This window comes from Lepidochelys kempii, chromosome 5, assembly GCF_965140265.1.
Source record: "Lepidochelys kempii isolate rLepKem1 chromosome 5, rLepKem1.hap2, whole genome shotgun sequence".
NCBI classification, from domain to species: domain Eukaryota; kingdom Metazoa; phylum Chordata; order Testudines; family Cheloniidae; genus Lepidochelys; species Lepidochelys kempii.
In genome coordinates this window covers 98,427,836-98,572,014 of record NC_133260.1, presented here as the reverse complement: position 1 = coordinate 98,572,014, position 144,179 = coordinate 98,427,836, and the positions used below count along the sequence as shown (strand labels likewise).

General features: G+C 41.5%; 2 protein-coding genes across 2 annotated transcripts; both read left to right on the top strand.

Moving 5' to 3' along the window:
- The first annotated feature begins 47,607 nt into the window (after positions 1-47,607).
- Positions 47,608-137,835, top strand: TMC1 (transmembrane channel like 1). The gene is made up of 20 exons (XM_073346113.1): positions 47,608-47,752; positions 67,255-67,311; positions 68,951-69,326; positions 75,373-75,513; positions 87,657-87,747; positions 88,700-88,781; positions 96,298-96,404; positions 98,183-98,281; positions 103,158-103,300; positions 106,874-107,018; positions 109,160-109,354; positions 114,796-114,975; positions 115,706-115,858; positions 117,414-117,542; positions 122,092-122,159; positions 126,143-126,382; positions 128,128-128,253; positions 135,918-135,996; positions 136,104-136,227; positions 137,334-137,835. The coding sequence occupies exons 1-20, from the start codon at positions 47,608-47,610 to the stop codon at positions 137,606-137,608; spliced, it is 2,955 nt and encodes a 984-aa protein (XP_073202214.1). The 3' UTR covers positions 137,609-137,835.
- Positions 130,247-131,853, top strand: LOC140911730 (uncharacterized). The gene is made up of 2 exons (XM_073345391.1): positions 130,247-130,723; positions 131,312-131,853. The coding sequence occupies exons 1-2, from the start codon at positions 130,318-130,320 to the stop codon at positions 131,851-131,853; spliced, it is 948 nt and encodes a 315-aa protein (XP_073201492.1). The 5' UTR covers positions 130,247-130,317.
- Positions 137,836-144,179: the final 6,344 nt, after the last annotated feature.

The window sequence follows — 144,179 nt, the reverse complement described above, 5'->3', positions numbered from 1 at the left end:
TGTGATGAATGTTATTTTTTAGTGGTTGATGGGTAAAGTTAATTCCTCAAAAAAACAGCTTCATTTTTCCTGGCTGAATTTATTTCTTTTGCAGTACTGAAGGAACTGTCACTTACAGAGATGGGCAAACTGACTGGAAAACACCTTTGCAGGTCCCTACTATAAGTTTCCTTCCTACCCACCTTTAAGATATGTGAAATTAAACTTCCAGCTAAGACAAGGTTACAGAGCCATCCAGTGGGAGGTTTACCTGGGGAAGATGCTGCAGCTTATGAATGAGGACAGTTCTTGTATAAGACTTGGCTATGGTAAATTATAGGAGACTTACACAAAGAGATTGATTCTGATCTTACTACTGTACATTAGGAGTAACTCTACTGAAGTCAGTGGAGTTATATCAGTGTAAGTAAATCAGAATCAGATTCCACGAGTTCACAAATTAGGTGGGAGGCATCTGCTAACACATTTAGTATCTGGCTGGTAACACCAGCAGCATTACTATTTTGTGAACCAAGTGTTTGCTATACAACTTGTTACATTTGAGGTACATTCTGGGCAAAAAGAAAAAAATAAAATAGCATAGTTAGGACAAACTCTTAATAGGCCTCCCTGTTGCAATGATTTACAATAGAAGGGCCTGATACTCCTTTCATTTTTGTTGGGATTTCCTCAGAAATCTTCTCCACTCAGCATACCCAGAATACCTTGTCCAGTTCTTGGACAATACTTCGTCCAGTTCTCTGGGATCAATAAACTCAGTTTGACTTCTGATTTTATCACTCAGGTTCCTTTATTTGGCAAACAGCAATGCTATGCTGAGTTGATCAGACTCAAGTGTAGCGGGTGAGTATGGGCCCTACCACACATCCAAAGTTACACAGAAAACCTCTTCCTTTATATACATTTACACATCTCATTGCATTTACTATACATTGCATCACACGTTTTTGTATTGGCTTGGTTATTTTGCAGAAACCAACCCCTGTGCTGCATGCTTTGTCCAGACTTGACCTACTGTTTACCTCATCTCCACATTGCTAACTTATCTTGTCCATTGTTAGTAAATGGTCCCCAGGAGTTCTCCCTCTTATCTTAGCAGACTCAGGCATTGTCTTTTTAGCCTACTGACCTATTTACTTACCTTATATAGCACAAAAACATTTTGTTTTCAGCCTACTGATCTATTTAATTCCCTAATTCTATCCTCCAAGAAATGAGGCTTCCCACCCTGTGTTAATTATTCATATCAGTCCAGGCCACAGAGTAGAAGAAAGTAGAAGGAGGAGAAGAATCAGGCCCAGAGAGTACAAATCTGTATCTACTGAATGTGAAAATGTAAATATGTCTGCTGTGTATGAGTTACAGCTGCATCCAACAAGCATGGGTCTCCCAGAAATTTCTCTTTAATAATGCTTTGTTATTACATACTTTTGTAATACAGGCATCTGGACAAATGGAATTAACACTAAACATCTTGACCCCAGACTAACCCTTCTGCCCAAAATTCTCCCATGTTGTCTGATCTTTTCTACTACCACTAGGTTAGAGAGAAAAGCCCTCATAACCAAATCTCCTGGGATTCTGTATCCCTGAGCTTCAGCACTTGTTTCAACTTCCTTGGTCTTCCTAATGTCATCAAATGGATGCAGGTACTTGACTAAGGACCTCCAAGGCAGGCTACCAAGGCCATCTAACCCAAAAGCAGGAAAGGACAACCCACACAACACCTTCCCTATACCACCACATCACAGACTCTTTCCCTCAATATGGAGGGTTAATGTGCCCTTCAACCATAATGTCTGAAGAATGGATGGGGTTTTATTCCAGTTTCTCTGTTGTCTCCCATTCCATGAGGTTCTGATTCATTCCCTCACCAGACCACTCAAGAATGAGTCCCAACCACACCACAGCACTCTGTCACTGAGACTCAAACAAAGAGTACTAGAACCTAGTTTAGGGAAAAAGAAAAAGTCAACTCGAAATCTCCTTTCTCCTCTACTGAGCTCTAGTTTCCTGTCAGGAAACAAGACAGCACCAAAAACTACAGCCTTAGAGACCCCTGCACAACACAGGCCTAGTATTTAAAAAGTCTAAAAGTATCCTGCAGTTGCTCTGGCTGCTATGATGGAGAAAGTGGCACTTTAAAGAGCCATGACAAGAATTCTCTTTCTGTCTTACCAACAAGAAACAGGCTTTGGTGAGGTTCCCCACCACCCCTCACCAGTGAAAGAGGGAAGGCACTATTGTAGGAAAGATTTGATGAGGAGGTAGGTTTTGCATTGAGCTGCCTATGCAGCAAGCTCAGTAGTTTTTCTTATTTCATCTTATTTCATCTAGTTTTTCTTAGTTCCATAGTTCTAATCCAGCTTCTGTTAAAATTATGTCTTCTGGGGTCATAAACCTTCCATTTATAGTCAATACTTCCCCTTGTTCCAGTGGATTGTGGCTATCTTGAGAACTCCTGGTCTAGGGGAGGTAGAAGTTCTCAGGTAACTAAGACCAATTCCATACAGAGTTTTAAAACAGGATGGTGGCCTGGAGCTAGACTCTTGAGTTCAATAAATGATTAACCAGTGTTGAGAGCAACAGATCGGTTGTCAATTACGTGTATGGTTCATCAGGCAGGCTGCAAAGTGGGCTTATATCTGTAAATGAGTTTTACTTCATTTTCCATCCTCATTTGAGTTCACCCTTTCAAGTTAGCATGTGGGAATTGTACTTATTTGCTTAACTCATTCCCTGTCTGTGCCCATTTCTAGTATTTTTCCCCTTTGAATTCATAACAGCATGACGAAAAAGAGGTAGTTGCAACAGAGGAACAAAGCTTGCAAATGATGAGAAGTTAGAACTCCCACCATACTCAGAGGTGAACTGTAATAATGATCATAGCCTGTAGAAGAATTAATCTTGTTGGATCAATAAGAGTGCCCTGAAATGATTTAACACTCTTAGCAACTTTTAGAGGGGCTTTTCTAGCAATCATTCACATAGGTAAATTTCATAGTGCCCAGTGCTGTTTCTGGGAGCTTTTCTTTAGTCTACCCATGTGTATTTATTTGCAGCTGTGAAGCATATGTGTCAGTAAGATAGAGAGAGACAGAGAAATCAAAAGGAAGGGTGGATGTGGGAGGAAGGTAAACGGTCTCCCAACACCCCTTTGAACTATTTCTTTCCTCTGTATTAGCTGTAAATGTACAGACCATAAACAAACAAGAAACACCAGAGCAGTCTGTTCCACCCACATCTCTGATTTATTCCTGAAATCTCACCAGATGTCTGGCACGTAAACATGACCCTGAGCAGGAAGTACCTGGGTTTTCTCCAATCCTGGTGTATGAAAGAGGAGTAGGGAGGGAGGTGGTACTCAAAATACAAATTCCAAACTGCCCCGCCCTTTGTGTTTACAAGGGATCAGAGATAAGTCATGTCATGTCATCTCTCTTTGGTTTCCAGTCACAGTAGAAAAGAGCAAGAGGCTGCATTGTTTTCTATCCCTGCAGTGACAACTCAGGGGTAACCTTCAATATTAACTTCTGTGTACAGCTCAATATCACCTCACCAGTAGCAACCTGTAACTGGGTTGACAGGGTTCACACGGACAAGGAAGTTTCAATCCTTGCAATATGCACTAGGCAGCTTCTCTGTAGGAAGTTGCCTCAGCAGCGCAAAGCAGCTAGAAAGCTGCCCTAAAGAAACACAAAAGAGAATCCTTGGGTGGTGAAGAGTGGCCAACTGTACGCCACCCACTTCCAATTTGCCCTCCATCTATGGGACAGAGGGGCAAGTACAGCACAAAGTGCTCCTGCTGATCCTGAGCTGGTGCAGCAGTCCCTAATGTAGGACTAATGTAGCTGGCATAATTTAGAGCAGGCTTTGGGGTATTCTAAATTATGCTGAGTGCGCCATTTTGGTCGCAAGCTAGTCCAAGATTAAGGAGTGGAAAGGTTGCTTTTCTTTCCTTCTCCTTCTGCTCTCCTGGACTTGTTACAGGTGAGAATCTGTCCCTTTGTCTCCAGCTCTTCCTTAAACCTGGCCTGCAACTGGGGTCCTGATAATTCTGTGTTACATAATATTTGGATTTTTGGTACTAAATGAGATGCTTTGCTTAATATTAATTGGACATATCCCATTGCTTTGGAGAGATCTCCCTTCTGAAAACCCTTTCCCAGACATTTCCAAGCCCCTAAATGTCTTTTGAACCTCCAGTTTTAGATAAATGTGTAAGTAGTTTTTATAGTATTTCCCTTGTATGATGGAAGATTTTGCTGGCTGTGTGTTTCAGTAAAACATACAAAATCTCATCTATAATTTTTGAAATCTTCCTCTCTGAAGATGAGTTTAATAGCTATGGAATTATTCAAGTCATTTGTCTCAAAGGCTAATTTGCTACCATGTAACATGCTGAAGTAAAAACAGTGCATGCCAGCGATGAGAGACTTGATGATTCTCAGGCATAGAACAAATTGTTCAGTGGATTTTTTCTATTCCAAGACTTCTTTTAAAAAAATTAAATAAAAAAGAGCTTAAACTGTTGGTTTGTTTTAGGCTTGCAACAAGGAGGGAACCTGTTAACTTGGGCGTTTGAATGTACTTATTTATTTGTCAGAGTGGATCTTGGCCAGAACATTACTTTTCCAGCTGGCACTTGTTTAGAGAATGATGAAGTTTTCTTCCTCCAAACAGACACCAAACTGTGCCATCAAATGTGATTAGGAACAAATTGGTTGCATTCATTCACCCGCTAATGAACTCTTCAGTGTATCTTCTCCAGCATTAAGCATGCAAAGAGGGGCCAAAGAGGGACAAGTCCTGATCCCTCTTGTATAGTTCTCATTGTTTTCAAGCCAGTGTTTGCCAGCTGAGCTGCTCCAAAACAACCCAACACCTCTGAGAAAATAGCAGGCATTGGTTGGATGTTCAATCCTGTCACTAGCTCCAGGAACCCACAAAAACAATTGGAGCAAATAAGCTCTCCAGTCATTCCCAAATAGCACCAATTGGCCACCGTTGGGTATATGACAGATGTGTATAGCTATTTATGAATACTGTATGTTGGTTGGTGAGATGTTTGCTATATGATTATAATGGGCTAAATATTGTGATATTTATGGTAGGACTATATTGGGTTAAATCAACGGAGCTATTGGGAAAAAAAGCAGGAAAGGAAACAATGCTCCTGATAAGGCATCCCACAGTAAACACTTGAAGGTCATTAGAGGACAATGGTAGAGCCACTGGAATCTGGCTCAACCTCCTTCTGAGGTCACTGGACTGGTTTGGTCCAGAAGGCGAGGAAGGGACAAGAACAAAGGGCCTTTGCCTGGGTTACAAGGACTCTGTCTGTACAGAGAGGAGGTAATTGTTAGGGAACTGTTCGGACCGAGACAGGCACCTACTGGAGTGTCGGAAGAAGCTTGGGCTGCCCAGGCCACCATCACAGGATAGTAAAGCTTTAGATAAGAGAAAATTTAAAACAATAAACAGTCTACATTCAAGTCTATTTCTCAAAATGTTCCCCCCCCCCCGGTAAAATAAACAATATTTTGATTTTAAGAAAGCAGTCTACTGGCTGTATTCACCATAGGTCACAGACTCCCCAAAGGAAGATTCTCAGCCCTGGAACTCTGTCAGACCTGCTGGGCAAGCACTGTTGATACACAGGGTCCCATAGCCCACTGCATAGCCTAGGAGTGGCCTTCCACCGTAGAAGAGGTACAGGCAAAGACTGACACCTGATGGGCTACGCTCAGAGAGCTCAGGAAGGGGACAGAGGTACAGTATGTCCTGCAACAATGGCAGGTGTCATTGGCAATTTCTCAGGAGACCATGAGCAGAATAGCAAGGGGTGTGACGAGGGAGTAGCGGATTAGGATTTAAGTGCAATATTGACAGGCCTGCGTAGGAAGCTTGTACATAATGTCCATGTACACTGTGCCAGATTCCAGGCATGGCTACTAATTCTTCTCCTTGTTGAAACTTAAAAGGTCACTCATGAAAAAAACAAACAGACAGAACCCTCACCCCAGAAAAACAAAAAGTTTTCAGAGCAGCGAACCCAGCAATTACTCTGATTGTCACTTAAAGCAATGAACCTTTCTTTGGTTCTACTCCCAAATTCATACAAATCTTATGGTGTCCTTGACTGGCTACATTTTCAGCTACAGGTGATATGGTGTAACCATTCATGAGAAAAGAAAAAGAAAAAAGCCCAAATATCTGTGGCATAACGGAGCCTTCCTTTAATGTACTGGTGGGTGAGTGTGTGCGCGCGTGCTTTCACATTGCTATCTAACAGTAGGCCCACAGAGGGGATAAGGGACTCGCTGCTGCTACTACACCTAAGGGAGATCTCCTTTGGCTCAAGTGATAGTTAGAGGACTGTGTTTTTGGAGCAGAAGGACGAAGACTCTAGACCCTAACCCCCATGTGTGAGATTTATCATCTAGTCATTGTGTCTTGGATTTTTGTTTTGTTTTGTTTTTTTTACAGCACCCCTCTCCAAGTCTGATATCTCGAACCCTGTCCCTATGAAAACAATGATGTTTATTACTGGCCTACATGTTTGGGCCTCCCAAAAATAAACCCAAACTTGTGATGGCAGCAAACCTTGTTTTTGGGTGCACAAGGAGAAGATAAGATACATTGTATTTGATGTTAGTGGTTGGACAAGGTACAATACAAATTTATAGTGTCTTTTGTGTCCACTGTCTCCTAAATTGCTTTATATGGTTAAACAATGCAAGTCAGCTAGGTACGAATCACAGAAAATGATTGGTGATAATACACTGCCTAGGATGTGCTTGGTGCTTCCAAGCATAGGAGATCACAGTCTAAGGGCATGTCTACACTTACTGGTAGATCAGCACTGCTGCAATCGATGCAGCGAGTGTCAATTTAGTGGGTCTGGTGCAGACACGCTAAAATTGATGGGAGAGCACTCTCCCATCGATCTGTGTACTCCAGCTCCTGCAGAAGCATAAGGGAAGTTGACAGGAGATGCTTTCCTGTCAACACAGTGCAGTGTAGCCACCGCGGTAAGTGGATCTAACTGTGTTGACTTCAGTTACGTTATTCATGTAACTGAAGTGCATAAGTTAGATCGATTTACTGTGGTAGTGTAGACCAGCCCTAAGGTTAGACAAACAGACAAAAGTGAGGGAAGGAGAGCAACAGAACAGATTTTCTGTTCAAATCAATGAGATTCACCACAGGAAGCACAGGAAAAAAAAATCAGTCGGTAAGGGAGAGTTAAAAGTGGAGAAGGAGAAGCCTTGTGCACGCGCTCAGGGAGGTCACATCATGCATAGGGGCCACAAAGAAGAAGGCATGAAATTGATTGTTTGAGAGACTGAAAGTTAGGCAGCCAAGGGTGATGACATCAGGGAAGTGAAGAAGTGTGAATGGGGTGGGGGAGAGGGGGGAAAAGAGAGTTTATACAGAGCCTTGAGATTGAAATCAGTCAGTTAATTTCAGCCCGTGGAAAAAGGAGAAACCCAGGGGAAAAGGCAGGATTTCAAATGAAATTTAATGTGGAGAGTCAATGAGGTGGGAAGGAAGGAACACGTAGGCTACCCCAGTTTTCACGAGCTCAAGAGGAGGGGACTTACACCAACACTAGAAAGATTATGGAAAGAGACGGAAAGGCCTTGTCTATGTTAACTTTTCTGGTGTAATATTCCCCACTCTTGCAATCCCACTTGTGGTGGCAGCAGTGGGAGTGATAAAGTGGACAAGGTGCCAGCAGCTACCAGTTTTAAATGTCATATTATCTAGACCTGCTTGGAGCAGGGCAAGATGACTAAGGGGTGAAAATGCCAGAAGCCAGTCTCTGCTACTACTGCTACCAGAGGTGGAGCGAGACCAGTGGGAAATTTTAGAGCTACAAAGGAACCACAAATTTTAGAGCTAGAGTCACAAAGGAACATAGGCGTGGTGATGCTGAGTGTTGCCACACACAAGCTATGAAATATATGACCCTCTAGTAGTTTAAATGCTGCAATTTTCCTGTGTATACAAGGCCTTAGTTGAACTATTTTCTCTTGTATACAAAGTACTAAATGATGGAGGATGAATCAGTTCAGCCCCCAACTACCCTGGCCATACTCTATCACCGGCCAGTGGGGCTGCATGATTTACCTGTGTCTCCCCAGACTATAAATGTATTCCTTTATTTTGGGTACAATTCTACCACCCATACTCACGATACCTTACTTCATGAGTAGCCCCATTGATTTCAATAGGATCCCCTCATGAAGTAAGTTACTATTTGGTGTGAGTAGTAGCTGCAGTATCTGGCCCATAGCTTTTTTTATAGGTCTCTGTTGAGCCCTGTGATAAATGTAATACTTGAAACTCCTTATGGCTGTGACCTTGACATGTTTTACCTGGGCCACTGTTAACTCTCCCTTTATACTAAGTAATGCATAAGCTTGGATTGCTGCAGTAATGCAAGTGCAAACAAACAAAAGCCAACAAGGAAAGCACTACAGCTCAGCATCTGCTGTCTTTTTATATGATTGTTTAAGAAGATCTTGGAGGAATGCATAAACAAAAAGGACAGAGACCAATTACTCAGCACACATACTGAAGTCTGGTTGAGTTTAATTAGCAGTGAACTCCATGACACCAAGGAATTTGTTTTTCAACACTGCTATCATTTACAATTTGAAAGGGTGGAAAAGGCAGAAACAACAGCTTTGAGAGAATCCATCTCCAGCAGCACAGCAGGAAGTCTATAATGAAGCCTCATCAGCCATTAAACTGTTTAAGTGGCATAGATTGTGGATTGGGGCATAGGTGGCGGGAGGCACACCAAACTTTATCTCCTTATTGTGTGGACAGGAGAGGTATAGGCCTTTCCCTCCTCTCATTTAGTAAAATGGACTGAAGAAACAAAGAATTTCCATGATTTATTTCAGCTTGTGGAACTTCATGTGACCAATTTACCATGCCACCTTTGCTCACATTCCCTGAGCAGCTTCAGAGAGTTAGGGCAGTATTATACCAGCTGTGATGTTTTAAATGTTTAAACCATTAGGATCGCATATTGCCATTTTAAAAGGAAGAATAATTAGATGGAGTACATGCCAAGTAACCTTTCTGGCCCTTAACCTATATTCACTGGTTGATTTCTTGTAGGCACCACGGTGACGGTGGGTCCTGAGGAGAGATAGAAATAAGAGTAGAAGGTAGTGGCCATCTGAGGCAGTTCAGGGAGGGTGTTTCATGTGGAAGGAGGCCCGAAGGTGTTTGTGTGAAAAACTGACAAATGAGCCAGTGAAGCTGGCACCAGGGAAGAGGGGTGATGCAAGAAGAGACTAGACTGAAGTAGCAGGGAGAGGAAGAGTTGTGAAGGGAATTGAAGGGCAGGGCATGAAGCTTGAACATGATCTGAAGAAACAAGGGAGGCCAGTAGAAGGATTCAAAGAGGGGTGTAAAGGAGAAAAGGAGTTGATCTTGGCAGCCATGAAGGCAAGGGAGGAATTAGGGAGGCTGGAAGGGAGGAGGATACGGTATTCAAGGTGGGAGATGATGGGTGGATGCAAATGAATTTTTGCTGTCTGAACAGCAAGAAGATTATGAATCTTAGAAATCCGATGGAGGAAGCAGCTGCATTTGACCCCAGCCTGGATGGGTGGTGCAAAAGAGAGGGTAAAGCTGAAGATGACTCCCTGCCCTCAGGCCCATAACCTGAGAGAATGGTCATATTTTCCATAGTGACAAAATATTGGGGGAGTTCAGATCTGACTGTGTTAAATTTAACATGATGGTGAGGCATTCAGGAGGAGATGTCAAAGAGATAGGTTAAGATATGGGATTGGATTCAGGAAGCCAATTAAGTGTGGGAAGGCAGATCTCTGAGATATTGGCATAGAAATAGTAGTAGAAACGATGTGAGTGGATGAGATCACCCAGCCAGATTTAAAGGGAGAGTAGGAGGGGCCAGCAACTCAGCCCTATGTGAGAGAGGAGAAGAGGCGCACCCACTGAAAATTATAGAACTGACTTCATTACATCTCAGTGTAGTGGAATAATTCCACTTATTCTACAAGTATTGCAGAAAAAGAGATCTTTAATAAATGTTTGCATTTGTGACTTACCAATGTCTTTTAAATTTTTATCCTAGCTACCACTAGAAGGTTCAGAAATAAAAACTTAATAATTCACCAAGGAAAAATCAAGTTTTTAGAGAGAGTATATATATAAAAAAAGGTATCATTCACTATTAAAAATCTTAATAAATGTCTTGCACTTGACTGAAAATGTTTTGTACTATTACCAGACTCCACATTCTATCACTAAGTCATATATTCTAATAGCCAAGTGTACAACCTCCCCGACCAGAAAGGATTGTTAAAATCAGACTTTTATTTGTTATGGTTAGTGGGATACACAACTTTGTATGCTGCGTACAGAGTATCACAACAGTCTGCAAGAAGAAAGGAGTTTAGACTGCCAGATCCTCAGGCCAGGGATTTGTCATTTGTGTTGTGCTTGTCAAAAGAAACTGTGATAAAGTAGCATGTACACTTATGGCACCACAGAAATGTATAAAAATAATCATTTTATTGCATTTTTAGTAAAGAGATTTTTCTCCAGAGACTGCTGGTTGTTAAATAGACAGTTCTGACAGAAATTTACGACTATGGTGATTAGAGAGACAAGGTGGGTGAGGTAATAACTTTTACTGGACCAACTTCTGTCGGTGAGCGAGAAGCTTTTGAGACATACAGAACTCTTCTTCAGGTCTACAGTGATGACTCATTATGGGGGCATCCTTTTTAGTGGATCCACTGCAAAGGAAAGATGCTGGATTCACAGCTCTAAAGACTGCAACCTTCTGATTTTTCCATTGAACAGCGGATATAGAAGGAGGACAACTTACCTCAAACTGCCCCATCAATGTGCCCCACTCCTCACTTGAAAGATACTTCTAAGGGATAAGAGGGATACACAGTTTCCAGGGCCCATTTACTCTTTGGATTTTTCTGATGAGACTGACAATATGGGTGCCAACTACAACCAGAATGGGTGGTTTGGGGATACTGATGCCTGTCCACAAGCTGGACTGAGACCTCTTATTCATTGCACATAAGCTACTGAACAGCCATTAGTCACACACTGGCAACTATAAGGTTTTAGACCAAAGTTCAGACATACATTAACAGCATCTCCCACTGCAGAAGGTAATGTGGCCTTAGCCTACAGCATTCAGCTGCATAGCTGAATTATTCAAAAGCAGATAACAGTCTTTAGAGGATTCCAATCACAGTGTCAGAGATCAAGAATGAAAGAAAAATTTAAATGGTGGCAAAGCAAAGATTCAGAGGCATAATATCACAAGCAAAACATTACCTTCCTCCTTATTCAAATAATGGAATTCAGACACAGGACAAAGAAACAGCAGCAATGGGTAATACAAAACACATGTACCATGTCACATAATCCAGACTGAAACACACAAAACCATTGGGTTAGCATTGAAGACCATTCAGAAGACAGAGCTAGTGCAGAATGCTTGGCAGTATGAGCTGAAGGGAATTCACTATTGATCCAACCCTTTTGTGTGGCAGGGCATATATGCTAGGGCTGGTGAATGCGGCACTATGTTGCCTACCCCTCTACAGCCCCTGGTGTAGGGGTAAGTTGGGGTTTGGAGGAGAGTGCCAAATGCAGGAGGGGAAGAGCAGCGCATAGGCAGGTGTAATAAGGCTGTTCTAACTTATGCCAAAGGGTGCATGATCTCTTGGAACAGGCAGAATCCAGGATGTGCAAAGGTAGATTAAAATTGTAGTTGTCCAGAGGATGACAATTCTGTTTTGTGACAGCTTTCGAAGTTTCAAAATTTCTTTTAGCTCTGCATTGGAATGAAGACAAAACTTTTTGAATGTTTTAGTACAACAGATTTTTTGTTGAAACAGCTGTTTTTGGATCAAAAAGCCCAGGCTTTAGATTTAGGTTTCTATGTCTCATCACAAGTGACCAGAGAGCCCTGGATACAATTCCAGACAAATACTTAATATAAACTGATCCATCTTGACATATCAGGATATTTCAGTAACATTTAATTGAGCTGAAAATGTTCTGATTAGCTCGACTTAAAACTAGGAGTCTCTCAGGAAGCATACCACAGTACCTAGGCCCAAGTCTCTAAATTGTACTAGTTTCCTGTTTAATTCAATGTATTGGCTGATCCATAAAACCCTAAGAGGCTTGTGAGTCACTCAGGAGGCGTACCACTGGATCTCTCATTAGCTGAGAGACTGGCTCCATGTTCATGTGCCACCATTAGAGAGACAAGGTGGGTGCGGTAATACCTTTTACTGGACCAGGTTCTGTTGGTGAGAGAGACAAGCTTTTGAACTACACAGAGCTCTTCCTCAGGTCTGTGTAAGCTTGAAAGTTTGTCTTTCTCACCAACAGAAGTTGGTCCAGTAAAAGATATTACCTCACCCACCTTGTCTTTTCAACATTCTGGGACCAATGGCTGCAACAACACTGCATGTGCCACTGTGGCAACTGATACCAGGCAGGGCACTTTGGCTGACAGTCCCTGGGTTTGATTATCCAGGCTTGGCATTCTCAGTGGAAGCTCCGACCCTCCTCTTAGCTAAACCAAACCCAAATGTATTTGCCATTTCCATTCTCTGGCTTTTCCCTGAGAGGGTTGTATGTTGTGTAATAGTGAAAGAGTTTTTCATAGTTGACACTGGTCAGAATGTTACGTTTTATTCTTATTAATATTGTTCAGTGAGCAAGGGCTCGGAGTCTAATCCTGCTCACCAAAAATTGTCACTGACTTCAACAGGAGAGGCATTGGTACACAAAGGATAGTGGCTTTTATAAAATAAAAAGTAATAATAACAACATATGGGGTACTGAATTAATAACACTAACGAGACTGCTAGGCTTAACTAAATATACCTTTAACACTTATAAAATATGACCTAGTTAATTTGATGAGCAACTGCTTTGTTAATATCTATTAGATTATTAACCCAACCAGTTCTTGAATAATCATTTCTGAATTTTAATTAAAGTTGTGTTGTAAAAGTTTCTCAAATTTCTCCCACATTCATAGTTCCTCCATTTTTCATGGCAGCCATTTCATATTTAATCACATTTGCCATATTCAGCTAAGCTGAGAATAACGCCTGAGGTAAAACTTTTGAGCAAGTCATGACAAATTTGGTTGCCAATGCATAAATCAGATATAGAAGCCCAGTCACCTCTACCCTTGAAGCCCTCAGAATAATGATAGGAGTGATATAGAGATTTGAAACCACATGAACCCAGATAAAATATTCTAATCTAGACCTGAAATGCGTTGTTATCAGACATTCATCAAAAGACCAGTGAATGCCTAAGGCCCTGATCCTAAAATGAGCTTCATCCATGTTGAATTCTGCTGAAGTCAATGAGTTGCAGTTGCACTGATCTAAATACGCACCCACACAAGTCATTTTGAGCCTGACCCCAGGTTCTTCCCATTACCGTCACTTCTCTTGCCAGTGTCATATACAGTAGTACTGCCTGATAAAAATAGGACTATAAGTCATAAACAGAATCAGCAGCTGGTGTAGAAGGCACATGTAAAGGGGAGGATAATGATGAAATTATTCAATCATTTAGTAGATGGTGCTTAACCCTGGTGTCTTGGACAAAGTCCAAACAAGATAATCAATCTCTCTACCTATATTGCCCTGTTCATTTAATTGGATGAGATCTCTTTTCACTTCCTGTGCCAGATTGGTGTGAAGTGTGGTTGGCACCGTTATAATTGCAGTCATGTTCAAGTGACTGAATTTCATTTCTAGGAGAAACTCTGCAAGGATTTGCTGTTGCTAGAGTATGGGCCACATAATTTGATTCATAGTATGTAATTCTGTGAAATGCTTTGAGGCTTACACCAAGTGCTATATAAATAAACGCACAGGAATAATAATCCTTGAAATGTAATCTGATTACACAAAATTAACAACTCTGAAAATATGTCAGCTTGTTTTATAAATTCGTATTTTTGTGGCAATGTTGAACAATTTAACAGAATTTAATGCAAAAATGGAGCAGTCCAAGAATTAGGACATTTGTGTGAAAGTTGAAAAAATTGCAAAGTCAGGTGCAATTTAAGCTTGTCAAATAAAAATGGATACATGGGAAAGGATGGGGAAATTGTAACCTAGAGACCATGTATTATTTGTTCACTATGCAGAACAAAGAACCAGGTTGAGGACCATGGTAGGAAGAGATCAGGTCAGAAGAAGGTCAGAGCCTTCGTGTTATGTCTCATCATAAGGATGGCACCTGCAGTGGCAGAGCACCCCAGCATTCTGGTGAGGCATTGGTAAGGTACTGACTCTGAAGTGTGTCATCCACTGAACCCATCAGTCAGTGACCCATCAGGGTCACTTTGTGCAGCACCCTAGATTTTCCCATGCAAACAACAAACAACATCAACTCTGCTCGTCTTAGAATCATAGAATATCAGGGTTGGAAGAGACCTCAAGAGGTCATCTAGTCCAACCCCTGCTCAAAGCAGGACCAATCCCCAACTAAATCTTCCCAGCCAGGGCTTTGTCAAGCCTGACCTTAAAAACCTCTAAGAAGGAGATTCCACCACCTCCCTAGGTAACATGTTCCAGTGCTTCACCATCCTCCTAGTGGAAAAGTTTTTCCTAATATCCAACCTAAACCTCCCCCTGCAACTTGAGACCATTACTCCTTGTTCTGTCATCTGGTAGCACTGAGAACAGTCAAGATCCATCTTCTTTGGAACCCACTTTCAGGTAGCTGAAAACAGCTACCAAATCCCACGTCATTCTTCTCTTCTGCAGACTAAATATACCCAGTTCCCTCAGCCTCTCCTCGTAAATCATGTGCTCCTGCCCCCTAATAATTTTTTGTTGCCCTCCGCTGGACTCATTCCGATTTTTCCACATCCTTCTTGTAGTGTGAGGCCCAAAACTGGAGACACTACTCCAGATGAGGCCTCACCAATGTCAAATAGAGGGGAATGATCTTGTCCCTTGATCTGCTGGCAATGCTCCTACTTATACAGCCCCAAATACCGTTAGCCTTCTTGGCAACAAGGGCACACTGTTGACTCATATCCAGCTTCTCGTCCACTGTAACCCCTAGGTCCTTTTCTGATTTGTCAGGTAACTCCCCAAGTTGTGGTTAGTGCCTAGCCAACAGATTACAATAACAGTTTACATTATGCAATGCATTCCTAAGCAGTAACTTGATTACAGAGTGGTCTGAAAAATAACATGGAACACATTATTTTCCCTCTGTGGGCAATCTTGTCTTTCTGTGATAAGTGTGAGTGAAGTCATGGTGCCCACAGCCTTGCTGTGCAACTCCCACACATATGGTGCGAAAGTAACTGTCAGTCTGTAACTGATCCAATTAAGGAGCCAATTATCTTAAATTGTACGACATTGTTGTATGAAGTGTGGTTAAGGCACAGTATTGATTGGAAGGAGAGGTAAGCTCTTTGGGGAAGGGACCATTTTTTTAATGTTAGTACAGTGCCTAGGACAATGGGGCCTTGATTCTGACTGGGGTCTTTAGGCGTTACTGCATCAAAATAAACAACACTAATCATAATAATCAGGATTTAAACCTCAGATTTGTGATTGCCCACAGTCAAAGTCACTTACCTTTTTTGTGACTCTCTTTGATCACCTGTGAAATGGGGACAATAAAAATACCTACTTCACAGGGAACTAGACTGTGACAGGCCCCTACAGAGTATGCTGGGTGAGCAGTGCACAAGGAACCTTCTTCCCATCTTATCCCTTGTGTTCTCTGAAGCCTGAATGCAGTCCCTCTGCATGGGGGAGTGCCAGGACTGTTCTCCCTGGGCACCCCTAAGAATGGAAGAAGTGGGGAGGAGGTGGTTCCCCTGCTCACTTACTGCCCCTGCTCTCTTCTCTCCTCCCCACACACTGGCTAGCAGAAGGGATATAGCTCCCGAAGGAGCTTAGCAGGAATTCTGCCACTCTGAAGCAGAATTCCTCCAACAGCCCCTTCAGGGATTTACTCCACACCAGCACAGACTGTGCCTAACTGGCATGTTAGAGCCCATGGACATTATGTTAATTCATTAATGTTTGCCAAGTGCTTTGAAATCCTTGGGTGGAAGATATTCCAGAAGCACAAATCATTCGTAATAATTCTAGGTTGATTATTAAAAACCAACAACTAGGATTCCAGGTAGACATTAGCATCCCCACATACTTCCCCATAATTCACTTTTGCCTTTGTTGTAACTGTTTGGAGAATTACTTCAGAAGCATTGCATGAAACACATGCACTGCAAACTATAAATAGAAGTCAGTCTATCAGAGGTCCTTTAACACATTCATTTGACTAGCTCCTCTCTGACAATTTGCTCAGCAATGTAGATTACAAAATATAAATGATAAAAATATCTGAATAGTGCCTTTGTTGTCTGATTTTTTTTCATTATTCCTTAATAACCTTTGAAGCAGCATTGAAACTCTGCCAGGAATTCTTCCATTTCATGATTATATTCTGGCTGACCTATGATATCATTTAGCATTTCACCTACAGTGGTTTATTCAGATTTGATTGTATGATCACTACACACCACAGACATAGTCTACAGCTTTTGCAGATAATTTATCACTCATTTGAGCTAATTCTGCACTCATTTGCTTCATGGAAGAGAGACAACAGTTCTCTCAATGTTTTTAATGACTGGCTGTATTAATAGGAATGCCTTATGATACTCCAGCCATTATGGCCATAAATCATTTGCAGGCCCAGATCACCCATTGTCCCAGAGAAATTTGTTAGAGGGGGTAGGACAACGCTGAGGTGAACTTCCTCAAATTGCCATCAAAGCATCCCCTCAAGGGAGCATTTGGGGCCATACAGTATTTGCAGATGGTAAAGTCTCCCAACACTGAACATCCGAGGGATCCACAGGGAAGGAATCCCTAGATCTGCAGAGAAAAGAGCCATCCATATGTAATGATCCTCATCTTCCCATGTTCTCCCCCTGGCATCATGGTTCCTAAAGGAGCAATGCAGTCATCAGCTGGGCCTTGCAGTTGCTCAGCAGCAGACGCAGAGGGAATTAATGCAGCACTGTGCAATATCAGTTCTCTCCTGGATTTCTGTAGGGAAGTCTAGAGAGGGGGGTGTAGGGCATGGTGCAATGAAGGAGGGCCATGTTGGTGCTCTGCCCCTGCTGTTCATGGCACTCCTCCCTTCTGAGCAGGCATGGTAGTGCATTATACTCACTTCTTCCCTCAGTGTGTAAACAGGTTAGAGCATGGAACTGCTATCTGTTTGGCACAAGTACAGTATAGTACAGACCTGCATGCACTGTGGTGCCATATAAGGGGTAGACTGTAACCTGGACTGCATATCCACATAGAGGTGTAAGGTGAGCAAGAACCCTTCCTTACATCCATTCCCTGACTACCCAGACCTTGGGTCCAGGAGTGCATGGGCAAATAGAAACTGGGCACCCACTGTTGCGCCCCAAACCGGTATGTGGGGAATGGATGGAACCTTGGCTCTGCACCCACTATGCAGGTTAGCAGAACTAAGCCTGTGCAAGGAAGGAGAGGTAGTAATTTGCGGCTGAGATGAGTAACAGCTTTTGTAGTGAATATCTAGTCATTTATGTGATATTCAGACTTTGCTATATAAGTTTTGCAACAGATCACTTTAGCCACAGGGCATTGTTTCTGTGCCCTGATTGGATGACTTATCATGAACGACTCCCCCCTTTGCCTCAAATGCATTTTGTTTCATTTCCTAAACACATTTCTTTTTTGATTAAGCCCAAAATGTTGATATTTTGAAAAGTTGTTGTATGAATGTTTGCAAACAGCAAATACCAAAGGGGTATGAACAGACCAATTCACAACGTAGCTTTGAATTCAGGGAACTGAACAGATTTTTACACGAGGAATTCTGTAGCAACATCTAAAGCCTAGACGTTAGTTGAACATTGACTGATTTTTTCCTTTGACCCCATTCTTGAAAGTAATCCTTTCTGGAGGTGTTACTTTTGGAGATTATAGTTGCAAGGTGGTATTTCAGATTGCTCATGCTGTAGAAGGCTGGGAATTTTTGCTGTGGCTTCTAACTCATAAAAGAGGTCATTTTGATTCTAGCCTCTCTCTGCTGGTGGCCCATATTAATAGTAGTAAATTGTGTAAAACTATGTAGAGCGCTGCTCTTTGATAAATAATTATTGTAGTCTAAACCCTCTTTATTTTGTATTAGTGACCTTGCCAGAATGCTGATATTTTAATCTAATCTTTTATGGGCAATTAATGAAACACATGGCTTTGGGGGCCATTTGATTTTACTTCCTTTCTGTACTTGAGCAATAGTGGGATACCATTAGCTAGGATACTCCCATATAAAACAAGTAGCACAGAGTTCAGGTGCTATCATCCTGTTCTTGTATATTTTGTATTTGTGCTGTGGCTGTGCATATGGGTACTACTGGAAAGCAACGGGTCAGTATTGCGAGGGCCATCTTTCTTGCAGAGAACCATTATGGGTCCAGTATAACACAAGATCTGGTCTTCTAAAGTTATGTTCACCATCTAGAAAGTGAAATACTAGGAACAGATCAAATTGCTCATTATTTGGCCTCATGAATAACTCTGATGCTTTGTCTAGACTGGGAAACCAATTTTAAAACTGGTTGGTGCCAGAGGCCACATCCACACTACAGGCTTTTGGTCAGAGGTATGAGGAAGTACCATCTCTGACTGATAGCTGCACTCAAAATTCCCTCGTATAGACACAGTTATACTGGCAAGACTGTGCAGCTTTTACTGATATAGCATGTTTTACTCGGGGAGGTGATGGTGAGGCTAAACCAGCAACAGCACAGCGTTGCCAGTGTATGCTGAGTCTATAATAGGAGTGCTTTGCTGGTATAGTATACTGGCATTAGCTGTACCACTAAAGCACTCCTAGGGCAAACCAAAGTCAAGACAAAGCTTTGGCAGCTGGAACCGTTTTTATAACTGGCTTAGTGAAACCTGCTTCCTGGAGGTTAAACTAAAGTGGAGGACATTTCCAGTTTTAAAACTGGCTTGAATTTCTGGGATGACTTCCTGTGTGTAAATCAGGCCTGAGGGATTAAGACAGCCAGTGATAACAAGCACGCACAAACACACAGCTGTGACCTGTGGTGTCCAGGACAATGGGTGGAGCAGTTTTGTATATTTAAAAAGATTCTATTGAAGGACATCACATAGGGCTGGTGAAGGCAGAAAAATTTAGAGCTGGGCAAACAGATTTGGATGGACTGAAATAAACATTGACCTGACCTGTCACCCAAGATATTAACTGAACCTATTTATTTATTTATTTATTTATTTAATGAGATTTGAAAAAGTTTGGTTAACTTAAAAGAAAAACAAACAAACAAACAAACATCCATCTTTGTGCCCCTTCCTAGTTTTGACTGAAGGAGAAACAAAACATCATGAGGTAAATAACCCTGTCCACCCCTTTCCTTGGGATCATGGAAGCCAGGAGCCTGCAAAGAAGCTGTGCAAACCCTTTCCTATTCCATACAGCTGAGGATGGAGTTAGGGTGAATGATGCTGGTGGATTTGCAACTACATGATAAACTATTGGATATTCTCCCTGCCCCCCTTTTCTCCCCACACAATGGCTACTGTTTCCTCCCACATCCGTTGTTATTATTATTTATATTATGTCCTGCTCAACGTAGCATCCTAGCACCTTCAAGCTGCGGGAATGCCTACTGCCTTTTCTCAACCTGGATGTGGATGGGAGGATTCCACTGAGGAAGAATTCCAGCATGCAGCCTGTATATCCAGCATGCAGCCCAGGGATGAAGATTTGCCTCTATTAGGAATCCTAATGAGAACAGAATGTGTTGTAGATATCTTGCAAGAAATGCCCACTGGAACAGGCTTTCAGATGGAATTTTTGCACCAAAACAATTTGGATAGTTCCCCTTAACACTGGGATGCTTTACCCAAGACCTGATGGGGTTTTAGCATTAAAAATACCTAAGGTATGTTTTTGAAAACTTACTGATTAAAAAGAAGGGAAAGCAGGTTCTTCATACAATATATGAAACAGCATCAGCTCCCAAACCTCCAAATTCACACATATCGCTCTTCACTTAAAATGTCCACATAAATGCATTATAAAAGATCTGAATCATATAGAAAACATAATCAGTATGAACACTTAAAATAAGGAATTATCTGCAACCCAGCTGATTACGGCCCAGCCCTGCAGTCATTTCTCACACAAAATCTCCCATTGAATCAGGGCTTAACTTAATTAGATGTTCTATTACATTTTATGGGCCAGATCCTCAGCAGGTGTAAATCAACATGTCTCCATTGACCTCGTAAGGGGGGAATTTCAACTGGTGTACATCCATGTAACTCAGTAAAGCTAGGCTGATTTCTATCAGCTGAGGAGGTGATCAAACATGGCTTGGGATGTGGCTGTTATGGAGCAGGGAGGGGGTCATTTCCAGAGTCCATCAACTGTACAGTTCAGTGCAGTGCAGTACTTTGGCCTCTCCCCTGCTTAAGCTGCCCCTCAGAAAGATTTTACATTCTTAGCGGTATTTAGCACTCACCATTGAGATTTCCTGTCTGCACAGGCCCTGATAATTACAAAGTGGGAGCAATACTAAATCATCTCTGTTATTACTGCCCGATCCTATCCTGTAGCACTGCCCATGGCTGTCTGCTCCGTCTGCAGCTTGTGTGGCATTGTGTAGCGAGAGGAGGAGGGCTGATAACTACTGTACTGAACAAGAATACTATCACCTCTTTCCCTTAGGCTGTTATCCGCACTCAGCTGAGTCCCATGCTAGATTGCAGGCGATGTTCTTTTACTAGCACATCCTGTATGACACCAGATATCCCAATAACACAGCAGAAAAGGGGGCCTGTGGGTGCTCAACATATTTATAATTATTTTAAAATAGCCCTGTTCCTACAAGACTGTGGGGATGCTTCTCCCGCCTGTGTTTGACCATGAAACTGGTGTTGTGGAGAGAAAAATCAGGCCCTATTTATTAAGAACGTTGGCATTCCTTATACGATGTTAACTTGCAAATAACTGCTCCAGCACTTCATGAACCAAAGGAAATATTTTGAATAGCATACTATGGCAATTTGCAACCTTCTTGAACGAGGAATGTGTTTTCTCTCTCTTGTGGATCTTTCTTTGTGACTTACTGAACTGTGGTTTTATACACGTATAGATGGGAACACTTTCTGGTTGGTCTACCTTAAAGCTGGCTGCTGGCCTTGTCTGGTCCCCTGGGGCCTACCTGTGGCCATGCATCCTGATGGTTCCCTGAATCTCTCTCCCCTGGTCTGGGATCTGTGCTAGGTGAGGGGATGAAGACTGAGTGGACTAAGAGGAGATGCATGGAGGATGCACATTGCTACCCTTCAATCCCATGCAAATTAGCCAGAAACGCCTTGCTGCATCCACTCCCAAACCTGGCAGATCTATGCTGATCACCAGGAGCTAACTGGTATGCATGTAGGGGACCAACAGAGGGAGGACATGGAAGAACAGACCATCCACACAGGTAATCTTGGCCTCCCATGGATCCCAGGAGATCCACTAAGTTTGGAAGCAACCCCTCCCCCGCCCAGCCTTTTGCATACAGAGGAGAGGAGGAGCCCTGAGCTCCCCCCATGCCCGCTCTAGTGATGTGCGGTAATAGCTGTGTGGGGATCCTTTAACCCCATCCTGTGGGTCTTTACATGGAAGGGGATGATTTGGGCCAATATTAATTGCAGAGGAAGACTGTTGAAAACAGGTGCAACCAGTAGCTGGTGAAACCAGTACAGCAAGCAGATATGCTGTGTCCCGCAGATTTTCTGCATTACCCTCATGTTGACCCAACAGCCAAACTAATTGGGTTCATCCTCTGATCACTACTCTGAGGCAGGTCATTTCTATTATTTAAAAATGGATCAGGAGGAGAACTGGTCTACCTGACTGCCATGCTTGCCTCCTTGGTATCCTTACTCAATTCATTCTTTGGGAAAGAGGTGCAGAAACTAAGGCAAACCAGCTGCGAGTGCTGACTCTCCTAACACTCTTTACTAGAGCTGATTTTTCAACAGAAAATTAATGTTTGACTTTTAATCCCAATGTGGTAAATATCCGTTTGGTTTCTTGTTGTCTAGGGCAATCTATATCAGAAAGAGGAAGTAGTTGTTTCAAACACACTGTACATTACTGACTGGTGTAATAGGCAAGGTGTGTCTAAGATGACTTAGGGTGACTCAGAAGTATGATGTGCTTATCATTGATTTAAAAAAGAAAGTCACTCAAAAACTGTTTGTGTCTCTTCCCTCTCTGGTTTCTTTTGCTCCATCCGGCTGTGTGACTGAAAGTAGTAGTAATATCAGGAAGCCCAGCTCTTTTCTCTAAATTAATCACTGCCATGCTAAACACTGCTTGTTCTGAAATCCTGAATCACATTTGAATTCTTGGTCACAACTTTCTATGGTATGTCACCACCTGGGGTTTTCCCTATTTTAAATCCAAATGCAACTCCAGAATAACGTAGAATGGTTTAAAACTTGACTCAACAGTTACACAAGTGCAACCATATTAACTTAACAGGAAATGTGTATGTGTACTTCTAAGGATTGAAATAGACTCAGTGATGGGAGCTATACATGGTTTAATGAGTGTTTGGTAACACACTATAAAACATTTTAGAGATTTACTAAGGCCTGATGTTCAGAAACTTGAGCCCTGAGGTCTGTGTGCATTTTGCACATAGAGCTACTGCAATGACAGATGCTAATCTAATGTGTGCAAACAGGTATTTTGCTCTGCTTTGCATCTGTAAATACACATTTTGCTGTGCAACAGCAGCAAGTGCATTCACAAAGTAGGCATGGAACAATATGTGCATGCAGTTCTCAGCATTCTGGAAATCAGGTGCTTAATATTTTCCCCAGCTACAGTGGGGTTTCCCCCCCTGCAATTTTACGAGTGAAAAGAATGATGTGATGAGAGATATAGGTCATGTTAAGGTTTTTGTGATGGAATGAATGCCTGTATTCGCACCTTACACACGATTGTAATAATCTTTGTATAAACTATGCCTTGTCAGGTATCATTTGAAAACTAAACTCACATGATTAAATGTTGCTATACACATTATATGTAAAGTTATACATATAAGCTGAAGTCAGGTCTGAAAGGTGTTTACCATACAACCAGTTTCTCAGAGACAAAAGACAAGCTGATGCCTCTAGCTAGGTATCAAAGTTGATGGGCGATCATCTGTCAAGTGGCCATTCTTTGGCAAGGAAGTGGGGAGGAACAAACAGATCTGCCTCTTAGCAAGCAACAGCATGGAATCTCTTTCACCACCAGACCCCTTGTCTTTGTCCTTACAGCCAGAATAACCATCAAGAAAGTGTATCTCAAAGGGGATTGGACTATAAAAGTGAGGGGAAACACACCCCAAAGCATCTCTCCCTATCCATCTCTCTTTTACTTAAGACAACAAAAGAAACAACCTTTGGGAACAGACTCTGACTTGAGAATTTGGTCAGCAGTGTTACCGGGAACATGTGGTAAGGGATTTCACCTTGAACCAAGTCTAGTTTGTTATGTTTTAGTACTAGGAAGTGTTTTATCTTTATTTCTTTTGTAACCATTTCTGACTTTAATGCCTTATACTTGAACTCAGTTGAAGTCTCTCTCTTTGTCGTTAAATAAACTTGTATTTTTCTTTGATCAAAACTAATAGTGTTGCGAATTGTTTGGGTCACTCCATTTAAAGTGGCAAACTGTTGTATATTGTTCCCTTACAGGAGCAACAGACCTAAAACATCTGAACAGTCCAAGAGAGGGCTGGATAGTGCAGAACACATATTTTTGGGGAAAAGTGAGGACTAGGAGTGTATTGGGGTCACCCTGCAGGCAGTAACCAAGGCTGTTGGAAGCCAGAGTGTGGCTGACATGCTGCTGGGGTCAGAGTTGCTGGACCAGGTCTGTGGCTCTACACAGACACTCATGGTGTGACCTGCATGCTGGCAGGCTGATTGTGAATGGCCTAAATTGGAAGGTTTCAGAGTGGAAGCACCCCAGGTTGCAGGGCAGAGGTGACAACCCCTCACTGACCTGGATTTCACCCCAGAACATCATAAGTGGTATAGTCGGCAGGATTTATACACAGCTTGCAATTGTAACTGAGATTTACACTTTTGAAACTGTTACACCATTGCTTAATGAGTCTGCAGAGTGGTGGCTGGGAACAGTCAAAGAAAGGTTAGTTTGTTGTTTTCTGTTTGGTTATTTCAGGTAGGGGAAATAAAAATAAAGCATAAATATGAGCACTAGTGAAGCAACTGTAAAGCCAGAGCTGGCCAGGCTGGAGAAAGAACAGAAAGACAAAGAGTGTGAACACCAAAAAGGCAAGATGAGATTAAAGCCAAGGAGAGGGAGGCAAAAAAGCAGCAGCAGGAAGAAGCATATGAGCAGAGAGAGGAGAAAGAAGCAACCACCCACCAATGAGCCAAAAGCCAAAGCAGCACACTGTTTTTGTTTTTGTTTTTTTAAGTATGAATCACACTGGAAGTTCCCACACTGGAAGTTTAAGCAAGTGGGGTTGTAAAGCTAGATTTGCAAAACAGAAAGCCAGCAGCTGACTGTTCCTGCTCAAGTCCTCCCAATAACAATTCTGCTTTTGTGCTGTGATTCCATGACCATTTCATGCAACCTTTGCAGGCTGGACAATCAGAGAGAAACGTATGCTCCCAGCCGACAGCTTCCTTATTTAAGCGCTTTGCAGAGCACTTCCAACAGCCTGGGAAGGGAGATTAAAAGAAAGGCAGGTATTTGAGGGAGTGAAAAATAAAGTGGTTTGTCCTGCTATGAATTTACTGGCCTCCTACTTCTCTGTGCCTTAAAAGGCAGGGCTACTTAGGCCAGACCTATGGTCTCCAGAGGCCAAGTGCACACCTGAGAGTGTGGGGCATTGCATGGTCACATACACTGGCTGATTCTTCAGAGAAATGGGTTGTTAATCAGTATTTCTGCTAAACTCAGATGAGGGATTAATTTGCAAACTGGACACCATCAGATTAGGCTTGAATAGAGACTGGGAGTGGTTGGGTCATTACAAAACCTAGACTTAATTTCCCCAGTGCTAATTTCTCCCTACTGTTACTCACACCTTCTTGTCAACCGTCTGAATTGGGCCACTCTCTTACCACTTCAAAAGTTATTTTTCCTCCCTTGGTATTCTGCTGTTAATTGATTTATCTCGTTACACTGACCTCACACTTGGCAAAGCAATCCCCCATTCTTTCATGTATTTATACCTGCTCCTGTATTTTCACTCCATGCATCCAATGAAGTGGATTCTAGCCCACGAAAGCTTATGCCCAAATAAATTTGTTAGTCTCTAAGGTGCCACATGGACTCCTCATTATTTTTGCTGTTACAGGAATACAGCTCAAATGAGCATACGGTAAGCGAGAAAGCAAATGAAGTGGGAGGGTATTGTCTATGGCATAAGGGGAATGGGAGGCCAGGTTAGCTCGACTAACTGAGGGAATCTGTTGTAAGGTAGAAGAAGGGACTAGAAGAGAGAGAAAGTCAAACGAGGAAATAAGATTTGGTGGATTGAGGCAGGACACCTGGAGAGGGGAGAGTGCACATGGGTTATGGAGAGAGAGAGAATAAAGGAGGAAACTCTTGAGCATGTGCTTAAGCCCATCCTTAGTGAAGCTGGATTTCAGACATGTGCCTAAGTCTCATTAAGAGCAAGGAGACTTAAGCACATAATTCAAATTAAATAGGCTTAAATAGGGTGTGAATTATAGCCAGAAAGAGCACCTGGGGTCTGGATGGAAGGCCAGAGGGTAAGAGCATGTGGGCCTAAAAATAAAGGGCCCATGAAAGACGCAGCATTTTCATTACAAATCCCTATTGTCGGGACTTTCAAAATGAGGGTTTTTGTGTGTGTGTGTGTGTGTTTTTTTTAATCATTTGGCCAGCATATGCATGCCTCAGTTTGAAATGGATTGATTTAGTCATTTTTTTGGCATGTAAAAGGCCAAACTCCTCCTCACCCTTTATAGAAGAACAGATCATTGTTAATAGCTTCAGTTAATGCATTTTTTCTCCTCCTTTAAGCAAACTGCCAGGGGGTGGGAGTGGGGAAGACTAGCTGTGCCTTAAAAAACAACAAAACAGAACAAAAAGACAGGCGTTTAATATTGAATGTGGACTAATGCCCTTTGCTATTTGAAATGGTACTTATTTCTTTATACAGCTGAGCTAGAAAGGGCCCAATGCTTCAAATAGCTACCGTCCAGCAAACACTATTGATTTCATTGAGATAACTTACTTTAGGGTCTATAGAATCAGGATCTCAATGTATAAAAATGTTGCCTGTATTATAAAGAATAGCTACTTTTTTAAAAGCTATTGTTATATCAGTGGCATCTGGCTCCCTGAAGCCCTGGGTGTGAAATGCTTCTATTGATTTCAAATAATTCCATTGACCCCTCCAACTCTGTTCCCCTGGAGCCATTGAAGTTTTATGCCCTTACAAAGGCATCACTGTCTTTAAAAAGCTTTCACTTTTACTGCTGTTATTCTAATTGTTTCCAGCTACATATGTAGATTAAATGACCAAATGAGAGAACGAGCATTTCAGATCTCTAACATTCAAAAGGGAATAGGAGACTGCCTGGCAAATTTTGCTCCTGTCTCGGTCTTGCTCCTGGAAGGTCTTGACTCAGTATTTTATTGTCCAGGCAACATGACACTTCTGTTGATGCCAGTGGGAGAGCAGATGATCTCAACTGGCTGGGGAATGAGTTCCAAATTTGCCCTATAGTGGCATCAAGGTACTATGATTAGTCTTTCAGGCTGATGTAGGGCTTATAAAGATTACTAATTGGACTCAGGGTTTCCCCACTACATAATTTGTCTTTGATTTAAGTGGGTTCTTTCTCCCGGTTTAATATTCTTTATTAATTGTATTACCATAGGACCCCAACTGAGATCAGGGCCTCATCATGCTAGGCACTGTATAAACACATAGTGGGAGGTAGTTTCTGCCCCACCAAAGAGCTTACCATTTCCTCTTACCATGTGGAAGAAGAAACAGAGGTGGGAAGTGACTTACCCCAGGTAACAGAGCAAATCAGCGGTCCAGCCAGGAACAGATCCCAAATCTCCTGATTCCCAGTCCCATATTGTCTCCCCTCTTTCTATTTTGGAGTGAATGAATTGTGAGTCATCTGAAAAAAATGGCATTCTGTTTGAGCTGCAGGGCCCTCAAGGTCTGCCAGTTTTAGGGAGTGATATTTCAAACAATTATGAGTGGAATTCTAATTGTATCACCTGTGAAACTTGCACAACAAATCCTCTAGACAAAGAATATATATCTCCATCCAAATTCCAGTTATACCACTGAAATCTAAAAAGTCACACAATTTAATTCAAAGTAACTCAGTGTCAACAGGGTAAAGCAGAATTTAGCCCATTCTATATACAGTCACAAACTCTTTCATATGGATGGGATCGTCAGCTGGTAGCTACAAGACAGAAGTCAACCTATCAACTTCAGAACCTCTGAAAGATCTATCACTAGTCTCCTTCATTAGGTATGTGCTTGCTAAGTATTCTTTAAAAGCACTTATTAATTAAACTTTAGGAATATTCTCAAATTACAAATGGGCTTTTAATTGTGGGGTTTTGGCACTTCTCAGGATTGGACCCTCCAATTTCTACCAGATCATAAATAAAGAAAATTTAGAAAAGAGATTTTGAAAGAATTTGAACTTGTTTTCTGTAGGAGATAAATCCAAACTAAACTGAACTGAATTACAATCCCAGTCACACTGAGAATTAAACCACATTAAAGAAAACCTCTGAAGCACCGCACCTTAGACAGCATTCCTGCCACTACAATGTAAACATGGTTGGCCTAGTCAGCAAGGACCTACTTCAGAACAGGTTTTAAATGAAAACAGTCATGCCCAGTCCACAGCTCAAAGATGTTTAAAGTATATGTTAAAGAGGTTCTGTTGACAGATTGTAATTGTCAATGAGATGCGGCCTAAGTGTCCCCATTACCCATAAACCTGAGGGCATGTCACATTCTAAGATTTGAGCCAAGATTTACAAATGGAAGTAATATGTGCATTTCTCATTCAGAGATCATATGCCGTACATATTTTCAACATGCTACACATGTGTATGGACTCTACTATCTGAAAGGGGGCACATTCTTATATCTCTGGGATATCACACATCTGAACTGTCTATTCATATGCTGTGTCTAAAAAGAGTTCATACACAGTATGTATATTTTTATTTAATGAGTCAAATCCAACATAAATAATAACGGACAAACTTTAAAAGATTTTGAGAAGGCACTGGACAGTTCACTTGTTTCTCTGAACTATCCAAACTTCTGTGTCAGCAAAAATTATCTGGAAATCTCACTGGAACAGATTTTCTCATGAGATTTCCAGTTCTTTCTGCCAGGACAGAAATAGTTCAGTCTTTCTTGTAGAATTTCAGCACTTCTACTTCATGTCCCAGCCAGAACCAGGAACTGAAGAAGGGTATGCAAATTCATTCTAATGGCAGTAAGACAATTTCAAGGCTCTTTGGGGCAAAGGTTCATTTCTTATTTTATCCATTCCAGTTTTCATCATGTTTTCTAATTAGTAGCCAACAACAGCGGCACCAACTCTTGCAAGTCTCACAACACTTGGTGTTTTTCTTAAAGTCCTAGACCACAGATACGGAGACCTCAGTGGTTCAGAAGCCAACTTAACCATCAACATTACCCAAAAGAGCCACTGTAGTGTGAATAATTCATGGTTTCATTTACTTTAGTACATATTCATATTTTAACAGTCTGACAGGGGAAATATTTAGTATATGTATATATTTTATTCTCACAACAAAATGACTGACCAAGTATTATAATAGTATCAACTGCAATTGATTAATAACATATTAACCAATCAGGATGCTTTTACTAACTTAGACTGGTTAATAATTAAAATCACACTGTTTTAATTTCATGTGCTGTGAAGAGCCGCAGGAGACACATTAAGGAGCTGCTTGCAACTAGCAAGCCTCCATCTGAGTATCACTGCTTTAGGCCAAGGCATATGAATATACCATAATCTCATATTCTATTAAAAAAAGTTTTCAGACCTTAGAGATAAGCTTACCAATGCACTCTTAAAGTTTCAAAAACCAGAAGTAAAATAAAAATAGATTTGAACTTCTTTTAAGATCTTGTGATTATTAAACCAATTTCATGGTTTTTGGGAACCTGACTTTTGATTTTTGAATGTTTGGGGTTGGCAATACTGCAAACATTAATGAGATGTTCCTTAATCCTGCTAACTATGCCTGATACTTCACAGGGATGGATGATACTGAACAGTCTCTGAAAAGACATAATTAATCAGAGATTGCAATCAATCTGTGCTTTAGAGGATTTAATAATATTAAGATTCAGTTTGATGAAGCACCCAAAAGCCTAGATGTTTATCAAGACCCTGAGTTGCATTGTCAGACTGCATTTCCAAAACTGATATCAAACTCACAAGATTTCCATAACACTAGAAACGACTCTGAATAGAGCCTTATGCAAAAACTGAATAACTTCAGGATCTTAGAATTAAGCATGAAGCTTGTTTGTGCAGGAGGCAGGTTTTTCTCAAGGGCTGAATGAACTCCTTCACAAACTGCCAACCAGCACAAATCTCTCCAGCTTCCTTTCCAAATGCAATGTGTAGTTCTTTGACCTTGTCTTTGCTAATATGACCTACAATGTACATTTAATACTATACTTACTTTTTTTTTAAAAAAATTAACAATTCTATCCTAGTGGAGAGGAAGAGGGAAAGAAAGATCTTCATGTTAAAGATGCCAGTCATAGCACATAATATATTTTTGGAAGGTGCTTGGATACTGTGATGAAGAGGGCTATGCAAGTGTAATAGCACAGAAATCATCATCTTCTTTCTTTACCCTATCAACCCTCCCTGTCATTTATCATCTAATTTTGGACAGGTCATTGTATTTGTTCTGAGAGATACTTGTGGGCACTACCTAAATGATACTTTTGCCTCCTGTGAGAGACAGAACCAGGAAGTACAGAGTGAAGCTAAGCTGAAAAATAATAGAGAAAAGTTAACCCAAATAATTCAGAGCCTTCCAAAAGGTTCATTTTGGAGGTAGACATAGGCAAAGATGTGGATTCTGCTGAAGGTGAGTTATGTTTTATGGTGTCCGAGCAAACATGTGTTGTTTGTTTATATAGAACCCTAGATGCACATGGCCATTAGGGAGGCAGTGCTACCTAGTGGCTACAGAGGTGGACTGGGGTATGAGACTCTCTTTGAGATTCTCTTTGTGGCTCTGCCACTGGCCTGCTGGATGACCTTGGACAAATTACTTCCCCGCTCTGTGACTCAGTTCCCACTCAGTAAAATAGGGTTAATGAAACTGACCTTTGTAAAGGAGAGTCCACACGCTACCTATACTAATGGGAGGCTCAGCCAGGCTCTCTCAGGCAGAAGCAGCTCCATCCCACTCCCTGCTGTGCTGCCAGGGAGAGCAGCCGAACTTTCCTGGGGAGAAGCACAGGGAGTGAAGGACAGAGAGCCCCCACCCCACAGGTAACATGGGGGCAGGGAGAGCACTGCAGCCTCAGGCTGAGTGCAGGGCAGGGGAGACACATGGGGCAGTCACGTCCCCATACTCGGGGGTACAAGCTATCTATGGGTGCAAAGGTCTGTACCTAGTCATTGATCCCCCAGCCCATCCAGTTCCCCACACCCAGCACTTCTCTGCCTTTTATAGGCTTGCTGAAAGAATGACACCCCTCCTATTCTGGAAAGAGGAAATCTACGATATGAATGAAATCCTCCATTTGTTTAGTCATTCTTCTGCAATGATTGCCTCATATTCCCCATGATTCAAGGCCAAAATTCAGACCGACAATCTCACTCGTGGATGTCAATTCAAGGGAGCAAGGAATAAGAATACAAAATAGTGACTCCCATTTTTTGGGCCAGTGGATCGTGAGCCCATATAAAAAGCACAAGCACTTTAAAAACATGCCTCAGACCAATAGCCAGCCTGTGACACGAGCTCAGTTACATTAATTTGCGGATGTTTTTAACAATTTATAATAGTGCACACTGGGCACTTGTCTATACTGTAACAGCTGCCCCCACTGATTTAAAATGGAATTCACTTTTCCTGTTTTTAAGCAAGCACATTTGCTATGTGAGAGATGTGCCATTGTTCCAGACCATGCCAAGTATATCTGGGATACTGATTGGGTTAAGTAGACCGTGCACCGGACTGTCTTGGCCCCTCACAGGACATGAGCTGAAGCAATTTTTGGTGGGCAGAGGCTGCAGGTTTTCTAATAGTTGGCTACAGTGGAAGAACAAACCACACATTTTGCGGGAGGAGAGGGCTGTGTGTGCAGCTGGTTTTAAGTCTTGGCCAGCTGTGCACCAGGGGACAAAGTTACAAAGGTATTACAGTGCCTAAAGATACACAAAGGTGCCTAAGCAGGTTGGGAACCTAACTCTCTCTCAGTTAAGTCAATTGGAATCCAAACAGACAGACACACACAAAGTTCAGTGGCCATGTCTGAAAATGTTGGCCCTACTATTAATATCCGCCTCCACAGTGAACTGCAGATATAAAAAAGTGTGTGGGCAAAGTTGTGCCCGCCAAAACAGAGACTATCACTGGAAGCCATTAAGCCTACTCTTTGTATTGTGATCTCCCTTGATATGTTTCTGAAGAATTATATTATACATTTATGACTCTTATTTAGTGGGTTAAGGACAGGAAAGAGATGGATGCATGTTATTAGTGTGACATATGTCAATTTCCCACAATATCTTTGAAAGGCTTTATGGCATTAAGCTTGTGTATTATTGTGGGATGGGATTGTATGTAGCTTCTTTCTGGGAGAGATGGAATAAATATTACAACCCCAGGCTTTGGGGGTCGATTTTTTAACTGAATGGTTGATGTATGATTGTGTTCTATTCCATAGAGGAGGGCTACCACAGCTCCATTAGGAACTAAAGACAGTGGGTGGTGATTAAGGCAAGGTTGTAACTCCCCAGAAAGGTATCACCTACTGGGGAGGCTTGCATGAACTTTTAAATGTAGACAATAGATTGTTTTTAGGCAGTCTCAGTGTCTATGCCAGTGGTAAGGAATCATGGAAAGAGTCACTTTCTTCTAATACCTAACATGGACATTTATTAGAATGAGGATAATAATGGTAGCTAGTGCCTGAGTTTCTGCTCAAGATTTGCTATCTTAAAAAACAAAACAAAAAACAAACCCCACGGTAAATGTACCCTTGCCCTTGGTCCTGCTCACTTGTGTCAATTTAAAATGAAATCTTTATATATACGTTGGGTTCAGTTTTTCAAAAGCACTCAACATCGACCCACTGCTGCTCCCATGAAAGTTTACCCTAGACTTCAATGGGAGCAGAGTTAGGCCAGTGCTGAGTTCTTTTGAAAGTCCCCACCTTTACTTCTCAGTTTAAGCATGGTTCCTCAACACAGTAAAACTGTACATATGGCCAGCTTCTCGGGGCAGGTGAAGGATGGGATCATTGGCAGAGAGGGAAAGTTGATGTGGAAGGCTGGCATTAGAGCCGGTGGAAAACAATTTCATTTTGTGAAAACTTTCGAAGTTTGTTTTTGTTCTGTATTGGAACAAAACCAAAACCTTGCTCACACTGTCACAAAACAGAATCAGTGGCATTGGAACAATTTTTATAGTGGGTGCGCTGAAAGCCATTGAACTGTAAATCCTGTATATGATGGAAACCACTTCAAGCCAGGGGTGCTGCTGCACCCTCAGCATCCCTAGTTCAAGCATCCCCAAACAGAATTGTAAAACCCTGTCTGTTTTTGAATCAAAACGGTCAGGTTTCCAATTTGGCTCACTCTCACTTTAAATGACCACATTGGAGAGTTCACCCTGGAACTCAGGAAAATTCCTGTCAAAATAGCCATCAAAAACTGATATATCTTTGCAAAACAGTTTGGCTTCAGTGAAACAGAGTATTTAAAAAAAGAAAAGGAGTACTTGTGGCACCTTAGAGACTAACCAATTTATTTGAGCATGAGCTTTCGTGAGCTACAGCTCACTTCATCAGATGTGATGATGAAACATCTGATGAAGTGAGCTGTAGCTCACGAAAGCTCATGCTCAAATAAATTGGTTAGTCTCTAAGGTGCCACAAGTACTCCTTTTCTTTTTGCGAATACAGACTAACACGGCTGTTCCTCTGAAACCTGTCAGAGTATTTAAAGGCGAAAAAACTGTCAAAAACGCTCTGACCAGCTGTATTTGGCATCTTGGGTATTCAAGACTTCTCAAAAAGATGTGGTGGAAGGGGACTAGATGTGGTCCCTCTGTGAGAAAGATGGTAGGTCCATTTGGCAACTGGGAAGGAGTGGTGTTTGTTGTTGTTTTCTATGTGGGCTACAGAACCTATCACTCTATAGAGACTTTTGCCTAAAATGTATCAATACCCAAGGATACCTAAGATCCTAACTTGTGATGGACCTTACCAGCACTGTCCTTACTTATTGCTGGCATTTTTACACCTAGGCAATATACAACACAGGCTACCTACTACTCCAGTTATGTGTTCATTTTATGGCAATCCGCAGAGGTTTGAGTAGTTACAATTCAAAGAGAACCTTGCTGTTGGGCTGTGAGTACATAAGGGAGAAAAGGTATTTGTTCTCATTCGATAGCTCCACCAAACGGATCTGTGGAATGTGATCAATATTCACTTTGCAAATATCCAAACAATGGCAAGGCGAATGGCAAGTGAGCAAAATAAGTTAAGAACATCCCTCCTCCTCAAACAGCCTTGTCCCTCAAAAAGCACTTATTTCCCCCCTGGTGAAAATTCAAGATCCACTGTCATTTATGTCATCTGTAAATATCTTTCTCTATATAGCTCCAAAGTTCACACGTCTAATTCATCTAGTTTTGAAATACTTGGGGTGCGCTTAAATAAAAATCCTACATTTGAACATCAATCTCTGGGAATATTCAGATCCACATTTGAACTTCATGTCTGTCCTTCATCCTTATAATGGATTATAAATACCCTAGATATAAGAGAGTTCAGATCCTGCTCTAAACTTTGTGGTTCTTCTACACTATCTGTGCTTTGTGTGGACAAATACATGTTGTGTCATAGAAAAGAACAACTTGAAGCATTACAGACACACACACAAGAGCCTTTGAGACCACTGATTAGAATCTCCACTTTTCAGAGTAAAAGCCTTGTTAGTCTGTATTTGCAAAAAGAAAAGGAGTACTTGTGGCACCTTAGAGACTAACCAATTTATTTGAGCATAAGCTTTCCTGAGCTACAGCTCACTTCATCGGATGCATCTTATGCTCAAATAAATTGGTTAGTCTCTAAGGTGCCACAAGTCCTCCTTTTCTTTTTGCAGTCTCCACTTTGAATTCATTCATTGTATTTACACGGGAACAACAAGGTTCTTTCTAATTAGAAAAAGATGGGAACCCCCCGCCCCCGATATTTAAAAGAAACCACCACAAGTTTGAAATGTTCCGTAGCTCAGCAGTTTTGCAAATGTGATTAAAAATAATTGGAGAGACAAGGTGCCAAAGATACTTAAAACTAACCGATGGCGGAAACCAGGTACTTGATAGAAAAACAGAACTCCTCCACCACTTCGATTTAGCTATTTCATGCAGCCCTACATGAAGGAAACCTCTTGATTTCAGCAGCATTGTAGAGTCGGGGTTGTTTTTTTTTTTTTTGGCAAGGGTAAAAGAATTTGGTGGCAGGTTTTAATGAAGCCTAAGGCTGTTCCAAAGCAGTAACCCGTCTGACTGTCTCCCGGGTTCTGCGGACGCAGCCCTGGGAGCTGCAGAGTTCTGAGAATCTGCGCTTCTCCTGTTTCCCGGCTTCCTTGCTCATGAATCATTCATTGGCCACGCCGCTTGTTTAGCCATTTCCACAAGAAGCGTCTGCGGGGTGCTGCAGGAACAGGAAAACAAGCACATCTGCAGGCAACCCTGAATGCATCTTGCCATGGGCTGTTCTGGTAAAATGTTTAACACGAGTTAGCTTTATTCCTACTGGAACACAGGGCTTCGGCTTTTAGGCACAATTGAGCCCTTTGGCATACCTGTACTGTCTCTCCACTGCCAGGTCAGGCTCTACGCCACTGCTCTAATTTGCATGGCTGTAAATAGACTTTCCAGTTGGACCTGTATCCGCAGCACTGGCAAGGAAACAGCTGAGCAGAGGCAGAGGCAGTCAGATTCACAAAAACTGCAAGATCCGGAGGTTTGGCTCGGCTAACGTAAGACTTCGGGATGCCTATCTGCATGTACCCCTTCCTACAGCCACTACTTGTTTCCTCATTTACAAAAAGTATTAAAAGAGAGAGAGAGAGAGTCAGGATTAGGATTCCTCCCTTCTGTTAAGACCTGCATGTAAGGAGTCTAGAACACCATCATGTTTATTAGTCCTTCAAAACCCAGGAACAATGCTGAATATTCTTGAGCGCCATCTACTGGCACTTTATTTATTAGTTTTGTATGTATTCACTGCATGTCTGCTTCATAGAGCACTTTCCGCACCCTTTCCTCACAACTCAAGACGCCTGGAAGTTTCCAAGTCTGCATCCCTATAACCCCTCCATCCCTCCTTGGTTCCTAAGCCCATTAGGTAATCTCTTTCTTCTTCACTGCACCCCAGCAGGCTCTTCTGAACTTCCCAGATATTTCATCCCCCCCCCCACCAACTCTCTCCCTCTCCCCCACATCACCTCATCTTTAGACAGGGTGGCCAAACAAGCTGGGTATGGACAATTTCTCTGTCTGGCCCCCCATTGCTTCCCTACTATATTATGTACCAGCACTTTAAGGACTGCTATGGGAAAGGCCCAGAGTGGGCAAGGATTACTGAACTCTTACACCTTTTGGAGTCTTGGGACAGCTACATCAGTTGCACACACAATGCCACCAAAAAAAAAAAAAAAAAAGCCGAACAGCAGGGGAAGAGTAGGGTGGATGCAGCGATTCTCAAACTTCATTGCATTGCAAACTCCTTACAACAAAAATTACTACATGACTCCAGGATGGGGGACTGAAGCTTGAGCCCCACCACCCAGGGCAGGGCAAAGTCCAAAGACTTGAGCCACACTGCCCAGGGTTGAAGTCCTTGTGCTTTGCCTACAGCCCCAGCCCAACACCAGCCCTGGCAACCCCATTAAAATGGGGTTATGACCTACTTTGTGGTCCCGAGCCACAGTTTGAGAACTGCTGGGCTAGAGAAAAAGAAGATCTTGTTGGTAAGGCACTAGACTAGGACTTCAGAAATCTGGGTTCCAACGTGCAGCTCTGTCCCAGATTTCATATGTGAGCTCAGGCAAACTACTCACATGAGTTCTTCAGCTATAAAATGTGGATAATAATCCCTCCCTTCTCTCATCCTTTGTGAGGTATACTTAGATTGTAACCTCATTGGGGCAGAAGCTACTAGAGTTATGCACATAGTACAGTGGTTCCCAAACTTGTTCGGCTGCTTGTGTGGGGAAAGCCCCTAGTGGGCCGGGCCGGTTTGTTTACCTGCCGCGTCTGCGGGTTCGGCTGAGCGCGGCTCCCTGTGGCTGCGGTTCGCTGCTCTAGGCCAACGGGAGCTGCTGGAAGTGGAGGCCAGTACGTCCCATGGCCTGTACGTCCCGCGTCACTTCCAGTAGCTCCCGTTGGCCTGGAGCAGCGAACCGCGGCCAGTGGGAGCCATGCTCGGCCGAACCTGCAGACGCAGCAGGTAAACAAACCGGCCCGGCCCACTAGGGGCTTTCCCTGCACAAGCGGCAGAACAAGTTTGGGAACCACTGACACAGTGGATGTTTAAGTTCATTGGCAATTCCAAAAAATAATTAAAAAATTATATTGGTTAAACAAAAAAGGAATAGTTTGAAATTCAGTGAATTGAAAAGTGATTTTGGGTTGAACTACATTTCATACAAATAAAATGTTTTGTTTCAATTTTGAGCATTTTTAAAGGTTTTGATTTGTTTTGTAATAAAACTGAAGGGAATTTCAAAACAGCAATTTGAACCAAAACCCCAAACATTGAAAATATTGATACAAAAAGTTCGTTTGAATTTTGTTTTTGATTGAAACAATTTGGACCAACTGATGTGTATTTGCAAGACAGTTTGGTGTTGCCAAATCTACATTTTTGGCTGAGAAATGTTTTGCCTGAAACATTTCACCCAGCTCTAGGACCTATACCTTACTATGCACAAAGTCGAGCAGAATGGGGCTCTGACTTTGAGTAGGGCCCAAAAGGCTGGGCCTCACTCAAACAACAGTCTTCAAAGGTGATCGTGAACACTGGAAGCAGGAGTCATGGCAATGGAGCGCTCCTTCAGATGTGTGGATCCAGAGAGAGGAAAAACAAGGGTTATTTTAAAAAGGTGGAAAGTGTGACTGTTCATGTCAGTTTTATTTGAAATGGTTTATCTGTGGGTCAGTCTAGGTACTTAAATGGCTCACATCACCATAGTATCCACAGGTCTCCCAAGTACTTAGAGAAATAAAAATCCCACTCTCCCCATCCTCCTTTCAAATTGCAGGCAAAATAGCTTGATTAATTTATAGGTGGATCGTTTGCTTGTCTGTCTAGGTTCGTCTCTGTATGTATGTAATGTATGGTATATAGAACTTGCTGATGAGAAACTGAGCCCTGGTCTACACTAGGACTTTAGGTCGAATTTAGCAGCGTTAAATCGATGTAAACCTGCACCCGTTCACATGATGAAGCCCTTTATTTCGACTTAAAGGGCTCTTAAAATCGATTTCCTTACTCCACCCCTGACAAGTGGATTAGTACTTAAATAGGCCTTACCAGGTCAAATTTGGGGTACTGTGGACACAATTCAATGGTATTGGCCTCCAGGAGCTATCCCAGAGTGCTCCATTGTGACTGCTCTGGACAGCACTCTCAACTCAGATGCATGATTGTCTGCCATTGCTCTGACGCAGGGAGGGGTGACTGACGACATGGCTTACAGGGTTGGCTTACAGGGAGTTAAAATCAACAAAAGGGGTGGCTTTACATCAAGGAGTATTTCAGGCAGGAGTTCTTATTGGAACAGGCAGGTTGGTCTGGCCTCTGATTGATACATGGCTAGATTTACCTCGCTGCACCTTCTCTGTGAGTGACTGCAGTGTGACCTAGAGGAATGAGTCCCCTAGAGAGGGGGCGGGGTGGGGCTGCAAATGAGTACAAAACAAGTTGGTCTATTACTTGTTTTGATACACTCCATCTTTTACATCTTTGGCTAGCAGCAGACGATGCAGAAGGACTACATACCATCCACATCTCATGGCTGCTCGGCAGAAGATGGTACAAGAGGACTGCTAGCAATCCATATCGCCTGCCACAGAGGCGACCAGGAGCACCTCGGACATGACGATGACGGCTACCAGTCCTACCGTACCGTCTGCTGCCAGAAGGCAATGAGTTGCTGCTGCTGTGTAGCAATGCAGTACCACGTCTGCCAGCACCCAGGAGGCATATGGTGACGGTGAGCTGAGCGGGCTCCATGCTTGCCGTGGTATGGCGTCTGTACGGGTAACCCAGGAAAAAAGGTGCAAAACGATTGTCTGCCCTTTCTTTCATGGAGGGAGGGAGGGAAGGGGGGCCTGATGATATGTACCCAGAACCACCCGCGACAATGTTTTAGCCCCATCAGGCATTAGGATCTCAACCAGGAATTCCAATGGGCAGCGGAGACTGCGGGAACTGTGGGATAGCTACCCACAGTGCAACACTCCGGAAGTCGACTCTAGCCTCGGTACTGTGGAAGCACTCCACCGACTTAATGCACTTAGAGCATTTTCTGTGGGGACACACACACTCGAATATATAAAACAGATTTCTAAAAAAACGACTTCTATAAATTCGACCTAATTTCATAGTGTAGACATACCCTGAAACAGAGAAACGAGTGCTGCAGTTAGTTCTGAAAGTGGCATGGCCTAAGCTCATTCTTCGTTCTTGTGGGAGTCAATTGCACAGGCTAGGTTCAGATGCTGTGAAAATTCTTGTCTTTAATGCGGGGGGGAGAGGGGGAGATGACCCACCAATCAGTGAAGATGAATTACGTTCCCCATGTCATTGGGAAACTGCCAAAAATCACATTTCATCTCGGTCATCTGCAGAGATGGAAGATCAAATGAAATATGGTAAATCATGGAAAGTATCCACAGAAGGGCCAGTGTGAGATTAACATGATGAAGCTTCATGCTGTCACTTGCTACTCGAAAGAAAAATCAGCTCTCTCCTTTCTTGATTAACTGATGAGACATTTATATTTCATTGCCTGCAATTTTGTTCTGAATTGAAGCATTACATCCATCTGAGATGGAACTACTTACAACTCCATCTGCTGGTAGCAGCTAAAACTGCAATTCCTCAAACAAAGCATTTCATGCACTAGAGTTTGTCAGAATAAAGTATAATTAAATGCCCCCCCCCATTTATATAAACAAAAACAAATTTAGAAAATGCAAAGGTTGCATATTGCTTACCACATTGAATATACTGGATGTGCTTACAGATGTTTATTTTCTATATATTGATTTATCTAGATCCTGTCAGGCACCCATCATTGTTATATTTTAGTAATTCTTTGTCTATCACAATCTCTCATTCTTTCCCAGCGGGTAGGTTTGAGTGGTGCATTGTGGTGGGGGTTGTGTTTCGGTGTATGGAGAACTACCATGGGACTGAAGAGTTGAAGAGTTCAGTTTTGCATTGAGTGAGACAGGAGTATTTGGTGACCTAACATTAGTAGTGGGTCCCAGCTGCTCCCTCTTCTCTTTCCTTTCCTGGAAGGTGTCAGAATCACATATGATGGTCCTTATTGCTGTTTCTGCTTCAGTGACTGCCACTTATGTGAACAACAGCCCCACTAGTAATCATAACTATGATGTATGTGCAGTGTAGTTGAATTAGTTACTTTGAAAATCTTAACTACACACCCTAACTTTGAGGGTGACTCTAATCTAAGGTTGAGCCAGTTTGTACCTAGCACAGGCGTGTGAGTCAAGAGGAGGAAAGCACAAGGAGCCAGGTAAGATAGCACTCCCAGCTCCCCATTCTATCCCTCCCACCCCCAAGCTGTAAATCACCACCATGATGATCCAGTTTGTAGTATATGGGACATTAGCCAGATAAAAGCTTTGGATGCATCCCCTGACATGTCTGTAGTTTTAGTACAGAGAGGATCTTATTGTCTCATCTTCATTTTGCCTACAAGGCTGTATCTTATACAGAACTTCAGTTCTTTAGATTATGTTTACTTGCTGCTGCTCACCGTCAGAGATACATTAGGTATCTCAAGAAGAGACCAGACGGATATTGTAGATTATGTAAGGAGATTCATTTACAGATAAACTATAGAAATTTACAAGACAGGCTGAGTTTTGCCCAAATCGTCATTTTAAGATATGGCTTTAATGTAGTCAATCCTACATTTATCAATTTTTCAAAAGATCTTTGATAGTGTGAATCATTTTTTGTGGGGCAGTAAACTTTACAGCTTTGGTTTTAAGTATATCGTCTAGATCTGTGTGACTAGATTTGGGGCTGGAGCAAAACAGTCATTTTCCCAGCAGTTCCGGGCCTCCACAAGTTTGTAGTATTCTGCAGACATTGCTGGATTGGTTGCTTGATTTTCAAAAATACTTTATCTTTCATTGAGCCTTTTCTGTCTCTGCTAAGGAAATGCAGATGGCCTCTCCAGATTAAAAAAAAACAAAAAACCCCAACCCCAAACTCATTTATTTCTCTAATAAATTGAATGTTGGAAGTCATGTCTCAAGAGATCAGTAGTAATAGTACAGGGAGCCTTTAGTTAACTGGTAAGCCTTAATCTGTAGCAGGAGTCTGCCACTCATCACTGAACACCAGAAGTCATTACGGTCAAACAGCTGTTTAGAGATCTATATGAAATGAGTTAACTGTTTCAGCGTCTGTCCTAATGGAGAGATGCCTACATCCCAAAAATTAGTATTATACTTGACACTAATTGGCACCCATTTGGCATCTCAGTAGTGAAAATCAAGAGTGAATGGAAATGAAGATTAAAAACCTCTCACTTCAAATCATGATCTCTTCATACCAGCACTGAGTCCACTCAGGGGAAGGTGGCCATCTCATTGCACATACAGTAGCTGTAGATATTAAAAGATGAGTTAGTCATTTCGGATATGAAAAATTTTCTAGATTTGAAAGCTGGAGCCCAAGCCCTGGGCCCCTGTGGGTGGGGCCAGTGGAGGGGGAATTGAAACAAAATGGTGTGTTTTGGTTTTAGGTTGAAAAAGCCATTTTAGCCAAAGTGATTTTTTTTTTTTAGTTTTTGAAATTGCCAACAAACCAAACAAAATCCAGTATTGGCCCAGTTTTAGTCACAGGTGTAATGGAGCCAGAACATCATTTTGGCACTTTGCCATTTGGAAGATGTCATTTTGCTCCCAAAATGGCATCCTCTGCACAGCATGACCTCACACTTGCATGGGAGGATCACATTATTTGCCATGCTCCCTGAGCATCCTGGCTGTATTCCCCTATGCAGGCAAAAGGGCCTCCATTCACATTCTGCTACTACAGCTGTACAACCCCTGCTAGCAAGTGCTTCCAGGCACATTTAGCTCTTAGTAGTTTTAAAATCTACCACTCTGCTTGGAAGAAACAGGCAATGAACGATCCCAGAGAAATAACGATCTAGGCTTCCTCTCTTGACTCTATAGCAACAGCTAAGCAGCACAATACTGTTACCAGAACAGTGCCATCATCAGTCAAGGCTACAGATGCTGACTATAGCCAACTGTGGTGACAGTGAGTGAAATAAAAGGATATTAAAAAAAAGCAGCTATATTAACTTTAGCTCTAATAAAGACAAGAAAAGTTATGTTTGCATATAGAAAAGAACGTGTGTGTGTGTGTGTATATAATCTCCACTACTTACACACACACACAATTTTCAAATACAGCATCGTCCCCCAAACATTTTTTGACTACTGTTTTCAGACCAGCTGGACTAAAATCTGAAGACAGTTATGTGAAAAATCACCACGCAATACTGTTGTGTTTTTCTATCAAATGTTTCAATGAAATCTTTATGACCATCTCTGTTTTCAAGCTTCTAAAAGAGCATTCCTAATAATGATGGAGAAACTTTAAAGACTCAGAGATCAAGGCCAGTTTGAATAATTTTGCCAAATTACATATGCTCATCCAAACCTTTTAAAATCTGCATAATGTAGCTGAAAAACTGCTAAAACTGGCTCCCTTATGAGATTTCTGATACTTTCCGCTTGAGTCAGAAGTACTGCAGTATTCTTTTTCATGGTATTTAAGTACTTGGAGTTCAGGGCCTAATCAGAACCAAACAGTCCAGAGGGAGGCAAACAATGACTAGGATACTGCAGAAGTAACATTTCTGAGAGTTTTGGTTCTAGCAAGGGCTATTCAAATGGCTCAGGAAACAAGGCCTGCATATATTTGTTTGAATTCCAAAGAATTGTTTGGTTCAGCCATATTAATTCCCTTTTTTCCCCACACACTATCCAGAAATGTTTACACAAATGGGGTTTTATTGCACATAAGATTGTGTAGCTACTTTTTGTACAAGCAGCCAAAATGAACAAGCCACTTGAACAAGCTTATTTGTACGTAATAGTCTCTATTACTTGTCAGTTCCACGTCAGCACTAATGATTTTCCCCATTTGAAAAGTTTCAGTCTTCCAATCTAATTCAAATCAATCTAGCCATCCATTCAATAATGGGGCAGAAATGATACCGTGGGATCGGTTGACCAATTCTTCACCACAAATACTGCACAATTCATGAAAACCTATAGAATGAATGCATCTGATGAAGTGACCTGTAGCTCACGAAAGCTTATGCTCAAATAAATTTGTTAGTCTCTAAGGTGCCACAAGTACTCCTTTTCTTTTTATAGTATGAGAATATGTGTCAAATATTGATCAATTAAAAAAAGAAACAAAAACCAACCCACACACCACATGTGCAGAAGTCAGGATTGTTTGCAAATGATTCACCAGCAGGAAAAAGAGCATGTATTCACAAAAAATAAAATAAAATAAAAAAAATAAAAAAATTCAGTCATCACTGAATTGTTAAGTTACATACCTAACTCCAAATTTAGGGCTCCTCTACACAGGGATACTCAGGAAAGCTATCCGAATTAATTATTACAGTGGATTAAACTACATTAAATCCATGTATATTTTTACTCAGAATTAAAGCGTTAACTTGGTTTAGCTTAAATTCATTTCTAAAGTGAGTTGGAATAAGATCATCCACACAGGGTTTTAATGCAGTTTAACTAATCCACTGTAAATTCACACTTCTAGTTAATTTGGATTAATTTTCCTCAGTGTCCTTGTGTAGACAAGCCTCCAGACTTCATTGTGGGCTCTCTCTGTGTGAAGACTTTGGGACAGTGCTCATAGAATTTAACTGGACAGCAACACTTCTTTTTGTCTGACACATCTACATTGAATATTTACAAAGAGACAAGTTACACCCCATATAACTGAGGTTGCATAGGGTGTAATTTGATGTAAAAGGGTTGACTCACCATTGGCACACCCTCACATGACTGGGCATGGCATAAGCAGGCTTTCCTCCTCTACTGTCCCCTTCTGGTGGTCACTCCTGTCTTATGGTAGTCTGCCTCTTTTTGCAGCTTGGCTCTCCAGCCTGGGCATGTTTTAGTTCCATCCTTTCCAGAGTAAAAGGAAGTCCAACAACTAAAAGTCCCAATCCTTATACCAAAGCTCTCTGGTTCTGGCCTCACAGGTTTCTCTCTACCTTTAGTCCAAGAGAAGAAACTTCCAGCTACCTCTCACCTGGATCTCTCTCTTCCCTCACTGCCCTCTGCTCCTTCCTTTCTGAAGATCCAGCTCCTCCTGAGCTGGGCTTGCTCACCACTCAGACCTGACCCAACCCCAGGTGCCACCTAGTGACCTAATTGGGCTCAGGCTACTGTTAGCTCATGGTTAACCAGTGTGGAGTTTATACACCCTGTCATAAATATAAAGGGAAGGTTAAACCCCTTTAAAATCCCTCTTGGCCAGAGGAAAAATCCTCTCACCCGTAAAGAGTTAAGAAGCTAAAGGTAACCTCGCTGGCACCTGACCAAAATGACCAATGAGGAGACAAGATACTTTCAAAAGCTGGGAGGAGGGAGAGAAACAAAGGGTGTGTGTGTCTATTGGTATGCTGCTTTTGCTGGGGATAGAACAGGAATGGAGTCTTAGAACTTTTAGTAAGTAATCTAGCTAGGTATGTGTTAATTATGATTTCTTTAATGGCTGAGAAAAGAATTGTGCTGAATAGAATGACTATTTCTGTCTGTGTGTCTTTTTTTGTAACTTAAGGTTTTGCCTAGAGGGATTCTCTATGTTTTGAATCCAATTACCCTGTAAGGTACCTACCATCCTGATTTTACAGGGGCGATTCCTTTACTCCTATTTACATTAAAAGTCTTCTTGTAAGAAAACTGAATGCTTTTTCATTGTTCTCCGATCCGAGGGTTTGGGTCTGTGGTCACTTATGCAAATTGGTGAGGATTTTTACCAGACCTTTCCCAGGAAGTGGGGTGCAAGGGTTGGGAGGATTTTTTGGGGGAAAGACATGTCCAAACTACATTTCCCAGTAAACCCAGTTAGAGTTTGGTGGTGGCAGTGGATATTCCAAGGACAAAGAATAAAATTAATCTGTACCTTGGGGAAGCTTTAACCTAAGCTGGTAAAAGTAAGTTTAGGAGGTTTTCATGCAGGTCCCCACATTCAGAGTGGGGGAGGAACCTTGACACACCCATTACAGTTGGGTAGAATCTTTGTTACATTTAAGCATTTATCATGCATCTGGTGGGTCTTAAAGCCAAGCTGAAGTGAATGGTTTGATAACTTACAGGGCTGAAGCCTTCAAGTCTGCAAAACTTCAAGCAAGAATTCAAGCTGGCTATTTAGAATCTATAGTCATATGCCAGAGATGAAGCTGTGGATCCTGCTTGACTAATATGAAAGCAAAACCTCAGTTTGGATTTTTGTGGATATTTGCAAAGAATTATGCCAGGAGTTGCTTTAATCCTCCAGGTTTCTTGTCAAAAACTGGGGTAAGCTGGTTTCAGCCTGCAAATTGCTGAAGTTATGTGGATTTAACCAAGTACTATACCACCTGCTGCTCCAGATCCACAAGATTGTAGGGGCCTAAGCAATTGTTTGTCTGTCTTGTGTTTTGAGCTGCCCCAAATTTTTGGGAACCATTTATGTATATATTCATTTTGCAAATTATCATTCATTCACTATTGCAACCTCTCAACATTGAGAAGTCATTTGTCAGGCCTCAAAATCATGATATTAAGTAAGAAATAAGGTGTGTGTTTTTTTTTTTAAAAAAACTAGTATCAGGTCTTTATTTTTTGCTTATTTCTGATTTTTGAGATTTAGGTGACTTGGGCTTTTTTCCATAACCATGGGGCTAGAAACATACTTAAAAAATGAAACCTACAGAAGCTAGGGCTTTAAGACAAAAAAAAAGTGCAAAACTCATGGGAGTGGACAATATGTGTTTGTACTCTTTATCTAGGACTAGATTGCCACAGCACCTACTTGGCCATGCAGAGAAGTAAGAAAGTGGAGGTTTGTGGGGCTGGGGATGAGGCTTAGCCCCGCTCATACTGCAGCTCTGGCCAGCGGGACAGAAAATTTCTTCAGTGAGGATATGGGCAGGCAGACAGGTGGAGACTTGGAGTCTTAGAACCCTGGTTTCACTATCCATAACTCACTGACCAGAGTAGCTGTCTAGATGTAGGGAATATTAAGCAGTTCCACAGAAAGCACGGATGAGAGAGAAATCATTATGCCCATCCACCCTTGCAAGTGGGGAGAAGCAGAGGAATTGTCTCTGAGGTTCAGTTTGTTCTCTAGGCTGCTCCTGTGATTGTGCAGATACATGGCACCCCCTCCTTAGGGCAGATTGTAACTTTACAGTCTAACCCCTTCCTGCACTTTTAAAAGCAAAATGTTAGTGTAGTCAAAGTTTGGGGCTTTGTGGATGTTCCAGTTGGAGGTAGAAATTGATGGAATCTGGTATTTTCTTTGGTGCTGTCTTCCTTATTTACAAGGAATGTGCAGATTCCTGAATGCAGAAGATGACAAAAGGAGCAATTTCTTGGTTTATAGCCCTCAAGCCTCTTTAGCCAACAGATCCAAATTTTTTTCTGTAGCTTTTTCCACTAGGGTTAGAGGCTCCTGCTTGGCTTTCTTGCCTCTTCCTCTCTCTCTCTCTCCTTGTTTGTTCTCAGTTTTTGTGATCTCTTCCCTCCAAACAATGCTCAGTCAAACTCCTGGGTAGGTTCACATGCACCCTGCTTTTGTCTCAGGTGGAGATTTATGCAAACAGTAATGTTAATTGAAGGGTAAATTCACACCTGTCAATCTCAATGAGTTTTAATTAAATCCATAACAAGGTCCCACCCAGCTCATAACATTATGTTGATAGTCTATAACAGTAGGAACAATGTAGTGACTTTTATTAGAACTTTGTTGTGAAAACATTAAGAAGCCATTTATTTGTATTGTATTTATAGCCTGCCAACTAAGTGCATCTTATACATTGAAAAATAAATCAAAAGCATTCCATGATCTGAGAGAGGATGTGCATAAGTGACAGAAAAAAAGACTTATTTTGTAGAGGGAGAGTTATAGCATGTTTAAGTTAAAAATGCTGCTTACTGACAAAATTGAGTTTTTAAATTTATTAAGGAACTAAATATTCTCTCTAAACACAGTCATCATTCATTTGTTTACTCTTTATTAACTCTTCTGTGGATTAATCTGTTTGGCAAATGGATACCAAATGAGCCAAATTAAAGCCCTTGGTGTGGATTTGACCCAATAAAAAACCCCAAAACAAAAAAAAAAAAAACTAAGCTGGGACTCCTTCCTGGCCAGGGATCACCCTCCCCCAGTTCAAAGTCTTTGTCTGCCAGACATGTTTTGAGGTGTTGAGTTGTGGATGGAGTGAGGCCACGTGATGATGTCACTTCCCCTCTTTTATACTTTCTTCCAGCTTGCTGTAAAGATCTTTGCTGTGAGGTGGATTAGTCTGCCTCCATGGCCTACATGCCTCCTCCAAGAAATCTCAAGGATAGTGGATTCTTTTCTTGATGAGACATTAACGCTGTCTAGCTACTCCATTGTTGTACCTGAAAGGCTGGTTGTGGGTGTTCCCCACCTCACCACATTTCAGTAACATATATAGCAATACTTTATAAACCTCACATAATGATAGCACATACAATCCAAGAGGATATTAATGTTCAACAGATCAGGACTTTTAAAGTGATACCTCATAAGGCATACTTTTGTACAAAACATATCATAATTGTATAACAGTGGCGAAAATGGAGCTTTTAGGGTGCTGCTTTGAGGTACAGAGTGTCACAACCTCATTTAAGCTAAGCTCAGCCACACATGGAAATGCATTAAAGGATCTTATGGAAGACGCTCACAAAGATGACAACCTTGACACACGTGCAACTTCAAGAGGTTCTTAGTAACATTGGTGTCAACTGGCCCTAGTATCTAATGGACACAAAGGAAGTGACCAGAGACTACTTTTGAGTAAAATGGACTCATGATTAAAGGTCATTGTACTGTAATTTCAAATTAAATGAGAGGAGAAATCCTTAACCTTATTTAGGAAGGACGTCTAAGATTAACGAAATGCTATGAACTGGCCAACCAGTCATTGTGGTGGCCAGGCATCAGCAAGGATGTAAAATAATAATCACCTGTGAACATTGCAGAGCTAACAGACCAACACCACACAAAGAACTTTTAACACCTCTACCAGACAGAGCTAGGAAGAGACTAATTGCAGATTTCTGTGAATCTGGAGGACATCTACCTGGTCGCAGTGGACTATTTTTCCAGGTATATAGAAATACATGTACTTGAAAGTCATGACATACCATAGTATTGAGAAACTGTAGTGCACTTTTGCTCACTTCAGTATTCAAGAACAAGGCTCAAAACTCACTGGTGGATGACAACTCAGAACTACTGCTCCAACTTTGGAGCAGAACCTAACTCCAAAGTGGTAAGACATGAAGATAACAGCCAAAAAAAAAAAAATCAGATAAAAAGGCAAAAAGAGCTTAAATATTTTTACAACAGATAATTAAAGACCTGCTGACTGTCGAACCTTTGTGCATGTCAAACTTGATAGGCGGGGGGGCGGGGGGGGGGAAGACGGCCAACTCCAGCTCCTGTAAGGGAAAAGAACTCATTGCCCAGATCATATATGTGATCAAGACTACAGTGGAGAGTTTAACACAAGCCATTAACATCTTGAGTTTGTTCCTCAGAAAGAGCAAACAGAGCAAAATCTACAGATGGTGATGCAGAACAAGAAGCCAACCCCAGCCAGTCATTGCAACTAATGGACAGCCAGATGACCAAGTTGTTACACATTTGGGTTGGGTAATTAGAAAACCAGTACAATTCCAAGACACTTGCAGGCTGCTACATACTGAATTTCAAAGAGAACAGGATAGTGTGTAGCATACCTTAATAAAGCTATCATCAGCCATACCTGGCAATACATTAAAGGATCTTAGGGGAAGACCTCTTTGGAAGCTCTGTAGTCAGTCCATATCTGATACAGAAGCCTGACCTGCTAGTAGCAGTCCTGCAACCTACTATGCGCATGTAACTTTATTTCCTAGAACGTAGAATACACAAGAACCCCAAAATGGAGAGAAAACAGACTGCACCCAAAGACAGCAAAGCACAAACACACCTCACCTTACTTTAAGAGAGCTCTTTCCTGATGGACTCTGATCACATACTTTGCTAGAAAGCCCCCTAGCCTGCAATCAGGGCCAGGAAACTTCTCCTCCCCTGATTACAGTACAGTTCTCAATATACTACAGTGAAGATAAACTAATGTTTGTGAAGCACTTGGATACTGTACTGATGAGTGCTTTAGAAGAGCCCATGTGGAAGTTAGTAATTCTGTCTTCAGAGCGGGGTCTTAATAGTGTTCAGTAAATAAGGCATAAGGTCACATGTTGAGCAGTAAGGCTACAACAAAATATTGAATAACTGCTCATTCAAATGAGCACTGTCCATGCTGTGCTCTGAATGAGGCAGGGGTTCTATAAAAAGTAGGTGACCATGAAATTAAAGACTATCATAATGAGTACGTACCAGGCATGGACAGTCTTAATTCTGGCATTTCCTTACTTTTAGTGCTTGACTTTCCAGTCTAAGTATTATTGTTAATTCCATACAAAAAAGAGAAGTCAGACAAGCAGGTCTGCATTTATAGTCCTTTCCTTCCCCTTTCCCATACAGATAAGTGGTTTATTTCATTAAATATTTTCAGTGTGATTGACAAACAGAAATAAGATATTACTGAACTGAAATTCTTCAGGATGAAATATAAAAACAACTCTGTCAAGGGTTTTTTCCTGGATAACAGATTGATGTTTTTCATTTGCATTGTAATTAAAACATGCACGACTATAATGCTTTGCTTAAATGCCTACAGCTTCTCTTAAATGCCTGCAGTGTCATGAATTTGACTGTCATGTTCAGGATTCCTTTAAAGTAAGAAAATATGAAATTAAATCCACAGGGTAATTTACAAGACTTTTTGTACTGTTATTCCCTTTACAGTTTTTTAAAAAGTGAGGGTGGTTGGACATGGAATTATTCTGGATTTACACTGGGTATCTGGGATCAGAATCTATCCCTATATTTCTTTCTGAACTACAAATGTTTCCCTGGCTTATCTCATATGAAATTTAATTTTCCATGATATGAAATGTAGATAAATGGGAAATTTCACTGTAAATCTTTTCCTAATCACATAAATCATGAGAAGCTATGTTTTCCCTATAACGAATTTTAAATTGCAATAAGTGAAAATAGTTCAAGAAGCTAATTTTAGATAAATGTTCAGGAGTGGTGTAAGACTGTCATAAAGAGACAATTCTTATGGTTATAAATGCAGAATTAATCTTTTTGACTGAGGGCATTTATATTGCTGAGGATTAATGGCTTGGTTGGAATTAAAACGGAACATCTTTACATATTTTGTTATTAACTTATGTTGCAGTGGAGTCCAAATAACACACATCAAATGTTAGTCTCTTTTGAAATATTCCACAACTTCCAGAAACCAAATAAAATGAAAACCCCAAATCAACATGCAACCTCAAGATAATGGACAAGCAAGGGATCCAGCCAGTTTCCATTGCCATATCACCCTCCATCATTCACGTGACCTGGTTTACACCACCCACCCAAATGTAACTTTGCCCCTACAATTTGCAAAACTATATGCAGAAGTCAAAACAGCTTGCTAGGATTTTATAAAATCCTATTTCCTGTTCAAGGAATCAGTTTCCAGCAATTTCTTATTTTGAGCTGTGTATATATTTTTGCAAATGTTAGGGACAAAATGAAGGAAGGGTGAGTATGAAATGAAGAATGATTTAGATTTTAAACGCTTTGGGGCAGAAATTGTAATTTCTTATATCTTTGTTAGTCACTGTACAATGGGATCCAACCTGGCTGAAGACTTTAGGTGCTAATGCACTCTAAATGTTAAACAATACTAGGGCAGTGGTAAATGTATAGTTCCCTTAACTATTTATTTCCAGGCAGTAAAAGATTGTATTAAAAGCAGCAGCAAATATATTTCAAAGGTGAACTCTGTTGCTGTTATCCTAGCCTTTGGACACTTATATTGGGAGAGATTCTTTTTGCTTCTTTTCTTCTAATGCTTTGTCAATCAATGTTTGGAGGTGTAATGAGAATTTTAAAAAGTACTTACCTATTAATCGTAGAGGCCAAGATTTTCAAATAGGATCCTAAAACCCATATTCAGGGATCTAAATCCGTGACCTAATTTTCAGATGTACTTAGGAGCTCCTGGACGCTCAACATCTTTGAGAAATCAACAGGGATGCTGGAACAATTTTTATAGTGGGGGTGCTGATGATAGAAACCATGGAAACCATATATTTGGCATTTGTTATTACTACTTCAAGCCAAGGGGTATGGCAGCACCCCCAGCACTGTTAGTTCCAGCACTACTGAAAATCAGGCTACTTAGTTATATTCCATTTCTACATGGGAAAGCTTTTTCAATATAAACCTAAGCTATGAATTTAAACCAATATACCAGTATAAGCTCTCCCCTCCCCCAACGTAGACACTCTTATTCTGGTATAAGAATCCTTTTTTTTGTTTTGGTTGTGTTGCTTAGGAAGAGGTTTAACATGGACCAAAAAAGTCACTCTATACCAGAATAAGAACATCCATGGGGGGTGGGTTGTAACTATATTGGCAAAACTTTCCTGTTTAGACAGAGCATGAGGTCCTGATTTAGCAAAGCGCTTAATCATTTAAACAACTGTGTTAGCTTCTGTAGGAGTGTATATTCCAAAAGAATTGCTGTTCCTTTTCAAATTTAAAAACAAAAACAAACAAAAACACTGTGTAAACAAGCTCTCCCTTCCTTTTGACCCTGGTACTCCAACCCTAAATGGTAAACTAAACATTCATGAAAAGTTAATCACTTGGGAAATTAGTACCTTCTTATGTTTCAGCCCATGAAAGCGCCTCCTTTTCACTGACAGGCAAGACTCGGTTGATATGCTAGACACTTTATCTTGAACGACTTATCCTTCAAGCAATCTCCTGTACAGGCAGCAGCCAGAGCAGCCCTGTGAAATACAGTCACGATGCCTAGACACGAAAAGCCAACCATCATTGAGAGTGCTGGTAATTACAAATATAATTATACATCTTATACATGTATTCACTTACTGTATGCAGCTCAACATTCTGCAAGATTGCTTGAAACTATTTCCCCCGTATTCTTCCTGGTAGAACTTTACCTTCAAGGTGTAATTCACGATCTGTTTAGCAATGTACTTTACTTGAAAGCACCTTTACTTTTAGTTTGCTTCTTATAAGAGGTCAACTAGTTTTTTCACTAGCTCATAAATCAAAACAATGCAACAACCGCCATTGCTTGACCCACAATTCTATCAACAGATGGGACAGCTGAAGAAAACAAAGAATTTTCGGTGCCTCTTGCAGTTCATACTCAGGCTAAAATCCCAGTTGCTTCAGTATTTAATATGAAATGTAATGCACATTATTAATCATGAAAGCCTTTAGTAGTATTTCCATGTTGTTGCTGCATCATTATGTGTTGGATATTAGAAATGGTTTTTCTAGGACTGTAATTATCTAAGAACTAGATCCTGCAAAGTATTGAGCAGCTTCTGAAGGTGTGACACATACTTTTCTCTCATGGGCAATGCTGCAGTTTTCTAAATGTATTGGGCATGAAATATTTGATTTTTCTCCTGGAAGGAGGTGTGTCAGGGGTCTTATATCAAATTGCTTTTAACAGGAATTCATAAAGTCTCATTAAGGATCATGGCTGATACCACAAAGCAAATTTTTAGCAAACTCATGTTGTCCAGAAATAATGCAGTAAATTCTACTTTTATAACCAGCAGCTCCAAGAACTGCTCAGCACTTTGCAGGATAGGGCTCTAAAAGAAGTAATTTGGAGTTATATTCTGAAATACACTCTCCTCCTCTCCAAATACCTTCACATACATTTTTTCAGTCTCTCTCTTATTGATTTATATAATTTTCAGAGTGCTTGTGGGGACTCTAAATTGTTATGTATCAGTGGAATCTAGTTTTAGTATGGGACAAATTCTGATGTCCTCACTCAGGCTTTACTTAGCTAGAATTCTTAGTGACTTCTGTGGGTGTTTGTTCATCTTTAATAATGTCTTACTTGGACAAAAATGGACTACAGCATTCACCCATATTTGTAGGAAATGGGTACTGTGCTAAATTTTAATCCAGCTAGCTAGTCAGCTGCCAGCATTTGCCCTTTGGGTCTAGATATCTGACTAATTCAGTTATGATAGCATCTGTCAAAAAAAGTGATTCTTACCAGAATTAGTATTTCTGAGATGAACAAGAATGGTGTTATATCTTTTCTGCACTGGATAATAGGATCATAATTAAACTTTAGGTAGATTTTACATCAGATTTAATTAGTAACATATAATGTTCACTTCACCATTTATATGAAAATCCATTTGGCATAGTGAAATTATCTTTATTCTATTTAGAGATGGGTTCATGCTGCTAAATTTAGGTCTGGATCTGGATTTCAAATACCCAAAGTTAGGTTGTGGAGGTTCAGTTCAGCTTATTATAAATATATAGGAAGCCTCTGAGAAATGCTCCATGGTTGGATTTCATACTCTCTCAAGGGCTCAGGATGTTTGATTCTGGTGTTTGGGTTCAGGCTCATCTCTAATTTTATTGCTATAAAAGTAAATTATATTCTATTATTGCTGGACCAAATGATTTTGGTAACAATCTGTTTCATAGTATCAGTCATGGTACTTTATCAGTCTGAATGAATTTCTGTCAGAAACAATTTGGTATAAGTAGGTTTAGCTAAATTCAATATTTTTATAATGTTGATGGATATGTTCATTATTTTAAAGTTGTTTAAATTTTTATCTATTTAAATGTTCACAGTTGCAAGAAATTATGGCGGGGTGTCAGACAAATATTTAGTGACAGCAGATGTTGAGATTCAAGAAGTTAAAGCTTTAAACCACAAATTGTCAACATCACAAGTCTAAATATGAAAAGTAAATATCCTTAACTCAACAAATCATGCCTGTTTTTAACTATTCATTCCCTAGCCCATAAGCCTAATTCACTAGTCTAGATCACTGGATTTCGACTCTAAGAAGTTCCCAAGCAGCGTTTTTCTTATTTTGCCTATCTGTAAATTTCTATCATCTTCAACAAATATTTTTTCATTGGTTTGTATGTTTTTGGTGAAATAGAAATTTACCAGCACCCTACTGATAAAAGTCTAACCCTTTCAAAGCTAGGTATAAGATACCTGACCCACCTCTTTCCATGAGCAGCAATGCTTCAGATATGTCTGTAATCAGTGATATCACATCCATGCAATTTAGAAAAGTGCAGCATTTTCTCAAATGTTTGGCAGATGCATTGTTTCTGGGGCATGTTCAGGATGGTGCAACACAGTCATTTACTGTCATGTTGCATGATGTGAAGTGATCAGTAAGAGGTGCGAAAATAGGTGGACTCCTGAACATTGTTTGGTGGACCAAGCAGGGGCATGGGTGTCAGGACTCACATCTTCCATTCCCAGCTTTGTGAGTGATTTGGTGTATGGCCCTCACCAAGCCACACAGGGCTCAATTCTTCCATGCTTACTAGTTGTGGCCCAGGAACATCTTGGTGCTAACTGGCAGAGGAGACAGGAGGGTGCACAGAGTTTAACAGGGATTCCCTGGGTCAGATACATGCTTAATAATTCACTCGAGGGGGGCATGTGAGGATGCTGCTGAGAGCCAGTAATCTGTCCTCCATCCATCCATTTTGCAGTGATGTATGATTATGTATCAATACTGGAAATTATATTCTTAAATTCAGGCATGTCACCAGGAGGAGACATGTCTCAGCCAAGTTCCTTTCAACCAGGAGGTAACAGATGCTTCTCTCTGTCTGGTCATCTGTGCATACTGAGCCAAATGTTAATCAAGAGATTGAAGTTTTTTTTTCCAAGGGAGGAAGTTTAAAGGAAAAAATAAACAGAAGGGGATCCTGGTTATGAATATAGACAACACGTTGTTGGGGGTATAAGTGGGGTTGCAGAGGTACACCCTGGATCCTTCACTGAGGAAGCAAGTTAACAGTAGCCTGTATCTTATCAATGGAGGTCACAGCAAAGCCTGATTGTAAAACACTGGCAGGACTTGGTGAGCATTGCTCTATAAGATATGAAAGGATCTAATTAAGTCTAAGTTCTAGAATGCATGTTATGATCTTATATGTAGCCATTTGTTTCCAATACTTCTATTTGCTATCACTTGAATTACTACGCTTTTCTTAAGCTTTTCTTTGTTTTCACTATAAACATTTAAGTGCTGTGTGCCAAGCAGAGCAGTGATGTGAGGTATAACTGGTAAGCCAGGGTGTACTGCTTCTTTGGCAGGACAGCAACAGTGAATTCTGCAGGCCTCCAGTGGAGCAGGAGCTGGATGCTTCAGGGAGATGCTCTGAGGGCTCAGAGTTGGAGTGTGCCTATCAGTAACCTGTAGGGAGAGAGCACGGCTTGTGTAGACCTAGACTTTGTGTTGGCCATGGAGTGAGGCAGGCTGACTCATGGCAGGCAGAGTGAAGGCTCTCACACTAAGGGCAGGTGGTACTGGGTTGCCTCACAGCCCTGGGTACTCCTGGGAAGTGTCACCCAGTGGGATTACTTTAAGTAATACTCAACATGAGTGCATCTCCATAATGGAGGAGCCCCAGAAGAAAGGTAATGCAACCCAGGGTCACACAACCTATCTTTCCTGATCTCTAGAGGATCAATGCAGCCCCTCCCCTCAGTCCTGGCCAGCCCATTCATCTAATTGATCCAGAGTTCTCTTCAGGGCCTGGAAGTGGATGGAGATGACCCTGATAATAGTGAGGCACTGGGTGGTAGGATTGGGACCAGGTCTGTTTTATGTACACTAGACTTGTAACTTCTACAGAATCTCTCTTTTCAGTAGCTAGCAGTACCACCTGTTTGTCTCATTACCAATGCTGTAAATGGGAGAATGGGAATAAGATGAGCAAGTCACACTTTGGAAACTGTAAAGGTCAGAGACATACAATTTACTACATTCCCAGTTTTCATAGACAATACTGGGCATTAATATTTTGATCCTACAGTCTTAGGACAAAGATTGTCAATTGAGCAGATTGATGTAGGGCCATTTCCCATTCTCATGACAAAGTGTTAACAGAAATAGGAAGGAATACAGATGTACCCTGTTCTAGTTCTGGTCTTACGTGCGTAGTTTAAGGGGTTCTGCAGGCTTCACAGACCCCAAATTCTACCTATTGTAAAGCACTATAGGTCAGCTCCTCTGCTGGTATAAGTCAGCATAGCTCCACTGAAGTCAAGGGCTTCAATGGAGCTATTCTGAACAACATTGGCTGGTTCCTCTTTTTTTTTTTTTAACTCTTTCTTTCTGACCTGATCTAGAAAAAATGTATAAGCTTGCACCCTGCTCTCCACATGGCACCAGGTGTTTTGCAGCAAAACCCTAGATTCTCAGGTAGGGGCCTAATTAAAAAAAAAACTAAGCAATGAGTGGTTTTCTGTTCTGGGTATTTATGAACATGATGCAAGCAAGGCTGTCACACCATCCTTCTGCCTACCCATCTGCTCAGGAGACATGGGCTGGACAGGCAAAACTCGCATGCGGATCTGAACTTGTCCCAAATTCAGCAGGAGTGCTCTGAACCGAAACCCTTGTTGGTAGGGCACTGACTTATACTTCACATATATAAACAGGTTTTAATCTCCTAGCCCCCCTGCATGCATTCAAAACAGTCAGTATGGCCTGTGTAATGATAGGGCTGAGCACAACCTTGATAGTGGTGATGCTGTGCAGAATGTTTCATTGTAAAGCAGGCCCAGGAGCCCTGAGGATTCTGATGGGTCCACAGGGCTTGGGGAAGGACAAACCCTGTGCTTCCCATGATGGAACAAGATGGGGGAGGGAGGAACTCTGAAGGATTTTTTACTGAAGTTTCCTCCCCTCCTCAGCCTGCTTCTGTGGGTTTTAATGGCAAGGGAGAATAATAAGGGCTTGATTCTGCAGCCCTGCAATAGGCTTATCAACCCTTGAGCTGAAAGGGAGCTTTACCTGAAATAGGAGTTTTAAGTCTTGCCCTAAACTTAAAAGGGCAACAAATGAAACCTTTGATGTACAAATACAGAATAGTAGGAAACTGGAAGCAGCCAACCAGATTGTAGGATACCATACAAGTGCATGACAAGATGCCAACCCTCCCAATTTAGCCAGAACAGTTCCTATTGTTTTGGCAAAACATTTACCACTTCTTCATTCTACCAACAGAAACCAGTTGCCACCCTGCAGAGCTGAATAGAGTTGAAGGAATGTGTCCCTCCCTCATTTACTTCCTACATGTCCCTGTTTATAACTTTCAGATGTTGAGGAGGTTGCACGTTGTCAGGCAAAAAAGTCCTCTTCAGTGAAAGCCTGATGTAGGGAATGGATAATAATAAGGCACATGACTGACAACTAGGCAGTTGGGAAAGTAGTTATTGGGGGAGGGAAGAAAGAAAATCTTCCTTTAGTTATCTGAGCCTGGTCATTAAAAACTGAACCTCATTAAATTTATGTAGTGATGACATTTTGGACATGTATAAACAGTCTATTTAACCAGATCCCCTTAGCATATTTGAAATGTAGCCTGGAAAAAGAAAAGGACAGTGAAGGCAAGTGGGGGTTGCAGAGTTCCTGTATCAGCCTTCTAGAGTTTTGCAGTAATCTGATCAGTTTCACATATAAGGTCACATCAAACAGCTGACAAGCAAAATCTGACAATATACTAAAATGGTAAAGAAAACTGGAACGTCTCAATGTGCATTAAATTTGCAGTATAGATCTATAATTAAGTAGAGGTGAGATGTTTGCTTAAAACAGCAAGAAATCTCTTGATTTTTGTAGATTGGATCTTGGCTACTTGAAGGACTTAGTCTCTCCCCATGTGCTACACTATAGCAGATGGGATGCTGCCACCGACAGTTCCCTGGTTAAATGAGATAGGGATGCTAGCAGAGCATCCTAGGGGAAGGATAATTGAGCTCAGCATAACTTGGCACCTTCAGGTCATCTTCAAGGTCTAGTGGTTTCCCCAGGGTTGGGTTGCAGGGAGGCTTGTGAGTGGATGGAGGTGTGGTGAGGTATTTAGGATCTCTGGGACTACTTATTTTGGACATTAGTCTATTATTCAAGGGTCAGAGAAGAATGTGAAGGGAATTTCAGATTTTTGTTTAAGGAACTGGATGTAGATCTTCGAGGTATAGATGACTGTATCTTTTTGGCATTGGAGAGAGAATTTCACTAGTTTCTAGTGTGAAAGAGACCCACCTACATCATCAGATCTACTGACCAGGTCTAGATGTAGAAGGGGTACTGTCATCTCCTGACTGCTCCCTCATTGAGGAGTGAGGCTCTGCTGTGGCTTGCCTCAGTTTCCACCCCTTAAAGGGGTAACAATAAAGTCACTAAAACAGCCTGGCAAAGGAGAAGCCAAAAACTCTACCGCAGTACATCTCCCTTTAATAAAGTACAGTACATCTCCCTTTAATAAAACCTTCTGAAAGGAACACTTACACCAGGGTTCTTACCTCAGAGGCCAGATAAAACTTAAGTCCTAAAGCAAAATTCTCTAAGTTCTAGAAGCAGCTTCTTGTGTTGTAAGGCCTCAGGATTCCCTAGCTTGTTCAAGGTCTCTCTCAGGTTTTCCCTGTCTGGATAGCTGTTGCTTAGTTCAAGGTCCATAGGTGTTCCCCTCCTTTGGAGCTTCCTTTCTCCTCAGAAGCTTTTATCAGCTGAGATCTCCTAAGCATTTTATTTGGCTCCTTACTTAATTAACTGCCTTCCAGCTACATAGGCAATTAACTACACCCAGGTGGAGCAGGGTTGGCTCATTCCCTTCAGCAGAGCCTGTCACAGGTAGGCTGGGCATTTGACTCCAGGTAATTGCTTGTAAGTCTGTCTGTGCTCCGGTATATTGTCTTAATGATTAAATAATAAAGTCACAGTATTCATTTTTTATGTCACCCTTTATCCTGAAGAATCTTACAGTATTTTCCCAACTACATACAAATAGGCATTTTTTTGCCTATTACTGAAATGCAGCCTCCTCCAGGGTGAATGCAGGCAACTGTTGAACAGTTGTCTGCAAACAGTGTTACACAACTGGACCATATTTTATGGGTTAGTTCTGAGGAACATTTGCATGCTGCATTGTGCTATCAGAACAAGACCACGGGGAAAGTTTGTCAGTGAGAAAAAATAGAATGAGCTAGAAAACAAAAATGAAATATGAATGCTTCCCTCCATTCCTCCTATTTCAGCTGCACAACATATCATCAAGTGCAAAAGTCAATGGCAGGATGGATGAGGTAGGAATTTATCAGTACCTACAGTTCTAAATCTCAGGTTTATGAGGGCAGAGTGACTTGGGTGAACAAGGCCACTGAATGGCCACCCCACACACAATCTGTCTCTATATCTCATGGAGTGCTCCACTTGTGGCCATCAAAGGGAGAAGTTTCCAGCTTTTCCTCTGAGCAGTCTATTGGCATCTATGAGCCAGGCTTCACTGCAGCATTAACTCAGCCTCTTACTTGGGTGTTGCCCCAACCCTGCATCCCATCTACACACAAATCCCTCTCACTCGAGTTTGGCGGAGCTTTCAGCCCAAGCTAGCTCGCTTGACTGGGGCTATAGGCTAAACCTTGACTGAGTCTTTGGTTGGTAATCTGACCACTTTGCATTGAGGATGAAGGCTAAAACACTTGAGTGGAGAAAGTCCTTTAGTGCCTTCCCATGACTCCCTCCATGAACTCAGAAGGACAGAGAAGTTCTCCCACAATTCACTGGGAACGAATCAGAGTGACTCAGCTTACCACCGCACAAAGAACCACTGGAGGCATATCCTGAAGTCCTAGTGACACATCCAGGTGCAGCACCAGTAACTCAGGCAGAGTTTTGCAGTGTGGCTGGGCGCACGAGGCTAGGCTAACCTGGGTGCTCAGATACTGGTGCTGGTCACCCAAGATAACTGCAGTGAACACATACCTCAAGATATTTGAGACCCTCTTCAAACCTTCTCATTAACACTGAGTCATTCTAGATGTTGCTGCATAGCTCTGCCCTGCTTCTTGGAGCTGTTCACAAGTCTGATCACGTGTAGGCCAATTTGGAAAAGCTGGAAACAAGTGACAGTTATACAGCTAAAAGCATCCCACATACTGATGTTTATGGTCTTGCACCAAAGATTATAAATAACAACTTCAGCAAACCAGTGTATCATGAAACCTTCAGTTTTGATGCAGGGTAATAGTAAAGTGTCTGAGGAATACTTCTCTGCTATTTCTGTAGGCTGTGTCATATAGAAATGCATTGAAGTTTAGTGCTAAACAGCATTTAGATTTAGTGTCACCATGAAGTGTAATTTGTATATGGATGAAATGCTCCCGTAATAATTCAGTAAGACAGGGCTTGCCATGAATAATGATAGCATTGAATTGTGGGCTGCTTAGCCCCTTCTTTTCCTCTTAGAAAACTATTACCGAGTTAATGATCTGAAGTAGCTTTCTAGTAAAAAGGCTAAGTACATTTCTATTGCTCCTATCAGCCAAATGTCCAAACTACCAATAATGTTGGTCTTTTAGATATGTGACAAAACGAACAAACAAAACCAAAAAGTCAATTATTAATACACAAAGATCTTAAAATTATTTGTATTTCTACGCATGTGGTCTTCTCACTCCAGCAGCTGAGAAGGGATCTGTTTCTTTAATATGTATAATATTCGCTAGTTTCATGATCAGTTTCATGACACAGCTTTTCTAATGTCAATAAAGAGCAGAGCTATGTGAAATGTTTGCGAGGAAGCCACTAGAAACACTTTAGGTTTCTAGCTTTTTTTATAAAGTCCAAACTTAGGTCAGGTGTGTCAAAAATCTCACTGGCCTTTCAAGTGAACTTGAACAGATCCTGTAATGTGTGCATGCTCCCCTGGAGCAGAGAAAGTTTTGATACTCACCTAACAAGTGCCACTTGCCAGGCCTACTCCCTAGACCTCATATTACTCATACAGCATACCCATTTTTTTCTGCTTTGCTTAATATGCATTGTCTACCATGTCAGGTCAGAAGTCTCATAAGCATTTTAAAAATTGGCTCCAGTAGCAATGTTGCTGACACTGATTACCATGAAAGGCACATGTTCCAAAGTCTGGTGCTCTTTGGCTGCAGCTCCTCTCCTGATACTTTCAATTATCATTGAACTGTAGCTCAGCAACATACAATCTCTGCTCAGCAACATACAATACTGAGTTACAATCCAATAGCACCACCCTAATAAATAACGCTTTGTACCAGACCACACTGTGAGCTCTGTAGGTAAGAAATAAAGATAAGAAATTTAACATGTCCAGACCACTCTAGAACTTTTGAAGCAATATATTCTGTATTGCCCTGCCTCCCTTTTTTCAAATTACTAGTGATAGTTGCATGGACCAGGGTTTTTATCCATGTGAAGTTCATTTTCCCTGCTGCTTATTCCTGTCTTGAGCACGTTTGTTACTTTCTGTGTAACATTTCTGTAAAAAACAGTTTAGTTAAAAAAATGGTTTCCCAAAACAAGTCTTAACAGGTTTCATCAGCTGCACATACATCAAGCAGACAGTTTAGGTCTCATTTACATGGTGTAAAGGCATTGCAGTAAAATGGCTTAAGCTGGTAACAACTGCACAACACACATACAACTGCTGCCCAAGCATTTTGCAAGCATCAGTTATATCAGCTGGATGGAAAGCTGGGGATGAGGGTTTTTTTTTGCTTTTTCTAGCATCTATTTCTGTGAGAGCCTTGTTTTTGCTTCCTAACATGCTTGCTCTGGGAAAACTTCGGACAGAGCTGAAAACTGGCCTGAGACCATTATGAGAGCCCTGCTTGGGATATGGAATGATGAGGTGTTCCAACATTGTCCACAAGCGGACGGTCTCCAGCAAGGTGTCACAAAGTTTGGTGAATTGGGTGTAGTGCTAACCAGTGCTGGGACAACATCAAGAGGCTGTGGGACCAATATCATAAAAGAGCATTGTCAGGGCTGCTTGAGTCACTGGCACCTCCATCTTGGGCCCTTCTATGCAGTGCTTGTCTCCATCCAGGCAATCATTCCAGGTTGTTGGTGCTTGCAGGGGGGGGTTGAAGGTGAGGCTGATGAAAATTGCCAAGAATCAGGAGCTGAGTGTCCTGGAGTCCAAGGGACAGCTGACAGAGAGGGATGACTGAAATAAAGATGAACTATCACAAGATGAGAGGACACTGACATAACTAACTGTCTTCAGACTGGTTTCAGAGTAATAGCCGTGTTAGTCTATATTCGCAAAAAGAAAAGGAGACACCATCAAAGGGCCTAATAACATCAGCCACACTATCAGAGGCTCGTTCACCTGCACATCCACGAATGTGATATATGCCATCATGTGCCAGCAATGCCCCTCTGCCATGTACATTGGTCAAACTGGACAGTATCTACGTAAAAGAATAAATGGACACAAATCAGATGTCATTCATAAACCAGTCGGAGAACACTTCAATCTCTCTGGTCATGCGATTACAGACATGAAAGTTGCGATATTACAACAAAAAAACCTTCAAATCCAGACTCCAGCGAGAAACTGTTGAATTGGAATTCATTTGCAAATTGGATACAATTAACTTAGGCTTGAATAGAGACTGGGAGTGGCTAAGTCATTATGCAAAGTAACCTATTTCCCCTTGTTTTTTCCTATCCCCCTATTCTCCCCCCAGACATTCTTGTTAAACCCTGGATTTGTGCTGGAAATGGCCCACCTTGATTATCATACACATTGTAAGGAGAGTGATCACTTTAGATAAGCTATTACCAGCAGGAGAGTGGGGTGGGGGGAGGTATTTTTTCATGCTTTGTGTGTATAAAAAGATCTTCTACACTTTCCACAGTATGCTTCCGATGAAGTGAGCTGTAGCTCACGAAAGCTTATGCTCAAATAAACTGGTTAGTCTCTAAGATGCCACAAGTACTCCTTTTCTTTTTATCTTCAGACTGTAAGCTTTTTGGGACAGATACGGTCACTTCCTCTATGTATATATAGTGCCTGAGACAATGGGTACCTAGCCTGTCTGAGGCCTCTAGGTGCTACTATAATAATTATGATTAATAATAGACACACTGTGTGTTCTATTTGATGTCATTGTGCCTTATTGCCGTTTTTATTTGTTTGTGCTTGAGGGAAGAAGAATCCCGGAACTAACAATACCAATACCCTCAATGTAGTACTGAGATGTTTCTTCAAAGAGCTAGTAATAGGCATCCATCTTCATTTGGAAATTTATTGACACTTACCATCACCCCATCCAGCTATCATCCCAACATAAAATACAGGTCTCATCTAGAATGGTGCTCCACTCAGGAAACATTCATGGACTGCAAGAAGGCAAGGTTGGTCTTCAGTGCCTGCCTGCTGCACCAGTAAATTATTCTACAGCTGATCCTGGGACATTGTGCTAAAGGGAGTTATAAACACTGTGCCCATTAACTGAAAACTCAGGAGCTCTTATCTGTTCCTGAATTCTGCCTGTAACACTTTCCAATCTTCAGCAGCAATGCAACTAATCAGTGGAAGCTGTGTTAAGAACTGTCACTTCTGCTCCAGGGTCGGGTCTATGTTGGTGCTCATGTTGATGGTGATACTGACTGTATTTGGGAATTCTGGGGTATTAACAAACAACTCTGATATCCTTTAACTCCCAGAATATTTCACTATGTGGAAATTCTTCTCTCTTATCCCAAGACTACTTATTTTGCTTACGAGCGTTTGGTGAGGGACCTTGTCAAAGGCTTTCTGAAAGTCCAAGTACACCTATGGAACTCATTGCCAGGGGATGTTGTGGAGGGCAGATGGTCAGGGACGCAACCCCATGCTCCGGGTGTCCCTAATCCTCTGAGTTCCAGAAGCTGGGACTGGATGACTAGGGATGGATCATTCAATGATTGTCCTGTTCTGTTCATTCCCTCAGAAGCATCAGGCACTGATCACTGTCAGAGGACAGGATACTGGGTTCGATGGACCATTGGTCTGACTCAATGTGGCCATTCTTAAGTTCTTATCTACTGCAGAGAAGGCCAGAGTGTCTGTGGAATGAAGCACAATAATGTGTAATTCCAGCAGATATAAAAGGAACCTGTAATAATTTGTCACTTAAATGTTGCCACAATGGTTTCTGTTGCACAGTAAATTTGTTTTTTTTTAGAGGGTCTCTTTAGGACAAATGGATTTAGCAGGTTTGCATGGTCTATTTTTGCAGAAGAATGAGGTCATGGAGGCAGGAACTACCTTTCAATCTAATGCTGTAAATTGTCAGCTTTCGCAAAAAAAACAAGATTGTGCAAGGTCTGCACTATGAACTCACTACTCTTGCAGTTGCGTGATCCCCTCTAATCCTCTCTTTGCACTTCCAGGCTAATACAGTGCTTTTTGTCACATCCTTTTCACAGTAATATCCACTTCTATTTGGCCCTATGTTTTTTTCTTTGTTTGTTGTTTAAAATCTCTGCTATTTAGCACTTCTACTGTTGGTCACATAGATAATCAAGCATGTAAACATGTTGACTTTCTATTATTTATTAGTCAGAATGATGAGTGATCCTATTATTTAGTGCAACATATTATCTTGTCCGATATGCTGGATTCAGTTTAGCACATTTATTATCTTATGCCACTATATTTAATTAAATTCAATCAATTACTTTCTATTGCATTTAAGTTGCTACGCTGCATAGGCATTGTTTTTATTTGTTCCAGATATAATGTTAATTTCTGCATGATATACTTTTAGGTCCAGAAAATGATTCAGAATATATTCTAACCCCCCAGCTGTTTGCTTATTGTCTGCACTCATCAAAATCTGAAGTAAGGCCAATCCTATATCATTATAGTGCTTCCTTGGGAATTTCTCTTTGGCTGGAGGAGCTCAGCAAAGGAATTAGTTGCAAATAAAAGACCATGAGCTTCTGTTGCATGCAACCTATCTTTTTAGAGATGTCTGTCTTCGTCATTGCAAGCTCTCAATAGCAATGTAATGATCTTTGTCAAATGTAGATCCAGTTACTGCCAGCAACAGTAGGCATATGTCCAGGCCGAACAAAAGAGCACTTATTTTCACATCCCACTGATGATATTGCATGATTACATTTGTGCATAGCCTTAAAAATTATTATGCAGATGTTGTTCAAATAACAGAAAATACTATTACAAAGAGATGCTTTATGGAGGGAATTTAAATTTTGTGCATACGTCCCTGTTTTAATGTGTCTGTCAAATACAGGATAATAATCCTTTCCATGTTAATTCACAGACAGAAACAAGACTCTTTATTGTTTCTTGTTTACGGCTTTACATATTTTACCATTTTTTGATTTATAATCTCCTATCTCGGTAAAGCTAAGCAGCAATGCCTGATTGTTTGGTTACAGTTTTCACTGGATAAATTAACTTCTACATCATGGTTTAAGAGGTCACAAGCTGCTTAATATGAGTCCATGTCAGAAACTGTGGCGGAGGGGAGCCACTACAAGAGTGAGGAAAAGTGAAAAGGCACACAAGGAAGTGAATAATAGTGATAATTTTAGTTTCCTGTTGACTGAAAGGTTATTTTAGAAAATTTGAGTTGTACAACTTACTATAGGCTTACTGTCCTGACATAACAGGGAGAAAGTTAGGTAGCACATGTCTGAAAATATATGGTAAAAAGTAATGGAATAACAGCTGCATAGTTATATTAATGGACAATATTTCTTAATTTCCTCCTTAATTCTTTCCCACTACATATCAACTTTATACATTCCATTGGCATACCTCAAGCCCTCTCCCTCATGCTTCTGGACCTCCAGGCTCATACAGAGACACCTTGAGAACTTTTCAGGGAGCTGGCTGCAACCTTCTCCTCATACAACAGTAGAAATCTTTCTGAGGGAACATCACTGGTCTCCACACCAGTTGACCAACACCAGGTTGACACCCCAGGTCACCAAATAGCTCTTTTCTACAGTTGAACTTTTTTGGAATTAAATACATAGGGTTCCCTACCATCACCACCACTGGTTCAAAGTGCCCCAGGGAGATTATTTGGGATATACTCCTGGTTACTTGTGGCTAGCAGGTACAGAATATCTCCCGCTCTACTCATTAGTAATCACTATTCGAGCGGTGTGAATAATTTGACTGGAATTTCAACTCCCATAAAATGAGGGTAGGTTTGTGTGTTCTAGATCTCTCCAGGAATAATAAACCCAGTTCCATAAACATTTAGGTAACAGGCTTGATAACGTTTGCAGAACCATAGATCCACACCCTCCAACCACATATCAGTAAACAGAGCAACTCAACCAACCTCCTCTATTCATTACAGCCAGTGTCCATAAGTGCCCTTCTCTCATTAAGCCAACCATCAGCTTCCTCCGTCACTGCATTACTGGACTCACTCAGACAGTAACACCACAGCCATGTCCCTCCACTTAGGACCAGGGACCCCACTCTAACCTAAGTATTGTTGTCCTGGGAGTGGAAGGTGGCTAGTATATGGGGTCCTCTCCCTGAAGTCTCCACTCCCTATCTTGTCTCTTGGGGGCTATGAGGTAGGGCAAATCCCTGTCCAAGAAAGAACAAAATCATTTCTTGCCACTTTGCTTAGAGTTTTGAATTCTAAATCTGAAGCTTCAAGAGAAACTCCTCTCCCCTCTTCTGGAACCCTCTACCCATCAGTTTTGCTGCTACTCCTAAATCTCATTCCTCCTCCACTCAGTTTTACCAGGAAATGGCTCTTTGTTAAAGCTTGCGGTGATCTTAGAAGATTCCCGAGTACTAGTCACTGCTAGTCTTGCACATTTTAAAAGAAAGTTTGAGAATTGCCTGGGGAGGCAGCAGTTTTTTCATTGTCTTTCTGCTAATCAGGAGGTAGCTGCTAGTTACCTCATCTCTCCATGAGACTTCTACCTCTCACATCCTCCAACTTCTTCCTATTTGAAAAAGTAAATCTCACTTTTTATTACCACCATTCTCAGCTCCAGTGCTCTGGCTGAAGAAAGGGGGACAAGGGGTGTCACATGCCACTGTGTTGTTCATACTTCCCTCATTGTACTCACAAAAATATATATTCTAAAACTTCAGTGTTCCAGTATGTTGGGTTTTTGTAACTAAGAGCCCAAATATGACACAATCGAGTCATTTCAAAGCATATTTTTTAAAAATGTCTTTAATGACTATTCATCTTTCAATGTACAGCACAATATGATTTTCTTTCATAGTGGGCATTGAAGTTGACAATGAAGAAGGCAGTGCAGCTGAGAGCGAAGATGATGACAGCAAAATAGGTAATCAGTGATGGACAATTTCAATTCTCCATTCAGACAGTTTCTTGTTGGAGTGCATGACATGAAATGTGGAGGCTTAATCCAGTTCCTGTTAGGCCGGTCTCCACTTAACAAAATGACTGTTTTTAGCGAAGAGACTCGGGCTGGATTTAAACTAGTCATCTGAAGTGAAGAGCTCTATAGCTTATTACTATTCTTTTGAGACATCCTGATCCCATAGTTCATGAATTACTGTAATCATGTTTTGACTGTAGTGCACTCTGAATTTCATGTTTAAACTAATATCTTTGGAAAATAACTCCAGTGGTTGGAAAGCAGCAGGGAAGTCTATCAGCTAGGGTGATAATATAATATAATTGGTATCTTAATCTGTCAGGGGTATAGGAGTGTTATGAGCTCTAATGATAGAATCATAGAAATGTAGGGCTGGAAGGACTTTGAGAGGTTATCCAGTCCATCCCTGGCACCAAAGCAGGACCAAGTATACCTAGGACTTCCTTGACAAGTGTTTGTCTAACCTTTTCTTAAAAATCTCAGTAACAGTGATTCCAAAATTTCCCTGGAAGACTATTCTGGAATAGCCTTCCTGGGAAATTTCGGAATCACTGTCATAGCTTAATTGTCCTTATAGTTAGAAAGTTTTTCCTAATATCTAACTTAAATCTTCCTTGTTGCAGATTACTTCTTCAGTGGACATGGAGAAAATTGATCAATGTCCCCTTTATAACAGCCCTTAACATATCTAAAGATTTATCAGATCCTGTGCTGGGGAACAGGGAGTTCAGGTCTGCTCCCAGCAGCATCGTCTGCTGGTAGTACTCTGGGATATGTCTCACAAAGTGAGAGTCAGTGGCCACTTTGCCCTGCAGTGAGAGTCAATGGCCATGTCACCCAGTGGCGAGAGTCAATGGCTGGAGTTAGGGAAACCTGGGACCTCCCTGCTCCACCGGGTTCCAACCCAGGGTCCAATGAAGCAGTAATTAAAAAATGTGTGACCTAAGGGGCAGGGGCCCCTATATCTTCCTACCCTAGCTTCTGTTCCTCTGTTGGTGTCACTGGTTGCCTGGGGGTCCCTTCTGAAGCTCTCACTGTCCATGCTCCAAAGGGTCTTCTTCTCTCAGCCGTGACTTGTTGTTGCCAATCTCCGCAATTGATAGGTCTGTGGTGGCTTGGCGTTGAGGACTGGGCCTGGCCACCTAGGGCCTCAGTGGCTTCTTGGCAGGAGCCTGCAACTGTCCACTCAGACTGAACTAAACTGTTCCCTTCTGAGCTTAGCCCCTGCTGTGAGCATGCCCAGCAGGGGCAGCTGGGCAGGGCTTTATGGCCCCAGAGCTACTCCTTAATCCTTACTTCACCAGTGTAGGTTTGTACATCCCAACACATCCACCCCCTCCCCCATAGTTTTCTTAAGACTAAATATGCCCAGTTTTTTTAAAGTTTCATCATAGGTCAGGTTTCTAAACTGTTTATCATTTTGTTAGGTCATGTGCAGCTATAGTATATCATATTGATAACATAAATTCTGTACATGTGTGTGCGAGAGAGAGAATTGTTGGTGTTGATACATAATATTAACTTTTTGTTTTTGCGTGTCCCCCCACCATCCCCCATCATGATTGTGAAGATGAAGAAGAATCTGAAAAAGAGAAGAAAGTAACTGCCAAAACCAGAAGAGGAAATGCCAGAGGGAGAGCCAGAAAGGATTCGGAGGAGGAAGAGGAGACAAGGACAGCTGGGCAACACAGACAGAGAAACAGGAGAGCACAGAGGAAACAGGCTGGGAATGAGGACAGTGATTCTGATGGGGAATCCTGCAAAAACAAGAAGAACAGGGAAAATCAGATATCCAAACAGCAGGAGCCCAATGAGGATGGAGAAGAAGACAATAAAGGGGGCAGAAAAGGAAGAGGCAAAAATGAGACCAAACAGGGAAAAAAACCTGATGAGAAAGGGAAAAAGGAGAAGGACAACAAGAAAAAGGATAAAAAGAAGAACGGTTCCTCAAGGTAATTATTTATGTAATCTGAAACCTATCTGAACTTATGGCTATAGTTAGGAAGTACCCACAGCCAGCACAACTCCCTTAGCTATAAGAGCCAGTTTTTCAGAAAAGATCAAGGCCAGAGTTTCAGGGACTCAGGACCCACAACTGAGGCCAGATTTTCAAAAGAGCTCAGTTCCCACAGCTCCCATTGTGACACTTATGGCCAGATTTCCAAGAGCCCATGCCAGGTATGCTGAGATATTTTGCAAACCTGTCTACTTATTTAGGTGCCTAAATGGAATCTGAAGTCTTTTGAAAATTGAGCACCCAGTGTGGGTGCTGAGGCCTTCCGAAAATTCCAACCTTTGTGTTTTTCTGCTAGCAGCCTTGATGCTCTCATTCTTCCACCTTCTCTTTCCACCACCTCATGCTTTGTGCTTTTGAATCACATTCTTTGAAAGGAACCACCTGCTGGGAAGAGTGCATCATGAAGCAGATGGAGATAGATACATTTACATAGCTGGGAGAGATATTCCACTTCCCTCATTTTTACATTCACTATGGGTGTCGGTGCCCCCAGAGACACCTCAGAAGAACACAGCAGGAATCATCAAAGGAAAGGAACCCATAATGTGAGACGTGTTGTCCCGACTCTCATATTAATTTCTCCCCAAACACATTTCAATACAATTCTACTCCATTTCCCCCACCTTTTAGCATTCCTAGAACTTGTCTTTGTTCCAGCTCTTCACTATGAAATCCATTATAGCATTATCCTTCCTTTATGTGGTTTCCTGCACTCAAGTATATTTTACTAAAATGATATTCCTGACTGTGCCAATTGATATTCTTTCACTTGTTGTTGTTGTTGTCTTCTGTTGTGAACATTAAATAGTTATGTAGTAAAAAAAAGACCCATAGAAAAATGTAAAATTGAATGAAAACAGAACTTTTTGGACTGGATGATAAATTTCAGTAGAGGAGGATATATTCATTTAGGCTAATTAATTAGAAACATTATACAGGCTAGGACATTGCTCATGGGGATAGCAAGGATAACATTTGAGGAATAACTAAAGATAGTTATCTATTCCTGGAAGGACATCAAGAACATTGTCTCCTTAGACAGTAAGTGGGACAACTAACAAGATCACTTTTCCAACAAGCTATTGTAAATAAGGTATGAGCTCTGGGACACCAAGAGTAGAGGGACTGTCGCTTCTGATAGCAGAAGCTTATGAGGTATGTCACAAAATGGCATCTTAAAGATTTTTAAAAAGTAATTGTAAGAAAGTTGAAATGAGTTGAAGAAAGTTTTTTAAATCGCATATTGTTCCGATAATTCCTTACAACAACAACAAAGGGTGTTTAAAGGGTATTTATTTTGACAGGCGAGCACAAATAATGTATGAACAAAGAATGATGTGCTGATGATCAGTTTGGCTGATTTAATTCAGATAGAGCATTTGCACACCTTGGGGGAGGAGGAGAGGGTGGAAAGTATGAGCTCTTTAGTATGTCCATGTGGATTCATCACAACAAAAGCTATCTATGGCAGTGGTCCCCAAACTGTGGGGCATGCCCCCCCCCAGGGGCAAGCGGAAGAACATCTGGGGGGAGGCATGGTGGGACCTGGGCCAGCTCCCATGGTGGGAGGGGAGGGAATGGCACCCAATCCTGCTCTGCCCCCAGCCCAGCCCAGCTCTGCTTCAGCCCTGCCCCTGGTAGCAGCTCTGGCCTCGGCTTCGGCCATCAGCTCCTGGCCCTGCTCCCGGCCATGGCTCTGCTCCTTGCCGCAGCCCCAGCTGCAGCCCTGCTCCTGGCCTTGGTTCCAGACTGTGGCTCCCGGAGGGGGCGCAGACCAGGTAAAGTGTGTGTTTGACCAAAAAAGTTTGGGGACCACTGACCTACTGATTTAAAAGTGATGCACTGCTTCTGGCTTTTCAGGCAGAGCAGATAAGCATGCTGAAAGAAAATAAGATGAAAAAAATAAACAAGGAAAAGAAAAGCATAATGAGGAACCTTGGAGCATTCACTGCTAACTTTTTGCCATGTTGTGCAATTATTTGTTTTTCCTGTCCATATTCTGTCCATGAGAGAACTCTACCTCTCACCTCAAGATTACTTAGATTCCTTAGCAGCCTCCTGTGAAGGACCTTGTCAAGGTCTTTTTGAAAGCTCTGAAAGCCTTTCATCTGAGCTTGTTCATTATTATAGGGCCAGATTGTGATACTCCTATACTGAATAGCACTTTATGAGTAGTCCCACTGATTTCACATAAGCAGCATTTACACTGGTTGTAAATAAAGATAGAAGAATTCAGTTCTCTTGGTTCCAAAAGCAGAGACCTTACACTTGAGCTAAAGGAAAACTGTCAGAATTTTTTACCCAAATTATTATTTTTTTAAATGCAATTTAATTGAAATCAAACTGTTTCACAAAAGTTTGATTTCAATAAAATTTTTGATTTTATTGATGAAAACATTCTAAATAGAAGAGATGAAAAAATTTGGTTGGCTTTATTTTGAATTTTGTTTAAAAAATAAATTTTTGCTTTTGAAGAAATATATATATTACCAGCGCTAGGTCTGACATTAAATCATATAAGGAGCAGTGGGACAAATAAAAGCTCTAATATATATTTTATTCTGCCTTGTTTGCAGTGTCTCGTTCATTTTGTACAGCATCCTTTCCTTACTGGCTCCACAGTATCACAATTTATTTTTCATACTCCCCCACACATTCCTCTCAGAACTAGCTACAACAAACACAGAGATTCCCCTGTGTCAAAGGGAACCCTCCTCAGCTGCCTTGGTCAGAAAGGTTTCTGGCTGCTTTGTGCTGCCTTGGCTGGAACGGGGCAAAGGATTTAACCCCTTTATCATAAATAGCATAATATTCAATTCCCTGTCAGTCCTTCTGATTTTTGTTTTTAAAAGAGTACTCCCTTGCATTAGGATTCAAGTGCTTCACGATGATATCCATGAGACATCTGACTTTTGATTTTCAGTACATTGGCCTAGGTCTTTCTATAGTGCTCATCTCAACACCAAATAATAAATATATCTGACTGGCTTTCAGCAAGGCTCTTTCTTTCTGTAGAGGTTTGTTTTCAGCAGTGGGATTTTTTTATGATACATTCTTGCTGAAATTTTATGGATGATGAGTTCAAGTTCTTTAACGTTCAGCTCTCTTTAGTATGTAGCATTTGATTCTTTAGTAACTGAGAATTTGGTAATTGTAGGATCCTGTTTTTCTTTTTTTCTGACTCAGTCTAATGTGTCTCATACAGTCATCTCAAATGCTGTTTTTATATCCTTCTCACATAGCATTTGTTACCAAAGCTAGAGCTTGGTGAAGAGTGAAAAAAATATCTGTTTTGATGTTTTCTAAAAAGAATTTCACTTTGACTGTGCTGGTGTAACTTTTTATTAGCTTTTAATGATCATTCATGCTGGGAAATGTTTTGGTGCAAGTATTAATAGAAGGAACATTTTAGGTCAATAACTGAGGTCTGGTTATTCACACAATTCATTGCATTAGCAAATGGAATTTGTTTTGAAAGGAATTCGAAGAAGTTTATAAATCCTTGGTTATCCAGTCAGGGAACAGAAACCACATTACATGACTTAATCACACAGCTCAAATATCAGATCATGCATATCAAGCATTCAACGATGTAATGGCAGCAAGCAATTTGCAAACAGTCCATAGGCTAAACTTAGCATGAACAAACCATTCCTAAAACTAATTCAAATAACAATCAATTTCCTAAAGGCATCAGTCCATTCACAGAACATTCAGAACAGGAAAAAGAGCTAAATCCACTGGATAATTTCTTTGTAAATTCCTTTAGTTGCCATCCTCAGCACTGATTTGAATTGAGTTCAATGATTTTTAAGCATTTTCCCCCATGCCGCTGCTGCAAAAAATGGTTTCTGTCATACTGATGGTTATCTGTTTGTAGTCATATCTGGGAGAGCAGTAGGTAGTTATTGTCACAGTTCAGGGCAATTGCACCTGTATTTCCCTCTTATGATCCTTCAAGGGCACCACTCTAGGTCCCCAGCTCCTCAGCAGTCACCTCTATGGGGCAGAAACCAATGTCTCTCTCCCCCTCTTGACCAGGGTTTTTCCAGGCTGCACAGTTTCCCGCCTTCACTGTGATATCCGCAGCAAGCCAGACTGCCTAAACAGGCCAGCACCTGTACTTTACTTTCTCTTCAAAGGCTCTGGGCACCTGTAACTGCCTGCAGTTATATGTTAATATATAGGTTTTTATAAGCACACATATTTACTCTTAAGGTGAAAACGTTACAGAGAAAAAATATTAAAAACAATTAAAAAAATTACACGTGCCAATAGCTTACCCCCCAGAGATCACCCCCCCACACACACTGCAACAAGAACTCTGATAGGAGGCACCCCTTCCGACTCTTCTAGAAGGATTGGGCCATCCTTGGATAGAAGGTTAAGTCCGTTGGATCAGAAAGAGTATGTTTAAGCTCAGGCTATTTATCCAAAAGTCCCATCTTTGTCTGTTGGTCTCTGGAGAATCTAGTTTGAACTAGTATATGCAAGCCATCCCAGGAGGTGGTATCTCCCTGCAGGGGGAGTTACAGCCTGGCTGATTTGCCTTAATCACCACCCAATGTTTTTTGTTCCTGGTGGATTTGTGGTAGCCCTTCCTCATGGAGTGGAGCATAATCATACTATCAACTATGCAGTTAAAACAATGGACCCCAAAGATGGGGTACAATATTTGTCATATCTCCCCCATAGAAAAGATACATACAATCCTGGCCCATAATAATACATAAGCTTAATACCAAAAGGTCTTTCAATGATACTTCATGAAATTGCCATATCTGTCACAACTATCTTTAGCCATGTTATCCACTCAGGTAGTGGAGGGAATATTACTCAACACAGTCCCATATCCAGAACATTCTGAGCTACCCACTAACAGCATGGTATCGGCTTAGCTTTACTGTGGTAGTGTATCTGGATTTATATATAACTGGAGATAATTGCAATGATGTTTGTATTTTCATTGGGTTTAGGCTAGGGTTTAAATTTAAGTTTGATTCAGAGCCAGGTTAGGGGTTTGACAGTGCTAAAATTTCATGACATTTTGACCCTAAATAGCAGAAGTCACGTGAAATTAGCTGATCTTGTGAGAGTTCTGAGATATGTAAATTTGCAAAATCAATTTCTCATGCAAAATTTCCATACTCTTATGTGAACTGATGGTGTCACAAGATTTCGGCCACATATAAATTGGACCCAGAAAATAAGTCCCTTTGCAACCAAAGCTGTAGGGTGGGGCTGAAATTCAGAGATTAGAACACAGCACTCCCTCCCCACAAATTTGAAGTGGTTCAGATCCAAGATTCTGGTTTTGGCCTCTCTCTGTATAAAACATGCATAATTTATAAAGCCATAGGCTCTGCCTTTCTGTATTAATAAAAAGACGGATGATGGTCATTATTGCAATTTAAAGATCAGATTATGATTAGCCCTGTTCAAGTGTCGGGAAAGAGAGAGTGAGGGTATGGCTCTTCCTACTCCAAACTAGCCAACAGAGATGAGCCTTCACAGGTGGGGAATGGCTCTCTCAAAAACTGTGGTTTGCAAAAACACCTCCCTCCCATCGGTTGAAACACTCTTCTAAAAAGAACCTATACAATGTTCCGAGTTGGGTTTCCTTACATGAACCTTTGCATCTAACAGATTGGATTACCCTTGAGGAGCAGATCTCTTGCTCTCTAAAGGCCTGATCCACAGCCCATTGAAGTCAATGGAAAAATTCCCACCCACTTCAATGGTCTTTGGATCAGGTCCTACATCTCTGTCTCTGTCATAGTCCAGCTCAGTTTCAGTACTTCAAGCTCCAAATACTTCATTTCAGGTCAGGGTTACAGAAATTCAAGTTCAGAGTTACAGCTGCAAGACAGACCTAGAGGATCAAGTTAAGGAGTTAGCACCGAACATCTGCTTCAGTGAAACCTTCTATTACCCTCACGTTTTTAAACTTACTGTATTTATCCCTCCACTTTTGTTTGAAGCTCTGACTCCGACTCTGAAGAGGAGCCAATTACGGAGGAGGAATTGGCCAAGCTGAAGGAAGAGGTAGAAGAGAAAAAGAAACTAATTGCCACTTTACGAAACAAACCATGGCAGATGAAAAAGAAACTAGACGTCCTGAAGTATGGTCTGATTCATAATGAATAACGCTGTCACTGTGGTGTTTGTACTGTATACTCTCTTCTTGCTGTTTTTCTCAATTTTCTCTTTATTTCTATATCTGTTGAACTTCAAGCAGCCCCAGAGATTAGGCTCTTTTTTATTTTTTTTCTCTGAAAGCCCATCCTTGGGACTTAAGTGACATTGTGTGTCAATGCTCCTTCACCTTCTTAGATCTGGGGTGAAAATATGAAGGAGTCAGATCTGTTTTGTAGGATTCCATTACCCACCCTGATCAGACCTTTCTGATCATGATAGTTTCCCATCAATTAGAAAGGTCACTATCTTTGGAGCTGTCTTGAATGCCAGCAGATGGCCTGTGTGCTGTAATTTTAGCATATATTTAAAGATTTGTGGAAAATTCTCTGTCTCTTAAACTGCGAGGGAAATGAATGAAAATTTAATTGAATTTGGGAAAAACAAAACATTGGGAACATTTTATGCATTTTCTTGTACTTTGTAGGCACAAACTGCCTTTGGCCTTAGTGAATGCCACACTTCCATTTTCACCAAAGCAAAAAGGTTGTTTTCACTAGCAAATAAGTCTCCAGTGGAAACAGATGCTTATAATCGAAATAGATGAAACAGAAACAGAGTGTGGGAAGGGGTGTAACACACAAGCAAAGTGAACAATGTGATGCCAGCAAATGTCATGTTCGTTCCACTATTTATTTACTTTTGCGGGGGGTGGGGGGAACAGTTAGTTAGGAGCGGATCAGCTAAATGGAAAGAAAAGTGGAGAGGGGACATTGAAGGGAAGGGGTGAGAGTAGACAGGATAGAGAAGAAGGTGGGAAGGGGGCAGGTGAAGAGACTGTGAGGGAGGGGCAGGATTGGAGCAAACAGCCAATTGGTGCAGGCCAGAGAAAGTCCAGTCCAAACTATACAAAGTTCTCAGAATGTCCAGACATCCCTGCTTTGGCTGCTTCTAGAGTCTCCGGCTGGTTGTTCCGCTATGCAGTTTTTCTCCAAGGCCACATGGTGAGGGGAAGAGACAGGTGGCACCACCTGGGTTCTAGTGCCCTCAGAGTAGTGGGGGCCTGTCCTGGATAGTTCTAAAAGTTCAGGGGAGGCTGAGGTGGCCCCAGCTGGGCCCCATTTTCTCTTCTCCCATCAGTGCAGCAGCCCCTGCTTTGGCTGCTTAGTTTGCTTAGCAGAAATTTATATAGTTCCACGCGGAGCCCTCAGGGCTTATAGTTTTGTTTCCATGCCTACTTGAGTCTGTTTAATTGAGATGGGCCTGGGTCTCAGGTATTTTCTCTTGAAACAATCTGAAAAATTCATCTGAAAAAGCTAGAATGTTTAGGTCTTGGTTAAACTGGCAAAACACATGAAATACTAATCTTTCTGTCAGAAGCAACTTGGCCCGGTTGAGTTAAGTGACATTTTGCAATCCAGAAGTCAATGCAATTATGAATGAAATGAAATGAACAATCTGCTTCCCCAGGATACTGTGCAGCCCTGCAGTGTGCTTTTGTAACCTGGTTTCCTCTGTGCCTGCCAGCCTTCCCTCTCCCTGTGCCCTCACTGACTGCTGGTAGCATTCTGCCAGTATCTTCCAGAAAAGGGCTTTTGGTTCCATGTATTTACTAAGGGCTCCAGGCAGGTACTTCTGTACCCTTATAGGTTCCTCTGAATCTTGCAATTCATTTTTCTTCTTTTGGGAACTACCAGCAAAGTTACTCCCAAGTATCTAGTACTTCCAAATTATCTTAACTAAAGAATATTTTGGTCTATAAGTACCTACTACATGGGGAACAGAAATTTGATAACAGAGGAATTTTCAATCTAGCCGACAAAGATATAACAAGATCCAATGGTTAAAAGTTAAAACTAGACAAATTCAGACTAGAAATAAGGCACACATTCTACCAGTGATGGTAATTAACCATTGGAGCTACTTAACAAGGGTTGTGGTGGATTCTCCATCACTGGAAATTTTAAAATCAAATTGTGATGTTTTTCTAAACGATTTGCTCTAGTTCAAACAGAAATTAGTTCAGGGAAGTTCTATGGCCTGTGATATACAGGAGGTCAGCCTAGAATGATCACAATAGACCCTTCTGGCCTTATAATATATGAATTTGTGAATTTGGAAAATGGACATAAATTTCAGAAAAATCAAAGTTATACAGAATACTCTTTATCTAGTCTAAGACTATAGAACCCTCACGTAGATAGGATAAACCTTATAGTTACAATCTATTAAGCAGGAACAAAATTTTCACCTTAAAGTTCAGTTTTCTCTTCCAGCATTAACACTGACACGGTCTCTCATTTTATTTTCATGACCCAATAAAATATAACTGTCTGGGGACAACTAGTGCAAATTTTTTACAGTGAGGGTATTAACCATTGTAATAATATACCTAGGGACAGGGTGGATCACATCATCTGAAGTCTTTAAATTAAGGCTGGATCTTTCTGAAATATACGCTGTAGCTCAATCAGTAGTTAAGGGATTGACGCAGGTGAATTTCTATGGCCTGTATTATGCAAAAGGTCAGACTAGATGATCATAATGGTTTCTTCTGGCCTTAAGACCTATGGATCTATGAACTGTGTTGTAACCAGGTCCCCTAACTCTACTGCTATTGTAGGATAGGTGAATATGCTCTCCATTATCTGTTAAAGTTTTCTCATTGTTTCTCTGTGGCTTATACCCCTTTTTTTGGTACTCTGGCTGTGGGATTTTCAGTTAGACAAACACTGAGCTCTTTTAAAATCCCAGCCTGGATAGTCTTCTGATGTATTTTGATGTTATAATGTCAATTTTTTTAACCAAGATATTCTTGTTCATTTAACAATTTTAATTATTTATAAATTAGTTTAGTTACTTAATTTTAAAATTAGATTATTATATTTTTGCTATCCAGACTAGAAGACTACAAGTTCATTAAATTTTATTTTCTCATATCGAAAGTTTTATGTGAATACACATATATGTACCAACGTGTTTTCTGGTGTCTTTCCAAAACAACGGTTTCTTTTGTGCTGTGCTAAGCACACAGCTCTCTTTGAAGTAGGCTTAGGAGCATTTTAATAGCTGACCCCAGAAAATATCAGAGTTCTAAGTGGAAATGACAGTTCTTTAGATCAGTTCTTTATACTGAAATCTATTTTTGTAAACCAGTGAATCACATTTGTTACCATCTAGCTACATCAAATACATTCCAAAAATAGTTACAATTTATACGAGGCAATCCTACTTTAGATTGTCACTATTATGTATGGAGAGTCATATCTCAGCTCAGCAGAGAAGAAACAAACAAAAATTAGAACCTAAAAGCTAATAACCAGGCCACATTTTCAAACAAAGGTGCCTAAAGTTAGACATCTAAATCTATATTTGGCCCCGTACATGTGTCTTGATTTCACTGAAATCAATGGAGTAGTGAGTGCACAGCACCTCTGAAAATGAAGCCAGTTATTTAGGTATCAAAATATGGATCTACTGTAAAATTTTCCAAAGTGTCTAAATCCCATTTTCAAAAGTGATTTAGGCACTTTGGAGTCCAAGTCCTATTAACTTTTAATACAAGCCTTAGACCTTGTTTACTCACAGTTTTTGTACTGCTTTAACTATGTCATTTTAGAAATCAAAATATGTTTGGACACATTTATATTGATGTGAAGATGCTTATATCACCAGAGCTTACTATGGGGCGGGGGGTGGAGGGAAGGGGAAAGAAACATTATGTAGACTGGCCAAAATCATTTTTGAAAATGGGTCTTAGCCTATTTAGTAACTTTTTGAAAATGTTATCTCTAGGCACCTAATTTTAATAACCCAAGTTTGAGAATGTTGGTTTTAGATTTTAATTTTTATTAAACTATTTGCTCCATCCTTCCCCTGGCTCTTTTCTGAGCACCTGTACCATCTGACTACCTGAGCTGGGAGCGGATTGGTGCAATTCATATCAAATAATTGTTACAACTGTGTACGCCAATGCTCTATAGCTAGAGGGAGGTAACCCTTCCATTCTGCTTTCTCCAATCTCTATAAAGTGAGATTTCATTGGCAGTTGTCTCACCATCTTATCATTTTTCTTTTCTTCCATTTTTCCTAGGGGAAAAATCATTAATGAAGAAGCTTTAGTTAAACTATCATGACAAAGTTAGAGTAATAAGTGAGCATCACACTGACCAGAAAAAGTGATCACATTGTAAAGAATTTCATTCTGTTTTAGAAGGAAGTGTATTGTTTTATTTTTTGCTTTTTAGTTTTGTTCTGAAAATGCATGAACTATACATTTTTAATGTGCAGGTGCAGAATTCACATACAAAGACACTTACACTTACTTTAACGTCTGGCTTACACCTACAAGGGAGATGTATCATAGGCTGAACTGCCATTCCTGCCTTACACCCTTGTGCCTAGCATTATGCACCTCACGTGGCCCTGATTTTTCCTCTCAAGATCCACGTGTGGAGGGGACCAGCAGGCAGAGCTATCCCGGCTTATGATGAATTTGGGGTTATAAATTTCTGTAGCACTGCTCCTCAATCTTCTTATCTCACAGACAACTTTTCATAGGTTTGATTATTTGCAAAGCAGGAGGGGGCAGGCCAAGGATGGGAATGGATGGGGAGAGTGTGTGTGTGTCAGAGAGAGATATTGAGAAACAGATTAACTAGATGCATCATCCTTCAAACAGCCTCATAAGGAATATTCATGCTGGGATGTGGGTAAGGTTCAATAAGAGCCCATGTAAAGGCTTTGCATTTTGGGAATCTCAAGGGATCCATAGTGGGTGACTGAAGCTTCTGCTTAATCTATTTGAGGGCAAAACTTGCCCTTTGATGGAATGATCTGTCCCTTGCCACCCCCTCCTCTATTAATCCCCACTTCCACAAGTTTTTCTTCTTGCGGGGGTGGGGGGGGGGGAAAGGAATCTGACCTATATGGCATGTAAGAGCACAGTTCTCAGTTACCTGGAAGAGGGCCATATTCTCTGTACTACCTCAGCATAACTGAAGTAGGGAAGGATGGTGATTCAGCCTTTCTCTGAATTTCCTGGCTTTACTGAGGTTAGACATTTTGCATTTCCTTCCTTCCTCTTCTCATTTAACTACATGGGCTTTTTCTGGTTTCAACTGGAGTGGGACAAACCATTATTCCAGGATGTGCACTATTCCTTTTGCTGAGTGTAATGCCTATGAACGAGGTCAGATGGGACACTTTGGAGAATAAAGCACTTTGTTTATTCTAGGAAAGTTGTAGCATGGGCAGTGTCTGTATAAACTTCTCCATGTTACCAAGCAAGTGTGCATTAATTCTGAACTGGAGGGAGAGCAGCTGAGGATTAGAAGGTAGGGCAGGCTGTCTCCTGTCCTCTCCTCTTTTTTGGGGGTGGTATTTTCTGTGATATAGACACTTATCCTCTGGGAACTGGTCTGAGACACCAACATGTTTCACAAAGGCAACTCCAATGATAATGACCTTCAGTTCCTATTTACTGAACTGGATTTGGAGAAAGTTGGACCTACAATTGATGCTTATAGAGATAGAGATAAAATATTATGGGCCAGATCTTCAGATGGTGCAAGTTGGTGTAACTCTATTGAAATTTACACAGATTTACACCACCTGAGGATCTGAGACATACGGGTGTATCCATATCTAGCCAGCTACCTTGTTTTCCAAGCTAATGGTTCTTGGTTCTGGAGTGATAGGACCACATTTGAAAAGTGGGATTCTGTATTTGGTTCTGGAGCACAGTTCTAATTCTCATTGTTGACATGGGTCAGTTAGATTTTACACACACACACACAAAGTATGCATTGTATAATCTACAGAGACAATTAACTTCTATATATAGTCAGATCTACTAGCATGCTCTTATTAAATTACCACATAATCCTGCAATTATACAATAGCATGCCATGCAACTATAATTCTCCCTTGTTTAAAGTTTTTACTAAATGTAAAAGCTACCCAATAAAGTTAATACCAATGTATGAACTACAATTAAATGAATGACAACAAAATATGAAGGAGATGGCAGACATAGATCAAGCTTGTATCATTCACAAAGTAGCTTCAAATAAATATGGAATGCAAGAAGAATCATAAGACAATTTGGGAGTCGCTGTAGGAACAGTGACCGTGAACAAAGGATATTTGAGAGGGCCCCTAAAACATAACTGGTTCATATAAAATTAAAAGGAGGAGGGACAGAATCTTCAGTCTGTTACCAGGGCTGGATTTACACCTCATGCACCCCTAGGCACAGCATCGTCAGCGCCCCTACTGCCTAAGGCTGACCTATGTGTTGCACACAGTTTTAGAGAGGTCAGGTGCCCCTAGAATGCTGATGCCCCTAGGCATGTGCCAACTGTGCCTCACTGGAAAGCCAGCCCAGGCTGTTACCAGCATCCTGCAATGGGGGAAGTAGAGCCCAGTTGGTGTGCTACCGGCACTGAGCTTGGTTCCATTGAAATCAATGGCAACACTCTCACCGACCCCAGCGGCCGCAGTGCAGTACCAACCTGGGAACATTTTTTTCAATGGATTATTTCTAAAGAATAGGGGTAGGAGGGAAGGTGGGTGGAAGGCGGGTGTTTAGGCTTTGTCTTTTTTCTCTAGTTTTACTTTCCAGTCCAGACGAGCCATAAAAATAGATTTACTGTAACAGAAGACAGTATTCTATAAATGCAGCACGACAAAAAACAATCACACGCTACTCTGTGAGAGGAAGAAAAAGATTTTCTTCTTCCACTGTTATCTTCATACCGCCACAGATCTCTTGTTATGAACTTATTGGCAGCTACCACAACCAAATTAAACACCACTGTAGTTTGTCCATTATTACTGTTGAGCTACTTTCCAAGCTAGCTGCCACCTGGCAACAGTTGTGTTGCTGTCAACTTTTAGCCAGTCTTTTTAAGACTTACTTGGAGACGTCCAAAGTGATCAATATTAATAGGACATTTCTTTTTAATGACTTTTTTACATGTTGGTGACCGAAACCTTCCTGAACTGTTGCTGAAAAAACGTGAGCTATCCACTTGAATCCTGTTCACCAGCAGTAACCTCTAAGTGCTGTAATACATCCTCTACTTTGTACATGCTGAACTGCCCTACATGCAATTTACCTAGCACTTTGGAAGCTGCAACCTCATATCTAGGATTAATAATTAACCTGGGCTACTTAAGGGCGATACTACCTGACTCCATGAAATATTTAGTAGCTCCTTATGTTGGTAATTAGATTAAGATGTTTTTTCTCAACCAAAAAAGCTCTCACAGTTAGCTAAAGGGGTACACTTTGGCCTATCTTGTGCTATAGATAATTTATCTATAACATGATACCAGTGATTACAAAGCTCACTTTTGTCTTTCACTTTTGTTTTTGATACTTTCTCATATTTGTGAGGTTCTATCACAGCTTATGCTCAGATAAATTGGTTAGTCTCTAAGGTGCCACAAGTCCTCCTTTTCTTTTTGCGAATACAGACTAACATGGCTGTTACTCTGAAACTTTGCATGTAGTGTGTGATATTTTTAAAGATGCTCTCAAAAATGTGCAGATGGGATTTAATAAACTGTTGTAATAATAGGACTGCTCTTCCTCTGCTTCTCACTTTTCTTAGCACAAAGTGCAGAGGCGTGTTATGATTCTCCAGGGATGTGCAAATAAAGTTCTTATTCTCAAAGCTGAGAACTGAGGTAAAGAGCATTTCAAAATATGCTTAGGAAATGATAATGTGCATAACATACAAACATGTAGAGGACAGGGAAATACATTTATTATCTGTGTATTCCCTGATAGTTGCATGTTGATTTAGATAATGGCATAGAGAGTACACTTATAAAGTTTGCAGACCATACTGGGAGGGGTTGCAAGTGCTTTGCAGGAGAGGATTAAAATTCAAAATGATTTGAACAAACTGGAGAAATGGTCTGAAGTAAATAGGATGAAATTCAATAAAGGACAAATGCAAAGTACTCCATTTACGAAGGAACACTCAGTTGCACACATATAAAATGGAAAATGACTGCCTAGGAAGGAGTACTGCAGAAAGGGATCTGGGGGACATAGTGGATCACAAGCTACAAACAAGTCAACAGTGTAACTCTTAAAAAGAAAAAAAAGGAAACATCATTCTGGGATGTATTAGCAGGAGTATTGTAAGCAAGACACAAGAAGTAATTCTTTCGCTCTACTCCGTGCTGATTAGGCCTCAACTGAAGTATTGTGTCCAGTTCTGAGTGCCACATTTCAAGAAAGATGTGGACAAATTGGCGAAAGTCCAGAGAAGAGCAACAAAAATGATTAAAGGTCTAGACAACATGACCTAGGAGGGAAGATTGAAAAAATTGGGTTTGTTTAGTCTGGAAAAGAGAAGACTGAGAGGAGAGATGATAACCATTGTCAAGTACATAAAAGGTTGTCACAAGGAGGAGGGAGAAGAATTGTTCTTCGTAACCTCTGAGGATAGGACAAGAAGCAATGGGCTTAAATTGCAGCAAAGGAGGTTTAGGTTGGACATCAGGAAAAACTTCCTAACTGTCAGGGTGCGTACGCACTGGAATAAATTGCCTAGGGAGGTTTCCATCGTTGGAGACTTTTAAGAGCATGTTAGACAAACACCTTTCAGGGATGGTGTAGATAATACTTAGTCCTGCCTTGAGAACAGGGTACTGGACTAGATGACCTCTCAAAGTCCCTTCCAGTCCTATGATTCTACGGTTAGAGCCAGCCAGGACATCGGAAGTTTAGGAGGGAGTGGGGGAAATTTCCTTAGTTTCCCCTGACCTACAAATCATCGAGGGCTTGACTTTGATCTCACAGCAAGAAAATCAGAAGTAACTAATTTTAATTCAATGGTGTATCCCAGCAAAAAGCCATTGAGTCTCTGGTGGAGGAGGGATGAGCAGGAGCAAGGAAAAGAGTACTTTACAGTAACTGTTTGATAGCTGCAACATCACATGGGGCTTATGGTTTCCTTATTAGTTTCCTTGAACGCAATTGCACACACATTCTCTGCCTCATCACCCACAGGCCCTCTTTCACGCTCTGTTCCACCACTAGATGTGCTTGTCATATCTTTTGTTAAATACTGCGGTGGGAATTTTTCATGGAATTAAATTGTTTTTGAGACTTGCACTCAACTACCAATTAAATAGGGACTTGAAATTAGTCATGCAAGTATGCCTATTCCTGGATGCAGCTGGGCTGCTGCAGAGCACAGAATGGCTTCTCTACAGGTTTTCATGTGGCAGGATCCCCCCATGAGGATGTTATTCACTGTGTCTTCTTAAAGCCCTCCCCCCCACAAGGATGTTATTCACTGTGTCTATAACGAGTGAACAAAAATGCTCTTTAAAAGTCAGCTATAACCAAACCTGCACTGCCTACTCAAGGAGAAGGTACCTATGTAGAACATCAAGTGTAACTTTGACACATAAAGTGCTTTCATTCTGACACAAGATGCTGAATAGTGGCAAGCTTCTTCTATCTACCCAATAATACCATGTGGTATGTATTTCCTTTCATTTGCTGTGGAATGTGTGAGAGGCTTCTGAGTGGTTCTTTAACAGGAATGGTGAGTGCTATCAGTACTGTATTCAAGTGCCTCATACTTTGCAAAGGTACTTAGATTATGACAGGCAGATAGAAAAGGAGTACTAGTGGCACCTTAGAGACTAACCAATTTATTTGAGCATAAGCTTTCGTGAGCTACAGCAGATAGTTCAGTATTAAATATACAGTTGAGCCCTGTTAAAGTGAAGGGTCCCCTTCTATTTAAAACAGAACATCTGCATACGTGGATAGTAACTAGACTAGATGATTAATTTGGCCCAATGTGATTTGGCCCAATGTGAAAGTTAAAGCCCTTAACAAATATAGACAGACTAAATACTGTCATGCAGATAAGGGATTTTTGTAACATACACGGGGAACCACCAGGGACCTAGTCAGAAACCTGAAAAGATATGGAGAGGAAGAAAAGCCTAACAGTCAATAGGAATGGGGAGAGGGGACCAAATGAAAGAGGGAGGGGAAGGGGAACTTCACTGAGGGAAGTCATGGGAACATACCAGCAGTAGTCCAGGAAACCTAGATCAATATATCCAAAGGGCAAGAATTCAGTTTGCACTAGAAATCTGCAACCAGCTTGCAGATAGAAACAGAAAACCCATCCTTGCCAGAGAATCCAGGACGCAGAGAGGAATAAAAAAACTATATTCTAATGCAGAGGAAAACACATAAAAGGCATTTGATGTGACATTCATTACATTGCAAACAAGCATGCCCAGTTTAAATCCTTGGATTCAATTGAGGGGTTGAATTCATGATCTAAAAGACATGTTTTTATAAACTCTGCCTGTGGAAAATAATTTCTTTGTTTTGGCTTAGCCAAACTCATGATAATTTTATAATAGAAAAGAGAAGTTTCGGGAGACTATCTGTGCCCAGCTATGGATGTATGATGTGTATAATAAGGAGGAAATGTTTTCACATTAGTGACATTGTGTCAGGCTTTTGTTTGAATATTATCCTGCTGACTTTCTAAACTCTTTGTTTCACTTTGAGAAGTGTATTTTTTAATTTTGAAGACTGGAACAGTAAAATAAAGCAGATGAATGGCTGAAAATAGATTTTAGCCATGCCACTGCATATTGTGATTTCTTCAGCCCTTTCACAATCTAGACCCTGTGCTTGGATGTAAAGTCTTCATAAATCAACCAGTGCCACAGTAAGTGGTGTTGATGGTGATTCACTAGGTGACAGTCTTCCTTCTGAATTGAACAAAGGGTGTTAGAAGGATCAGGGCTACTTCTGAATGCTTGCAGTCATTAAAGTCCCACAATATTTTTCATAAGAATAAGAAAGATTAGCTTTGGTTCATGTGGCAATTCTGAGCTGGTTAATAGTATTCTTCTTACATAAGCATCACCTGAAGTTTTTAAAAATGTTTTGACACATTGTAATATTTTTGTTTGCTTGTGTGGATATAAGCTGTGGGCAGCAGATCTATGCATAAGAAATAACTCCAGTCAGACGGACTCAGACAATTAATCTATTTGCACATCTTCCAGAAAAGAACTGCATCACAACTAATAGTTAGCAATTCTCCAACTGCCCAAGAGTCTCCAAATGCCTAAACAGGCAATTAATCAAAATGTGTAAGGTGCTCTGGATTAGTGCCATCTGGTGACAACCAATATGTTTTTGATATCACTGTGCAAACACTGGATTTCAAGAAGTCTTGTTTCTTTGATATAGTACTTTAGATATGGTCATTCAGCAGCTAAAGCAGCCACCTCTCCTCAAAAAAACTACATACACTGGTGTCTTAAAATTTGTGCTCACAAAAGAGAATACAAGGGGGGTGAAGAGGACTCTAGTAAATGACTGGTCTCATCTGATCATCATTTAAAAGGGCTGATGTTACACAAAATCTTAAAAACATTTTAAAGGAACTCTCACTCTTTTTTTCCTTTCACTCTTATGTCCTATCTGTCTCAAGGGAATACTTTAATAATTTTGTCAATCAAAACTCTAATCTTCTGGAGCCAATTGAAGCCACAATTATGAGAAAATGATTCACAGACTGTACAATGGACAAGACCTATGTGGAGGCACTGAGGGGAGTGAAATATATATAGCCCAGAAGAGAGCAGACACAAGGGAACCATGATTACAGTCTGTAAATATCTTCAAGGTAACAGTTAAAATGAAGGAGAAGAATAATTCATTTCGTTCCAGTGGATGAATGGATTACGACCAATGGCTTGAACAAAAGGAAATAATTCTTAAGAGGAAGTACTACTGGGGAATAGGCTAGATTACAAAACAAGACACCATGACTTCAGGTATTCAAGAACAGGCTAGATAACGTTAGCAGGAATTAAGTAGACATCACTTCTGGAAAATGCAGATGGCTCAGACTAGATGACTCAAGTTGTTTTCTTCTGGTTGCACTAACGATGATAAAATTTCTGGGAAATACAAACGATAAGAGCATCAATAAGAGAACAGGGATATATGAACATCCAATGTGGAGTAATAGGACATGTTTTTCCAGCCTGAAGTGGCAGGAATTCCTGTGTTACTATATCATCACATGCATGTCTCTTTGTTCTTATTTCTCAGGGAAGCCCAGCTTTTTGTGGAAAAATTTGAAGGTGCACTTGGAAAAGGAAAAGGGAAAAAGTTTTATGCATACAAAGTGATGATGACAAAGGTAAGGATTTTATTTCATCAATTTCATACAATGCAAAACAATAGACTGTTGTAGACTATCATTCACCACATCCTCATAAATACCATCCCATTCTACACTTGCATTTTTAACCACTTTTGCCCCAAATGATCCCAAAGCAGAGGTCATTAACCAAACCCATACCTGCTGATTGGGGTCTATCTTCAAGAGCCTTCTAATTTGTTCCACCAAGAGTTCCATCCTCTGGAGATTAAAATTTGGTTTTGGGTTAGGCCCAGTATAAAGAAAGCCAATGACAATCATACTCCTTGAGAAGATTCAAGTGTTCCACTCTCCACATTGTAGCAGAAAAACTGGCATACGGCAAACCTGCACTTTATATATTAGATTGCAGTTCCTTTTTCCCTTATACAGTGCTTGGATAGATTGTCCCTTTGCCTCAGAGCTGAGAGAATACTGAAACAATCTCTGCAAATATTCATTCAAATTTTTAAACAAGTTTTGCTTCAACCATGTTCAGTTCTAATTTGGCTTCATTTTCTATAGACATTTGTGGAACCACATTTTACTAGCATTAATGTTTGCAAAAATACCCCACAAATTTTCAACTTTCATATTCTGAAATATGCCTGGAAAGCTGGATTAGCATAGTTGCTCTTATCCAATTGAGGGACAGAGACACCACCACTATTTAGACTAACCACAACTAAGCAATACAGTTTGAATTTCAGATTTGGAATAAAATACATTAAATGATCAGAAACAGTTCTCAAGTCAAATAATAGTCAAGAAAAATCACAATCTGTTCAGACATTCCACAAACAGGAAGAAAAAGAAAAAGGCAAAATACAGCAAATTAAGTCTTTGATACCAAATGATTCATTCAGTTCCATGCTGGATCTCCGAGGAGTGACTGAGAATGTATATGAGAACACTGAGAATGTGGCCTCTTTTTCTTTGTGAACCTTTACAGAAATGGATGAAATTTCAACGAGATTTTGAGAATTTTAAAACAGCCTGCATACCATGGGAAATGAAAATCAAAGAAATTGAAAGTAAGTATTATGGAGAAACAATAAAATTAGCATTTAGCAGCAGGTGTACTCCCAGAGGCTCCCCTGATTCCAAGAACATTCTCACTGCTTTTAAAAATAGCTTTCCAAATGTTTTATTCCTCAGAAGAGAAGATGGACCCGCCTTCTTAATTTCCAGTGAACCCAAAATGGCCTCTTCATCATTATTCTAGAGCACTGACACCCCTCCTAGCTGTAATGGCAGAGGGCACAGCCACAGTCTGAACAAGAGATTATGCTTCATGAAACAATCTTCATAGTCAAAGCTTGTCTACACAAACATGTAGCTTGCAGCAAGCTGGAGCGTGAATCTATCTCACACTAGCCTGCCCCAGACTAACATCCAAAGCGTCCTAGGGGCTCCTCTCGCAGATTGGAGCGTAAGTTTTTCCTTCCTTCCTTCAATAAAGCATAGTTTACTATTCTTAGGCCTGAGTGTCCTCCTTCCGCTGGTATCTCTCCCCCTCCCGGCCCTTGTGGGCACAATCCACATGAACCCTGCTGATGTGTATTAACAGTTTGTTAACATGCTTTGACCTAGTCCTCTTTGAAATGGGACTAAGGAGCACACCGAGCAAGCCAAAAGGCAATGTACTGATTGGACCTGAAGACTAAACACTCCTCTGATCCTTAAAAAAGGGTCTCTGCAGTCAGGGGTAAGGCCCTTTGGTATGTTTGTCCCATCTGTTGTCTGGGTGAAAAACAGAATTCTGTGTTCATGGCTCTCAATCTGGCACTTTTTAGTACCACTAAATTCACATAACTTGTTCCCTCAAGAACATCAGCTGATCTAAACTGCTGTGCTGGTGTTTGTGGAAACAGGTTATTTTTCAGGTAGCCAATACCCAGACTATCACTTCTGTCATTTTGACTGCATAGCCCTTCTCTTATTTTCAAGGACAACTCCAATGTACCATAAACAGTATTGTCACCACTACATCTAGTTGCAGAGATCATATATAAAATTGTCATGTTGATGATTTGGTAGTGCAGAATCAGATAGAGAATTCAAATCCCACTGGAAAAGAGAAGGTTTCAAAATTGTTAAGAAGTTCTTTCGATATGGTAAGAGAAAGAGCTGCTTATCTAACTAACAGAATTATAGGTCTGGAAGGGACCTTAAGAGATCTTCTAGTCTAGTCCCCTGCACTCAAGTAGGGTTGACGACTTTCTACTCGCACAAAACTGAACACCCTTGCCCTGCCCCCTGCCCCTTCTCCGAAGACCCGCCCCTGCTCACTCCATCCCCTCCTCTGTCTGTCACTCACTCTCCTCACCCTCATTCACTCACTTATCTTCACTGGACTGGCTCAGGGGGCTGGGGTACAGGAGGGGGTGAGGACACCGGCTGGGGGGGTGCGGGCTCCGGGGTGGGGCCAGAAATGAGAAGTTCAGTGTGCAGGAGGGGGCTCCAGGCTGAGGCAGTGGGCTGGGATGGAAAAGGAGGTGAGGGTGAAGGTGGGGGCTTTGGGGTGGGGCCAGGGATGAGGGGTCTAGAATACAGGAGGGGGCTCCAGGCTGGGGGGTGGAGCCGAGGGGTTCAGAGTATGGGAGGGGGCTCTGAGCTGAGGCAGGGGTTGGGATATGAGAGGAGGTACGGGCTCTGGGCTGGGGTGCAGGTTCTGGGCTGGGGTGAGAAATGAGGGGTTCAGGGTGCAGGGGGGGCTCTGGGCTGGGGCACAGGGTTGGGGTGCAGGGTGGTGTGAGGGCTTTGGCTGAGGGTGCAGACTCTGGGGTGGGGCTGGGGATAAGGGGGTCGGGGTGTAGGAGGATGCTCCAGGCTTGGACTGAGGGGTTTGGAGGGTGGGAGGGGGATCAGGGCTGGGGCTGGTACAGGGGTTGGGGCTCAGGAGGGGGTCGGGGTGCAGGTTCCGGGTGGCACTTACGTTAAGCAGCTCCTGGAAGCAGCAGCATGTCCCCCATCTGGCTACTTCACTGAGACACATCCAGCTGCTCTGCGCGCTGCCCCAGCTGCAGGTGCTGCCTCTGCAGCTCCCATTGGCCACGGTTCCTGGCCAATGGGAGCTGTGGGGGCAGCACTTGGGGTGGGGGCAGTGTGCAGAGCCCCCTGCCTGCCCGTAGACATAGGAGCTGGAGGGGGGACATGTCAGCTGCTTCCTGTGAGCCACGTAGCACAGAGGCTAGCAGGCAACCTGCCAGCCCCACTGCACAGTGCTGCCAACTGGATGGTCAACAGCCCAGTCAGCAGTGCTGACTGGAGCCGCCAGGATCCCTCTTCTACTGGGTGTTCTGGTTTAAAACCAGACACTTGGTCATGCCACAATCAAGGCAGGACTAAAGTATTATTTAGACCATCCCTGACAGGTGTTAGTCTAACCTGCTGTTAACAATCTCCCATGATGGAATCTCCGCAACATCCCTAGGCAATTTATTCCAGTGCTTAACCAACCTGACAGTTAGGAAGTTTTTCCTGATGTCCAACCTAAACCGTCCTTGCTGCAATTTAAGTCCATTGCTTTTTGTCCTATCCTCAGAGGTTACCAAGAACAATTTTTCTCCATCCCCCTTGTGACAACCTTTTATGTACTTGAAAACTGTTATGTCCCCTCTCAGTCTTCTCTTCTCCAGCCTAAACTGGTAATGTTTTCTAGACCTTTAATCATTTTTGTTGCTCTTCTCTGAACTTTCGCCAATTTGTCCACATCTTTTCTGAAATGTGGCACCCAGAACTGGACACAATACTCCAGTTGAGGCCCAATCAGCACGGAGTAGAGTAGAAGAATTACTTCTGGTGTCTTGCTTACACCACTCCTGCTAATACATCCCAGAACGATGTTTGCCCTTTTTTGCTAAAGTGTTACACTTTTGACTCATATTTAGCTTGTGATCCCCAAATCCTTTTCTGTAGTACTCCTTCCTAGGCAGTCATTTCCCATTTTGTATGTGTGCAACAGATTGTTCCTTCCTAAGTGGAGTGCTTTGCATTTGTCCTTATTGAATTTCATCCTGTTTACTTCAGACCATTTCTCCAGTTTGTCCAGATCATTTTGAATTTTAATCCTCTCCTGCAAAGCACTTGAAACCCCTCCAAGCTTGGTATTATCCTCAAACTTTATAAATGTTCTCTCTATGCCATTCTCTAAATCATTGATGAAATTATTGAACAGAATTGGACCCAGAACTGATCCCTGCGGGACCCCACTTGGTTAGCTTGACTGTGAACCACTGATAACTACTCTCTGGAATGGTTTTCCAACCAGTTATACACCCACCTGATATAATTTCCATCTAGGTTGTATTTCCCTACTTTGCTTATGAGAAGGTCATGTGAGACAGTGTCAAAAGCTTTACTAAAGTCAAGATATACCTTCTCCCCCTACCCACAAGGCTTGTTTACCCTGTCAAAGAAAGCTATTAGGTTGGTTTGACATGATTTGTTCTTGACAAATCCATGCTGACTGTTACTTATCACCTTATTATCTCCTAGGTGTTTGCCAATTGATTGCTTGATTATTTGCTCCATTATCTTTCCCCCTACCGAAATTAAGATGATTGGTCTGTAATTCTCCAGGTTATCCTTCTTCCCCTTTTTATTGATTGGCACTGTATTTGCCCTTTTCCAGTCCTCTGGAAGCTCACCCATCTTCCATGACTTTTCAAAGATAATACTAAAATTATGTTACAGTTTTATTTGTACTTTAATTTTACATCAACTGTGAAATGTCCATTACTTTCAAATGGGAGTTGCATTTTTATTCATTGTGACCTACTCTGGGCATGGATTCTTCTGAGAACCATGTGCTGGGTCACTAGCCCCATTCACTAAACCGAGATTCTGAAACACAGACAGGTATATCTAAAAATACTTTAAAAATCATTGTAAAATGCCTACATTGTATACAGTCTTCTTTTGTGAAAATTTATTTAGCTTGATAAGGCATTAATAGCTATTCATCAGAAATATCCTTTAAAGTCTTAGTTACCGTACAGATGATAACGCCCAGTATAGATGCCACGGATAAGTTTAAACCTTTTTCATTACCCAGTATTGAAATTAACTTGGGAAAAGTGCTCTTGGGATACAGCTTATAGGCTAGATTTGTTGTTTGTCTATAATATGCTATTTAAGTGTTCTCAAATCACAACATGTAAAATAAAGATGAAAAGAGAATATGATCATGAATATCACTGTGCATATATAAAAGTGCAAAATACTTGTGATGAGAGTTGTGGCAAAATTTGAGAATGGTCTTATCATAAAGTAAGCTTTATATTTCACAGGGAGAAAGGCCTTCCAGTAATGAGCTAATTACCAACAAATCCCCTATGAAGCAAACTTGGCTTAACATCACAAGGACTTGAGTGAGAGCCTAGCCACTGTTCAGCCCTAATTATAGCACAAGATAGCTTTACCGAAGGTAGCTTTGGAGCATGCAATAGACAGTGTCAAGGTGGCCATGACCAGGAAAATTGTCAACTGTGAGTTTTAGCTGATTTGTATTTTGTGTTGCAAAGCAATCCTGGACAAGGCGGCACTAGGCCAAAAAGAAAGAGTAATTCACCTCATAATAACTTGAAACACATGGCATCACAATCAGCAGAGAACAAAGCAGGCTATGCAATCACTGAGGTTTAATTTAGCACGCAGAAGAAGCAGTTTAATAAATGTAGTTAAATCAAATTGAGCAGCAGGAGACAGGTGGTTCTTTTGGTGGGCTGGTAACAGAATAGAATTCATTCTGAGAACCCATGTGAGTGATCCTTCAGTTATTTTTGGTAAATAAATGGACCTGGACTGAATTGTTTTGCCATTAAAACCCACGTCTGTTTCAAGTTACATTAGTAGGACAAGTATGTAAAAATAGACCAGGATAATTAACTGATACTGTGTCTATGTACAGTTTTTTTCTCTCCTGTAATGAAATAAGCTCCTTTTTCTTTTCCTTTGCTGAAAGATGCCTGGACACTCAGAATATCACAGTATAAATGTTACCTTTATAATGGCCCTCAATAAGTAGGATTGTGAACTTTATCTTTGTAAAAAGTAATAAAAATAAAAATCAAGTTTGGATAGAGACCAAGCATGACATGTATCAGCCCAAAAGAAAACTATTTTGCAACATTAACTAGAATGGTCATTATACTGCAAATTAATGTGTTTTTACTGTACAGGTTTGCATGGACAGCATGTGTGACTACCTAACCCTTACCAAACAAAGACATCTATATTTTAAACCTAGAAAATCAGCAAAGCAAACCATATAATGCAGTGATGAAATGCCTGAGTTAGAACTTCAGACCTTGCTGCCCCCCATCTAGCATAGCTCAGGGGATGGGTGGACATGAAGTTACTTTTAAGACACCTTTATCCCCATCTACCCATCCTGGGGCCACTGGGTGCTTGTCCAGTCCCAGTGCGCATTTAGGTCCATTACAACATCTGGGAATCAGATGATGTGCAACTTAAGGTCCTTTATATTGGCCAGGAATCAACCACACCTAGTGGTTCCTAGCACTGATTCTCTTTTCTGCAGCTATGCACAGGGTGACCAGATGTCCCAATTTTATAGGGACAGTCCCGATATTTGGGGCTTTGTCTTTTATAGGTGCCTATTACCCCCCACCCCATCCTGAGTTTTCACACTTTCTCTCGTCACCCTAGCTAGGCACCTGTGTGCTGGGATATAGGACAGGATGGCCTACAAGCTGAGGATTCTCCTATATTGAGGGAGGCCAGTTAAGGTAGATTTCTGGCTGTTTTGTGGCACAAAGGGTAAAGAACAGGTCAGAGGCAAAACCTATGCCTTTGTCTTGTTACAATTTTCTACTTAAATGGGGCTACTAGGGGCACTGTATGGGAAACTAACATTAGAGCGTATAAAGGCTGCCTTTCATAGGAGCTGAAAAGTTCAATGCGCTGGACAAGCGGGTGCCAATTGCAAATACTAACATAAAAGCTCAAAGTCAACATAAACAGGACTAGGTATTTCAGTCCTCTGCAACAAGGGCCTGGGATGATTCTCCCCTCCCCAGTTCAATCCGATCTAGTGACAGTTTTAATGAATAACTACAGATCAATAAATGATAGAATTAACTGGGGTACAATGCTAATCTTAACTGATTTAGCATCAAGAAGGTCATTACCAGAGAAAATAGGTGACATAGTAAAAAACAGTTTATGAAATCATCAATTACAATAAATGCTCACATGTCCCAGACCAACAGGAGCCACTTTAGCAGTAAATAAAAAGATCATGTGACCAATGTTTTCGGTTACGGCAGCTCCAGCTCCAGAGCCACGTGGGGATAAAAGTCTTCGTTTAATCATAAAGCGTTTGATTCTTGATTTCAGTGGAAGGTTTCTTCACATAAGTATTGCAGAATCAGGGCCTAAACTGCTATTATTTTATTATTATTATTATTATTAATATAATAGTAGTACCTAGAGGCCTCAACTGAAACCAGGGCTCAATTGTGCTAGGCGTGGTGCAAACAGAGAGAGAGACAATTCTTGTCCCAAAATGCTTACAGTCAAAATGGACAAGGCAGACAAAGGGTGTGCGGGGAAAGAGGCAAAATATATGAACAAAGTCACACAGCTGGTCAGTGGCAGAACTGAACAGCTCATAGCTCTCAATTAAATACTCTGACCCCATGATCAAGCTACCTCCCCTGTTCTTTCCTACCTAAATCTTTCCTATTTACAATAATAATCTTCACACCGTATATACTTGTTTCCCTAAACCTGAATCTTAAACCGTCTCTTGTTGTCATTGCTAAAACTTTTATATTCGTGATGCATAGACTAATCAGCCTGTTGTGAAGAATCTTTTGTATTGAGTAACTGTATCCTCCTGGTTCTCAAGGTATTCTGCATCTGGTGTTGTGACTGACACCCGTCATAAAAATACCACTGTATTCTATACAATAACAGGAACAGTAGTATCACCATTGCAAATTCTAGTGTTTTGGACCACTGCTGTAGAATAGTGTGTGTGTGTTTTTAAATTCAGGAAGTTGTCTTTCCAGCAATATTTTATTTTTTCCCTGGCTAGTAGGCCAGAAACAAAGCATATGTAGAAAGGCACTGATAAGCTCTAGAGACCAGGATTTCAAAGATATTTTTAGTGGAGTTAGGTGTCTCATCTGTTTAGGCACTTTTGAAAATCCCACTAGGCACCTATCTGCATCCTTAGGCAACCAAATACCTTTGAAAATCTGGCCCTAGGAGATCATCCTGAAGTTCTATTCCATTGTGTTGGTGTCATGTTATTTATATTCCTTCAATATAAATGTATAACCTTTGGTAAATGGTGTCTTGGCTTCTGTTTTTTAAATCATGTCAATGAAGTGAATGCTAGTCTGTAATCTTGAAAAATTACGGAAATGATAAAATAGGTATTAATATAGAATAAAGAAAAATCTGATATTTTTGTGTCTTAACCACTCGTGAAACTGCTCAAGTAATCTTGTCTCAAAGTAAGAAGACAAGAAGATTGACTGATCTGTCTTTTCATCACTGCAAATGTTTTCATAGGTCATTTCGGCTCTTCAGTAGCTTCTTATTTTATATTCTTGCGCTGGATGTATGGAATAAATATGATTCTCTTTGGATTGACATTTGGCCTTGTAATGGTGCCTGAGGTAAGAATGGGTGATTTGGGATTTTTTTAAATTGCATTTCTTATTTCTATAGGAGAATAAAATGTCACTGAGAAATGTTGCTTAAAACTTTTACCTTTGTTACTAGAACACTTAGGGCAAGATCCCTACCAATGCTCCAGCTCCTTTAGGCCATGAAAAGAGACAGAATGGTGTAAAACAGACCTAAATGCCCGGTTCTGCCCAGGGGCAAATTCCTGACACAGGCATTGCAGAAGACAGCTATAAGGCTGCCTCCCAAGAACTTAACACTCCCTGGCATGGAGGGGAGGGGGACATGGCAGAGAAGGGCTGAGCATGAGACAAGTGTGTGGAGCAGGGCTGCATCTCCCCGTGCTGGGGATATTCCAGGCAGTGCTGCGACTCTTAGGGCAGTCCAAGAAGTCTGTCTAAATTACATCAGGGGCATCGCCACTCTATACCTGGAGCAGCACAGGATTGGCAGTGGAGAAGGGTGGGGAGCACAAAGGTGGTTTAAAGCTACCTTAGCCCCCATCCCCTGGACTGTGAGTTCTGTGCTGCACTTCTAATAGTATGTCTGCACTTTGAGCTGGAGGTATTATTATGAAGAGACATACCCCATGCCAGCTGTGATGAAGAGCTAAAAATAAGACGGAGCCACAGCAGCGCAAGGAGCAGGCACAGCTAGCCAGCCCACATATGTACCTAGGATCTTGAATGGGATTGTACTCAGGGCAGCTAGGCTCTCCCCCTACTCAGGCTGCCATGGCTAGACTCTTTTTTTAGAGTGCTAGCTTGCTTAGAGCTAGCCTGTGGTACATGTCTCCTCAAGCTGGAAATTGTACCTCTAGCTCCAAGTATAGACATATCCTTAGACATGCAGCACAGAATCTCATCCGTAAGGTGGAATTCAACCCAAATTGAAATTATCCCATGCAAAGGACAAGTATACGACTTAAGCAGGGCTCAAAATAGGACTTAAATGGAATTTAAGTGGTACATAGGTCTTGGGCTGGCCCCTAAATTTCTGCCATAGAGAATATCCTCTTGATTATACTTACTTCCAGTGTGTACATGTAAGTGAGTGCAGCAGATAACATCAAGCCCACAAAATTTATTTAGGAGATGACATTTTCCAAATGTTTTCTAATGGATGGACCAAATTCTGCTTTCATTAGGGTAGAGTAATTGAAGCCAATTGAGTTACTTTGGATCTACACCACCTTAAGAGCCTGGTGCTGTTCCCATTGAAGTCAAGAGAAAAACTGCCAGTGACTGCAGTGCAACAATATCAAGACCCAAGTGAGAGCAGAATCTGGCCTAGTACTTTCAGTGGTTGTGCAAACATCTCACCAGAGGCTCCGATACTTTCAGAATCCTAGCTGTCATCATCTGAAAACTATATGCATGTAATGACCCAATATATTTTCTATTAACAAAAGCAACAAAAGCAATAGCACAAGAAAATGAATTTGCATCACTGAAAGAACTCACTGATCTGATGAATATTTTTAACCTCTTTATCGCTGCTGAATATTAGAGGTACAGCTTAACATTCCATTGGTTTTTAGTAGACTACCATTTAATAAAAAATTGGCATGGAATACTTCAGTAATAGCGTCAATCATGATAAAAGGCATGAAGGCAGAAGATTTGGAGAGGTGGATTGCTATCAGTAGGCAGTTAAGGAGAACGCAAAGTAAAATCTCCAGTGAAGTTGGTTGCATCTGTATTTTATACTTCTGGTTGTTGGTGTTGTGTTTTGAGCCGTTATCTACATTCATCATATTTTGCTACAGGTACTGATGGGGAAACCATATGGCACGTTACCTAGAAAAACTGTCCCGAGAGGTGAAGAAAGAACTGCTATGAATTTTGCAACTTTGTGGGACTTTAGTGTAAGTGTGCATTATTGCAATACTGCATATTATCATGACTCTTTTGGCTCTAAAAGGCTTTGATTTCAGTGCTCAGTGCTTCACTGTTCAATTTCAGTAGTTTAATATGAACTGTCAGGAGATCATTCAAATGGATAGAAATCAATTCAAATCCTCTTTTCATTAATCCTGAGTATAGATGTTTCTTGATCTAAAAACAGAACGTATGAATATTCCATGTCCATTACTGTGTCTTTAGGAATAAAAAAGGAGAGGAATTTGGGAATAAGAGTCTAGACTGATTTAGTCTCTGGTAATTCCATTTCCTTCAGTAGAGTTGGACTCTGGATGAATTTGACCCTCTGTGATTATATGCATTTAGATTAGGGACATTCCCAAAATTCTGGTTTTTAAATATGCAAATATTTTAGCTATACTGGGATGGATGGCTGAATCCCTTATTGTTTCTTTGAAGCTCATCATATCCTTAAGAGATGAACCTCCTCAACTGAAAGTCTGAAGGTAGACTTCTAAATACCGTACAATACTTTTATTTATTGAAACAATATTTTCACCACCTTTCACACAGGGGAAACTTTTGTAAACATGAAATAAATTTAAGATGACTGTATGGAGGATAAATTCCATATTACGAGTCCAGAAATGGTTGTAAGGCAATGAAAGTCTCCGCATTGTCTGTCAGGCAGCTGCAGAGGTCATTGTAAGGGATTTTGTACAAACAAAAAAGGTGGAATAATCCAGTTATAGGCGTTCTACAGATTAATGGGAACAGCATTCAGATAATGGTGACTTTGACTGAAGCTTCTGTACAATCTCCCTTCTACATTTAGGCCTCAATCCTTAAAATCTTTATGAACATGCTTAACTTTAAACACTTGTTATGGATTTCAGCAAAGGTAGGTATGATAGATTATGTGGGAAGTGAAACTGGGACTCTGTTTCTTTGGACAATTTACAGCCAGACATGGCAAACTCAGTAGAACAGTTCATTCTCTTCATACTCATAAGCACTAGGAAAAGTTTTAAAAATTACTCAGAGGAAGAAGGAGTTAAAGTCTCCTTGGTTTGGACTGCTGATGCCAGGAAGGGTGATGAGGGCTGTGGGCAGTGTTCCATCCCTCACCCTAGGGAGTTCTGCCAGCTGGGGGCAGCTGTAAATTCTGGAGCATCCTAGGAGCCATGCAGACAGAGGCTGTGGTAGGGATTCACTGAATTAGCTCAGCCCTTGGCCATTCCTCCCATCAAGCATTGCCCACTTTCAAGCATGTGCTGGCTGCCTAGAGAGGGCCCCTGCCTTGTGCCACTTCAATCCCAGCCTTACCTCTGGCTCATGGCTTATTCCTCTGGTACAGTGCCTGGAACAGTGGTGGGCAACCTGTGGCCTGCTGGCTGCATGCAGTCCATCAGGGTAATCAGATTGCAGGCCATGAGACATTTTGCCGACATTGGCCATCTGCAGGCACAACCCCCCACACCTCCCAGTGGCCACGGTTCACCATCCTGGCCAATGGGAGCTGCGGGGGGCTGTGCCTGTGGACGGTCAATGTCAGCAAAATGTCTTGCGGCCCGCAATCAGATTATCCTGATGGGCTGCACCACTGGCCTGGAATGAACTCTGGGCCTTTCGTTTACTTCTTTGGACAGTTTCAGCCTGGTAGCAAGCCACCTGTGGAGGAAGTGTTGGGTTTTTAAACTCTCAGCAAACAGACAGAATACCAGACTGGATGCATTGATCTGTATGCTGACTTCCTGACTTTTAATGCAATACTTCCAGGCTGACTCACTGAAACCCAGTGAATTTTTAAAATTTTAGTTTAATAAAGTGTTCAAAGTAATACATTTAGCTCTCTCCACATTGCCTGATGTAAAGCGGTAACTGGCCAGATGAGCTGATTTCCTTTAGTCCCAAAGTGATGACCCTTCTCTAGATCCATGAAAGGAGGTCAATATTCTTTTTTGGGTGAGCTCCTGGCCCATGACAAGAAGCAACTGAATAACATTCTGCAATCACTGATGTATGTCAGTAACTAACAGAGTTGAACTCCATTGTATTTGGATGATCAGGAGAGACAATAGTTGAACGGTAGTAGCAGGAGACACAGCAGTGAAGTCAAGTGGTGAGGCCTATTTAAAGAAAGAAGTATTGCAGAAGAGAGGGACCTTGGAGGAGAAAAGTGTGCCTTATAGCAACGTGGAAGCCCTTGTAAGAATAGTAGATCCTAGAAGAAGGGGAAGAGATGTTTATACAATTGTATGGAGAAGGTGAAAGAGAGAACACTTGAGAGAAAAGAGATGGCAGCAGGAGAAGGGAAGCTCCCAGTAATTGAGAAAGAAACGGAATCTGGCCTCTCTGAAAGAGAAAGATTAGCAAATAGAATGAAGGCTTGATAACTGCAGAGTACCAGGTAGCACAAGAAGCAAATGGGAGGTAGAGAAAAACAGTTGGCTATAAAAGCAAAGAAAGAGATAGTGAAAGACCTGGACCCCAAGAAGTAGTGGGGAAGACAGAACTTTGACAAATTAAATATCAGGCCAAAGAACATTCCCAAGGGACAATGAAACCTTTATCCAGACAAGGATGGGAGTGGGGACTATATAGCTGAGATAATTTTAGAGGCAAAAATAATTTTTTCAGATCCAAAATAAAATGATAAACTAATGTGTACATTTAAGCAAACATTTTTTTTTGTATTCTGAGTAATTTCCCAATAATATTTTTCAAAAATAATAAAAAGGGCTCTAAAATGTCTAGCAAAACATGTCTAGAAGGAAATTGTGCCTGTCCCGCTCACCCATGGGAATGTGGCTATTTTCATCCTGCAGAAATTGCTAAATTGCTGTTGCCTTTTGTATTTTAATCTTGAATTGAATGTTTTATATTTGTATATAATCTACAGATCAGACCCTACTCCACAGCAATCAGAATCTCAAGGCTCATTATAATCATGCATGCAACTAAAGAGAATATGCTTATCTGTCTTGTGTTAGGCTGTGGGAAGGGTGTAGAGGGAGACCCTATATTTATGGCTATTGCTTCACAGCTAAAAATATATCAGGCTTCACAGTTAAATACAGTGGGCAAAGCCCAGGAAACAACATTCTCAATTATTCACAGTGTAGGGCTCAGCTAAAAGCTTTAAAACACCTACGACAACACTGACTTAGCAGAGCATGGTGACTTTAAAGCTATTTTAATATGTAGTGTGATCTAAACAGCCATCCAGAAATGTATGAGGCTGTGTACAACTACAGATTAGACAACCCAAGCCCAGCATAAATTCTTACATGAAATTACACCATTTCTTATTAGAAGTATAGTAACTAAAGACAAACCTTCTCACTTTTCAGAGTAGCAGCCATGTTAGTCTGTATTTGCAAAAAGAAAAGGAGTACTAGTGGCACCTTAGACACTAACAAATTTATTTGAGCATAAGCTTTCTGAGCTGTAGCTCACGAAAGCTTATGCTCAAATAAATTTGTTAGTCTCTAAGGTGCCACAAGTACTCCTTTTCTTCTCACTTTTGGTGCTCTACAAATAAATAATAATATTCCCTTTAGCCTAGAATCAGATGCCTAATATTGTCTCTCCTGCATGCATATCTCTACAGCTGTTCTGATACCAATACAAATAAGGGGATAGGTCGATTACAAAACCAAGAAATCTGTGAATATTACCTTTAGTTACCATATATTAATATTTCATTTTCACGTTCACAAGAATTGCAAATGAGGTTCTGAAGACTGTGTGTGACTCATTTCAGACATTTTAAAAGCTCCAATAAATCAAATGCATAGTTTGTGATTACACAAAACAGAAGGATGTTCATCTATAGACATTATAATCTATGAATGGATTAATTTTAGGAAATACCAGCAGCTAAACAGAAGGAAAGTAAATGGACCTTTTAATTTAGGAGGACGAAAGAACTTCTCATTAGCACTGTCAGTTCATAATCAGCACATCTCAGATTCATCAGCAGTATATTGATAAATTACACTTTGGCATGCTGAACTCTAGTGTTTGATTTGAGTTAATTGGGCCCATTTGGAGCTTCGCTGCTGCTCTGCATGTGCTATGCTGTTCATCAAAGTGGTTTAAATACACTGCTCTCCTACAGGGGTAAGTTCTTATTCGAACCAAAATGGTCTTTGATCAGGCTAAGCCGACTACCTTGATTACTTTCAGACTCCAGCAATTGGCTATTAAATTGTTTTGAAAAAACAACAATTCAAGCCAATAGAAACTTCATTCATATGATTTTTTTAAAGAAATGCAAATTTCTCAATACCAACCTAATAATTTGTTTTATAAACTGTAGATACAAGAATCATTTCAGTATCCAATGAAACCTAGCTATCTGCTGAATGAAATTTATCAACTGTTAACCAGCACACAGCAACACTACCCAGTACTTTAGGACAGAAGTGAAGAATTTTATACCAAACTGGACTGGAGGAAATTTTAAGAACATGGAATATAAGTAACCAAACTTTCTGTTTTGTTGAAAAGCCACTTTCTGTTAAAACACACATAGAACCAACCAAAAAACCACTTGGATGAAAAAGCTTTCAGCTGCTATGTTGTAGATGAAGCGTTCAACCTATAAAATACCTGACAGGTGATGGACCTGGCAATCAACATGAGGATCTGAAAAAGATTTCTTTAAAGGCTCCAAAATAGAGCTGTTCTGAATTCACACAGAATAGTCAGGCCCTAGCTGCCAGGTTTACCATAATGATGTCTGAGGATGTCATGAAGACATAAAAATGAATGTCTCTTTGGTATTCACTGCTTTTGGTGAAGTTTCATGACGTGGTGTGTGTATGTATGTATATAACAGGCTAGTTAAGCTGTTACCTGCCATGTACTTTTCAGGGCCTTGCACAGTATTCTGTGCTCTTTTACGGCTATTACAACAACCAGAGAACAATTGGATGGCTGAAGTTCAGGATGCCTCTTTCCTATTTCCTTGTGGGAGTTGGGACCATTGCCTATAGCTACATGGTTGTCATCCGAACGTAAGTTCCTTCTGTCTTTAGGGAAGTAAAGAATGAATTAAAATAAATGCAATTCTCTTCACAAAGGATGCACTATCAGAAATGATAATGTAGCAGTTTTAATAGCAGGATTGATGCAGTTTTGGTGGGACAAAGCTGCAAGGAAATGCTGGACTATATTAAAGCCATTTTATAATTTCTGAGGCAAGTATTTATTTATTTGTACCAGAAAGCATGTCTCAGTCTGGCAGAGGTGGGGAAAAAAATCTTTACTGAAGTAACATAACACTTTCCCTCTGCACCTTAAAGGTGTAAAATGAATGTATAATGCAAGGAACAAAGCTGTCGACCCCTCCTTTGATAATAGTCTGCATCTAGCACAATGTCAGATAACATCCAGGCCATGCAGTTGTTCCTCTTTTAATCATACCTGGTGTGAAGTAAATTAAAAGAAAAAAGGAAGAAGAGGAAAACACCTGACCAAAAATTCAGCTGTATAAGTCACAGTAAGCAGTAAATGATTCTCAGCATGACTATAGTGGTTAGTTCACATTTGCACAGTGGTGTAGCAGAATTAATACCATTGGTCATGGTAAAGTATTAGTGTCCTATGGCAGACAAAGTAGTCTCCAGTTGTGCTTTCTCCATTAAATTATATTTAGAGCACAATACTAAAAAGAGTAGGAAGAATATGGGTAAGTGGACAAAAGGAAAGGGAGGCTAGATAGGTTAGTGCACTAAACACTAGTACACTTCCACTTCTGGAATTCTGGGTTTAAATCCTGGCTTAGATCCAGAGTGAAAATGAGTTTGGTTGTCTTATTTTAGGGCCAAATTCATTACTGGTATAAACTGGGGCTACTCCATTGGTGGTATGCCAGTGGCGATTTGGTCCATAGTACCTATTTGATCACACTAGAAAAACCCCTTAACATAAGAAAGATCAATAACTGAACAAGCATACTGAAGTGTTTCTTTAGAACAAGCTCAGGATTGGAAAAGTCAGACGATCGCAAGTCAGGATTATCCGGCGCCCTAGTACAGCTGGGTAGTAGAAACTCACACACATCCTTCATGTGCTGTATCAGGCTGTTTGTTTTTCACTTTCACAAACACTGGATTAACTCAAACAATACATGGTTTCTTAGATAAGGTAAGCAGCATTCCCAAACAAAAAAAAAATGGCCTCATTCTTTTTGTTTAAAATAATGTGTGTGTGTGGAGAAAGAACAAAACACTTTGATGCAGCAGGCATAGTTTTTGACCTAGAACAGCCTTTAAAAATGTTTCTTTGATGGTATATTCCTGAAGATTAGAAGATTCTTCTCACTGAATCCTCTCAGGGAATTATATTTGAGTGGCTGTCAACCAGAAAAAAGAATCCCTGTAACACAGAATCTCTGAGGACAAAACAAAGGGAATATCCTTGGAGAAGCATATACCATATGTGCTAAATTTCCATCTGGACACAGATACTAGTGCTGATCCACATTTAGGTAACCCTATATAATCTTTTGTTTAAGGCCATTTTTTCATTGCAATACAATAAGCACAGAAATTAAAACCTAGTGTCATTAGGGTTGTTGTTTTTGCTGGTGGTTGAGGGCAGACAAGAGAGAAAGAGGAGTTGACTATTAAGTTTATAGAAACCATTTTGAGTTAGGGCACAAAACAGCAACTCCTTCACTCACCAGCCCAACACTAAGTGGAAAAATCCACAGCCTTAAGGTTGCAGAATTCACATATTTAAGATAATTTTAGTTTCAAACTCTTAAGGAGTTTCCAGTGCATCATGCAGTTGGGGCCAGATTTGCCTGTCCAAGGAGTGGGTAGGAGATATGGCTGCCCATACCTACAACTATTCTGAAATCCATAGGCATTCTTTGCAGTTCTTGGGGCATCCTAGTGGAGTCTGGGCATTCACCCAGGCCCAGAAGCTCTATGTTACTCTCTGGGCCCCCTGTCTCCATACAAGAATGGCTCCATCTGGATTGGATGGTCAGGAATCAAATTACAGAAAGGTAGGTGTGATAGATTCAAGAAATTGACACAAGGAAGCTGTTGGATTTGTGGAGACTCTTGTGCCTTCCCTCATTCCTCTTTTTCTTCTCTGTAATGGTAAACAGTGGGTATATATATCCACTATCTAGTTGCTGCTTGCTTTAATAATGACCATGCAGTGTTTTTATATTCTTTAAATGCTTGTGGAACATAATACTGGAGAGTATTTTCCCAGATGATTTCCAAAGGAGAAGGGGATGATGAGGACAAGAGGTGTCAGAAGAGGTATTCACAGCAGGTTATTTTCATGCAACTTCAAATGACTAGCAGAGACAGTACACTGAGAAATCTGTGCCTCAGATACATATATGGTAACAGACTCAAAATTGGCTGCCTGGACTCACATGTAATATAATGCATACAGATACAAAACAGTAATTGCACACACAAAATATGCATTTTAATATCCAAATTCCCATGGTACATTGGCCAACTGCATGTTGGACCAAATCCTTCCATCCTACATACACCCCATACACTGAGTAGTTCACCAACTTTCTTTTTGGGAACTGGGGAGAATGAATCCTCCCACAACGTCTCAGAGAAGCAGCAGGGCAGAAGCTTCACAAGGCCCATTCAGAAGCCCTTTGTGCTATTAGTATCTTCTACCACTCCCACCCACGGTATCAACTCCAGAACAGCTCAGCTGCCAGAGACAACTCCGTCCCCACGGATGAGAAAGCAGGAATGCTGTATAGCAGACACAATTAGCCTGGGTTAATGCATATATGCTTTCTTGTGCATCTTAGGAGTTTTGTGGTTCACATTGTTTATTATTAATAATATGATTCTGCTCCACAGCATAACCTTAAAATAGAAATTGTTTTCCCTGAGCATGAAATTAATGAAAGTATCCAAGGCTAAATTTATCATTCCCTAGTAATGTATCCCTTCCTTGTGCTTAATGATCTGAATTAAGTAATAAAATATACAGCAACCTGACCATCAACATTAAAAGGCTGATAATACCTTGAAATAGGGAAGTTAGCAGTCCAAGGTGAAGTCAAGCCACTTAAGAAACAATTTGATATTGGTGGATGCTATTATAAATCCAGTTATATGCACATCACAGACTAGCAGTATAAAAGAAAGCAGCATTTATGATTTGTTTATTCGGTGCAACCAGATTTTTTTCCTGGCTAGTTATTAGAATTTATTTTTCTCTTTGTCACACCTAGGATCTGATCAGCAGCATTGTAGTGTGTTCTATAGGGTTCGGTTTAAGATAACTTAATCCCTCCCTCTTGATATTTTGTTTCCTGCTGAGTTTCTCATCCAACTGAATTTCTCCGATATGCTATTGAAGAAACAAATAAGAAATTCTATGGTGAGAAAATGAATTGACTCCACTGGATATGATCTATCCATCATTTCTTCATCATCATGGGATTGGAGTGCATTTCTTGGATTCGGGATGACACGGCATGATATTCTATGACATTAGTAGGAACATTTGAAAATCTAAATCACTTAACAGAGCCAGCTGCTTCCTTCTAACCCCGGGTTCTTTGTGCATCTTTTTGGCCTTTACAGAATGGCAAGGAATGCAAATGAGGAAGGTGGTGGGGATGATACAAGTTTTAATTTCAGCTGGAAAATGTTCACTAGCTGGGATTACCTGATCGGCAATCCTGAAACAGCAGATAATAAGTTTGCCTCAATCACAACGAGCTTTAAGGTAAGATATAGCTCACTAGAGAGTGGGAACCTGATTCTCCCTTCACACCAAAGTCAGTCGGTCAGTGAAAATATATCACTGTTAAACCAGCATGAGAGTGGAACTGTGGTATCCAGGCTCTTTCCTTCTCGGACTGCAGGGAAGCAGTCCTGATAGCAACGGCTGTGTGCTGTGGGATTGCTGTACATGTACTTGCAAAATGATTCCTGTGCAAAACATGTTTCCCTTCTTCTCCTCCTCACTATTCCTAGCTTCCAGTTTCTATGGTGCTTTTATTTAAAAAAAAATGTTTTGTTTGAAAAATGCTGGTGACATTTTGCAGCACTGACATCATCATATTCTCTTGCTGCTCTGAAGAGATACCATTAGACAGCAATGTCATTGCCACAAGGGCCCATTTGGCATGTCAAAAAAAAATTGATTCAGAAGTTTGACACCACACCTTCATCTCAGGAAGAAAAACAAGGTCACTTTGTGTTTTCTCACAACAAATGTTTTATTTTCAAGTGAACAGGGAAACACAGCCCAGTTCCCTGTGCAGTACAGCACATTCACTGACTGGACTCTAGACTGAGGGCTGTCTGGTGGACTTCAGTAATCTCTGGTGTGCTCGTGGGTGTGGGAGGGGTAGTGCAACAGCCGCATTGGCTGGAGGCACTCTGCCTGGGGAGTGCTTAGGCAGGCACCTTAGGACACTAGGGGGAGTGAATTCAGGAACCGCTTCTACCATGCACTTCATTTTGGAGATGCAGCATGCTCTCTTCTCCATTGCTGGTGTGGAGAGTGCAGGAGGCTGGGGCTGTGTTAAGGAATTGGAGAGACAAGAGCTCCACTAATTCCACACTACTCAGCCAGCCACACCCTCTGTGCTTTCTGGAGTACTGTCCAGGGTGCTAATAATCCCCTCCACTTTATGCATAAAGGGCATCTCTCCCCCATGCAAGTAATTTCACTGGAAGTTACTCAGGTCCTGTGGGTGGAGAATAAGGCCCAAGGAGCTCAAGCAACAGTGGCTCTTTGTGCAGATTCCCACGGGGGCTAGAGGGCTGTAAAGGTCTGCCTGTGTCCTCGCCTCACATTCTCCTACACCTACACGGGGGCAGCCAGGAACTGGCATGAAAAGAGTGAAAATCACTTGAGAGAGAGAGAGAGTAAAGTTCTTGATGGATATCACATGATGCAACCATCCTACCTTCATTTCTATAAACAGGCTGGGAACTGAACAGTCAAAGGGTGAATTCCTGGCCTCACTGAGCTCAATAGGACTTTTGCCATTGACTTCAAAGGGGTCAGAACTCCCCCAAGAATTTCTGCTCTCTCGTTTTCCTTATGTAATAGAAAAAAGTGGAGTAAAGAAAGCAGAGCCACATAGAGTTATTAGAAGGCAATAATCCAGCTGCCCTCCTGGGCGATTGATACATTTATGTACAGTAAAGTAAGAAGCTGTAACTAAACTCTCCCTCCACAAGAACATCTTGGTGACAGTGTGAGCTCTTTCTGCTGATGAAGCTAGGAAGGGATGGGGGTAGGGTTAGTTACTCAAGAGCCCTGAAATTCATCTGCACTCTACACAGAGTAATGTTGTGCAAATGTTTCATTTCAAAATCTGAAATCATCCAGCCTTTGTCTAGTCTTGGGTTCCTTTACAGAGACCCTTTTCAGTCCCCCTGAATTTCAGACCCTCAAAATGAAACCTTGCTGTCTCTGGAGAGACACATTTTTCAAGTTTCCCAGTTCCTTAACAAAAAGATTTCTGACAACTGGTCATACACTTATCCTTCTGGGTCTCCAAACTCGCAGCACCTTATGAATTCATAGTCAGTGCTGGCTTTGTTTTGAATTACAGCTTTGGCACGTGAGTTCAGGTGTAAGAGAATCTCAAAATGAAACTCAATGGGGACAAAACCATAGAAAATGAGCCTGATGATACCCATGCAAGCCAAATCCAGCAATGCCCCACAGCTCCAATGGAGATTTTGATACAATGTCACCTTCTTAAGAAACCTGATGCCCAGGAGTAAAGTCCATTCATCACAACTCATTGAAAAAGACTGTTATTTAGCAGCTGCACAGACAATATAGAGCCTGATGCTTTTCTTGCTGTTCACTTACAGCTACACTTTTGTTTCCAATAAGTGCAGGAAGCTATTGTGGAGGAGCAGGAGAACCGAAAAGAAGAAAACATTCACCTAACCCGATTCCTGAGAGTTCTTGCTAACTTCCTGGCCCTGTGCACACTGGCCGGGAGTGGTTACCTCATCTATTTTGTTGTGAGGAGATCCCAGAAGTTTGCCCTGGAGGGCCTGGATAACTATGGCTGGTGGGAGAGAAATGAAGTTAGTCCCAGCACATTTTATGAAATAGATGTGGTTTGAAGCCACAGGTCTCTCTCTCTCTCTCTCTCTCTCTGCTCTCCATGGTGCTTTTTTTTCTGGTAGTCTTCTAATTAGGGCTTGGATGGTAAATGTGTAACAAGGGATTTCCCTTTTATTTCTCTGTTTCCCATATTCATTAAGACAGTCATGTTTTGTTTTGCTTTTCAAAATGGCTTTTCACACCGAGCTCCCCCACTTCAATTCCAACCCTGACTATAAATTCCTCCATGCCTAAACCTGGCTAATTTCTTGTACACATTCAAAGCAACTAGTGACAGGGCCTCGCCTACTTTATTAATACAGCCTGTTAATGGCATTGTGCGGGTTAGTCAGAAAGATGGATGGGGTTGAATATTAACACTAACATTTCTGTTTTAAGCCTTTGTTATTGGTTTCTGCAGCTAAATACAAGCAAAAAGAGAAGTCAGAAATCACAGTTTCAAGCAAAATGAAAGTAAATTCAAGGACATAGGAGAGTTCCATTAAGTCTTTGGTTAAACATGATTTGTAACATTCACAAACACACACACACAAGTCTGGGTCTAACAAATGGAGCGCACTTCCCCACAGTACAGACCAAATAAAATTTGGGCCTGATTGCCCTCTTGCTTACACTGATTCTATATTGGTGTAACTCCACTGACTTTACTGTTACTCCTGATTTACACTGGTGTATGTGAGATTAAAATAACATATTTTGTTATAGGTAGCTGAGGCAAAAATTTTGTTCTGCCACAAAAAGGGAAGAGCATCAATTGGTGCTCTATAGCATTTACTCTATATAATGTTGCCTGGCTTAACTCATAGGTCACATTCACACAACAGCACCTGACCTAGCAAGGAATTGTAAACTATGATTTATTAAGAAGATTCAGTACCTCATTACAGTAAACCTCTCACTGACTCCATTGGGAGAATTTTCAGAGCAAGGGGTGATTAAGGAGTGATGAACAAGATGCTGTATTAGGCACAAATGATATACAATACTCATCACTTTCCTTGTAAAAAAAGGGTGAGACAGATTCTGTCTTGCAATCCAACCTTTTAACACCAGTCTGGTGGTACAGAGAGGCCAAAGGGTACAAAGCTTCCCTGGTACAATGGGTCCCCAGCTGGGCAGAACCAGTAACTATGCCATCCATCCTGGCAGCCCCCAGCAAAGTGGGGGTAGGGCATGGCCGAGTATTACTGTGCTTCTGCTATTCTCCACTGGCACAAGCCAGGCCCAGTGCAGAACTGTCCTCAGAAGTAGTGAGATCACAATTGACTCCTTTTATGGGCTGTAGCAATTGGATTACACACAACTGAGAATCTAGCCCATTCTTTGGAAAAGAAAAAAAGTAGACATTGATTTGTGGTGGGAGACAATGTTGCCTAGTGGATAGTGCACTGGACTGAAATTCAGTTGACTTGTGATCTACTCCTGTCAATGGCTTGCTGGGTGATGTGGGTAAGTTATTTTACTGCTTTGTGCCTCAGTTTCCCCATTGGTAAAATGGGGATAATAATCCTTACCTCCGTTGTTAAATGCTTGGCTATCTACTGATGCAAAGCCCTACATAAAATAATAATATATAATTTGGTAGAAAATATGTAATGGGAAGAAAATTCACATCCATAAATTCTCTCTTTCTATTGGTTTGTCTTTATCTTAAGTACTTGCAGAGTGTCCATACTACCTAAGCAATAAAGCTACTTAACAAAAGGCATATAATAAAAGCATAAAGAACATGTGGAAAGACAGACTGATTCAGCCAAAACAGTCAGTAATAACATTTGAAAGAGAAGGAGGTCTTGTTATATTAAAAGTCTTTCCAGCAGCAAAAAACAGATTTTACATTTAAGATCTTGCAAGCTCAAACACAATGGATTTTTGCAAAAAAAAAATACCTTCCAACTTATTTAAGAGCTACCAGCAGTGCGGATAGAGTAGATCACTGCATTTATATTTAAGGTATCATTAAGTCAACTTTCAGTCTTCATTCTAGACATCTCAAGGTTTTGCTACTATAAAATATAAATCTTCCTCCTAATTAATTTTTAAAAAATTGATACAATATTTACGTGGAAAATAGACCTTTATTACTGCCTTCAGTAGTAGGGAATATTAGACAAGGCTATTACTATTGCATTCAGCAAGAATGGAAAGAGTGATTTATATTTACTAAACAGTTTATTCTTAAACTTATAATTTAAACAGCAAGCAATCAGCATTCAATATTCATTGCTGGCATGATTTACGATGCTGGGGGCTTGTGTTTAGACTTCACCGCAGTCACAGCACTACTTACAAGATTCATAACCTCACTTAGCAGCGGGAAAATCAGAGCTGCTTGTGCAGCTGTTATTTTCTAGCCCTCAGAGTGCCCTGGAAAGGGTTGCTCTCCAGAATGGTTGACTTCTCAGCGAGGGGAAAGGATGTGTTTGGAGGTACAGTTTGCACATTAGTTAGTGGGTACCTGGTGATTATTGTTCCATATGTACCTTTACTCCCAGCTCTATAGGTGGACATTACTTTTCTAGGTCACTTCCTGCTCCTTGCAGATTTTTAGTGATTGGCAAAAATCCAGCAGTTATGGAGAAGCTGAATATTGGATAGGGTGGGTATCAGGGTTAATTCACTAGTGCACATGCACCTCTAGGAATGGAGCACCTGATTTCCCATTACATTACATTCTTGTTATGCCAGTGTAATTCCACTTAAACTACTGCAGTTACCCCAATGTAATATTGGTGTGAACAATATGGGAGAATCTGCCCCAGTGTCTGACCCTGAAGCAGAGCAAATGTGCAGGGTGAAGCATTGCTCTCTCCAGACAAGTATATTAGATGTAACTGAATTTGAGTTTTTGAAGAAAGTTTTCAATGAAATTATGAATTTCAATTAAAAAAGTGAAAAAAAATTCAAAGACATTTACTTGAAAAGGTTGGCATTTTCCAGACATCTAGAGAGGGCTTTTTTAAAGAAAAATTTTTGGTGAACAATTACATTCTGCCTACCTAAATCTCTTTTTGCATTTTTAATTGCACACCATATTCTTCACTTTCTGACTTAAATAGTCATAGTGTTGCTGTGTATTGTTTTATGACTTACACCTTCCATCCCACAAATGGCTGTTTTTCATTGATGGTTGTAATTAGCTAGAAGGATATTGCAGAACAAGACGGGGTTCAGAGACAGGAAACAAGAATGACTAGGGGCATGGAAAAACACGGACATGCAAAGAGATTGAAAAGAATGGGATATTTTACCTTAGAAAAGAGGTTAATAAATGGGGACATGATAAAAGTATTTAAAATAATGAATGGTAGAGAGAAGGAAGTTCAGAAACTTCTGTTTGTTTACCCTGTCTCATAATAGAGAAACAAAGGAACAGTCAATGGAATTGAAAGGTGGTAAATTAAAACTGACAGAAGGAAATACTTTTTCACATAAAACACATAATTGGACTTTGGAATTTATTGCCACAGAATGATATTGAGGTCAGATTTAGCATGATTTAAAAAGAGGGACTGGACATCTATGTGATTAAGAAGAGTACACAGTTATGATAATAAACATTAAAAAGAGGGAAGAATTTTGGAAGGGATATAAATCCTCATACTTTAGGGTTTAAACCAACCTCAGATTATTAGTGGTTACAATGAGATTCCATTGGTGCCAGATTATCCTGTAACTGCCTATTGGGGAGTTGCTTACACCCCCCTTTGGAGCATCAGGTGCAGAACACTGTCAGAGACAGGATGCTGGACAAGACTGGCCACAAGTCTGATCCAATATGGTAATTCCAATCTACCTATCACCTGTGTTTGCATGTGTTTCTCTATCTATAGAGATTAGTTCATTGATTCTGTACTGACTCAGAGGAGCGTAAAGTTTCTTAAGCACTTCTGAGATTCTCTTAGATAGTCTATTATTATCAACATGCCTGTTTTGTTCAATAGCAACATCACCAATAAACAGTAAGGACACCTAACAATAATGTAAAATGATAAGAACCAATGTTCAGGATTTCTATCAAATTTAGCTATACCAATAGGTAAGCACCTAAGAACCATCATCTGTTAAATAAATAGCATACAGTGGTAAATAGATTTCGCCTTCTTCAATTATAAAGCCAGAAACTGCAAGGGATGGCAGCTACATACTTATTGTTTGTTCAGTTTTAACAAGTAAATGTGATTTCTTTATGCTAGAATTAGTTATTTAAATAGCGATAATTAAACACCTTTAATTAAACAGTTTTGAAATTCTATCATCATAAAAGCTCCAGCTATTCATAGAGTTTACATTGTGTACAAGCTCCATACAGAATATGCTACTGGTTGTCTATAAATATGAAAATCCAGTAATTAGCACTCATTAAAATAAAAAAACAGAAAAGCAGCAAATAGAAATGCCATTTAATTCTTATTTCTCATTGATGAAACTCTACGAGACACCAATGCTCTGTAGTTGCAAATGCCAGAGGGTAATTTTTCTTGCCTGCATAGTCCCTTTCTCGTGTCACATGACGTGTGAAAACAGAAGTGTAACCTCAGCTTTCTACCCTTTGTTATTAGGATGTTGTAAATTTATTATATTTTGTTTAAGTTTTGGAAAGGTAGGTACAGAAGAGGTTACATTTCAGGGAATTCCCAAGATATGTGGGAAAAACCAAACAAAAGAACAAAAATCTACTTCACCTACACTCCAGCAACCAACTCCTTATGAGTCCAAATGGAATTAGATTCAGTTTGTGGAATATATAATCCATACCGAGTTTCAAAATTATTAACAGATAGCTTTATGCTCTAGGACCATTCAACACAATACACTTCCATACAGTTATATAGATAAGTTAATACAGTTACAGAATGCTAATCACAAAAGGTAGAAAGGAGAGGACAGACTGGATTTGCACCTGCAATGTGGACAATCAATTACAGATAATTTAAGGGCTATATAAAGGCCCAGATACTGAGTTAGTGGTGCATTGTTCTAAAAATACCTCATTTTGTTTAAACCTAGATCCCTTTGGCAATCTATTCACCTTAACACACAAGAGGGGTGGATGTAACATGAAAAATTATTGGAAATGGGAAAATCCCTCAGATCTGATACAGAATTAGGCCTGAAAATAGGTGCCATTTAGAATAAAGTAACTAATGTTTTATTATCCCTTTCACTGCTAGTGGTTAAAAAGAACTTTAAAAACAGATATTAAGAAAAGTTCCTCAATTATCCATTTACAGTAGATTACAGCTGATTTTTCCCCACCTCCATCCCCCATATAAACATCATATGTGAACTCCCACAATAAGTTTTGTTTATGCACTGGGTGAAATGCCAGCTAAAATGGCAGGGGAAGAGCAAAATCCCAGGACTCATCTCTAACTTTTTCTTGTGTGATTCTTTGCAGGTGAACATGGTCATGTCTCTCTTGGGAATGTTCTGTCCGACTTTATTTGATGTAATCAGTTCTCTGGAAAATTACCACCCTCGAATAGCTCTGAGATGGCAATTGGGGCGCATCTTTGCTCTCTTCTTGGGCAATCTATACACATTCATCATTGCCCTGATGGATGAGATCAATCTCAAGGCAAGCTAACCAGGAAGTCTTCCATCACCATTGAATGTGTTTTTTTAAAAACTTCTAATGGCTGAAGTCAAGGATTCACAAGATGGGACTGTGACCTACAGGGAGACCGTTAAGGTGTTAAGAGGTTGTGACTAGAGCTGGGCAGGAATTTTTCAATAAAAAAAAGTTTTTTATCAGAAAAAATGCTGATTTGTTGAACCTGAAACTTATTGGAAAAAAAGAGTTGGTTTAAACAATTTCCTCAACTCAAAAAAAAAAATTGAAAAAAAAATTCTGAAATTGTCAAAATATTTCATTTTGACATTTTCAGAACACAAATCTCTCATTTGAACTGACTTCATGTTAAGAACATTAAGCTAGTTATAGTCAAAAATTTAAAGAAATGGTCAAAATCAAAACAAAACATTTTGATTGATGCAAACCTAATTATTTTTCATTTTTATTTTGCAATTGTTTCCCCAAGATCTTTACTTTTCATTGTGATTCAGGATTTTTTTTTTTTCAAAATCTCAAAGAAATTCACAGGATAGGTAACTTTTCCGCACCTCCCCACCACCAGCTCTAGCAGCGACCACTCCACCATGCCCATGTTGTTCCCTTCCAGTTAAAGGGACGGAACTTCTAGGGTGTTGGGAAGGTCTAGGAATGGGAAAGATTGAGAACCACTGAGTTAAGTTCATACAGCTGATCTGTTGTTTAGTAAAAACACATTTGGGATTTCTTTTTCCAGCTGGAAGAAGAGAAGATAGTGAAGTATAACATGACAATATGGGAAGCCAGCCTCTACAATGGTACGATATCAGAAAATGCCACTGCTCCTCCAATACAGGTGGATCCTGCAGACATCCCTAGAGGGCCATGTTGGGAAACAATGGTAGGGCAGGTAATGCAATTAATTTAGGATAATAGTGAATCTCTCAGAGGATTTTACATCAGCACCACTCTTTGTTTCTGTTGTCACCTGGCATTTCCCTAAAGTAGGAAAAGACCTGGGGATCGGGGAAAGACAGGGTCCCGTGTCACTCCTTAGCTAATGGGCAGAGAAATGCTTATTCCTTTTTTGAATCCTCTGAGGCCCTCACTGTTCCTGTTGCCCTCACACATTGACTATAGCTTGTAATGGTGACTGGAAACATTTCTTTTCTCCTCTGTTTTTCTATCCTCTTGGCCTTCTCTCTGTCTTATACAGCATGTTTAGCACTCATGAAAGGTGATGAATTTACCATGTGGAAGATGACTGGCACCATTTTGATTGGAATTCTGATCACCCAAAACCAATTTGTGACAGCAAAATTAGTGTGCCGAAAGATACATCATGTGTAATTCAACAAGACAAGTCTTACAAAATTGTGAATAGCCATCACTGCATTTAAGAAGTTATTTCTCCATATTTTATGGAACAGGTGCAATTGCTGCAATTTAAGACTGTGGGCAGTTTCAGGCAGCACAGTTTAGTGATGGATGTACCTAGCAGTTCTGTTTGATTCTGTTGAACATACATATTCATCTTCAGTATCCATGTTCTATGTGGCTTCTGTGATCTCCCCGCAGCCTGTTTTCCTCCTTTTGACCAAGTCTTATTCTCTCTCTCTTAACTTCCACCTTTTTCCTCTCTCTGAGACCAAATCCTCCATTGAATCCTAGCTTTTGATGCTCGAGTCACACTGCCAATTTCCCCATCTGGAAATCAGGATCTTCACTGGGAAATCTTACAGTCCTTCCAGAAAGCCCAGTGGAGATGTCACCGGTTGGGGGCAGCTAGCCCGGAAGACACTAACAGTTTAACAGACTCTCTGCCGGACGCACTGGTGCAGAATTACAAGCTGTGGAACTCAATCTGTTGTGTGCCTCAGAGGAACAAAGGTTTTAGTTCAGCAGCGCTTGAGACCAATCAGTGACAGTGACTGACTTTCTGGAAACCACAATAATAGGACCAAAAATTGAGGGAAGAGTAGGTCTGGGGTGAGGCCTGATAAGTGGTGAAGCATCTACTGGGGCATCCCAGAGGGATGTGGGCATTGAGCAACTTTTATGTTGAGATTTTCCATCTTCCTCCCTCTCCAACTCCTGTGGGAATTGGCGGGAGGAAAGAGAGGATGTTCCACCCTACATGTTTGAATGCTTAGTGTCAGGGGTAAAAAGGGGACTTAGGATATCATCTACGGGACTGGATTACACTCTGGCAGTCCCAGTTGGTAGTGGTCACTTAGCAGGCTGTTATTCACCATGTTACAGCAGTCCCAGCATGTTACAACAGTACAGCTTTAACATGCTGGGGGCCAATTTGGCCCCTGGCAATCCCCAGGGATCAGTAGGGATAGTAAAGGGGCAGAAAGTTCCCCTCTCTTCTAAAATGTGCTGAACACATCTGGGGATGTCTCCCAGTATTGTTTATTTATTACTAAACTTTCTCTTAAAAGAAAACATTGCATCAACAGGAATTTGTGCGACTGACAATCTCTGACACTATGACAACATACATCACAATTATAATTGGGGATTTCCTGAGAGCTGTCTTTGTCAGGTTTTTCAATTACTGCTGGTGCTGGGACTTGGAGTATGGATTTGTAAGTATCTCTCTCTCTCTCTCAATTTCATTGTCAGATTATCACTTGACATGTTGGTAGTAATTTGTATTTTAATCTTGAGCATCCCAAGTTTAGGGAAGACAAGACCCATCATCTTCAAAATCCCTGAACAACATTAAATATTATCTTTTCTCCTCTCCTTTTCTCTCTCTTGCTACTTTGCTTTGTTTATACACATTTCCATTTTAAAGGATCTAATCTATATCCTACTGAAGTCACTGGAAAGGCTTCTGTGAGCTGTAGATCAGGCTTTAAATGGTTTCTTTTATGACTAAGCCAGCCAGTGGGATGGGGGAAAAGCATCAAAGAACTGGTTTTAGATATTCTAGAAATTGTTTTAGTTGGAACACTGTTTTAACTAAGATTAATCATGATCATAGAACATTCACCTGATTTAATCAGTGACTCAATTTGTTTGGTGACAGGTGTATTCGGAATATCTAGAATGAAAGCCTGTGGCTTCATTTAAGTCTTTTGTAAAATCCCATGGACTTCCATGAAGCAATGATTTCATCCTTAGTCTGTATAATGTTTTCTAAGGCCAGTTCTTTCCTGGTTTCACTATCCAACAATAGAAAGCATTCAGAATTGAACTTGATGTAAACTTAAGTCTATGTCTACACTAAAGACTTCTTCTGGCACAGCTATGTTTGTCGGGGCTGTGAACCCTGTCTGACTAGATATGCCTGCAAAAGCCCCTAGTGTAGATACAGTTATGCCAACAAAATGGTGCTTTTACCAACATAGCTTGCTTTATTCAGGGAAGGGGTATACTGGTAAAGCATAGTTTTGCTGATATAAGCTGTGCCAACACTAGGAGTGCTTTTGCGGTTAGAGTATACAGGGATAGCTATACCGGTAAAGGACTCATAGTGTAGAAAAGTTTTAAGTGTAAACAGAGTTCCCTTACACAGTTAATTTCTTGGTATTTCTAGTGCACCCATCCTGGTGCAATATTTAACACCAACAATATTTAACACCAACACAGTAAATAGAATGCAGTGTGTAAAACTGTAATCTCTTTTTGTTTCTCATCCATCCCTCTCTCCTCGTATTATGCCATGAAAGTATGCATGGATGTATTATTACTTATATTAGAAGGTATCTTCAGGGGAAAAATGACACTGAGCCATTCAGTCGGGTTATTACTCAGGGACAGCTAGTGCAAGGTGATTAGGATGCTTGCCATTCTGGTTTCTGGTGGAAGAGTTCCATAGCTATGAGCCAGCCACTGAGAAAGTACTCTGTTGTGGCAAGTTTCAGCCTTAGCTCTGTTAACACCAACACCCCCCTGACAAATGGAGCTATTGTGGTTGGTCTCAAGAGAAAGGCAGTTCCTGAGATAACCAGGTACAGTCTCTGTAATGTCAAAGCCAGGCACATAAATGAAACTCAGTGTTGGACAGGGAGTCAGTGTGCCATGTGAAGCTCTGGAATGATGTACTCTCATTGCTCTGTGCTACTTAGTAGATGGGCTGCTGCATGTTGGACCAGCCGGAGCTTCGTTAGTCTTCAGATTTACCACAGCCATTGTGGTAAATGGCTTTACCACAGCCATTGAGCCCAGAGGTGAGGAACGCATGAATCATTGTGACCAATCTTACATCGGACAGAAAGGGGCACAGCCTCCTCACTGGCCAAAGGTAGCAACAGGTGTTTTGGGGTACTATGACTATTAGGGGATTCAGGAGCACTGAAAAGTCCAGAATGACTCCAAGCCTTCATGCCACTCTAATAATTGGAGAGCAGATGCCATCCATTCAGAGTGATGTTATAGATTTGGCCTGTTTCCCTCTTCCTACAAACTACTCCTCTGATTTGCCCAGTGTTAAGAGCAGCCAGCTGCTCTTCACGTAGGTGCTTATCTCGCTGAAGCCCTGGGAAAGGTGGAGGTGCCAGAGTTTGACGTGAAGGAGATATAGAACTGAGTATCATCTGCATATTGCTTGTACCAAAGGCCATGGGAGCACATGTACTATAAATCTTACTGCATCGATGATAATCACAGTCCCTGAACCAGAGTGGCAGAAACTCCTTTATTATTCTCTGCAGGGAATGTTGTTGGCTTTAGAAAAAAGATGAAAAAAAAATGCCAATTTGCTTCCTGGTGGTTTCTAAAGCCTGGCCAAATGCAAACAGTAAGAAATGTCACTTGTTAGATCATCATCATTACCCCAAAATATAATACTGTCCCGGATTCCTGGGAAAGATGTTACAGGTACTGTTTAAGAACAAGTGTCAATGAGGTGATAGAGGCTTAGGCCAAACTATGACTTTTAGCATGGGAATAATCTTACTAAAGTCAACGGGCTACTCACACTTAAAAATGGTGTGTGCTTCAGTACATTGCTGAATGGGCCCTCAACTTGAAACAAGTCCTGTTGCTCATTGTGCTCCACCTAGTGCCCCGGAGCCATTGCACCCGACTAAGAGATCATGCCTCTTGACCCAGCTACTTTGGGCATGCTCCTCCTCCCTCTTTCCCTGACTCATAAAAGATGTCATTTAGCCCTCAGAATAGTATAGACACTGCTTTACTCACTTAGATTTAAAGTATTAAATAGGCTGGTCTTAGTTTCTAGTTTTTACATTTGAAGCAGGAGATCTATTCAGCCATTTAGCTTTTCAGTTTCTCCAGTTAGTATTTCATACCACTGCCTAATTTTTGCTTCCCCATTGCTTTTAGCTACTACCTTCTTGTATGTTAAAAGAATAACAAATACATCAATAAAGCATAGGCTGGATGCTCAAGAGCTCTAATTAAGTGTGGACTAAAAGAGCAATACCTTGTCTCATACCTTTTACACTTGAGCAGGCCTGCCATGCACAGCTACACTTTGACAGGATAGTCACACACTCTTGATTGCGTGCCTGGGAATATGCATTGTCAGTGATCCTAGTCAGCAAATGGGAGGCTCAGATAAAATGTTAATGAAAGCTGAATGGAATGTTTACTTGGGAGTAAGCGGATTCCTTATTTTTGTTACTATTATTCAAGTGCCACTAATACATTTACTGGTTGATGAAGCTAAATGAACTAGCTGTGGATAATACAAGATCACATTTAAGAGATTTGCTCAGTTTACAAGTCAAAAGTGAAGGGTCCAGATTCACCGGTGCAATCTAGATACCTTGTGCTGCCCTAGTAATGTAAAGCAGCCAAAATCCAAGCCAATTAAGACAGGTTTATAGATGCTGTTGGAGCACACAAAGCAGCCAGAATTTACTAGTGAATCTGCCTCAGATTCTCCCACTATCAACCCTGTTGACACGATTTAATTTGGGGGAAAAAAAATCAAGCTGTGTTCATTCTGCCTCTTCCATGATCACTAGTAGTAAACTGAGAGTTTTGTTGGAATTGTATGAAGTAAACTAAAATCCACTTTATTTATCCATAAAATAGTGAGAATTTGTATTGGCTGGCAGTATTCTTTTACTTTAGCGCAAAAGCTATATAAACAGCATACATATCACAGTACTATATAGACATGTATATTTCATACAAAAAAGCTACGTTAAGAGAACATAAAGGTTGCAAAGTCAAGTACACAGGTTATAGTATTTCCTAAGGTTGCCTGTGCAACCTTTTCCAGAGAAACCTTCCCCTGGTTTCCCCCCCTCCCCCCAATATATTCTGACTAGCTCTAACACACACACACACACACACATTTACTTATACATAGATAAGTGCCCAAAGGTGACCATTCCTGGAATACTATGTCCAGTTCTGGAGTACACAATTCAAGAAGATTGTTAATAAATTGGAAAGAGTTCAGAGAAGAGCCATGAGAATGATGAAAGGATTGGAAAACACACCCTCTAGCAATAGGCTTAAGGAGTGCAATCTATTTAGTTTATCAAAGAGAAAATTAATGGTGACTTGATCACAGTCTAATTGCTTACATGGTGGGAAAAGCTGATTATAGAGGGCTCTTCAGCCTAACAGTCAAACAGATAAGAAGATCAATTGAAGCTAGACAAATTCAGGCCAGAAATAAGGTACACATTTTTAACAGTGAGGGTAATTAGCAAGTGTTAATTGGAACAATTTACCCAGGGTTGTGGTGGATTCTCCATTGCTGGACAGGATAGAATATATTTTCTAAAGAGATATCCTCTAATTTAAATAGGAATTAATTCAGGGAAATCCTACGGCCTATGTTATGCAAGAGGTCAGACTAGATGATCTCAGTTGTTCCTTCTAGAATCTATGAATCATTGTTTTAAAAGTTCAAAGCATATCCAATAAGAATGGAACTCTTTGTACTTTCCAGTACTACCTTCACCTCTTCAAAGAGCTCAATAAGATTTATAATGAAATATTGCAGGCTGTACTGAAGGCAACACATTAGTCTTGAGTCATATTCATTTGTTTCATGAATCATTGTTAATATGCAACAGAAGAGTCTTGAGAAGACATTGCCAATATGTTGTTGCTGTTGTAGATGACAGTTTTAATCTACTCCTCTGTGTCAGTTTAAAACATTATCTGCAAGCCTAATGGAAGCATTTGTGCCTTTTCTTTCAGCCTTCCTATTCAGAGTTTGATATAAGTGGAAATGTGCTGGGACTGATCTTTAACCAAGGCATGATCTGGTAGGTGTGGCAGAGAACATGTATGGTATTAACAGACTGTTGTATACTAGGTCAGCTTAGCCAGCAGGGCTGGGTGGATTTTTTCACGTTGCCTGTGAAATCAAGCATGAAACACAGAAATTCACATATTTGCCACTTCTGAAATGCTGGGCTTGATTCACCACTGTATTACTCCAGCTTTATGCCACTGTAGCTCAATAGGTATCAAACTGGATACCTTGAAATCAGTGGAGTTAAATCAGCAAAGAATTAGGGTAACAGTGGTGAGTCAGTCCCAGGCTAAGGTTATGGGACCAGATTCAGCAATATTCCCTGCTATCTTTTGCACTGCTCTGATGACACACAGCAGCTGTAAAGTTAGGTTTATAGCTGCTGTGCATTGTCGGAGCAGAGATAAATAAATACCTAAATAAATCTGCCAGTGTGAACTAATGGATCACTTAGTGGTAGTGCTCAGCTGTGCTATGACAGACCTGAGTTTGAGACCCATTGCTGGTCTTCATGAACTGAGCTAGTAAGTGCTGGGACCACTGTGGGGCAGCATGCTAAGTCCTTTTGTGGAGTGATTTACATCACTCAGGAATGATCCCTCGCTCCATTATTGGGACCTATACTGACATATACTGCTGGGCATGCCTCTCAACCCTCACTTGTAAAGACAGGGACCGACTATGCTCTACAGTGCTTTTACTCTGATATAACTTAATTGGACTTCAGTCTCTATATGGGTGCAAGTGAGAGCAGCATTAGGCTCATAGGGCCCAAGTCTCTAGTGCATTAGGGGGAGTTAGTCTTCCTCTGGGTACCCAGACAGCAGCTGGGGATGTCCCCCTTTCCTGGCCACCAAGAGAACTGGAGCAGCCCCTGGTACTCACAGCGGAACTCATGTGTATCCAGCCTCCTGTGCATCTAATCTAGGCCTGGAGCAGCAGCCTCATGCTGCAGCCAGTCTGCTCATCACATATATCACAGAGAAACAGAAATATGGGCCTGTTAGTTAATCTGGCCCTAGGTACATTGAAAATCCACAGGGCCAGTGTCTACCTGGCACTCAAGGTTAAGCAAACAAATTAGCTTGTAAAACAGCATATTGTTGTGTGATCATAAAGACAGCAGCAACTGACACCCCAGTTGCTCATACGTAACATTTCTGCTGCACTCACTCCACTGTTCATCAAGAGGATACAGCTGTAGTATAAAATGCACTCCCAAGTTTATGCAGCATGAATGGCACTCTCTTTCCACCACCATAATTAGCACTTTTTGGGGGGCAGGGAAGATGGGAGGGGATTGAAAGTCAGCCTTTGGTTAGGAGAAGTTAGGAGGTTGGTTTCGGAATCAGACTGGGTTTCTTTTTGATTACTTTCAGAACATTTCATGTTTAATACCTGATTCACATACAGATACTATACACTTCTATACTCTGTCACAATATACACTTTCTAATATAGCATGGTCCCCAATGTGGGATCCACATGGACCTAGCAGTCCACCTGCCTGCTACATACTGTAGGAGCGAGACCATAACATGTTAGCTAATGTTGCCTATATCAAGCAGTGAACTTGAGCGGTTATGTTTTTTAGTGATTTATCATTTATAATAAACATATGATCATCTCAAGTGAAATTAAGAGAGACAGTAAAAATTACAGCAATAAAATAATGAATAACTATTTTAGTAAAAATTTTAATAAAATATATAATTAGTTATTGTATATTTCTAGAATTATTTCGAGCTGCACACACATGTACTCACTTGAACTGTAGTGACAGGAGAGCTTTTGGTGTGGCTGTGTCTAGCCTGTATCTGGAGAGGATTTGAAAGGCCTGCGTGTGTGTAAATTTGCATGTGTATGCAGGGAGATTCATTTCTCTCTTTATAGAAAGGCTTCCTGTTCTGTAAAGTGAATGGAATGTAAACCTTCTCATGTGAATTTGCATATCAGTGAGCCATCTGCAAAATTTACTCTGCATTGCTTCAAATGTTGTACCTAAAAATGATGATAATGGGCACAAATTAGCTTGATCCTCAACTGACTGGAGTCAGTGAAAGTTTTGCAACTGATTTCAGTGAGAGTATGATCAGGGGCACAAGGTGTAGTATGTGCCTTCAGCCAAGGACTAGCAGAGTCTGTATGGTCTCTTTCCATTAAGAACAGATGAAAAGAAGAAGGGGGTAAAATTACAATATAATAGTAATACCTAGCTCTTATATAGCATTTTTCATCCACAGATCTCCAAGTGCACTCCATAAAGGGAAAGACCATTATCCCAATTTTAAACATGGGGAAACTGAGGCATAGAGAAGAGGTCAAGGTCCTCTGGTGGACCAATGGCAGAGCTGGAAATAGAATCAAATCTTCTGGGTCCCATCCACTTAGCCACACTGGTAAATAGGATTAGATCCCCAAATCAGAGGGGCAGGAAGAGTGAGCTCAGGCCAAAGAACACGAGTGCCCAGTGTTTTAAAGTCATAAACATGTAACTATAAACAACTAACAACATTTATCAGAATCAATAGGTACTTAATTAGAATCAGGCACTAAATAACTGTGTGTCACATTTGGGTGCAACTACAAAGAGAGAGAGGTTTTAAATGAGTACAAGTATAAGATATTAAAGTCAGAAATAGTTACCAGAATAATAAAGATAAAATGCTTCCTAGTAGCCAAAACTTTACAAGCTTTATTTGGTTCAAGGTAAAATCCTTAATACATGTTCCCAGCTACTGGGCTGACCAAATTCTCAGGTCAGAATCTCTCCCCTAAAGTCAAAGGGATGGTTCCTTTGTGTTAGGCAAAAAAAGAGAGAGAACCTGTGGTGTTTTTGCCCCCCCCACGTTTATAGTCCAATCACCCTTTGAAATGCATTTTCCTGAGGGTTACCCCTAGATGAAGTTCATTCCAGCTGTGAGGAAAGAGACATGGAGTGAAAGAGGTTCCTTGTTATTGTTTGCTAAAATACAGATCAATCTGTTGCTGTCTCCTTTGTTGCCAAAGAATGGCCACTTGACCAGTGATTGCTAATCAACTTTGATGATACCAGGCTAGATGCGTCAGTTTGTCCTTTGTCTTTGTGAAACTGGTAAACACTTTGTAATAATAATTTCAGTTTATGTTCATACCTCTTACTACACATTCCATAGGTACATTACACAAGAATATTAATGATCGGTATGTTATTAGTTTTTAAATGATACCCCACAAGGCATATTTTCCACAAAGATTATTACAATAATCTGTGAATACAGGAGTGCTCTCGGTCACACCATCATAACAGAATAAGTGAAATAAATGTCAGCTCAGGAGACAGCAAAAATATTAATAAGACAATAGCAAATTAAATTAAGACCATGCTGGATTATGATAAAACAAGATACTCATCAAGCCTGCAAGAGATTATGGCGTAAAATGTTCGGGATTATCTGTTCTATAAATGAGTGACAATCTATCTGAAAAAAGAAAAGGAATACTTGTGGCACCTTAGAGACTAACCAATTTATTTGAGCATAAGCTTTCATGAGCTACAGTTCACCTCTGGTTAGTCTCTAAGGTGCCACAAGTACTCCTTTTCTTTTTGCGAATACAGACTAACACGGCTGTTACTCTGAAATCTATCTGAGTGTATTTGAAAACGAAAGAACCATTTAAAGAAGAAGAAAGTGAAAGGGGGAAATCAATAACAGTTTTCTGACTGGGTGCTTAAAATTCATTTGGAGAAAGAAAAGCAGGGGTGGGAGGTGGGGGAAGTCTTGAGACTTGGAAAGAGTTGATTTAGAGTATTTTAGCCATATGCCATGAAGTCAATGGAAGAAACAGAGCCAAGACCAATAAAAAGAGTTAAACAAGGTTTCATAAGCTACAAAACGGAGTGCATTGTGTGTGACTGCAAATCAAGAGGATAGGAAAGCCCAGGGTGGGTGAAGAGTTATGGTGTATCTAAGGCTGCAGAGTTTTACAGAGCACTTTCTTCTTTGTTTCTAGGATGGGTTCTTTTTACGCTCCATGCTTGCCAGCTATCAATGTGTTCCGTCTCCACACCTCGATGTATCTGCAATGCTGGGCTGTGATGTGCTGCAATGTCCCTCACGAGAGGGTCTTCAAAGCCTCTAGATCCAATAACTTCTACATGGCCATGCTGCTCTTTATTCTCTTCCTCTCTACTCTGCCTGCTGTGTACACTATTGTCTCTATCCCACCATCCTTTGACTGCGGCCCATTCAGGTCCTTCACATTTTATATCCATCTTAACAAATAGGTTATCTCATGGTATGACTACTGTACAGTGAATGACATAACTAACACGAACTTCCTTACTAAGTGGTGGCACTTTATAAACTATGCTAATTTTACTTGTGCATAGGACCATAATCTCTGAAGATGAATTAAATGTGAGAGAAATGATTAACTATTTAAAAAGTATTCACTAACTGGTGAGACAGAAATTCTTTTTTTAAAAAAGTTTCTTACTAGTGTGATCAAGTCTGAAATTATATGTAAGGAATAGAGAACCATTCTGTTAGAGATACATTCTCTACCTGCTTGAGATGATCTGTTAGAGTGTAGAATAGACTCATTGCTTGGGAGACAGAACATTTAGAATAGTACTGCAGAAAGGGATCTAGCAATAGCAGAGGGGAAGACTAGATGACTGAATAGGGCTTTTCCATCTCAAATTTCTGAGACTCTCTGCAGTACTTCAGGGAGTTAGATTCAGTAGCACTGTTATAATATATTTCTGGTGCTGTGAGTCATCCTCTGACATTCTCAGGAATGATGGAAAGAAAGGGTTGACAGCAATTATGTGTGTAAATCCATGCATATTGAAATAAGAATAAACAGTATCCCAGATAACGTGGCCTACATTTTCAAAAGGGACTAGTGATTGTGAGCACCTCAGTTTTCGGGTAGCCAGCTTGAAACACCTGAAAGGGAATTTTCAGAAGGTGCTGAACACCAACTCTTCACCAGTCTTTAAGGTGTCTCAGGTTAGGCATCCAGAATCACTAGTTGGTTTTGAAAAAGATGGCCTACATTCCCCTGCAGGTAGGTAGCGGCAGAGGGGGATATAGCTAAGAAGACATCTGCTCATCCGAGAACCAACTGATCCCACACCCTATTCTTCACCCTGTGCATTGCAGAAGTGAAATACCAGGGGAGAAATCTTCAACATCTCTGTTTGCCATTTAGTGTGACATATTACACTAGTAAGCAAGCAATAGTTAGACACAACATTTAGATTTTAAAATGTTTGAGTCTTTGATATCTGCTTGCAAAAATGTGTTAATGGAGTAAAAGGAGAAGAGCAGTAAAATGGAGATCTGGTTTCCAGTGAAGGGCTTGAAAAATTCATTAGTAAAGTGATCCCAGTGCATCTTCTAAAGGCACAGAAGTCTTGATGCCTTAGCTCTAAAAGTTCCTTTGGGTATAGGCAAATCATTCAGGAGATGTTTTCCAGTAGTGTGTCATATCACCATCATTATATGGGAGAAATGTATGAAATAATAGCAAATCTGCTGAGACACGAAACTGGCTGGATTTCACAGAACTGATACAAAGCAGGTGATACTGATTGACAATTTTCATTTAGTAAATCAGATCATAGAAGACATAAAGGGTGACATCTGGGGACTGGTCTCTGTAACTGCAATCCTGGACCTTGTGTAATTCAGGATTAGATAAACTAGAACAGCTTCAGTAAGATTTCCTCTGCCCCACTCCCCAAGGAATGAAGTTGCATGAACAAGCTACCACTGTTAACTTTTTCTGTGCTGCTTTAATATGTTAACATGTATAAAAAGTAATGTTTTTCTTAAAATCGGTTCAGTAAAGAGCATTTAAATAATGTGAATGACAATAACTTATTGTTGGGCCCATCTCTGGTCTGATAATATGTTGTATGTTGATACACAATGCTACACTGGCATTGGCAGGGTTTATGATACAGGGTTAATTTTTGTTTTTAACAGTGGGAAAACCAGAATGTTTGAGGTCATTTCAGAAACCTTGGAGAATGACTTCCCTTCCTGGTTTGGAAAAGTATTTAATTATGCTTCTAACCCTGGACTGATCCTGCCCTTCATATTGCTTATGGTGTAAGTACAGTATCTTAACTCTGATACTGTAGATAAAGCTTTCCTATGTGAATCTCTACCCAATTCCTTTCATGTCAAGCCTCCACCACCATAGTCCACTGGAAACACAGTCAAGTACAACACTGATTGCCTTGTGTTGAGGGCCTTGAAGTATTCATGACCCTTTTTCTTGATCATAATTAATGTGTAGTTGCACAAAGGGCAGGCTTCCCAATCTCTCTCTCTTGTTCAATGGCTTAATTTTTGTTTTGTTACCAAAACAACAAAAATAATTAAGAAGCAAAAAAACTATATGGGGTCCAAACCACAGCAAATTTAATCAGTCTTTTGGGCAGAACTGCACATCATAAAACCTAGCATGTTTAGTAGAGAACTCTCAGAAGTGCTATTCCCCTGATAAAGAGCTTTCTTTAAGCCTGTTTCTGGGCATCTTGGGTTTTAGTATAATAATAAAGAGGCTTGAAAAGCAGCAGAACTACCATCATTTTGCTAAACTAGGTGTGAGGTAAGAGTTGGGGGCATGTAGCAGAGAAGCCACATAGAGGGCTTCCAATCTAGATTCTTTGGCTAAAACGCCCGTGTAAGAGGTGTGCAGCAAGCCATGATTGCTACCTCCTTGTACTAGAAGTTCCCTGTCCAAAGTCAACTTTTCTGAGGCTTTGGACTACGAATGGACATTTGTCCATCAATCAGTCCTGAATAAGAATAATAATCCTGATATCTTTAATCCCAAGGGACTTTACAAAGGATCACTTTATAGGATCACTTAGTACACACAAAAATGCAGCTACCTCTTGGGTGAAATTCAGTCATGATTTAACAGAGCACAGTTATACTGCCAAATATTTTAGAACAGGAAGTGAAAAACAGTAAGTGTAATAGAAACTGCAGAAGGAACTTACACAGGCAGAATGCAATTTTGAGATGAAATGTGGCAAAGACTTGGTGACAATCATACCACATACAGAAAGACTCTCAATGAAGAATATGGGTAGCTCCCGTTGATTTCAAGGAGAGCAACTCATATTTTGCATTAGGTGACTGTGGCCCAAAACAAAGGCAAAGACAACACAAGGCAAACCAGAGACAACAAAATAGGGAGAAGATTAATCACTTATTTCAACCAGGAGCATGACACACTGTTAATGTCATTATAAAAACATCACATGGCTGGATATCCAGTTAGAGTTTCATTAGGTGAGAGTAGGGGGTGAAAGTGTGCTAATTTCTTATAGTTATTTAACAAAGAAAATTATGCCATGTATTTGTGATTTTGTGATCTGGAAGATTATGATTTAGAACAAAAAATCAACTAGTTTTCCATGTTTTTGCTTTTTGTCTTTGCTGTCACCACAGCACTTGAATTTGCCTATTGTTGTGCAAGTTTAAAGGATTTTATAAACAACTTTTGGTCATTTGAAAAACATATTATACATCTTTTACAAGTCAATTTTGCAGAACACCCATGTTATGGAAGAACAGCTGGATGGAACTGCCTCCTTAACTACCGTAACTGAAAGGAGGCTTCTTAGCCCTGGTCTACACTAGGACTTTAGATCGAATTTAGCAGCGTTAAATCGATTTAAACCTGCACCCGTCCACACAGTGAAGCCCTTTATTTCGACTTAAAGGGCTCTTAAAATCGATTTCCTTACTCCACCCCTGACAAGTGGATTAGCGCTTAAATCGACGTTCCCGGCTCGAATTTGGGGTACTGTGGACACAATTCGATGGTATTGGCCTCCGGGAGCTATCCCAGAGTGCTCCATTCTGACCGCTCTGGACAGCACTCTCAACTCAGATGCACTGGCCAGGTAGACAGGAAAAGAACCGCAAACTTTTGAATCTCATTTCCTGTTTGGCCAGCGTGGCAAGCTGCAGGTGACCATGCAGAGCTCATCAGCAGAGGTGACCATGATGGAGTCCCAGAATCGCAAAAGAGCTCCAGCATGGACTGAACGGGAGGTATGGGATCTGATCGCTGTATAGGGAGAGGAATCCGTGCTATCAGAACTCCGTTCCAGTTTTCGAAATGCCAAAACCTTTGTGAAAATCTCCCAGGGCATGAAGGACAGAGGCCATAACAGGGACCCGAAGCAGTGCCGCGTGAAACTGAAGGAGCTGAGGCAAGCCTACCAGAAAACCAGAGAGGCGAACAGCCGCTCTGGGTCAGAGCCCCAAACATGCCGCTTCTATGATGAGCTGCATGCCATTTTAGGGGGTTCAGCCACCACTACCCCAGCCGTGTTGTTTGACTCCTTCAATGGAGATGGAGGCAACACGGAAGCAGGTTTTGGGGACGAAGAAGATGATGATGATGAGGAGGTTGTAGATAGCTCACAGCAAGCAAGCGGAGAAACCGGTTTTCCCGACAGCCAGGAACTGTTTCTCACCCTAGACCTGGAGCCAGTACCCCCCGAACCCACCCAAGGCTGCCTCCTGGACCCAGCAGGCGGAGAAGGGACCTCTGGTGAGTGTACCTTTTAAAATGCTATACATGGTTTAAAAGCAAGCATGTGAAAGGATTACTTTGCCCTGGCATTTGCGGTTCTCCTAGATGTAGTCCTAAAGCCTTTGCAAAAGGTTTCTGGGGAGGGCAGCCTTATTTCGTCCTTCATGGTAGGACACTTTACCACTCCAGGCCAGTAACACGTACTCGGGAATCACTGTAGAACGAAGCATTGCAGTGTATGTTTGCTGGCATTCAACCAAAATCCGTTCTTTATCTCTCTGTGTTATCCTCAGGAGAGTGAGATATAATTCATGGTCACCTGGTTGAAATAGAGTGCTTTTCTTCAGGGGACACTCAGAGGAGCCCATTCCTGCTGGGCTGTTTGCCTGTGGCTAAACAGAAATGTTCCCCGCTGTTAGCCACAGGGAGGGGGGAAGGTTGAGGGGGTAGTCATGCGGTGGGAGGAGGCAAAATGCGACCTTGTAACGAAAGCACATGTGCTATGTATGTAATGTTAACAGCAAGGTTTACCCTGAAAGAGTGTACCCATTGTTCTATAAAATGTGTCTTTTTAAATACCGCTGTCCCTTTTTTTTTCTCCACCAGCTGCATGTGTTTCAATGATCACAGGATCTTCTCCTTCCCAGAGGCTAGTGAAGCTTAGAAAGAAAAAAAAACGCACTCGCGATGAAATGTTCTCCGAGCTCATGCTGTCCTCCCACACTGACAGAGCACAGACGAATGCGTGGAGGCAAATAATGTCAGAGTGCAGGAAAGCACAAAATGACCGGGAGGAGAGGTGGAGGGCTGAAGAGAGTAAGTGGCGGGCTGAAGAGAGTAAGTGGCGGGCTGAAGACAGGGCTGAAGCTCAAATGTGGCAGCAGCGTGATGAGAGGAGGCAGGATTCAATGCTGAGGCTGCTGGAGGACCAAACCAGTATGCTCCAGTGTATGGTTGAGCTGCAGCAAAGGCAGCTGGAGCACAGACTGCCACTGCTGCCCCTCTGTAACCAACCGCCCTCCTCCCCAAGTTCCATAGCCTCCACACCCAGACGCCCAAGAACGCGGTGGGGGGGCCTCCGGCAAACCAGCCACTCCACCACAGAGGATTGCCCAAAAAAAAGGCGGCTGTCATTCAATAAATTTTAAAGTTGTAAACTTTTAAAGTGCTGTGCTTAAAGTGCTGTGTGGCATTTTCCTTCCCTCCTCCACCACCCCTCCTGGGATACCTTGGTAGTCATCTCCCTATTTGTGTGATGAATGGATAACGAATGCATGACTGTGAAGCAGCAATGACTTTATTGCCTCTGCAAGCGGTGATTAAAGGGAGGAGGGGAGGGTGGTTAGCTTACAGGGAAGTAGAGTGAACCAAGGGGCGGGGGGTTTCATCAAGGAGAAACAAACAGAACTTTCACACCGTAGCCTGGCCAGTCATGAAACTGGTTTTCAAAGCTTCTCTGATGCGTACCGCGCCCTCCTGTGCTCTTCTAACTGCCCTGGTGTCTGGCTGCACGTAACCAGCAGCTAGGCGATTTGCCTCAGCCTCCCACCCCGCCATAAACGTCTCCCCCTTACTCTCACAGATATTGTGGAGCACACAGCAAGCAGTAATAACAGTGGGAATATTGGTTTCGCTGAGGTCTAAGCGAGTCAGTAAACTGCGCCAGCGCGCCTTTAAACGTCCAAATGCACATTCTACCACCATTCTGCACTTGCTCAGCCTGTAGTTGAACAGCTCCTGACTACTGTCCAGGCTGCCTGTGTACGGCTTCATGAGCCATGGCATTAAGGGGTAGGCTGGGTCCCCAAGGATACATATAGGCATTTCAACATCCCCAACAGTTATTTTCTGGTCTGGGAATAAAGTCCCTTCCTGCAGCTTTTGAAACAGACCAGAGTTCCTGAAGATGCGAGCATCATGCACCTTTCCCGGCCATCCCACGTTGATGTTGGTGAAACGTCCCTTGTGATCCACCAGAGCTTGCAGCACTATCGAAAAGTACCCCTTGCGGTTTATGTACTCGGCGGCTTGGTGCTCCGGTGCCAAGATAGGGATATGGGTTCCGTCTATAGCCCCACCACAGTTAGGGAATCCCATTGCAGCAAAGCCATCCACTATGACCTGCACATTTCCCAGGGTCACTACCCTTGATATCAGCAGATCTTTGATTGCGTGAGCTACTTGCATCACAGCAGCCCCCACAGTAGATTTGCCCACTCCAAATTGATTCCCAACTGACCAGTAGCTGTCTGGCGTTGCAAGCTTCCACAGGGCTATCGCCACTCGCTTCTCAACTGTGAGGGCTGCTCTCATCCTGGTATTCATGCGCTTCAGGGCAGGGGAAAGCAAGTCACAAAGTTCCATGAAAGTGCCCTTACGCATGCGAAAGTTTCGCAGCCACTGGGAATCGTCCCAGACCTGCAACACTATGCGGTCCCACCAGTCTGTGCTTGTTTCCCGAGCCCAGAATCGGCGTTCCACAGCATGAACCTGCCCCATTAGCACCATGATGCATGCATTGGCAGGGCCCATGCTTTCAGAGAAATCTGTGTCCGTGTCCTGATCACTCACGGGACCGCGCTGACGTCGCCTCCTCGCCCGGTATCGCGTTGCCATGTTCTGCTGCTGCATATACTGCTGGATAATGCGTGTGGTGGTTAATGTGCTCCTAATTGCCAAAATGAGCTCAGCGGCTTCCATGCTTGCCTTGGTATGGCGTCCGCACAGAAAAAAGGCGCGGAACGATTGTCTGCCGTTGCTCTGACGGAGGGAGGGGCGACTGACAACACGGCTTACAGGGTTGGCTTCAGGGAGCTAAAATCAACAAAGGGTGTGCCTGTACATCAAGGAGTATTTCAGGCAGGACTGCACGGAGGGTTCCAATAAGAAATCGTGCACCTAAGTTATCGTTGTTATTGGAACAAGGAGGTTAGCCTGGCCTCTGATTGATATATGGCTAGATTTACCTCGCTGCACCTTCTCTGTGAGTGACTGCAGTGTGATCTAGACAGGGGAGGAGGAAAATGAGTACAAAACAAATCTGGTCTATTTCTTGTTCTGACCCACTCCATCTATCTTTTACATCTTTGGCTGGCAGCAGACGGTGCAGAAGGACTGCATGCCATCCACATCTCATGGCTGCTTGGCAGAAGATGGTACAGTACGACTGCTAGCCATCTTCATCTCTTGCCTGCTTGGCATAAGATGGTACAATATGACTGCTAGCCATCTTCATCTCTTGCCTGCCTGGCATAAGATGGTACAATACGACTGCTAGCAATCCTCATCTCTTGCCTGCCTGACAGAAGATGGTACAGTACGACTGCTAGCAGTCCGTATCGCCTGCCCGCTCACCATAAGACGGTTCAATAGGACTGCAGGACTAAAGAGAATGACCTGCTCAAGTCACTCCAAATTTAGTCCCTGCGCCCATGTCTGCCCAGGCGCTCCCAGCCGACGTGGCCAGGAGCACCTCGGACACGACGAGGACGACTACCAATCGTATTGCACCATCTGCTGCCAGAAGGCAATGGGTTGCTGCTACTGTGCAGCAAAGCCGTACCGTGTCTGCCAGCACCCAGGAGACATAGGGTGACGGTTACCTGAGCTGGCTCCATGCTTGCCATGGTATGGTGTCTGCACAGGTAACTCATGAAAAAAGGCGCGAAACGATTGTCTGCCCTTGCTTTCACGGAGGGAGGGAGGGAACGGGGGCCGGACGACACGTACCCAGAACCACCCGCGACAATGTTTTAGCCCCATCAGAGTGCTCCATTGTGAGTGCTCTGGACAGCACTCTCAGATGCCCGATTGTTTGCCATTGCTCTGACGCTGGGAGGGGCGCTTACAGGGTTGGCTTCAGGGAGCTAAAATCAACAAAGGGGGTGGCTTTACATCAAGGAGTATTTCAGGCAGGACTTCACGGAGGGTTCCAATAAGAAATGGTGCACCTAAGTTATTGTCCTTATTGGAACAAGAAGGTTAGCCTGGCCTCTGATTGATACATGGCTAGATTTACCTCGCTGCACCTTCTCTGTAAGTGACTGCAGTGTGATCTAGAAGAATGAGTCCCCTAGACAGGGGAGGGGGGGAAGCAAATGAGTACAAAACAAATCTGGTCTATTTCTTGTTTTGATCCACTCCATCTATCTTTTACATCTTTGGCTGGCAGCAGACGGTGCAGAAGGACTGCATGCCATCCACATCTCATGGCTGCTCGGCAGAAGATGGTACAGTACGACTGCTAGCAGTCCGTATCGCCTGCCCGCTCACCATAAGACGGTTCAATAGGACTGACTGCAGGACTAAAGAGAATGACCTGCTCAAGTCACTCCAAATTTAGTCCCTGCACCCATGTCTGCCCAGGCGCTCCTGATCGACCTCACAGAGGCGACCAGGAGCACCTCAGACATGACGATGATGGCTACCAGTCGTACTGTACCGTCTGCTGCCACAAGGCAAGGGGTTGCTGCTACTGTGTAGCAATGCCGTACCGCGTCTGCCAGCACCCAGGAGACATAGGGTGACGGTTACCTGAGCGGGCTCCATGCTTGCCGTGGTATGGCGTCTGCACAGGTAACTCAGGAAAAAAGGCGCGAAATGATTGTCTGCCCTTGCTTTCACGGGGGGAGGGAGGGAACGGGGGCCTGACGATATGTACCCAGAACCACCCGCAACAATGTTTTAGCCCCATCAGGCATTGGGATCTCAACCCAGAATTCCAATGGGCAGCGGAGACTGCGGGAACTGTGGGATAGCTCCCCACAGTGCAACGCTCCAGAAGTCGACGCTTGCCTCGGTACTGTGGAAGCGCTCCGCCGAGTTAATCCACTTAATGCACTTAGAGCATTTTCTGTGGGGACACACACACTCGAATATATAAAACCGATTTCTAAAAAACCGACTTCTATAAATTCGACCTAATTTCGTAGTGTAGACATACCCTTAGATAGGGAAAGTTAATTTTTCAGTTGGGTTGTTCTGGGATCTCAGGTAGAGATGTATTTTCTTTCTCCTGTGAAGAAGCACATAACTGAACTGTCAAAACGTTAGTGTTAATAAGACAGGATAGTGGAATAAAAGCCACTCTTCATGTTAACACACTATAGAGGATAAGGACAACCTATTTATTGTTATGTGGCTTTATTAAGAATTGTGTTAGATTTTATAATTGTTACCTAACAAAATATATTCTTTTTCCTTTAAAATTTAGATTGAGTATCTATTATCTCAATGCTACATCCAAATCCTACAAGGAAGCTAACTTGGATCTCAAAAAGAAGCTACAAAGTGTAAGGATGCCATAAAGAGGGTAGAACTGTTACTTTTTATTGTTGTGAAACAGTAGAGAAATGGTTTAAGTAATTAAGGTATGTTTCCCTCTCTCCCCTTTGACCAGCAAGCTGAGGAAAACAAAAAGAGAAACAAACAAAAAGCACAGCAATCACGGGAGATGGAAGAAAACTCCCTTGAGGCTAAACCCAAGCAGCAAGGAAGCAAACAAGACTCTGCAGCAGATCAAGGTGCGACTGCTCTGAAGATGTCTGTATATTTGCTACCATCCCTCTACACTGTCTCAACTTCTTTACTTACTGTACAGTGACACCCTGAGAGGGACAGTCATGAAAATTAAACAGTGCAAATTAACCACAGTACAGAAGCTTGCAGTCACCAGGTTAATCTTTATGGCATTGGTCTTTCTCCTTCCCTTATAAGAAATATTAGTCTCATTCAGTAACAATCCAGAACCCTACAGTAGTAACAAACTGCAAGCTGTATTACTTTGGACTGTTAGGCCCCAATCCAGCAAAGCTCTTAAGCAGGTTCTTAATGTTAGTGGGACTATTTGCACACTTAAAAACTAAGCATGTGCATAAGTGTTTTGCTAGACTGAAGTTTTACTGCAGAATACTATAGTAATTTTTATATTGGAATATTGAGGGCCAGGTTGTGGCTTTTAAGTCCAGGCTCCTGCAAGGGGGGTGGGGGCTGGGGGGCGCAGCAAGGCCATGATGTAGTAGGAATCTTCAGGAAGAATTCTGGCTCAGTCAGCCTAGGCATGGTCCCGGGCTGCGTATGTGGCAGCCCTACCTGCCTTAAAGAGGGAGTGGTGTGCTCTCCCCTCTGCACTCAGGCACTACTGTCCTCATTGTCCATGCCGCAAAACAAGCACACCATTTGGCATGATTGGCAGCAGGAGAAGTCAGGGCTGGAATGTTAGGGAGGTTGTAGGTCAGGAATGAGGCATTTCAGCAGAGCTATGTGGGGAATTCCAAGCGCATCCTGCCGAAATTGGCCGGTTTTATAATGAAATTGCTGAGTTTTGCCATCTCTCTCACACTGCCCTCACTCCTCCAGTAGCCCTAGAAACTGCCTCCACTTACTTGGTGCTGCCTTCTGTAGAGGTGGGGGCTTCTACATTCCTTACCTCAGGTCTTGGAGGATGGGAAGGGCTGACTGGAAAACTTCAGGGGAGAGCTGCTGGACCACTCCCCATAACCTCCCTCTAAGAGATGGGGTTGGCAGAGCCTGCTGGTGCTCCTACAGTCTGCGGCTGACATGCCGCAGCACTGCTCTAACAGGTAATCTCTGTTCTATGACTCAGTTTGGTTTTCTAAATACATTTTAGGTGCCCAGAAAGGACGAGGTGACAAAGAGTCTAAGAAAAAGACCAGCCATCAACAGGAAGCAAGCCCCTCCCAGCAGCACAGACCTGGCCCAAATGCTCATTATTCCTTGCATGGCAGAGGAGGAAGCCTTGCTCCGCCCTCACACATAGCTGTGACTCGACCACCAGTGCCAAGAGGATATGGCATGCCCGGCTACTCCCCCAGAAATCCACGCTTTGAAGGTTTTCCTGGAGGACACCCAAGAATGCCGAGGGGCACTCCTAACTATAGATAATAGTAAAAGTGAGCTACAGGATTAAATGGTACAATCCTGGCAAAAACAATGGCCCTGATCCAGCCAACAAACGAGGTGTCCCATTGATTTCAATGCGACTCCTCCTGTGCATGAAGTTGCTCAGTGTGCCTAAGTATTTTCAGGATTGGGGGCTTCAGTACCAATATCTAACAGAAACCACTGCATTAGTCTTATTGTTCATTTGAATGTCTTGGAAGGATATATGTTGTCATGAGTGTCAAAGTGTTTCTAAGTATATAAATATTTATGATAAGAATGAAAATGTTAGTTTATTCTTGCATAAGTTTCTCAGTGTGTTTCTGTAGCATCTCATTGTTACTTCATTTATTTTTAAAACCACAGGCAATTGTCAATATAATTGTTTGGAAATTATATCTGAGTTAGTTTTACTTAAGCAGTGCATACAGCTTGTGCTGGCCATTTACAGAGAAGTGAGATTCACCTGATTAGTTTAGACTGGAAATATATGGCTACCTTTCAATAGCCAAAGCATGACCTTTAAATACCCAGAGATACTGTGCAGCCTAGTGTTTGAAGTATGTGCTTCCCAGTTCAGAGGCATTATGCAGCTGAGCTTTTAATTTTATTAAAATCCCTATTTTTCCTGTCAGTACAGTAATAATTCTTACCATATGCAATATCATACAGCCACCTCCCCAAGCACCTTTCCTGTTTTAATCTCTTTCGGACCCTTTAAAAACTCACAGTTCAAAGGTGGTTCAAAACAACTCCACAAGGACTCCCGATTATTTAGTTCTCTGACACATACTGGCCCTCTAGGCCCCAAGCAGTTCAGTATGTCTCTCCTGATTAGTCTGAAATAACACAAAACACAAACTCACAGAGTCTTCATCCCAGCTGGCCTTTACAGGATCTCCTTTGCTTGGACGGAGTCCCTCACAGGCCTTCCACCCTGAAGGCCTTTCTCCCACTTACTCCTGCTTCTACAGCTGTTTTTTCCACTGCTAAATCAGGGACCTACAAACATCTGCTGGCTCCCTGGAGTTACAATTTCCCCATCCCCCACTCTCTTAGAGCAACTCCTTGCTCTTTTTTTTAATCCTGGGAACCAGCTTATTCAGCCCAGATTCAGCTGACTCTGTAAGCAGGGATGGCTTAGCCCTAAACATTTCAGCCCATTGGCAAGCTGCCCAGTTACATCATTTTTTAAAAAGCATTTCATATGCAAAAAGAAACCACATAGCCCTGTCCTTCAGTATCCGCCTCCAAAATGCTTTCCAAGGTTGGGGTGCTTTACATGGGGGGTCTTAGGGACAAGTAATGGGCACTTGCTATTACTACTTAATTATTATTATTTATTTGTCTTGTGGTAGTATCTGGGAGCCCCAGACATGGACCAGGACCCCATTTTGATAGGTGCTATCCAAATACAGAACAAACAGGTAGTCGCTGCCCAAGTATTTACATACACCTGTTTGGCAGTAGTTACACAGCTTTGCCACATTGGCCAGAATTTGACCCACGATATCTATAAAACAAAAATGTAAAAAAAGGTTAGTCAATGCAGCTCTGTTTTGTAGTGTAGAAGGAATGTTAACCAGGTTTCATAAGGCAAAGCCTGGGGCAAATCTGTGACATCATGAAACAATTTAGGCTACCCTTAATTATGGTGTAACTAAATCAGGAAGTCAGACTAGATGATCATAATGGTACCTTCTGGCCTCAAAATCTGTGAGCCGTGCCCCCTTGACCCAGGGCTGAATTTGTTCTGCAATATTGAAACCAAGGGCCAGATCCTCAGCTGGTGTAATTCAGCATAACTCCATTGACTTCAACAGCCATTGGATGGCCCTCATACCATTGGCGAATAGTGACCTTAGAGGTGAAAGTCTATCATAATTATCAACCCCTTTAGCCAGCCAAACCCTTTGGTCTTCCTACTTTGGGTTTCCCTCATTCTCTCACCTGCCTACAAACTGGCTCCTTTCCCCCCTCATGAAGACTGAGGTGTTGGAATGGACACTGTATCTGTGCATTTATATTGCTGTACTCATGCAATTCTGGATTAGCATTTTGTGAATAATTTAAGGAAAAATGTAATGAAGTTCAATTATGGCTGACACTCAGATTTCCAAATTCATCTGAGTAAATCTCCTTTGATGGGTTTTCCTACGGGAGTGATTATTGTTGTGGAAGAATCATAGAATCATAGAATATCAGGGTTGGAAGGGACTCCAGAAGGTCATCTAGTCCAACCCCCTGCTCAAAGCAGGACCAATTCCCAGAAAGGGTGGTCCAGGAGCTAACCTGGGCTAGGAAGATCCATTTGTCTTTCCCCACAGACATTCTGGATGACCTTGGACAAGTCCTTTATTTTCTGTTCTTCAGTTTTCCCATAAACTAGTCACAACAGTCACAGTCCAGGGCTAGCTGCACCGCTGACCCCTCTCAAGTCTCCCAGAGAGCACCCGTCCAACTGACAGGCTTCTTGCCTTTACTGTCCTAGTGTGGACCCTGCAATTCTCCTTCTCTCTGACCAGGTCCCTGGGCAACAGCACCATGTCCTAAGCATGATTATTAAGCAGGCCTGGCTGGATCCAGCTATGGGTGCTGGTGAAGGGGAGGGACACCAAAGGCCTTTGCCTCCCCCCATGCTTTTTTTTTTAGTGGGGGGCATGCTCAGCACTTTTTAGAACTTGAACTCAGCAGGGACACAACAAAGGGGGAGGGGCAGGGGGCCTAGTCCTCCTCTCCCACCCCCTTGGATCCTGACTGGCTTAACGGTGCTTAACGGTAGCTTAAGGTGGAGCCCTTCCCTGATGGAAGTGAGTGGTGTGGTGAGCTGGTGCACAGGGTTGAAACACCACTGAGATTTGTCTATGGTGGTCACTCACATGTTTGTGAAATTCCAGACATTCTGGCACTTCTGGGAACAGCACTTACTGTGTATGTGAGGGCACACCACACGGGGGACTCAGTTTTCAAGACTGCCCTGCTCTGCCACCATCAGCATGACCCCTGCATGAAAGATTGCGGGGATGAGGCAGCATGCTCTTCAAAATGGCATTCTCTCATTTAATACCGGCCAAATGCATGTCCAGTTTTGTCCCAGTACTGGATGGGGGACAAGCCAGCCAAAAAGACCGGATGAGTGGCCTCACTAAATTTTGCCCATTTTGGTTGCTTCTCCTGCCATCACCCACACACACTTTTGCAAGCCTTCAGTACCACTGGAGCTGGCTGCCTTGCAAGATACCCCTTCTGGAGCATGACCAACAGCAACACAGCCTTTTCAAAGCAAGATATTGTTTAATCACTACAACACAAACAAAGAAGAACAAGAAAGAACATAGACTACATGGATATCTGTTTTACCTGAAGTTTAAATTGGCTTAGATTAATGTAGGCACCCCACCTCCGGGAAATTGGGAATCAGTTTGCTTTCAAATAGTCTCTGCTTCTCTCTTCCGCGTGCTTCAGAGGCTGAAGTTCTTTGCATTCTGCCTCCAATGCCAAGTTCTTTGTTCTAGTCTCCCACCTGGATTTTCCCCTCACTTGTGCCAAGACCAGGTGTTGAACTCAGCACGGTCAGAGTTAAACTTCGAAAGTGGATCACACCTGCATTGTCAGTTAAGTATCAGTGCATGGGGGCCACCTGAATTTATTGTCCAGAATACCTGAAGTCTAACCACTGTTTCAGTTAACCACATATAATCATACAGCAAATGCCACAGTAACAGTAGTAGCCCCACTTAACAGGGATATTGGGTCAATAGGTACATGAAAGACTGAGATACTTGGATACTAAGGTAATGACGCCCACAAGAGTACCCATGATAGATAGGTTTCAGAGTAACAGCCGTGTTAGTCTGTATTTGCAAAAAGAAAAGGAGTACTTGTGGCACCTTAGAGACTAACCAATTTATTAGAGCATAAGCTTTCGTGAGCTACAGCTCACTTCATCAGATGCATATCGTGGAAACTGCAGCAGACTTTATATATACACAGAGAATATGAAACAATACCTCCTCCCACCCCACTGTCCTGCTGGTAATAGCTTATCTAAAGTGATCATCAGGTGGGCCATTTCCAGCACAAATCCAGGTTTTCTCACCCTCCACCCCCCCCACACAAATTCACTCTCCTACTGGTGATAGCCCATCCAAAGTGACAACTCTTTACACAATGTGCATGACAATCAAGTTGGGCTATTTCCTGCACAAATCCAGGTTTTCTCACATCCCCCCCACCCCCATACACACACAAACTCACTCTCCTGCTGGTAATAGCTCATCCAAACTGACCACTCTTCAAGTTTAAATCCAAGTTAAACCAGAACATCTGGGGGGGGGGGGGGGTAGGAAAAAACAAGAGGAAACAGGCTACCTTGCATAATGACTTAGCCACTCCCAGTCTCTATTTAAGCCTAAATTAATAGTATCCAATTTGCAAATGAATTCCAATTCAGCAGTTTCTCGCTGGAGTCTGGATTTGAAGTTTTTTTGTTTTAAGATAGCGACCTTCATGTCTGTGATTGCGTGACCAGAGAGATTGAAGTGTTCTCCGACTGGTTTATGAATGTTATAATTCTTGACATCTGATTTGTGTCCATTTATTCTTTTACGTAGAGACTGTCCAGTTTGACCAATGTACATGGCAGAGGGGCATTGCTGGCACATGATGGCATATATCACATTGGTGGGTGTGCAGGTGAACGAGCCTCTGATAGTGTGGCTGATGTTATTAGGCCCTGTGATGGTGTCCCCTGAATAGATATGTGGGCACAATTGGCAATGGGCTTTGTTGCAAGGATAAGTTCCTGGGTTAGTGGTTCTGTTGTGTGGTATGTGGTTGTTGGTGAGTATTTGCTTCAGGTTGCAGAGCTGTCTGTAGGCAAGGACAGGCCTGTCTCCCAAGATTTGTGAGACTCCAGGGAGAAACTGCTGAATTGGAATTCATTTGCAAATTGGATACTATTCATTTAGGCTTAAATAGAGACTGGGAGTGGCTAAGTCATTATGCAAGGTAGCCTGTTTCCTCTTGTTTTTTCCTACCCCCCCCCCCAGATGTTCTGGTTTAACTTGGATTTAAACTTGAAGAGTGGTCAGTTTGGGTGAGCTATTACCAGCAGGAGAGTGAGTTTGTGTGTGTATGGGGGTGGGGGGGATGTGAGAAAACCTGGATTTGTGCAGGAAATAGCCCAACTTGATTGTCATGCACATTGTGTAAAGAGTTGTCACTTTGGATGGGCTATCACCAGCAGGAGAGTGAATTTGTGTGGGGGGGGTGGAGGGTGAGAAAACCTGGATTTGTGCTGGAAATGGCCCACCTGATGATCACTTTAGATAAGCTATTACCAGCAGGACAGTGGGGTGGGAGGAGGTATTGTTTCATATTCTCTGTGTATATATAAAGTCTGCTGCAGTTTCCACGATATGCATCTGATGAAGTGAGCTGTAGCTCACGAAAGCTTATGCTCTAATAAATTGGTTAGTCTCTAAGGTGCCACAAGTACTCCTTTTCTTTTCATGATAGATAGTATTTCCTTAGGATACAGTAAGAAAGATGATCCTGAGTCTAAAGAACAATTTGGGATATAACGTTCTATAAGAATGCAAGGCATTATTGTTTTTATCTGCTACTTCAGTTTGCTGGTGATGGACAAGAATGGGGTGTAGAGGTACCTAGTCCATCTGGCAGTAGTAGTGGGTTAATATTATTTCCTGGGCTGTAAGCCTGATCTCTGCTAACTGGACTGAAGGCTGTAAAAAGATCCCTGAGCAAACACATTTTAACATTTCTATGAATATTTTATTTTCTCCAGCTATTTCTGTGGACCCCTCACCAGTGTTTATAGGTGCATTCCTTAGTCTAGTTAATGTCCACTGAGTAGGAAAAAAAATCATGCATTTGCCAATAATATCTGTAACTATATTAAGAAACATATACTTTACAATGCTGCTACAGTGCTTCAGTGAAGACTCTATTAAGCCTATGGGAGAGCTTCTCCCATCAGCGTAGTTAATTCACCTCTGTGAGAGGTGGTAACTATGTCTGCCAGAGAAGCCTTCCAGTTAACATAGTGGTGTCAACACTGGCAGTTAGGTCAGTATAACTGCATCGCTCAGGGATGTGGATTTTTCACATGTCTGAGCGAGGTAGTTATACCAATGTAAGTTTATAGTGTAGATCTGGCCATAGGGTCAGATTGTGAGCTGGCTTGCACAGCTAGGGATGGGGAGGGATAGCTCAGTGGTTTGAGCATTGGCCTGCTAAACCCAGGGTTGTGAGTTCAATCCTTGAGGAGGCCATTTGGGATCTGGGGCAAAAATCGGGGATTGGTCTTGCTTTGAGCAGGGGGTTGGACCTGAGGTCCCTTCCAACCCTGATATTCTATGATTCTATGCCCCAGTACCCATAATCCAGGTAGCAGGAACAAGCCATAACATGTAGGGGATGAGAGCAGCCTCTAGGAGAGCATACATTCTGCATCCCATGTGAGTTGCAGGAGTGGATAGGGTGGGATGAGGTGCAGGCATGCCGCCCATAGTACACCGGCACTGAAGAACAGGGGTACTTTGCCCAGTGC

Excerpts from the sequence above, each read along its gene's own strand:
- TMC1 (XM_073346113.1), top strand. The coding sequence starts at position 47,608 with ATGGAGCTTTTAGGGTGCTGCTTTGAGGTACAGAGTGTCACAACCTCA. Across the intron at positions 67,312-68,950 it reads TGAGAGCGAAGATGATGACA|AAGAATCTGAAAAAGAGAAG; the intron begins GCAAAATAGGTA and ends GTGAAGATGAAG. Across the intron at positions 122,160-126,142 it reads TTTAACCAAGGCATGATCTG|GATGGGTTCTTTTTACGCTC; the intron begins GTAGGTGTGGCA and ends CTTTGTTTCTAG.
- LOC140911730 (XM_073345391.1), top strand. The coding sequence starts at position 130,318 with ATGAAGGACAGAGGCCATAACAGGGACCCGAAGCAGTGCCGCGTGAAA. Across the intron at positions 130,724-131,311 it reads AGGCGGAGAAGGGACCTCTG|CTGCATGTGTTTCAATGATC; the intron begins GTGAGTGTACCT and ends TTTCTCCACCAG.